Genomic DNA, 115,924 nt, shown 5'->3' with positions numbered 1-115,924 from the left:
AGGGTAGAATGGGAGCCAGGTATATGTATTGGAGCTGTTTTGTGTACAGAGGAAGATTTGTTGCTGCTATTCATTTCCAATTCATTAAATTATGAATTTATCAAACAATGAGCATTTCTCTCAATATTAGGCATCAAGATCCCTGTAGTCTAACTAATTCCACATTATAGGGATGATTTTATATTATTTTATTTTATTTTTTCAAGATTTTATTTGTCAGTAACCTCTACACCCAACATGGGGCCCCAATTCACAACCCTGAGATCCAAAGTTGCAAGCTCTAGTGACTGAGTCGGCCAGGTGCCCCCATAGGGATACTTTTTAAATAAGAAATTAAATGTCGGGGCGCCTGGGTGGCGCAGTCGGTTAAGCGTCCGACTTCAGCCAGGTCACGATCTCGCGGTTCGTGAGTTCGAGCCCCGCGTCGGGCTCTGGGCTGATGGCTCAGAGCCTGGAGCCTGTTTCCGATTCTGTGTCTCCCTCTCTCTCTGCCCCTCCCCCGTTCATGCTCTGTCTCTCTCTGTCCCAAAAATAAATAAACGTTGAAAAAAAAAATAAAAAAAAAAAAAGAAATTAAATGTCTCCAAACATTCAAAGAGTGCTTGAAATGTTAATGCCTCTAAGCTTTGGATAAAATCACGAATTTAATACTTACATTTTCTTAAATTCTTCCAAAGGAAGCAACATTTACACACAAATATTCCAAAATTGTTGTGGTCTCTTGCATTGTGATTATCTGGAGAGCACATTTCTTTATCTCATGTGAATTTACATCAATCCTCACCTAAATACTTAGACACAAGTATGAAATGAAAGCACATAAACAGGTTTTGGTGGTTAAGAATCGGTCTTTGGTTTAGCCGCACCTTTACATCGGCTGCTGCCTTTCTATTCGTGGGAGTAACCAGATATGAACTGTGTGACCTCACTTGTAGTATAATGTGACTCATTAATATTGCCAGATGCGTCCTATTTAAATCTATATGACCGCGCTCTCTTGCATTACGACGATTTACAAATAGTGTTAATTCTAAGGACAGTTGTTGTTGACATAGATGCATATATAAGGACGGAGGAAGGGAGGAAGGGAGGAAGGAAGGCGGCAAGAATGAACGAACTCTTCAGATTAATTCCGTATTTCCTTATAACAGCTCTACGATGGGTAACGTCATTGTACCATTTCATGTACGAAGATGAAGGACCCTGACAACAAAACCTAAAACAAACCCTCACACTAGAGCAACAAAGAGGAAAGCTCTCGTTCTCCAGCAGTCGTGGGCGTGTACTGAGACTGCCCTTCCTTTTGTTTTCACGTGTGGCAGAAACCCAGGTTGGTCCCCAGGAGACAGGACCAAGGCATCAATATCCTGATGTGCCAGCCACACCTAGACGACCCAAAGACAGGCAAGTCTGGGAAAGTACATTTTGCGCGGTCCAGTTTAGCAGGGAAAACAGATGGCTTAGCAAAGTGTCAGAAAACAATTCAGACTCCAGAAAAATTTAGCCTAGGGGCTTGCAAACCTGACGTTAACCCCTTTACAAAACACGGAGAGGTCAATCCAGGGCACAGGCCTCCAGAGGTAGAGCCAGGCTCTGTGCCAAAGCACCGTCCCACCTAACTCGCCCCTCTCATCAGGCTATGTCCTTTTATTTATTTATTTATTCATTAAAAATATATATTTTTTATGTTTATTTATTTTTGAGAGGGATATATATTTTTTAAGAATATATATGTTTATATATTTTGAGAGGGAGAGAACGAGCAGGGGAGGGCAGAGAGAGAGGGAGATTCAGAATCTGAAGCCGACTCCAGGGTCTGAGCTGTCAGCAAGAAGCCGGACGAGGGACCAAACTCACAAACCCCGGTATCATGACTTGAGCCGAAGTCGGCTGCTCAACCAACTGAGCCACCCAGGGGCCCCTATCAGGCTTTGTCTTTTTTTTTTTTTTTTTTTCCTCCTTCACGCTTTGTCTTTAAAGCCCGGTGTCGGGGTCGCCTCTTGGGACCTCAGCAATTTCCGCTTCTGCGCGTCCCGCGTTAAGTCTAGTCCGCCGCGTGGGCGAGTGTCTAGAGCCCAGGACCCCGAGCGCAGGACGCCGAGCCGGGCGATCGCACACTTCACTCCCCGGGATCCACGGAAGCTGGGGAGCGCCTGCGGGACTCCATTTCCCAGCGCGCCGCGCGGGGATGCCTAGACGTTGCCGCGGATATCAAGCAGGGCTCCGCCCACGCGGGACGGGAACTGCGCTTCCCAGAAGCCGCCGCGCGTGCGTCCGCAGCGTGCACTGGGCCTATGAGGACTTTCGGGGGCTGGACTTCCGGCGTCCCGGACTGTCACTTTGCTACCGGGCGTTGGGCCACACCGGTATTGGTGAACTGGAGCGCCGCGAGCCCCCAGGCCGGTTTCTTAGAAGGTTTGGAGACCCGAGGCGAGGGCTGGGAGGAAGACCCGAGCGGTGGACCGTCTCGCGCACGCCCTGATTGCTGGCGACGGTCGCGCCCCGAGCCTAGGCTTCTCCGTGAAGAGCCTGGGCCGCTCCGCGGGGCTGTGGGGCGGCGCCCCGAGTCACGTGCTGTCCGACCCCGGGACGGCGGGGGAGGCGGCGCCCTGAGCGACCCTGCCTTACACGGCCCGGGAGGCTGAGACCAGGAGCCGGCGAGTCCGTGTTGTCCGTCTCTTTCTGCGAGTCCCCAAGTACAGGTTCTGATGGCGACCGCGGCGCTGACAGACCGGGCCCAGGTGAGTAGAGGAAGCGTAAGGCTCCCATCCGCCCGGATCCCTCCTCGAAGGACCCGATCCTCGACTCAGGGAGAGACTTTACCCGCACGTTTTGTCTCCCCTCTCGGTTCGTCCTAGGCCCCGGCGTTCAGGCCAGTGGAGCGTGCACGTGTGAGATCCCCACTTCTGGCAGCCAAGGGAGTGAGGTGTAGAAGGAAGTTCCAAGCAGAGGGTCCCGCACGTGCAAAAGCTGGGAGGGGAGACTGAGCCTAGGTGGTTCCGGAGCTGAGCTTCCGGACGTGAGCACGGGAGAGAAATGGCAGGCTTGACTTGCATCGGGGGCCATGGGATGATTCTAACAGAGCCTGGATATGCTTTAAGTTAGAGACTTTAAAGTAACCCACCGTTTGCTTGGCGGAGAAATGACGCAGAGCGGGTGGCTGTGTGCAGGGAGCAGGCAGCACCACAGTCCAGGTGGCCGAAGACGGCACCCGCTGCACACGGGGCCAGTGGAGATGGGAAAGTGGCTGGATTCTGGAACGATCTGATGTCTCAGGTGCGGCGTGTGAGCGAGTGCCCCGAGTGGAGCACAGTCCCAAGTGTTTAAGCTGAGCACCCAGGAGAATGGAATTGCTGCAGACAGAAACAGGAATGTGAAGGGAAAAGAGGTTTCAGAGTAAAATCAGGGAGTCTGTGATGTCCCAGAGTGGAGGTATCATGTGGACCTGGAATTGGAGGTGTCCAAGGACAGAGTCCTGGTATTCGGAACCAAGGCAGGGCCTGGGAATCAGACTTAGGAGGAGGGAATAGCGTAGATTCAGCCAGGGATGGGTAGTGCTCCAGGGAGATGCAAAGATGCTGGTGGCCCCTGGGGCTCTCAGAGGGGAGGTCTGGCAAGTGGCTGAAGGGAGGGTTTTGGCCAAGGAAATGGGGGGCGAGGAGCACATGGCTATAGAGGGAGAGGGGAACTGGCTTCCTGTGTGGCGACCAGACTCTTGGGGCCAGTCCTATAGTGACTGGAGGGGATTAGCTGGTCCTTCAGGCTGAAGGAGCAGCCTTGGAATGTCAGGCAGGTTCAGCAGAGGCAGGCATCCTTACGGGGATGGGCATGTCTCTTGGGTCCACAGCTAGGACTTGTACAATTGCTAATTACAAGAACAGGTAAGGGCGTGGCACGTCTGGAGAGGGTCAACTTGTGCAAAGACTGGAGCACGAGTGGACACCTGGGCCTGCCTTTGGAGTGGCAGCCATCTGAAGGCCATGGGCTTGCTCTAGCTGCCTTGTATAGAGTGGCTAGTAGGGAGTCTGAGAAGACCTGTATGTCCTAGACAGGTAGGGTGGAGGGGAGGGGAGGGAAGTTTCGTCTGCAGAGTTGCAGAGCTCTGGGGTGGGGCAGGGGGGGAAGGTAAGCATCTGAGGGACACTAGTTGGGGTAGCCATTGAGACAGGGAGGCGGGTCCTGGGTCCCACAGCCAGAGCTTAGATTGTGTCTACCTTCCCCTGCCCACTCTTGTAGGGCCTGATGGCCTTTGAGGATGTGGCCATGTACTTGTCCCAGGAGGAGTGGGAGCTCCTGGACGCAGCCCACGTGATGTTAGAGAACTTCGCGCTTGTGTCCTCGCTGGGTAAGGCCCTGGGTTTTCCGTGGGAAGCTCAGTCGTTGCCAGCACTAACCCCTTCTCTCCTGTTGGCCTGTGAGCAGCTTCACACCATTTGGCTGAGTGTCCCTGTGCCACTGTGGTGCCTGTGTCTAGGCTCGGCCCCTTTCATCTGGTGCTTCCAACACGGTTCTCCTCACAGGGACCATTGAACTTTTCCTGTGAGTCCTTCCCTGCAGTGAGGCTTCAGATGACACCATCTATGTCCCACAAAGCCCCTCACCCTTGCCATCTCTTGGGCAGTAGGTTGTCCTGAGCTGGGCCTGGCCCCTCACTTGCTTGTGTTTTCTCACAGGACTCTCTGCCTCACGACCCTGGGTGGTCCTGCAGCTTGAGCGTGGCGAAGAGCCCTGGGTTCTCAGTGGGACAGTTGTGACACCAGCCAGGAATGCTCAGAGAAAGCCCAGCCCTGGTGAGTGGGGGCTCAGAGGGTGTGAGCTTGGGGCTAACCAATGGCCAGGCTTCTGTCCCCCGTTTCCCTGCTTTCCTGGACACTTTCATCTCCTGCTTCTGGCCTGACTCCCTCCTGTTTTCCTACCATCAGCCTCTCCTGGCAGCTCTGGCCTTGGCTTGCCATTCAAGGGGGAGCTCCCAGGGTACCCCATTCCAGACACTGGGGCACAGCCTCTAATTAGCAGGTCTCTCCTGCTCCTGCCCTCATAGAGTTCACCATACTAGTGAAGAGGCAGTGGGGAAATAGGGTTTGTGAGTAAAGCCTATAGGATTAGGTAGCCTCAAGCAAAAGCAGGCTTGAGGAGTGCCCTGAGATGGAAGTGAACTACATACAGGAAAGGTGTCTGGCCATGGCTTTTCTCCCTGGCTTGCATACCTCATCCTTAGAATCCCCCTTGCTTGCCCACTAGGCCTTCCCTGATCACCTCCTCTTGGCCAGGATGACTCAATATATGTCTTTTCTATGCCTTCATCTGCATATGACAGGTTGTTCTTGAAGAAGCAGCATTGCCAGTGACATTCTAGAATTGCTCCCCTCCAGCACCTACCTTCACAGGCACCTGTGAACGTGGGAAAAGCTCAGTGGGTTGGCAGGGCACCTCCGTCTCTCAGGAGAAAAAGACCACAGGGGTGTCTGTATTTTTGGGGATAGACTTCTCCTAATCCAGAGCTCTGGTGAGGCTACTGTTAACCTATAGCTGACCTCATCACTTAGGACTCCACAGGATGACCAACCCAGGGATTTGGCCATCATAGAAGCCCTCTCGCCAGGCCAGCACCCGAGGACATCTGATAGGTAGAAGCCATACTCATAGGAGGCCAGTAGCAGAGTCCTCCCATGCATCCCAGACCTCGAAGTTAATTGTGCTAGGTAGGGAGGAAAGCAGGGGTGGATTGTGAGAAGCCTCATGGGCTCCCTGCTAGCCAAGAGCCCCCCACCTGGGATCAGCTGGGCAAGGCCCTCCACACAGGCCCCAGCTTCCTCTCCGGGGAGAAGCCCTTCGAATGCAGGGCGTGCACCAAAGTGTTTCTGAAGAGCTCTGACCTGCTCAAGCACCTGCGCACCCACACTGGAGAGCGGCCATACGAATGCTCTCAGTGTGGCAAGGCCTTCAGCCAGACATCACACCTGACGCAGCACCAGCGCATCCACAGCGGTGAGACACCCTATGCGTGCCCGGCCTGTGGCAAGGCCTTCAGGCATAGCTCCTCGCTGGTGCGGCACCAGCGCATACACACCGCTGAGAAGTCCTTCCGCTGCAGCGAGTGCGGCAAGGCCTTCAGCCACGGCTCCAACCTCAGCCAGCACCGCAAGATCCACGCAGGCGGGCGGCCCTACGCATGTGCTCAGTGTGGCCGCCGTTTCTGCCGCAACTCGCACCTGATCCAGCACGAGCGCACGCACACGGGTGAGAAGCCTTACACCTGTGCCCTTTGTGGTGCCGCCTTCAGCCAGGGTTCCTCCCTCTTCAAGCACCAGCGCGTGCACACGGGTGAGAAGCCCTTCGCCTGCACACAGTGTGGCCGCGCCTTCAGCCACAGCTCTAACCTCACGCAGCACCAGCTGCTGCACACTGGGGAGCGGCCCTTCCGCTGCGGGGACTGTGGCAAGGCTTTCGCCAAGGGCGCAGTGTTGCTCAGCCACCGACGCATCCACACGGGTGAGAAGCCCTTTGTGTGCACACACTGTGGCCGTGCCTTCCGTGAGCGCCCGGCCCTCTTCCACCACCAGAGGATCCACACGGGAGAGAAGCCCGTGCGGCGACCTCGGCGTGGGGCGGGCCTGTGCCCCCAGGCCAGGCCTTCTTCAGGGGCACCATCAGAGGGCACGCTGGGCAGAGTAGCTGGGCCCACTCCCACCTCAGGCCCACCGGCAGTTTCGAAGCCTGCTGACGCCTGAGCTCACCGCTCCAGCCTCCCCCAGGCTGTGGGAAAATGCCCTTGTTCCCTGCACATTCTGGAGAAGCCCTGTGCGTGCCCTGTGGTGCCGTCTGCACATGGTGACGATATTTGCCATTTCAGCACCAGCTCACTCCAACTCTAAGAGATCTGACTACAGAAAGATCAGGGGGATGGACGTGGAGGCTGGGACTTTGGTGGGCAGAGACTGGGCAATGAGAGTGCCGCTTCATGCCTGTTATGACTGTGAGCACTCAGGTGAGGAGGGGAATGCTGGAATGTTGGGGAGGCAGTCCTAGAAATTTCTGACGCCCGCGCACATACTGGCCAACAGGCTGACCCTCAGGATATTCTCTCAAGACCTCAGTTCATCAGAGGCTTCTGGGAGCAGGCCCAGTGGATAGGAAGTCAGGTTGGGGTCTGGTGTTGGCCTTGGGCCCTGAGCCTCAGTTTCCACCTCTGGGGAAAAGAAAGGAAGAGAGAGGGAGAGAGATTCAGGCTACAGAGGGTATTTGCAGCACCGTGACAAGCAGGATCTCGATAAGGGCCAACATGTGCCAACTGCCAGCCCTGTGAGATGGCTACTATGGCTGATATCCCCACGTCCCAGTTGAGGAAACTGAGGCAGAGAGTGGGAGTGTGCTGCTGCACAGAGCAGAGCCCAGGACTTAAATCCAGGTCACAGGCCCAGCTCATCTCTCTGCCCCCATGCTCTGGCACTCGTGCTCTAGTCTGCCAGTGTGAAGGCTGGACGATGCCAGGCCTGGCTTCCTGCACATGGCAGTCCCACAGGACGTGGAGGAAGTAGAGGTGGAGGTCCCTGGGGTGGGAGGAGGGAGACAAACATCAATGTGTTCATTCAGGTTTCACCCAAGCCTCAGCCCTGGCCATGCCCTGTTGTTACCAAAGTCACCATTACAGGGGTGTTTATATCCCCACTGCCCTGGTGAGAGGTGACCACGATAACAGGTTGGAGGAGACCAGATGGGACTACTTGTTTCTGCAGGGTCAGTGGGCAGGTGCCCACCTGTTCTCTTCCCTCAGTTGGAAAGAGGGTTTGCTGTTACCTAAGGCCACGTGTGTGTGATGCCTTCCCATCATGGGACACCTCCACGTGGCTGGGACACGTGGTGGACTAGGGCCCAGGTTTCTCCCTGTGGCCCTTATCAGAGCAGACCCTGTCTTGACCTCAGGCCTCACCCCTAGGGATGTTAGTGGTCTCTTTTCTGGGGAACAAAAAAGAAAAGACCAAAAATTATAAGTTGGAGTGGATGTACATTGTGTAAATCCCTGCACAGCACTGTGGAAATCCACAACCTCAGTCTCTCCTCCAAGCCTCTAGTCATGGTTCAGAAGAGTTTAACAATATCATCTTTTTTTTTTTTTTTAAGTTTATTTATTTAGGTGATCTCTACACCCAACATGGGGCTTTAAGTCACCACCCCAAGATCACGAGCCAGCCAGGTGCACCTAACAACACAATTTAAGTATGATCATCACAGAACTTTGAAGCCTTGGCTTCAATTCATGTCCTTTTGAGAGTCCAAAGGGTAGAGATGAAATTTGCCTATTTCCCAGTGAGGTGCTAGGACGTATCTTCTTGGCAACCAGAGGTGTGTGTGGGGGGGAGTGTTCTAGGAGACTTGGGCAAGGTGGACATCGTGAGGCTACCCCAAGTCTCAGCTCTACCAGGAGAGGGGTCTATGGATCCAGGCTTGGGAATCTGAGGCAAGGAGGTTCTGTAGTCCCATCACCTGCAAGGTCTGGCAGCCATCTGCCACACAGAGTGAGCACAGACATGACATTTCCCTCACTCCCCACCTGCCAACAGTTTCAGACCCATCTTCCACTTCTGGAGCCTCACAAGTCCTACAAGGAGGGGAGATAGGGTGGCAGGGAGAGCTGTCTTGCAGCATCTGGCTCTCCGAGATCCTTGGAGTGCAAGTCCACTGAAGTAAGCCTCCTGGTACCCTGTAGGCTTCTGAGGAACTGCCCACCTCTGCTGTACTCATCCTCTCTTCTCTAGTGCACACTCTGGTCTTATCCCCTCCACACCTTCCCCCAGATTCACCACCACGAGGGAGCCTTGATTAGGTCACAGACTCAGTCTGCACAGCTGTGAAATGCAGACACATCCCCCACTCTAACTGATAGAGAGCTTTCTGGGGAAAGGAGCAAAGGCATGTGTCAAACACCTAGTGGGTATTCAGCAAGTCATATACAATCTTTTCTGCATCTTTTTTTTTTTTTTAAGATTAAAAAAAAAAGAGGTTTACTTTTGAAGAGAGGGAGACAGGATTGGAAGCTGGCTCTGTGCTGACAGCAGTGAACCCAATGCAGGGCTTGAAGTCACAAACCATGAGTTCATGACCTGAGCCGAAGTCAAACGCTCAACCACCTGAGCAATGTAGGTAGCCCCAAGCTTTTCTGCATCTTGAACTGAAGTTCCTGGAGCTGTTTCCAACCTAATCCCTCCTGATCCCTTGAGCTCAGCCTGTTCCCTGCCCATCTCCCCACTAGTCTCCTTCCCACCTGTGTGGTTGGCTCCTGCTATCACTCATTTACTCCACCCTCCTCAAATCCAAGCCTCCCAATGCCCAGGTCTGGTCAGTGGCTCCCATTTGGATCCTATGGAAACAAGTATGATCACCTGCCTTCCCCCATGTCTTGGCCCTTACATTGCCCTCTTCCAAACTAATGTGTTCATGTTGGGCCCTAGGCTGCCAGGCTGACCCCTCTGCTCTTAACCTAGAGCTGGCTGTGGCTTCCCTGGCTTTCTGGTGCAAGATGGATAAAACAAACACATCTTACTTGGTTCAGAAACCCAATGAGTCCACAGGGAGGAGAGTCTTCAGAACATAAACCTACAAATAGGAGGATGGAGTAAGAGGTGTCAGGAAATGGCATTCTGAAGCTAGAATCAGATGGGCATGGGTGAGCTTTCACTGATTTAGTGAAAGCCACATACAAAGTTGGCACTGGGGAAAGTGGAGGGTGGTCCCTTCAGGCTTATGCTGCAGAACTCCAGAGGACTTGAAGACAGCAGCTCAAGCCCTGAGCCCACTTGGACTATATACATCACAGAGTTCTTCATGACCACTAGACTATACCTAACAGCTCCCACAATGACCCAGGTGTCACTTGCAGTATCTGACCTCTCATGGCCTATGTCATCTCAGTCTTGACACGTACATGTGCCCCAGCCTACAATACCCATAATGGTCAGGTGTGATTCCTGCCATGGAGAGGGCACAGACCACTTCACTGAGGATTAATATGTGCTATTTCCCTTTTCCAGGTCTACAGGTCTTAACATCACTGGGCAGCACCTAAAGCCCCTGACATGGGTGGAATGTACTAACCAGAGGTTCAGTGCCCTCAAATTCCTATCTGCATTTATCCTAATTCCAAAGAAGCCCTTCCATTTCTTCAGACAGTGAGGACTATACTTCCCCTAGGCTTTGCCACTCATGACAACATCTTTCCCTTGGCCTACAGTTCATAGTTCCCATAATGATCAAGTAACATTTAAAGCCCCCAACACAGCATGCACTACTCTTTTCTGAAACTAGCAAAAGCGTGTACCTGCCTACAGTGCCCAGAGAGCTCTTCTGGCCCCTAAGACACTGGATTTCGTTTACCAGAGGGCTCTGGACCTGTTCCACATCCTTTTTGCAGGTGCATTCTTCCATGGATGCTCTTTTTCCAGTTATTTGCCCACATTTCTTGGCTTAGCCTGATGTCCTTGTCATACTGCCATGATAGCACATCTTACATCCTACAGACCATATACTTATCTGTTTTGCCTGAGGCTAGCCTCATCTCTCAACCCTGGAATGGCTTCAAGGCTGCTGAATCCTATCACACTTCTGGCCTTGCCCAGACAGGGCCATTCCTTGAGGCTTGTCAAGAGCCCTGGTAGGGAAGCAGGGGGAACCCTGAAGTAAGGTCTCTGGAGGACAGTAGGCCCTGAATTCCTCGCTTGTATCTCCATCCACTGTTGGGGAGGAAGAATTTCCTCTGCCCTTCAAGGTCTCTCTGGCTTGTCTAAGAATCAAATTGACAAGAGATATGTTAACAGGAGAAAATCTAATTTGGTATATATGCAGTGTGCACACAGCCATAAAATTCCAAAGACAGGCAAAAGGAGGCATATATCATACTAAACAGAGAAAGGTGTAGGGGTCCATGACTGCAATAGGAAGAATTGCAATTTAAAGGAAAATGAAAGGGACGCCTGGGTGGCTTAGTCGGTTGAGCGTCTGACTCTTGATTTTGGCTCAGGTCACAATTCCAGGGTTCTTGATCAAGTGCTGCATTGGGCTCTGCACTGAGAGTGGAGCCTGCTTGAGATTTTCCTGCCCCTCTCCCCTGCTCTCTCTCTCTCTCAAAAAAATTTTTAAAAGGAAGATGAAAAAGTAAATATTTGGGGGGGTGGGCATTCAGAAACAGGACACAAGAATTCGATTAAAAAGGGCTTCCTTGGTTCCTCCCTGTCATAATGTAGTTATCTGTGGTGATAGCTCTCTTAGAGCAGATCCTCTATCAAATCCTTTTAGACAGTTGTGGGAGAGATAAAGAACTCCTGAATCTGCCGGGTTTTTATTGCTTTTATCATAAAATCATCTTTATGCCAAAATGGCCCATCTTAGGGCTGCCTGCCCTTAGCCCTACACACGCAGACATGTGTGTACACATCCAAGTTTATTCTCACTCCACTACTGGGCCCACAGTTATCTTACTCTCTTCAACTGGGGTTATGGCCAGGCTGCGATTCATGATAACTCTCAGCAGATTTGTGGTGGAGAGGATCCTGCCAATATGAGTGGTAGTCTGCATTGGGCACTGCCACTTCAGATGTGGACAGGCCAGATGGTCAGAGTCTCCAGGTTCCATTGCACACGGCCTGGTACGTTTCCGGTGTCAGGGGCTGGAAGGTCTTAGCCTGGTTGTCCAACACGAACAAGGGGTCAGCAATGACGCCTACATTGAAGCCCTCACGCACCAACCGGGACTTCACCAGTTTGAACGTGCTTGTGATCTCCAGGGTGTCCTGTAGGGACAGTAAGCATAATCCCTATTGTGAATCCCTGGCCAAGACCTCCCCCCCCCCGCCACTTCCACCACCCTGAGCTCACCTGGATACGGATGAAATGGGGTGCAGCATAGGCAGGGAGCCAAGTGCGGACATGTTGGTACATCCTCTGACCATCGAAGGTCTGGCCTGGGGCCAGCCTCACAGCAGCCATCCCCACCTTGCCCTCACAACCTGAGAAGCATAACAGTCATTCTCCACTCACCCACCTCACAGTGCTCATGGCTGACCCTCTTCCTTGGCCCATCTCTTCTCACTGGCTGTGCCCCTGCAGCTCCCCCACCTTTAAAATCTGGATAACACCCATAGACAAAATCCAGATAAAATCTGGATAAAGCTCTTGGAGGTTTAATGAGTCGAATCCTCCACACCTGGTACAGAGACGCCGTAGACGTTCACCTCCTGCAAGAAGTCCACAAGGGATAAAACGCTCTCCACCTCCCGCGTAGATACGTTCTCACCTTTCCATCTGTGGGGTTGAAGCCAATGCTTGTGACCACAACCCTGGCAAACAGGATGTCCCGCCTCTTGCCCACCAAGCCCCTCCTCCAACGAGATCTGATTGCCGGCTCTGCCCAACTCCTTCAGGATCCTTCAGGATCGGGAAGCCATCCCCCTCTGGAATCCGGAAATCCTGCCTCTTCGGCCTGGTTCCCTCAAAGAATCGGGGAACCCGGGCCATCCGCCCTCCCAGTTCCCTGGGGACCCGACCGGAAGGTGTCCCCCAGGCGGTCCCGAAAGTAAAGGAAGCCTTCTCGGTCCATGGCCAGCACGTCTCCGGTGTTGAAGTAAACGTCGCCCCTGCGCCGCACATTCCGCACCAACTTCCGTTCCGACAGCTCTCGTGCCCCGCGGTAGCCCAGGAAAGGGTGGTGGCCCACTATCTGGGTTAACAGGAGCCCCGCCTCCCCTGGGGGTAGAAGCAGGAATTAGGGCATTAACAATGGTAAAGAACCTCAGGAGCCCACTAGCCCCCAGCCAGGAGGTTTCCAACCATGATGGACTCCATCATCGAGATCCTGCCAGAGAAGAGACAGAAAGAGACCTGGAGTTACAGAGGGAGGGAGAGACAGAAGGAGGCATTGGGATACCTAGACAAAGGATAACAAGCAGGGCACCTGGCTGGCTCAGTCAGTAGAACATGTGATTCTTGATCTCGGTGGTTAGTCCCAGCCCCATGTTGGATACATGAAATGAGATTACATGAAATGAGATAAGATGAGATGAAATATAAAATCTTAAAGAAGAAAAAGGATAACAAGGGGTAGAGGAAGGACAGAGACAAATGGTGCTGGGAAGAAAGAGATATAGCCAGGACTGTGTAAGACCCCCAAGAGAGAAGACCCTAGGAGAAGATATTGACAAGAGATTGATGCCTGGGAAGACATGACTTCCACTGAGAGCTCAAGAGAACAACTCAAATAGACACCCAGAGACCCAGCAGAAAAAGAGATTGAGGCAGGGTAGCTGGGCAGAACTGAGAGGCAGAGGGTCCCAGGCAGTGGTTCTGGGTGAGGCAGTAGACACCACCACTGAGCACTGAACTCAAGGCTTTGGGCAACTTGTTCCAGCCAAGAAGCAGATGATCCCCGTCCTTCCCACACCCAGGGAAGGCTTCCTGACCCTCGTACCTAGTCCCACAGGGATGCAGAATCCCTGACTGTCTCTGACAGGCTCCTCAGCCTCCGTGTCAAATTGTACAAGCTCAAAGGGGGACAGCATCTGAGTGGGGGATGGAGAAGGGTCAGCAGAGGTCCTGTGAGCTCAGCTTCAATCAGGGCCACTGTCCCACCCAACCCACTCGAAGCAAGCAGCTCATCTTGCCCAGGGCCCCACAGCGCCCTGGATAGTTGACGAAGCCAATGTTGCCTTCCGTGGAGCCATAGGTTTCCAAGATCCGAATGGGGCCAAAGCGCTGCTGAAAGGACTCCCACACATCTGCTCGGAGTCCATTGCCCATTGCCAAGCGGATTGTATGTGTCCGGTCCTCTGGTCGCTGCAGGAACATCCCAAGAAGAATGAAGAGGAAGTGACCTCAAGTGTGCCCAGGAACCCTTACCTACAAAGGCTATCTTTCCATCTTTCCGTCTTTACCTGGGAGGTGATTGGAGGGTCTATACCTAGGGCATCTACCAAGGGTTCTTACTTGGGAGTCTGTACTTGGAGGGTTACCTGCAGAGGTTACCTGGGGGGAAGTTACCTAGAAGCCTTACCTGGAGAGATACCTAGGGGTGACTGCAGGGCTAATCCAGGTCCTTACCTAGAGGAAATATCTGGGATTTTATATAGGGGTAGTACCTGGAACTTTTACCTGGGGGAAGTTATCTGGAGGGGTTACTTAGGGGCCTTTCTTAGAGGTAAATTGGGGAGTGACTTGAAACTTCACCTTGGGGAAGGTGATACCTGGGGGCCTTATGTGGAGCATTTTACCTGGGATCCATACCTCATTGCTGTATAAGTTCACATCTGGTGATTTTACCCTGAGCCACCCCCTGTTCTAGGCTCTTTATATATGTTTTATTCTCACAAATATTCCCTTTGAATTATTTTCCCCATTTTCCAAATGAGGACACTGAGGCTGCTGAGAGAGGTGAAGTCACCTGCCCAAGGTAGCACTGCTGATCATCAGAGGAGCCATGATTGGAAACTTTGTGTGAGATTCATCATCTGTGGCTGTTACCTGGGGAGTTTTACCTAAGGGACCTTGCTTGACTCCTGTATGTGAATCTACCTGAAACCTTTGCCTGGTATGACATCTGGGATTTCATACCCTAGGTGTTCACCATGGAGCCCTAATCTTAGCACCTCACCTGTGGAGTGTTACACAGGTACCGTAGGACCTCTCCTACATACAGGATCACAGTCACACCATGCTGCCGACAGTCATCCCAGAAGCAGGAAGCAGAGAACTTGGGGCCAGGACACAGGTTGCTCCTGAGAGGGGAGAGAAGAAAGGGTTTCAGGTCATGCTTCCATGCCACTGTGATAAGCTGCTCTGATCATATGACTGTGACCCTCTGAAGCACAGGTTTTGGAGCCGATCTGTGTGTCCCTGGTGGAGCCAGGACTACCTGCATGAGACGAGCATAGATGGGCATGGGTTCGAATCCTATCTTCAGAATGTGTACCAAGCTCAATGCTTGGTACAAAGTGAGCACTGCTAAGTAAGGGTTATGGATATTAACCATTAATGATTATTAGAAATGTTTTATAAATGTCATAAAGGTCTTCAAGAACTGGTAAAACCAGGGGGAACGTTGATAGGGAGTTTTCCAAATAAAGCTCCCCAGTATATAAATCATAAGGTTGTACACCTGAAACTAGTGTAACATTGTGCCAACTATCAATCAATCAATCTCCCCTATTTATCTTAGCCTCTCTAAGGTAGGATAATAGTTATGGGCTGCCCTCAATGTGATGTATTAGGAAGTACAATGCACCCCACCAAGGTTCTTGCCAACAATAATTGAACTGAATCTAATAATTGAACTGAATCTAATATCTCTAGAGGGAATTTCCAGGGGAGGGGCACCTAGGTGGCTCAGTTGGTTAATAGTCCAACTCTTCATTTTGAATCAGGTCATGATCCCCCATTTTGTGAGTTTGAGCCCCACGTCGGGCTCCGTGCTGGCTGTGTGGAGCCTGCTTGGGATTCTCTCTCCCTCTCTCTGCCCCTGCCCACTCCTGTTGTCTCTAGAAATAAATAAATAAATAAATAAATAAATAAATAAATAAATAAATAAATAAATAAAACTTTAAAATCTGCAGGGTAAAGAGGAGCAAAGAACAAACAAGTACTGTGAGGGGACTTTAACTGTAAAAAGACAATTAGACAATTGGGAAGATTTGAACATGACCTGTGCATCAGATGATATTAAAGTTACTGTTAATTTTGTCAGGTGTGATATCACTATCGTGACAGGTTGTTTTTTTTTTTTAAGCTTTATGTATTATTTTTGAGAGACAGAAAGAGATAGAGTGTGAGCAGGGGAGGGGCAGAGAGAGAGGAAGACACAGAATCTGAGGCAGGCTCCAGGCTCTGAGCTGTCAGCACTGAGTCCAATGCGGGGCTTGAACCCATGAACCATGAGATCATGACCTGAGCCAAAGTCAGACGCTTAACCAACTAAGCCACCCAGCCACCTCTATGGTGACAGTTTTTGTCATTATATATTAGAGATACATACTGATATAAACAAAAAGATACAGTGGCTAAAATTTGTTCTAAAATAATCCAGAAATGAAGAGAGGGATTATATATGAAATAAAACTAGTAACATGTTAACAATTGTCAAGGGTGGATGAGGATATGTGGGATATCATCAAACTATTTTCTCTACTTTTGCTTACTGTGTATGTTTGAAAGCAAAATGCTGATGGTGGCCGAAGCTGGGTGGTTGGGTACATGAGGATCATGTAGAAATATCTAGAAATTTGTATGTGTTCCAAATTTTTATAAAAAGTTGAAAAGAAAATATTGGACAGGTCCCAGTCTGAATTGCTAATCAGGTGTCCAGGATAATAGCCCAGTGGAATTCTTGGTGAATACCTACCCTTCACTGACTATCCCAGCATTCATACCACGTCATTACCTTCGGACCACAGCAAAGCCATTAGGGACTGTCTAAGTGACCAAGTTTCTCTCCAAGTAGCCCTGGGGCCTGCTATTGTGTGTCCCTTGTCAAAGGTGAGAACCTTGGTGCTGGGTAACCTGTGGGGACTTGTCACCCTGAAAGCCCACTCTGATATTGAGTCTGGAGGTCCCATGGATTGGAGAGGTCTTCAGAAAAGGTCTTACCAAGCTCCAGGCAGCCAAGAATTCCAAGGATAAGCCCCATCACATGGTACAGAGGCAAGACTGTGTAGACCACGTCATCAGCTGTGACCCCACCCAGGGACAGCATCTTGCACATCTGTAGCAGCCGTTCCTGTGTGACAATGGCCGGCTTTGGGAGTCCTGGCGAATGGAGTGGGAAGGGTGGGTGGTGAAAGGACAGTGCAAGAGGGACCAGCATACAGGAGTGGGTCTCTGTGGTCAGGTCTGCAGTGAGAGGCTTGAGGCTCTTAGAAGGTGGTCAAGTATGGGGATTTGAGGGTGGGCTCAGGGAAGAAAAATTCCAAATTTAGTGGCTGTTTACTGGGCAGAAGCAGGATTCTGGCGCTGACCATTCAATTCACACTGGGGATCAGAGTTCAGGCCAGGTGTCACAATCAAAGGGCAGGATGGGTTTCAGAGGTCAAGTTTGAGGCACATGTCAACTTGGGGTCAGAGCAGCATAAGGGTTCAGAGGTCAGGGCTAGAGTTGCTGGGCACCCTCACCAGTGGTCCCTGAGGTGTAGATAAACAGGGCAGGGCTTTTTGATGTGATCCGAGCACGTAGGTCAGCGGGCACAGGGTCGGTGGGTGCAACGTCAAGAGCAGCCCCCAGAGCCCCCACTCCTGGGGTTGGGGAGGAGTGGCTGAGGTAGAAGCATCGGATGTTCTCTGCCTGTAGCTTGGGAAGGACCTCTTCCAGATTCTCCTGGAGGTCTGCAGGGAAAAGAAATTGGGGAAAGGCCCATATCTGACATCAAGAGGGGAGACCCGAGACCCAAAGATAGGGGAGAAGAGTCTACTGCAAGCAATACAGAAAGCAGCCCCTAGAGAAGAACTTTTGCATTCTTATGTAAAGAGCCCCATAATTAGTATTTGTTGGCAAAAAGGATCGAAACAGACGTGGTGAAGAAAAAAGTAAGCCCCCACCAGGACCACTGAACAGCAGTTCTCCAAGTCTGTCCCCTGCTCCATCCCCCTCTGTCCTCTACTAGCCTCTGAGGTCCTCACCTGGGTCCACCACCAGCAACCGAGCCCCAGAGCTCAGTACGGAGTGTAGCAGGGGTGCCCCCCGGGCATGCGGATTAATCCAGGCGACGGGGCAGCCCAACTTGGCCAGCCCCAGCCACAAACCTAGGGCCGGAATGGTCTGGGAGGCCAGCACTAGGAGGGCGGCAGGCTCCCCAGCAAGCAAGCCTGTGAGGCTGCCCAGCTCGGCCTTCAGGGCCCACACTGCCTGGCATGCTCTCTCGTCCAGCTCCCTGAAGGTGACCGAGCGGCCCCCCGGACCCTTCCACACCAAGGGCGCCCGGTCCGGCTGTGCTTGTGCTCGCCGTTCAAAGGTATCCACAAAGGTGTTGGGCGGCTGGCGGCTCATGCGCGCCTTGATGTTTAGCCCCAGGTGGAGGATCCCGAAGATGTAGGCCAAGTCTGCAGGCAGCCAGCGCAGCCCTGGGGGTGGCCGTGCGGGTAACACAGCCAGCATGAGTGCCGCGGCCACCAGACTCAGCCAGTGGGGCATCCAGGGGTAGAGCCAGGGCCACGCCAGCATGGCGAGGCCGAGCAGCACACAGAAGATAGAGTCCCCCAGGAGCCAGCGCAGTGCCAGGGCCACCGCAGCAGGCCATGCGGACTGTCCCAGGCCCAGCAGCAGCAACAGTAAAAAGGCCAGTCGCAGCCCGACGCCCATCGCACCTGCTCCCTTCTCAGAGAAGCTTCCACAGAATGGTAACTTCTGCCAGGGGCTGCCTGGCTTTGATCTCTGACCCTTCAGCCCCACCCCCTAGCGGTAGCCCAGGAGCTGTTGACTGCGATGCTCCCGCCCTCCGGACTCTACCCCCAGCCATTTTGGACCCGTTTGTTTCACTGTGCCTACCTCCTACCAGGTACATGGCAGGCACCGAGTAAATACTTGAATGAACAAATCCAGTGCCTGAATGCAAACCCAGTTCTGATGTCCCCATCCCCACCCATGGGCTGGGCCCTATGACACTGTGCTTCACCCCCCTGGCATGGATGGGGACTGTCTTCGGGGTTCAGGAGGCTGAACTCCCCCTCCCCCCGGGGAACATGGGCAGGGCAGTTTATGAATGGTTGGACAGAAAAACCTTAACCCTTCACCTTTGGGAGGCACAGAGGGGGAGCTCAGAAAGGCGTTGCCATTGACTCAGGAGCCTACAGGTCAGGGCGGAGCACCACCCTCCAGCTCAATCCCCTCTCCACCTGCTTCAAATCCTTGACAGGTGCTGCCAATGCTCTGGAGTAAGAAGAGTGACCGCTTTCTTGGCTGGCAGCTGAACTGATGCGGGGTCTTGTGACACTGCTTCACTACTGGATATCAGTATCTTCAGCTGCCCAGTGGGCAGCCCAACGGTCCTGGCTGCTGCTCCCACCTCCTGCCTGGCACTTCAGAAGTTACTGGCCGAGGCAGGTATCCTGGGGCTCAGATCCCCACATGGTAGCCTAACCCCAAAGACTCCCTGGATCCCCTCAAAAGTAAGGTGCTCAACCATCGTGCCCATCAGAATGGGGGAGGGGAAGACTCAAATCCAAAGGACCTTGAGATTCCGGAGGTGGGGGGGTGGTGAGATCTAGGGGGAAGGGCCTCAATTCTGCATCTTGGACAGCAGCAGCTGGGATTCTGAGGGTTTCCCACATGTGGCCTCTCTCTCCCAGACCCATCTCAGGCCTGGCCTACACCTCTCCCCACAGGGCAAGGGCTCTAGAAGAGTCAAGCACCAGTCATTTGTGCATCCCACACCCTCCCTGAAATGGCCAAGCCTACCGTCCTGTCTCTGCCCAGGGAGCCCAGTAGGTGGCAGCAGTGTTGCCCAGAGCCGGGGGCACTGAGTCCCGACTGCCACAGCCAGTGTGTGACGGACAGAAACGCACCCATCTGGGAGCTCAGAGCTTCCGGGTTTCGGACCCATGGCCCACAGTACTTTATTAGAGAGCAGGAGTCCCGAGGCCCGACCCCAGTCCATGATGGGTCCACTGAGCCCCCTTAGACACCAGATTGAGGGAGGGGTAGTTCGGGGTGGGGAGCCAGGGTTCTTACCCAGCTTGACACTGGGGCAGAGAGGAGCAGCTCCAGAACCCACACTCACGCAAGGAGTCAGAGCCACAAATCTTGGGCCTGGCCCAAGGGTCTGAGCGCCCAGTTTAGGCTGGAGATGATCCAGTTCTCAGGGATGGTCGGGTCTCTGACCAGCCCCATCCCCAGCCTGCCACTATCAGGAGGGTCCGAGTACGAAGGAGTACAGTAGTAAGGCAGGCTGAACCCCTGGTCAGGTCTGGAAAGAAGGGTGGTAGCAGAGGGAGGGCCTGCGCTCTGGGGAAAACGTGGTTTGGTAGTGGGAACGTGGTCAAGGCGTCTAGGCAGGTGTGAAGCGGCTCGGCAGGGGTGTTACCGGTTCCGCAGTGGTCGTGGCCTAGTTCCACAGGAGGTCGCGGACCTGCAGGGGTTGGCCTACAGCGCGGGAGCGTGGTCAATCCCGCGGCAGGCGTAGCCAGGCCCAGGCCTGGATCAAGGTGCAGGGTGCGCGGCCAGGTGGCGCTCCAGAAGCGCGCGGTGTGAGAAGACCTTGCCGCAGGCGGGGCACGGCGCGCGCTCGGGCCGATGCGTGCGCATGTGCACGTTGAGTGAGCTCTTCTGCGTGAAGCGCTTGGCGCAGACAGCGCACTGGAAGGCGCGCACGCCTGTGTGCGTGACCATATGCTTCAGCAGGTAGTCGCGCAGCGAGAAAGATCGCCAGCACACGGCGCATTGGTGGGGCTTCTCCCCTGTGGGCGACAGGGCATGCCGCGCACGTATGTCATCTGGGAAGGAGCCCCGGGGAGCCTTTGACGGGCAGGGACTCCCCTCTCCTCCCAAACTGCCCATCAACCCTGAATCCCCCTGCCCTTAAGGGACACCCCTTCCACTCCCGGACCATTCCTCATTCCTGGACCTTCCGGCCCAACAGGGAACCCCTCCCCCCCCCCCCCCCCCCCCCCCCCCCCCCGGCCATGACCCAGTATGTCTCCCCACTCAGCGGGGATTCCGCTTTCCCGGACCCTTACCGTAATACCAGGATACCACCGTCAGGGGCCCTCAACTCTAACAGGTATCCTCCCAACAGGGAATCCTGCTGGTCTGGGACATCGTTGCCTGACAGGACTGACCGCTGAGGTCTCCCCCACCTCCAGGAACCTCCCTTCCCCTAACTCCTGCCATGCCCATGGAGCATTCTGTACTTTGATCGCTGGCCACCATTCTGGTAACAGTCTGGCAAGGCCCAGCACACTTACACTGTGAGGGACGCAGGCATACCTGCCCGGTTCCTGCTGGAAGCCCTGTTGCCCAGAAAACCCTTGTCTGCTGGCAGCTATAATGTACCTGGGGTGCCAGAGTAGGCTGCCCCCTTTACCCTGATCAGAGAAGGGGGAGGCTGGCTCTATTGGCCCCTAGATTCATCAGGTATTAACAAAGAAAAACAAAACAAAACAAAAAACCCACCTATCTCGGCGGCAGAGGGCTGCAGGGCAGTGCCTGGGCAGGGAGTTCCCCCAGACCAGGCCTTGCACCTGGCTAAGGCCACATGAAGCTGGCAAATCTTGGCTGGTACTACCTTGGGGCCCCTGACAGCTCTCCACAGGCTACATCTATATCCTCTCTCCTTCAACCCCAAGACAGCCAGGTAGGGATTTAAAACTAAATCACATCTCACTCACTTCCCACTTCAGATCACTGATGCCTTCTCCAACATTCACAGTGAAATCCCAAGTTCCTGGCCCTGCAGAACTCCCCACTCCACTCCTACAGGTGTTCCAGCCAAAACTTTGCTTTTCCTAACAACATCCAGTTTGGCCCTGCAAGCAGTCTTTGACATTCCATACCCCTGTCCTCTACCTGAGCCTCTAGGGAGCACCCTGAACACCCTGTGACACATCCAGGACCTGCCAGCCACCACCTCAGCCCCTAGCTCCGTAATCTCCAGTGCACCATCTAGCACACTCTCTACCTCTCCCTGAGCCAGTAAATAGCCACCTCCCAGACACTCCAAGGGTTTAGGGGTACTCTCAGTGGTCTTCGAGGAGCTCCCCTTTCCTCCCTCTGCAGCTGTGGGGTCCCCACACTGCAGCCCCATCTCCCTCCAGCCGCGATCAGGCCACCTCTCTGCCAGCTCCGAAGGCTAGGCCAGCAAACCCACTCTCCCCTCACATCCAGTGCCAGTCACAGGACCCACTGACAGCCAGGGAGACCAAGGAGACTCCCCTACCTGGCCACATATTCCTGCCAAGGCTCCATCCCTCCTGCCCATCCCAAGCTTCATCGTGGTGACTAAAAGCTCCACTGCCAGCTTTCCAAAAGCTCTGGGCAAGTTCCTGCTCCTTAACCTAGCCTGAGGATTCTCCCTGCACCAATACATTGAAATAGGGGTTGGGCAGGAGAACCTGCTTCTCCATGTGGATGGGGTTTCCCCTCCCCCACACACAGCGCACTTGGGGCTCAATTTCCAGGTTCCACTGGGGTCAAGAAAAAGCAACATAACTACATGAGTGCCTCCACCCCACTTGCCTAGTGCCCGATCACCCCTCAGGCTTGAATCTCCAATGACCAAAGGGCTCAGAGACCCATCCTGGCTCACCCGAGTGGATGAACATGTGCTTGGTGTAGTTTTTCCGCGAGCTGAACGTCTTTCGGCAGTGACTGCACTCATAGGCAGGCGGCTCGGAACCCGGGGCTCTGGCAGGGGTGGCCGAGGGGGCCGCAGCGGGAGCGGTGGGCGGGGCTGGGGCCTCCCCCGGAGGAGCAGGAGCGCTAGGGGCCGCATCTGGCTGGAGTGTGGGATAGAAGGCGGAAGGGAGCGCAGGAGTAGGCCCCGAGGGTGCGGGAGGAGGTTGCGCAGGTGGCCCAGGAGCGCCCAGATGAAAGGGGAAAAGTGAGACAGGTGGCCCCTGGGTCTTCACGCCTGGGGCTCGGGATCCAGACAGGACACAGTCAGGCGGGGCCGGCGTCTCGGCGGGACAGGCTTCCGCCGCGGTGCCATCCTCATCTTGCCAAGCGGAGACGTAGCTCTCGGGGAACACATCCTCGGCCGCGGAAGCGCCCCGAAGAAAGTCCCTGCCGGCGCCGCCATAGTCCGAAAGGCCGGCGGGTGCGGGCGGCTCCTCGCACGCGCTGTCAGGGGCGGCGGTGAGGAAGCCGGCAGCGCAGTCTGGGAAGGAAGGGGGCGCTTGGCCCTCTCCTGGGCCGCCGCTTTCGCCGTCCTCGCCGTCGGTTTCATCATCGGTGTCCTCCTCGCCGTCACCGCCGTCGTCTGTGGCCGCGGGTAGGGAGGGGTCGACTTCCGACCCCTCCGCCTTGGTGGGCGCAGTGGGCGCCGGCAGCTGCAAGCGCGCGGGCTGGCGCTGCTTGCGGCTATGCGCGGCACCGGGGTGGCCCGGAGGGCGCGCGGCCAGCAAGTGGCGCAGGCGGTGGCGTAGCTGCGCAGGTGCAAGAGGTGGGGGCACGGGCGTGGGCAGGGGCGCGGGCGCGCCGGGGACCGGGGCTCGGGCGCGGGCGATGATCTGGGTGCACTCGTCTATGACCGTCTGGATGCGCAGCACCGACGCGGCCGTGAGCACCTGCAGCGCTTCGCCTTGTGCCACTACAAGCGAGCCGCTGTAGAGGAACTCGACGAGCTGGCGCACCGTTTGCGCCGGCACCACTGGCGGCACGCGGATCTCGGAGTGGCCGAGCAGCAGCTTGTCCTGGAAGAAGGGCGAGCCGGCAGCCAACACGCAGCGGTGGGCACGCAGCGAAGCCTCACGGATCCGCACAGTCACGTCGCAGAAGTGACCACCCAGCCGCTGCCCGTTGAGGGTCTCGAGCAGCGAGCGGGAGAAGTTCTGCAGGTGTATGTGGTGCACCGCCTCTGCTGCAGCCATCTGCACCGGATGGGGGGGGGGGGAAGGTCAGCCAGGGCCCCCCCCTCCCCGCCTCATTGTCCCTGCCCCTTGAGCCCTTATTGCGGGACAAGGCCCATGGGCGCACCACAGTCCCAGCCCTTCCCAAAAGGCCCCTCGAGCCCGGTTCCCATATACAGGACTACCCCCAACTCCCACCCCCAGACTCCAGGACCTCTGCAGCTCCACCTAGGAAACTCCCAGCACACCCCTGGGAGAAGGTTGGGAATACCAAATATCTGGCTCCCTCCCAGTCTTGCTTACTGCCCAGCGGAGGGTCCAGAGCTCAGCTTCCCCTATACTGGTTCACACCCTCCTCGCCCTAACTCCAGTATCCATAAACCTTCCCCATGTCCCCCTTCCAGGGAGCAGCTCTGTGGAGAAGAGGGCAGGGATGCCCATCCCGAACTGGCTGTCACACCTTATCCACTCCGCATCAGGGCTGGCTGTGATTCCTCCCACTCTCAGCTTCTTTTTGATCTCCCTTTACTACATCATCCAACCTTGGAGTATTCAAGACCCTGTGGAGACCAAAGTCTGTTGCCTAAGAATTGGGTTATGTTAACTAGTGTATACAGAGGTCTTCGCAGGGGCAGGATGGCACGACCTGCCTCCTGGGCTAAGCGTTTCAGGGTGTGCGTGGTCACAAAGGGTTGAGAGTAAGTTGGGCATTAGCCTGGCAGGCATTCCACAGAAGAAAAAATACAAGGTCTCTGGCAGACCCCAACGCAGCAGGTAGGGAGGTGCCCCCTGCAGCCTGGTGCATCTTGGAATCTTGATATAGCCTGGAGGGCACAAGGTGTGGGTGTGGTGTAGAGAGGGGGCTTGTGTGGACTTTGAAGGGTGTGTGATTGGGAAGGGAAAGGTGCAATAGCAGCAGCCTAAAGATCAGTATGTCTGAGCAACCCGGATGATTCTTGTCAAAACTTTAGCTTCCTAATCCCAGCACTGCCCACGCTCAGACACCAGAAAGGGGAGGGGCTACCGCTCCCCAGGGGACTCTGGGAATCTGAGAAGCTCTGATACTTCACCCGTCATCACTCATCAAGTAGGCACCATGCTCACTAGGCTAAGTTTCCCCGCTACCAAACAAAGATGGGTTTGGCTCATCCTGTACCCAAGCCACACACAACTCCAGTCTAGGGGAGGACAGTCGGGACACAGGTCACACCCTGACACTCTCTCTCACTCCACCAGCCTAGCTCAGGCGGGGTCACACAGCCCTGGAGTGTGGCTTCTCTTAACCTTCCTGGTCTAATGGGGTCTCAGACTCACCCCCTCTGGCTCCTCTTACCCAAACCACCTTTCCTCTTCTGGGTCCAGACCCCTCCCTTTCTTGCATGTTCTATATCTTACCCTCAAATCACTTCGCACACCTCCACTGCCCGGTACCATTGGTGGAGGCTGATGGGAGTCATTTCCTTGTGTTCCCCCCCCCCCCTCGGTCTATTCCCCCACGCGACAGCCAGAGGGAGCCTGTTCAGACCTGACAGATCGGGACCCTCCTCTGCTCAGAGCCCTCCATGGTGATGAATTAATTCTTGGCAATTCGTCAAAAAAGCCAAGTCTTTGCACATATCGTTATCTATGCCACAGCACTTTTCCCCGTCTTTATTCACCCACCGTCTAAAGACCTTCAAATCTGTGTCTGGGCGACTGGGGCAGGAACCTGCGCATCAACCCATACGGCTAGAAGCCTGCCTTTTCCGACCCACCTCCACCCTGCTCCCGGTCTGTGATCTCTCAGTCCAGACGCAGCAGGGTCCTCTTGGCGCCCCAGAACAAAGGCCCACCCTCCCGGGTATGGCGCCGCATTCTCGCTGCCACGCCTTTGCCCACGCCATGCGCTTTGCTCCAAGCACTCTTTCCCATACTCTGCTCCATTGCTCGCTCCCTACCCTAACCCCAAAGCCCCCTCTCTGATCCGCTCGGGCTGCCCCCGCTCCAGACCCGGCCAACCTGTATTTCCCGCCTCCGCGCGCTAGCCAGAGCCATGCCCCCATCCTGCAGCGCCCCCTCACGTCCACAGCGTGCACTCCAAACCTAGCGCCGGCGCCCTCCCCTGGGCACGCCCCGGCCTGCCCGCCGGCCCTGCAGCAGGGGGATGCCCGCCCGACCCCACCTCCGGCTCCTTCTCAGGCACCAGGCCGGGACTCGGCCTTCTCCCGCTCACCACCGCCAAGGCCACACTTTCAGGCTGCGACGCCGGCGGAACCGAAGTCCGCAGCCGCTGTGGCGCAGGGAAGCGCTAGGTCGGAGCACGTTTCCGGTGTTTCTATGGCGATCAGCCGCCGCTTCAGGCCGGTAGGTATTGAACTTCCTGCTCTCGACCGAGTCGCAACTAAAGTCGCCGAGGCTCGGGCTGCGGGGCAGCAAGGAATGTCTCGGCCAGGACACGCTTCCGGCGTCGCCCTAGGGACTGGGATGCGCCGGGGCCTGCGCTGTCAATCTGCGGGCCACGCCCTCGTGCGCTCCCGGCTGTGTGGAGCTGCTGCAAGGCGACAAAGGCTGGGAAGGCGGTCTGAAGCCCTAGATGGGTCTCGGCTGGTTTAGACTCCATTGCGACCCCAGGTGGCGGCCTTCTCCCCAGAGCAAGAGTGGAGGCAGGAGTAGGGCTCACCCCTGGTCCATCGGACTCCAGCCCTGCGTGGACTGCAAAAGAGATATTCCTGCAGCCGAACTCCACACCTGCCGGTAGCTACGAGTGGAATGAGGGAGCAGACACCACCCCAGGCCCTGGCTCCCATCTTCCACCCCTTCCGCCCCTCAAGCCTGTGTCCCAGGTAGAAGGTGGAGGCAACCTGTCTCTATGACCCCTACCTCCTCACACACCCACCAGGCCCACCCGCCCCAGGGCGAGTAATGAACGAACGAATGAATGGATATTGAACTGAATGCCTTCTGCACTCAGCGCTCTGGGACACACCTCAGAATAAAAGGAAAGTGGGGGTGAGATGGATAGTACATCTGCCAAGAAAGACCGTGGTGTCCAGCCAGACTCCAAAGATCAGAAGTCACTTTAGGGGACAGAATATGTGGGAAGAGTTGTGTGGGCAGAGGAAACAGACTTGGTCTGCAAAGACCCTGAGATGGGGCTAGCTACCCAGGACACCTATGAACCAGGCTGGATGGTGAGACTGGAGTGGTGGGCTGGCCTAGCCTTATGCTTTGTTCCTGGGGTCTAGAGGCAAGGCAGGAGGACGTACAGGTCAGAAGATTTCCCTGAGACATCAGTGGACCCCATGCCTTATGCAGCAGGTGTGGGGTCCAGCTTGGGGGGAGGGGTGCTGACTTAGCCTCCAGTATGGGGACAAGATCAGAGGACCTGCCTCCCACCTTGGTCAGCTGCTGGGCAACTGTATTGGGCACATCTATAGATGTGTTGAAGTTAGAAGGATTCCAGGGGATTTGAAGCTGGAGGGGGGCATGTGACAAGAAATATAGGGGGAAATTCTAGAATCTGAGAAGAGGACCACATGACAGCTAGCAAAAAAAAAATAGGGGCCCCAGTCTACTACTGCATGGAATTGCAATCTGCTAACTACTTGAATGAACTGGGAAGCTGATTTTTCCCTAGAGCTTCTGAATAAGAGCCCAGCCCTGCCCCAAACTTGATTGCAGCCTTTGTGAGACCTGGATCAGAGGCCACTGCCTGGGTGTCTAACCTGCAGAACAGTAAGCTAATAGATGGGTGTCGTTTTAAGTTACTGAATTTGTGGTAATTGTTAAGTAACAATAGAAAATGAATACAGCTGCCAGAGACTTAGAGCCTGCACACAGTAAGTGTCTGATAATGCCACTGTTTTCCTATCTGATGAATCCTTTCCCCTTGCCTCTCTCTTGCTGAATGCTTCATTTCTGCCTCACCAGCATTTATCATCCAGCTTGGTGGTCTCATTGCTCCGTCCTACAAGCAGAGGCACTTGGGGGTGAGAGAGGGAAACAAACATCCAGACACATGGCTGGAACAGCATCAGGCCAGTAGAGAAGCATGTATGAGGTCTCTGAGGAGGGAGGGTGGCTTCCCTAGGGTGAGGCAAGTGGAAGTTGCTATGGAGATTGCGGATGTTGAGAGTGGAGGGGGGGAGGACCAAAGTCCCATCTGCAGGTTTGCAGGACTGAGGGGAAGGTAGTGGATCTAGTGGGGCAGCAAAACAGGAGGCTTGAAAGACAGCAATGGCTGCTCAGACCTCAGTGGGAAGGCCAGAAGGGGACAGATACAGAGTAGGAAGGAGAGGACATGGGTGGCTTCAGAGAAGGTCTTAGTGTTGAGGGTGAGATGGAGTAACTGGCCCAGTAGGAGGCAGAAGGGAGAAACAAACCCTGACACTGCTCAGGCAGCAAGGGAGGGGGGAGCTGCAGCCTCCAGTGACACAAGCCTCAAGAAGACATCTATTTTGTTTTCCTCTCCAAAGACCTTGTCTCAGTAGTTGTGCATGCAATTGGAGGAATAAATAGTATATCAAAGGACACAGGTTTAATAAGCCAAGGAGGGGTCAATGTGACCTGCAAATATTGAAAATCCTAAGCCAGGTCCTAGAGTCTTGGAACCAGTAGGTGATGAGAAGAGGCAGGTGACACTGGCTGACAGACCATCAAGGGAAGAACCTGTAAGGTTGCAATGGTCACAGACACATGAAAGGAGAAGATATTAAGCTCCTAATTGACTGGGCTTCATCAGCTGCCCGGGGGAGGCAGGACCTGCCCCTCACCCCCTACCACACCCTTACCACCACACACACAGCTTAGGTCAGAAGGCTCAGTCTCTACTCCCAGCTCAGAGTTCCCAACCTCCCTCCACCCTCCATTACTACTAGGCCAGCTTCTCACACAGGGGCCTCCTTCTGTGGCAGCCATTGCCCCCAGGTAAAGCCCAGTGCTCAGTGCTAGCGGGGCTGGATAGTGCCAGATGTGGGATGCAGGCCCCAAGATTAACCTGAATTCACACACTTCTATCTGTCAGGAGCTTCCCCTTGCCAGGGGTCAGCCATAAAGCTCTGGAAAAATGCTTCCCAGTACAAGGCAGATAGGGTAGAGATTAAGGGACGTCCCAGGCAAGGCCAGTACCAGCAGTGGGGGATTTAGCTCTCCTGACAGGACTGAGAGGAAATGAAGAGCCTTTTGGGATGGGGGAAGGGCAGTGGCAAGATCCCATTTCTAAACCAGTAAGGTCTTGGAAGTTGCAGCTTGGATGAGGGCTGGCAGGAAACCCGGACCCAGGCCTTGGTGGAGTGTATAAAGGTGATAGGAGCAATGGGTCAGATGAAGCAAGGTGCCTATAGGACTTACCAAAAAAGAAACATCCGGACAAGATCAAGGACCGTTGAGGAGGGGGTGGAGGTGGAGATGGGGGTGAGGAATATTTGCAACATAGAAAAAGTTTAATTTGCTTTCATATGTAAAAAAACAAGAACATCCTACTAGTCTGTGGACCAAAGCCTGAGGAAATCACGTAGGAAGTAGGAGACCTAAACTAAATAATCATAATAACCCAACTACCATTGTCACTTCTTCTGGGTCCCTTAACCGGGTCCTGTACTGGGCCTTTGAATTAATTTTGAAAATTAAAAACAAAACAAAACAACAAACAAAACAAAAAACAAGAAACGCAGAGTACAATATAGCGTTTACAGTACAATATAGCGTATACAATGTAGCGCTCCTACACTGGAGCACTCACATCCCCAAATTAGCAATGTTCTTGTTTTGTCCCTTTTGTTTTTTTGTTGTTGTTTTTTTTTTTTTTGTTTTTTGTTTTTTTTGTTTTTTTGGTCTTATTTTTAATAAACACACACACAAGAAAACAAAAGTTAAATTTTTCTTTTCTTTTTTTTTTTAAAGTAAAGCCTTTAGGCAAAGAAGAAAGCCCCTCGAGGTGGCACACCTGGGTACTTCTGTCCCTTAAAGGCCTCTTGTTTTACTCCAAGTTAAAAAATTTTTTAGGGGCGCCTGGGTGGCGCAGTCGGTTAAGCGTCCGACTTCAGTCAGGTCACGGTCTCACGGTCCGTGAGTTCGAGCCCCGCATCAGGCTCTGGGCTGATGGCTCAGAGCCTGGAGCCTGTTTCCGATTCTGTGTCTCCCTCTCTCTGCCCCTCCCCCCGTTCATGCTCTGTCTCTCTCTGTCCCAAAAATAAATAAACGCTGAAAAAAAAATTTTTTTAAAATGTTTATTTGTATTTGAGAGAGACAGACAGACAGACGTTAGCATAGGAGGGGCAGAGAGAGATGGAGACAGAATCCGAAGCAGGTTCCATGCTCTGAGCTGTCAGCACAGCTGATGCGAACTCACTCACCAGCCCTGAGATCATGACCTGATCATAAAGATTAACTGACTGAGCCATGAGGCACCCCTACCCCCAGTTTAAAGGATCCACTGAATCCAGATTAATATGTTTTTATTTACGTGTAACAATTTAAAAAAAAATTTTAACGTTTATTTATTTTTGAGACAGAGAGAGACAGAGCATGAACAGGGGAGGAGCAGAGAGAGAGGGAGACACAGAATCCGAACCAGGCCCCAGGCTCTGAGCTGTCAGCACAGAGCCCAACAGGGGAGGGGGGAGGCTCCAACTCATAGACTGTGAGATCATGACCCGAGCTGAAGTTGGATGCTTAACCGACTGAGCCACCCAGGCACCCCAAGTTTACTTATTTTTTTAATGAGCCTTAAACTCACCACCCCTAGACCAAGAGTTGCATGCTCTTCTGATCGAGCCAGCCACGTGTCCCTAAAATTCAGTCATTTTTAGTAAATTTACCATGTGTGTAATCCTTAGCATCCTCCTGTTTTAAAACATTTCTATCATCCCCAATGAGATACCTCCACCCATTTGCTGTGATTCCCTATTCCCTGTCCCAGGCAACCACTAATCTAATGTCACCATAGATTAGCCTGTGCTGTACGTTTCACATCAATGAAATCACACAATACGAGGTCTGGGTCACTTTGCTTTAGGCTTCTGTGCCACCTAGATGTTGTTAAATTTGTTTAGTTGGATTTTTTGTTGTGCCCTTGGCTTTGGTCTAAAAAGCATTTCCCTGTCACGGTAGGCAACTGAGGCAGAAAAGTCTCTAGCCCTGCTTCTTTCAGCTGCCCTCCTGCTGGACCCATGCCCTCCTTCATGACTTGGTCTATTCTCCATGCTACCCTCTTTGTGCTTGAGACACTGTATCTATCCTTCTCTTTTAACGTCAGGATGCATCTTTTAAAAACAAGGGTGGTTTCCTAGTTGCCTGTCTTTGGAAGCTTCCTCATTCCTTAGCATGCTTGGTCCCCATCCCCAAGTCACCAACTATTCACAAATGAGCTTTGACAGGTGATTTGTCTCTGCCAGGAACCCATTCAGAACTGCTCAGGTTCCTTGCTCCCTGTTGGTCTAGAAGCTCCCTCACCCTTTTAAAATTAAGGTGAAATTCACATAACACAAAATTAACCATTTTAAAGTGAACAATTCAATGGATTTTAGTATGGTTACATGTTATGTAACCAGTATCTCTATCAAGTTCCAAAACATTTTGCTCAATCCAAAATAAAAACTTGTTTTGGAGCCTGGGTGGTTCAGTCAGTTAAGCATTTGGCTCTTGGTTTCAGCTCAGGTAATAATCTCATGGTTTGTGGGTTTGAGCCCCGCATCAGGCTCTGTGCTGACAGCATGGAGTCTGTTTGAGATTCTCTCTCCCCTCTCTCTCTGCCCCTGCCCTGCTCTCTCTCTCAAAATAAATAAATAAACTTAAAAAAATAAATAAAAACTTGTACCCATTGGCAGTAACTCCTCATTTTCCCCTTCCTCAGCCCTTGGCAATGACTAATCTACTTCCTGTCTCCATAAGTTTGCATATTCTGGATATTTCATATAAATGGAATTGTATAATATGTGATCTTTCATGTCTGATTTATTTTATTTTATTATTATTTTTTTTAATGTTTATTTATTTTTGAGACAGACAGAGCATGAACAGGGGCGGGTCAGAGAGAGAAGGAGACACAGAATCTGAAGCAGGCTCCAGGCTCTGAGCTGTCAGCACAGAGCCCGACGCGGGGCTCGAACTCACGAAGCATGAGATCATGACCTGAGCTGAGCTGAAGTCAGAGGCTCAACCGACTGAGCCACCCAGGCGCCCCATGTCTGATTTCTTTTAATTGGTGTGATCTTTTCAAGGTTCATCTATGTTGTAGTACGTATCAATTCATTTCTTTTTATGGCTGAATTAGACTCCATTGTATGGAAATACATCTATTTATCCATTTTTCCAGCCATCGTTTGATGGACATTGAGTTGTTTATACCTTTGGCTATGTAGTGCTGCTATAAATTCCTGTACAAGGATTTGTTTGAACATGTTTTCAATTTGGGGAGGTATATACCTATAAGTTAATTGCTGGATCATATGGTAAATCTATGTTTATTTAAAAAAAATTTTTTTTTCAATGTTTATTTTTGGGACAGAGAGAGACAGAGCATGAACGGGGGAGGGGCAGAGAGAGAGGGAGACACAGAATCGGAAACAGGCTCCAGGCTCTGAGCCATCAGCCCAGAGCCCGACGCGGGGATCGAACTCACAGACCACGAGATCGTGACCTGGCTGAAGTCGGACGCTTAACCGACTGTGCCACCCAGGCGCCCCTGTAAATCTATGTTTAACTGTTTGAGGCATAGCCAAACTTTTTTTTTATAGGTAGTGCACCATTTTACATTCCCACCAGCAATAAAGGAGTATTCCAAGTCCTCCATATCCCTTCCATCACTTACTATTGTCCTTTTTTTTTTTTCAACGTTTATTTTTTGGGGGACAGAGAGAGACAGAGCATGAACGGGGGAGGGGCAGAGAGAGAGGGAGACACAGAATCGGAAACAGGCTCCAGGCTCCGAGCCATCAGCCCAGAGCCCGACGCGGGGCTGGAACTCACGGACCGCGAGATCGTGACCTGGCTGAAGTCGGACGCCTAACCGACTGCGCCACCCAGGCGCCCCTTACTATTGTCCTTTTAAAAAAAATTTTTTTTTATATTAATTTTGAGAGACAGAGAGAGAGCACAAGTTGGGGAAGGGCAGAGAGAGAAGGAGGCAGAGAATCCAAAGCAGGCTCCAGCCTCTGAGCTGTCAGCACAGAGCCCGATGCGGGGCTTGAACTCACAAACCATGAAATCTTGACCTGAGCCAAAGTCAGATGCTTACCCGACTGAGCCACCCAGGCACCCCTCTCTTTTTTTTTAAGTGGATGTGAACTGGTTCAATTTGCACTTCCCTTATGACGAATAATGTAGAATTTCTTTTCATGTTATTATTGTCCATGCCATTTGTATGAAAGTTGTATTAATGTATAGTTTAAACTATTTTTTAATAATTTTTTAATGTTTATTTATTTTTGAGAGAGAGAAAGAGACAGAGCACCAGCAGGGGAGAGGCAGAGAGAGAGAGAGAGAGAGAGAGAGAGAGAGAGAGAGAGAGAGAATCTGAAGCAGGCTCTAGGCTCTGAGCCGTTTGTCAGCACAGAGCCCGGACATGGGGCTCAAACTCACAAACCGTGAGATCATGACCCAAGCCAAAGTCAGATGCTTAACCGACTGACCCACCCAGGTGCACCTAGTTTAAACTATTTTTTTTATTAATTAATTATTTTTTTTTTTCAGTAATCTCTACACCCAATGTGGGGCTTGAACTCACAACCCTAAGATCAAGAGTTGGATGCTTTTCTGACTGAGCCAGCCAGATGCCCATAAAGTATAGTTTATATGCCATAAAATACACCCATTGCAGGTAGCCTTCAAAGCTTCTGAGCAAATTAATATTCATCATGGTGCAGCTATCACCACAATCCAGTTTAATTTATTTTTATTTAAAAAGTTTTTTTTTAAATATTTTATCTTTATTTATTTTGAGAGAGAGAGTGTGTGCCTGCATGCACAAGCAGGGGAGGGGCACAGAGAGAGGGAGAGACAATCTCAAGCAGGCTCTGTGCTGCCAACACAGAGCTTGATGTAAGGTTTGATCCCACGAACAGTGAGATCATGACCTGAGCCAAAATCAAGAGTTCAATGCTTAACCAACTGAGCCACCCAGGTGCCCCACACCAAAGTTATTTATTTATTTATTTATTTATTTATTTATTTATTTATTTATTTATATTTATTTATATTTATTTGCTTATTTATTTATATAATTTATTTATTTTGAAAGAGAGAGAGCAGGAAAAGGGCAGAGAGAGAGAGGGAGAGAGAGAGAGAGAGAGAGAGAACCTCAAGCAGGCTCTGCACCGTCAGTATAGAGCCCGATGAGGGGCTCAAACTCACAAACTGTAAAATCATGAACCTACCTAAAACCAAGAGCCAGACGCCCAACGAACTGAGCCACTCAAGCACTCCAAGTTTTTTCTTTTTAAGTAATCTGTACACCCACCGTGCAGCGTGAACTCAGAACCCTGAGATCAAGAGTCACATTCTCCACCAAGTGAGCCAGCCAGGCACACCACCACAATCAGGTTTAGAACGTTATCCTTCACCTTAAAACTTCCTTTGTACAGTCTGCATCCATTTCTGTTCCACCCTGGAAGCCATTGATCTGGTGTCTGGCTAGAGATTTACAGCTCCCTCTGTGAAAACAAATAGAGGACAGTGGACCTCAGTTTCTGGTAGGACATCTCTTGCTTCTGGATGGGCCCACTGGATACTTCTCTCCCTTCTTCCAGCATTTCATAGATGAGAAACTAGATCTAGAGATTTGGGTTTCAGGCCAAACATTACTGGCTACAACCTGTCAGAGCATGTTGGATGGGTCCCATTGCATCTCATGAAGGATCTTAGTGTTTCTGACCTTAATGTGGGGGTAGTGACAGCCTGACTGTCTACTTCCACTCATGTGTCCCCTCCCAGATGATCATATTCATACCACACCCTCTAGTCACCTCATATTGTATACAATTGATAATCTTGACCTGCTCAGGAATCTCACAATGGGTTGGAAAATGATATTTTATGAATTCCAGAATTTAATTATCTAAGCAAGAACTGGGGCCACGTGTTACCATCAAATACAGTTCCCCTTGGAAAGGCAGGATCAGTGTTGATTTCCCAGAGCAAGGGGCCAGTCAAAAGTGATATCATATGGTGACAGATGGGCTTACTTTCCTGGCTCTCTCCTTTTTGAGAACACTTAAGGACTCGTGTAGGGTGGATTCATTGTATGTCAGCCAAAGACCATCAGTATTTTTCTGATACTTGAGTTGTGACATCAGGTTTGGTTTCTGTGTCCTTTTAATATATTCCTGTTATTCTTTGGGTGTTTATTTTGTGGCATAACAAGATGTTGCAGGCTCACCTGGGACTTTCTCTGTTTAGTTTTGGAATCAATCATTTCTCCCAGGAGCCCTGGTTCCTTTCTGCAGGAAGAGGGATGAAATTCTGGGTTGTGGAAGTCTCCTGTCCTTTCCCTCCTTGCCCTGCTTGGGAGTCGCAGATTCCCTTGGGAAGGAAGCAGATGGAAAGGGTGAGGGCACCCTGAGACCAAAGTGGGTTGGACTCCTGCAGCCTGTGGGGCTATGGACAACTCCTGTTCTCTGAAGATTGGTTTTCCCATCTGTGAAATGTGGACTGCAGGAGGCAGAAAAATGGTCCCTAAAAATATATACATCCTAATCCCTGGCCCCTTGAAGTGTTATATATTAAGAAAAGGAATCTTTGCAATTGTTGTGTTTTTTCCCCCAATTATTTCAAGATACTTTATTTTTATTTATCATTATTTATTATTAAAAAAAATTAATGTTTATTTTTGAGAGCGAGAGACAGCGGGGGCGGGGGGCAGAGAGAGAGGGAGACAGAGAATCCAAAGCAGGCTCCAGGCTCTGAGCTGTCAGCACAGAGCCTCATGTGGGGCTCAAACCCACAAACCGTGAGATCATGACCTGAGCCATAGTTGGACGCTTAACCGAATGAGTCACTCAGGTGCCCCCAAGATACTTTATTTTTAAAACAGGTCACAGCACTAAGCTTTCGCCCATTCTGCCGACGCACAAGCTACAAACCCTTGCCCAGCAGCTGAGGGGCATTCTTTAGTGAAGTGAATAAAAATCCATATAAAACAAATATTCAAATAGTTTCCATAGGAACACAGATAAGTGACCCCTCTCCTTCCGTATTGGTGCATCCGTGCCAACCCTACTCACAAAGACATTTCAAAACTAGTGGTAATTAAGTGAAACGGTCCCCCCCAAATCCCATAATTCAAGCTAGACTCCAAGTTAACAGTTCCAGGAGCGGCACCTACACGTTAAATCCAGGCGGCCGGGGGCGCTTCATCTGCTCTCCCCAGCGCAGGACACCGGCAGCGCGCTGACGTCCTGCTCCTCCACTTCGGGCGGAAGTCGTGGTTCTGGATCTGCTGCATCCGTTGCCATGGAATCTTTGCAATTGTAATTAAAGATCTTGAAATGGGGAAATTATCCTGAGGTATTCGGGTGGGCTGTTAATGTAAAATCACACGCATCCTTATCAGAGTGAAGCAGAGGGAAATTTGACAGTTTGCTCAAGCTGCCATTACAAAGTACCATAGCTGGGTGGCTTAAACAACCCAAACTTACTTCTCACAGTTCTGGAGACTGGGAAGTCCAAGATAAAGGTGCTGGCAAAGTAGATGTCATTCTTAGGCTTCTTCTCTTGGCTGGTAGGAGGCTGCCATATCACTGTGTGCTCACATAAGCTCTTCTTTGTCACCACAGCAAGCTCTCTAGTGTCTCATTTAAAAACATTAAAAAAAAAATTTTTTTTTAATAGGCTCCATTCCCAATATGGGGCTTGAACTTACAACCCTGAGATCAAGAGTTGCATGCTCTACCAACTGAGCTACCCAGTTACCCCTCATTTAAAATTGGGCCTGGGGGGCTCAGTCGGTTAAGCGTCCGACTTCAGCTCAGGTCATGATCTCATGGTTAGTGAGTTCTAGCCCCATGTCAGGTTCTGTGCTGAAAGCTCAGAGCCTGCTTCCAATTCTGTGTCTCCTTCTCTCTCTGCCCCTCCCTCACTTGTGCTCTGTCTCTCTCTCTCTTGAAAATAAACATTAAAAAAAATTACTTGTGTCATTGGCATACAATATTATATTTGTTTCAGGTATACAACATAGTGATTCCACAATTATATACATGATGAAATGCTCACCATGGGGTGCCTGGGTGGCTCAGTCCATTAAGTAAACTTCAGCTCAGGTCATGATCTCATGGGTTTGAGCCCCACATTGGGCTCTGCGCTGAAGAGCTCAGATCCTCTCTCTCTCTCTCTGTCCCTCCCCTGCTGCACTCTCAAAAATAAATAAACCTTTTCTCTCCATATTATAAGCCTTTATCAAAAGATTAAAGAGTTCATAGAGACAGTGGATTAGTGGTTGCTAGGGTCTGATGGGAGAGGGAATGGGGAGTGAGTGCTGATGGATACAAGGTTTTCTTTTGAAGTGATGAACATATTTTAGAACTAGATAGAAGTAGTGATTGTACAACATTGTGAATGTATGAAATGCCATCGAATGTATACTTTAAAATAGCTAAAATGAGGGGCACCCGCGTGGCTCAGTCGGTTAAGCATCTGACTTGGGCTCAGGTCATGATCTCGAAGTCTGTGGGTTTGAGCCTGGCATCGGGCCCTGTGCTGTCAGCTGAGAGCCTGGAGCCTGCTTGGGATTCTGTGTCTCCCTCTCTGCCCCTCCCCCGATTACACTCTGTCTGTCTCTCTCTCTCAAAAGTGAATAAGCATTAAAAAAAAAAGAAGCTAAAATGATAAATTTGATGTTATGTGAATTGTAACTCAATTAAAAAAAAAAAAGATTAAAAAGTAAGATAGCCCAGGGGTGACCGAGTGGCTCAGTCAGTAGAGCATGTGACTCTTGATGTTGGTGTCATGAGTTCAAGCCTCACATAGGGCATAGAGCCTACTTAAAATAAAACAAAAACAAAAACAAAAACAAACAGTAAACCCTAACCTCATCTTGTAGCTCACAAAACTGGCAGGGTCAAGACAGTCATCATCTTCATGCATTAATTTATCCTTTTTTTTTTTTTTTTTGTTCTTTTACACATTTACTGAGTGTCTACTATGGGGCAGGCCCTGGGTTCAGGATGGTAGATGCAGCAGTTTGATTTGCTCTAGTTGAAATGTGAAGGGAGAGAAGGAATCAGTGAGAAAGGTATGGAGGAATATTCTAGGCAGAATAAACAGAACCTGCAAAGGCACTGAGATGGGAACAACAGGTTGGCTAGTGTGGCTGGGGTCAAGTGGTGAGGTTGGAGATCAGCAGGGACAGTCTAGGGTTCTCACCAAAAAATGATTCAAAAAAAATTATTTTAATGTTTATTTTTGAAGGAGAGAGAGAGAGAGAGAGACAGAGCATGAGTGGAGGAGGGGCGGAGAGAGGGAGACACAGAATCTGAAGCAGGTTTCAGGCTCTGAGCTGTCAGCACAGAGCCCGATGAGGGGTTTGAACCCACGAACCATGAGATCTTGACCTGAGCCAAAGTCGGACACTTGACTGACTGAACTACACAGGTGTGCCCAAAAATGATTTTTATGTGTGTGGTAAAATACTGTGTGGGTAGGCCCATTTACATGTGAATTTTTTTTTATAAATACAGTATAGTACTGTAACTGTATTTTTTGTTAAAAATTTTTAAAAAATATTTGTCCATTTTTGAGAGAGAGAGAGAGAGAGAGAGCGCACAAGCAGGGGAGGGGCAGAGAGAGAGAGAGAGGGAGACACAGAATCTGAAGCAGGTTCTAGGCTCTGAGCTGTCAGCACAGAGTCTGATGTGGGGTTAGAACCCACAGACTGAGATCATGTCCTGAGCCGAAGTCGGATGCCCAATAGACTGAGCCACCCCGACTCCCCTTTAAGATTTTATTTTATTTTATTTTTTTTTAAAATTTTTTTTTTCAACGTTTATTTATTTTTGGGACAGAGAGAGACAGAGCATGAACGGGGGAGGGGCAGAGAGAGAGGGAGACACAGAATCGGAAACAGGCTCCAGGCTCTGAGCCATCAGCCCAGAGCCCGACGCGGGGCTCGAACTCACGGACCGCGAGATCGTGACCTGGTTGAAGTCAGACGCTTAACCGACTGCGCCACCCAGGCGCCCCAGATTTTATTTTTAAGTAATTTCTACATCCAATGTGGGGCTTGAACTCACAATCCCAAGATAAAGAATAGCATGCTCTATGGACAGCCAGTCAGGTGTCCCAAGGTTCAATTGCATTTTATTATTCATTTATTTATTTTAAAAAAAGTTTATTTATTTTGTGAGAGAGAGCGAGCGTGAGTGCACAAGTGAGCAGGGGGAGGGGCAGAGAGAGGAAAGAGAGAACCCTAAGCAGGCTCTGCGCTGTCAGTGTGGAGCCTGATGCGGGGCTTGATCCCATGACCATGGGCTGGTGTCAAGAGTCGGACGCTCAACCAACAGAGCCACCCAGGTGCTGTATTTTATGTATACATAAAAACCAAGAAGACTTGGTTTATGCATTTGGACAATGGAGCTGGCAGTGGCCCAGTACCTGATATGGTGGTTATACTCTGATTGTGTGGCTGCCATGTATTGGGAAGGAAAGTACTAGGCCCAGGAGGAAGGAGGTACTGTTTAGAGAGAAAAGCAGGAATCACTGAAAGCACAGGGTCAGTTGCCATAGTCTATTGCAGGGCAATACCAGAGGACCCAATCTAAACCTATCCCTAGGCAGCTGTTCAGCAATCTCTTGGATCCCCCAGAAATCTCCTACCATTCCTGATTTCACTGATCTCTCAGTGCCTGGTCAGCCTCAGGACCTCTGCACTTGTTTCTGCCCAGAATTGTCCTTCCCACAGGTGTTTGGGGTAGCGCTTAGGAAAGTCCACTCCTACACTCTTTACCATCACTTTCCTTTTTTCAATGATTTTTATTTTTGGGAGAGAGAGACCAATAGGGGGTTGGGGGCAGAGAGAGAGGGACACAGATCCAAAGGGGCTTTGTGCTGACAGCAGAGAGCTCGGTGCAGGGCTCGAACTCACAAACCGTGATATGATTACCTGAGCCAAAGTCAGACACACAACCAACTGAGCCACACAGGCGCTCCTACCATCACCTTTTTATTTTGACTGTCTGGCCCTGACACCCTGGTGTCTGCCCCAGAGGTTAGGGTAGGTATGAGTCACCCCCTCCCAGTGATTTTGGGGCACAGTGAGGGGTGGGGTTATGGAAAATGCTCAGCACGTATCACTATTCGCACCTCACCCAGCGTGCTAGTCAACTTTCCTTCCCTGTTATCTAAGTAAGTAAGAGTCTGAGGCAAGGGCCTTGGGTTAGCTGCATGGAGAGGGCGGGCCACTCAATCGTGGGGCGTGGCCCGCGGATACATCTAAGGGGGAGGGGCGGGGCCTGGATTTGGGGGCTGCGGCGAGGCTGGAACAAAGGCAGGCACAGAGACAAAGCCCCGCGGTCCCCCAAGCCCCCCGGGAACAAAGGGTACAACCCTCCCGGTAGGGCCAGACTTGCCTGTACCGCCACCACGCGTGGGCGCCCGGTTCAGCCCGCAGCTTTTGCATTTGAACTCGGTGACGCCTAGTAGGGTCTTAGGGCCGGACTCACGGCCATCCGGCATGCTCTCTCCATCCTCTCAAAAGCTGAACCCCGCCCCCCCCTCCTTTAGCCTCGTCCTGAAACTAGAGATCTCAGCACCAAGGAGCCCTGCAAAAGGGGTCAAGGGCCACCCCAAGGACCATCTCGGTGGCATCCATCCCTCGAGTTTTCTTCGTGCGTAATGTCCTCAGACAGGATCCCCTCCCAGACTCTGCTCCCACCTCAAACTGGATCAAACTGGAGCTCTCTGCCTCCGCCATAGGCCCAGCTTGGACAGGACTTCTTTCTCCCCAGGAGACCCTGCCTAGCTCCAGGATTCTCCACAGAATTTGCTTCCTCCTCAGGATCCACAGAAAGGCCGTGTTTCTCTCCAACAGGATTCCGCCCCCCCACCCCCGCCCCCAGGCCTTGTTCTCTCCATCTGATAGAATTCCCCCCAGACATTGTTTCCTCTCTCAGACAGGACTCCTCCACCCCTCCACCCCCACCCCCGCACAGATCCTGCTCCCAACTGAGGCAGGATTCCTTCCCCGATGAATCTTGCTTCCTCCCTTAGGTGGGATTCTCCCTAAACAGACTCTGTTTTCTTCTCAGACAGGATTCACCGTCCCCCCGCCCCGACCGTGCTTCCGTCCTTAGAATTCTCCCACTATTGAGGTTCATTCAGTTCTCCCACCTGGAAAAGCATCCAAGTCAGCGCAGCGGCTGGCTAAAAGATGCGAAGGGGACGCTTGGGGGGTCAGGCGGGATTTCACAAGACTCGTTGCTCTGTAGCCCCTTGGAATCTATTTGCTTTAGGCAGGTTTCAGTGTTTGTCACGTTAAACAATAAAACAGTTAAAACGCAAAAGTCAGCCACTTGGCTCAGAAGGGGACTTCCTCCTGGCATGGGACCCACCGCCCCGCTCCCTGGACCCAATGTCTCCCTTCGCTTTTGGCCCCGCCTCTTTCCCCAACGCTGGTGGACGCAGCGACTGGAGACTTCTCCGGCCTGGCCTAAGGGGCGGGGATTGAGGTGGTGGCCTGGACTGCCAAATCTGCGCAGTTTCGCGGCCAGGGGATAGAGCTAGAGGGGGAGCACCATCTAGTTAAAGGTGCGCGCGCCCCGCCCGCGTACTCTGTTGCGGCGGTGATGTCAATCGCCCCGCCCCCGCCGCGCAGGCGGCGCCGGGATAGTGTAGGCGGAGGTAGGAAGACCCGGCTCAGGCGCGTGCGTACTCGCGGCCTCGCCTCAGGCGGCCGACCCGGGCCCCGCCCCCGGGCGCAAGGCACCCAGCGCGCTTGCGCGACGGCGTCGGCGCCAGTTATTTCTGTCCCGCCCCCCGGCCGCGGCTCTTTCTGCGAGCGGGCGCGCGGGCGAGCGGTTGTTCGCGTGGCGTGTGGCTCGGTTTCTGGGCGGCCTGTGAAGAGGAAGGGCGGTCTTCGTCGGCGGAAGGCTAGCGGGCGGCGGCCGGTCGGGCTTCGGCAGCGCCCCGCGCGCAGCGGGCAGTAGCCCAGGCGGCGCGTGGCGGCGCTCGGCCTCGCGGCGGCGGCGGCCCAGCCGTTGGTGGCGAGCGCGTTTGCGCCTGCGCGGCGGGCCCCGCGCCCCTCCTCCCCCCTGGGCGCCCCCGGCGGCGTGTGAATGGCGGCCTCGGCGGCGGCGGCCTCGGCCGCGGCGGCGGCGGCGGCCTCGGCCAGCCCGGGTCCGGGCGAGGGTTCGGCGGGCGGCGAAAAGCGCGCCGCCGCCTCCTCGGCCGCTGCTGCGGCCTCGGCCTCGGCGTCGTCGCCCGCGGGGGGCGGTGGCGAGGCGCTGGAGCTCCTGGAGCATTGCGGTGTGTGCCGGGAGCGCCTGCGCCCCGAGAGGGAGCCGCGCCTGTTGCCCTGCCTGCACTCGGCCTGCAGTGCCTGCCTCGGGCCTCCGGCGCCCGCCGCCGCCAACAGCTCGGGGGATGGCGGTGCGGCGGGCGACGGCGCCGGTGAGTACGGTCCGACCGAAGTAGCCCATCCCCCACCGCATTCCCGACTCGGTGTGGGGATTGGGTTCTCAGCGTGGTGATGGCGGGGGATCATTTGGGTGAGAGGATAGGGACCTGGATAGTGCGTGTCGGAATTGGGTATGGGCATTGGAGTCTGGGCTTGGCGCTCACATGGGGTGTCTGCTTCAAGTTCGATGAAGGAAGGGTTTGGCCTCCTTCCTGAGGAGAGGATCCGGCCCTCCTTGGGATGGAGGTTGAGGCTCAGTGGGACCATGGGTTTATAGCTTGGAGGTGAATTTGCAACAGTCTCAAAAAGGAATTTTTTTTCCCCCCCAGTGGTTGACTGTCCTGTGTGCAAGCAGCAATGCTTCTCCAAAGACATTGTGGAGAATTATTTTATGCGTGACAGTGGCAGCAAGGCTGCCACAGACTCCCAGGATGCAAATCAGGTATGTCCTGCTCCAGCAAACCCTAGGAGGCCTGGGGACATGGTACTAGTTCCAGACTTTATTTTTCTCACACTGCAAGGCTCTAGGCAGACTGCATAGGCTAGGTAAAGACACTATTTCAGGTTGTATTACCTGGGGTGTATGTAAGGACCTATTTGGTGGTTCTGTCTCTGCTTACTTTGCCTTTGCCCAGCAGTGCTGCACTAGCTGTGAGGATAACGCCCCTGCCACCAGCTACTGTGTGGAGTGCTCTGAGCCGCTGTGTGAGACGTGTGTGGAGGCACACCAGCGGGTGAAGTACACCAAGGACCACACTGTGCGCTCCACTGGTATGCAAGGCAGAGGGGAAAAGCCTTGGTACCTTACATCTGTTCTCAGCTGTTTGTGGTGCTGGTTACAGATGGCGGATGGGTCCCAAGGAGCTTTTTGTTTTTTTCTTCTCTTTTCTTTCTTTTTTTTTTAGGGGGTACGACCTGAAGGGTTTTAGGGCACCAGTCAAAAATGGGGAGGCTGGGGCTCAGGTGTGCCAGTCTCTGCCTGCTGGTCCAGGTGGGAGGGAAAAGGCCACAGGCAGGGAGTGGGCAGAGTCCCGGACAGCAGGGGGTTTGGAGGGGGGTGCTCTGTATGCCAGGGGGCCTTTTGCACTGAGGGTTCAAGGAAGCTCATCAGGGACCCACCCCCACCCCTCCTCAGGGGAAAAGCTCCAGTGGGAGGGGCCAGCTTATTCCAACAGGGAAGCCCAGGGAGTTTGGAGAAAGGGTATGAGGCCTTTTGAAGAATTCACTGGCAACATGGTTAAGTCTCTGTATGGGAAAGTGAGGCCTCTGAGCCACAATGTGTTGATAAACTGCAAGAACCTTCAAGACCATTATGGACGGAGAGTGAGTTTTAGAAATCTTTCATCTTTGGATCATACGCATTTTAAAGTTCAGCTAAAGTATTTGTAGGCTTTTCTGTAGATGTTGGTAGTGGCACATAAAAGTACTTTTTGAGTCTAGCCTGGTTTTTGGTTCAGAACTCACTATGTGTGGCCTTCTGGTAGTTACACTGTGACTTCTCAGTCACAGAGGATAGCATAGCATTGGCAAGAAGATAAGGATGGAGGTGGTGGCTGTGGGGCATGAGGAATCAGGAGCAAAGGGCTCCTGGGTTTAGTCAGGCAGGGTGCAGGAGGGGGCAATATTGGAGGAACTGTGGTCTGTCTGGTTGACTTGTATCCCAGTGTTGTATGTCTTAGGCTGGAATAGTGTAGCCAAGATGTAATTGAGATTGGGTAGATGGTCTCAAGCAGCTTGCTGGTGGTGACAGGTTGGGAGTGGGGTAGCGGTGTATTGGCCTTTTTGCAGTATTACTTTAATCACCAAGATTCTTCTCAGAGAGAGGAGACTTGATCTCTCAGTGAGGGGTTTGGTCTGACATTTTCACTTTTTCTATCCTGACAAGGCTTTGTGAGGCCAGAACCTTCCGTAGGCCTATGGGTTGTAAAAGGTTTGTGGACTTCTTAATTACTGAAGAGAGATCAACCAAGACATGACTTCTGAGGAAGCTGCACCTGAGCAGTGTCTCTAGTCCCTGATTGGCTTCTGTGTGTGCCAGCAAGCAAACATTCTGTGTGCTTGGATGCCACAGTAGCCATAATCTCTCCTCTGCTGGACAGAACCTGCTGTGAGAGAGGAGAAATGGAGCCCAGTGGAGGTTTTCAAGGTGGAGGGGCTCTCCTGAGTGTCTACCCAGGGAAGGTTCTAGTAAAGGGAATAGCAGATGGGAGGTCTCGTCAAAGTCTTTAGTTTGTTGTCAGTGTCAGAAGCTGGAAGGAGCAGGGGTAATTCTCTGGGTCAGGGTTGGGGCAGAGGGTTTTGAGAGGAAGGATCTAGGCTTACAGGCCTGTGCTTTTTTCCTGGCCACTGATGCAGGGCCTTTGGGTTTTCCCAGCAGACAGCCTATGGTTGCAGGACAGGCAGGAAGTGAGGCCTTAAGTTCTGTCTACCACTTGAGTTGGAGATAGCTAAAGGACGAGCTTCAGCCTCATGGTTTCTTCTGTTCCCCAGGGCCAGCCAAGTCCAGGGACGGTGAGCGCACAGTGTACTGCAACGTGCACAAGCACGAGCCCCTTGTGCTGTTCTGTGAGAGCTGTGACACCCTCACTTGTAGGGACTGCCAGCTCAACACCCACAAGGACCACCAGTGAGTACTGAAGCAGGATGGCTGGGTGCTGCCCGTTCCCATGTTCAGCACCCAGGCCCACTTCTGTTTGCCCTCAGATATCAGTTTCTGGAGGATGCAGTGAGGAACCAGCGCAAGCTCCTGGCCTCACTGGTAAAACGCCTTGGGGACAAGCATGCGACGCTGCAGAAGAACACCAAGGAGGTTCGCAGCTCGTAAGTGTGGAAGCCAGGGCCATAGTTGGGGGCAGTTCCTGCTGAGCACCTTCCTAACCTGGCTCACTCTGCTGCTCCCCCAGGATCCGCCAAGTGTCTGATGTACAGAAGCGTGTGCAGGTGGATGTTAAGATGGCCATTTTGCAGATCATGAAGGAACTGAACAAGCGGGGCCGTGTGCTGGTCAACGATGCCCAGGTATGCCCCGTTTGAGGGGGGAGGGTTTCTGGGTCCCATCTGCTGGCTGCCAACCCTATCTACAGTGGGAGGGTCTTGGGGACTAGCACTTTGTGCTGGCTGTTGATGCCATCCTTGGTGTTTTCTTTCCTTGGTCTTCTCCTCTACCTGCAGAAGGTGACAGAGGGGCAGCAGGAGCGCCTGGAGCGACAACACTGGACCATGACCAAGATCCAGAAGCACCAGGAACATATCCTGCGCTTTGCCTCATGGGCTCTGGAGAGTGACAACAACACAGCTCTGCTGCTCTCCAAGAAGCTGGTGTGTGCTGGTGGACACTCAGGTGATGGGATCCAGGCAGGTGCCGCTCAGCACCCTGGAGCCTTGTTTATTGTCTGTATGTTCATGCACTGCCCCTTTTTCAGATCTATTTCCAGCTGCATCGGGCCCTCAAGATGATTGTGGATCCTGTGGAGCCACATGGTGAGATGAAGTTCCAGTGGGACCTCAATGCCTGGACCAAGAGTGCAGAGGCTTTCGGTGTGTCCCTTTCTTTTCTGTGTTACACATTGCAATCATTCCAGACATTGTCTTCTTAATGCTAATTTTTTCTTTATGCAGGCAAGATCGTGGCAGAGCGTCCAGGCACCAACTCAACAGGCCCTACGCCCATGGCCCCTCCTCGGGCTCCAGGGCCCTTGAGCAAGCAGGGTTCTGGCAGCAGCCAGGTGAGCAGGGGAGGGGGGACCCTGGCAGCGTAGGGTAGGGGCAACGGTCCTATGGGACACCTGCTCACTGAGGTCCACCTGCTTTGCCCACAGCCCATGGAGGTGCAGGAAGGCTATGGCTTTGGCTCAGGTGAGTGCCTTGTAGGTGGGAGAGCTCCAGTGCTTTAGGTCTATCCCCAACCTTCTTTTTTCTATTTTCTGAGCAGACGATCCTTACTCGAGTGCAGAGCCCCATGTGTCAGGTGTGAAGCGGTGAGTTTGGCTATCCTTTGGTGGAGCCAGATGGGGATAGGGATGGGTGTGCTAACACCAAGCCGCACCCACAGGTCCCGCTCAGGTGAGGGCGAGGTGAGTGGCCTCATGCGCAAGGTGCCACGGGTGAGCCTTGAGCGCCTGGACCTGGATCTCACGGCTGATAGCCAGCCACCAGTTTTCAAAGTCTTCCCAGGCAGCACCACTGAAGATTACAATCTCATTGTTATTGAGCGTGGTGCTGCAGCTGCTGCTGCTGGACAGCCTGGGACTGCTCCACCTGGGGCTCCTGGTGCCCCTCCACTGCCTGGCATGGCCATTGTCAAGGTGAGTCTGCCCCAAGTGACTGGCTGGGAAATGAATGCCCACATCAGCATCCTGCTGAACACCCCTTATCTCTTTGCAGGAGGAAGAGACAGAGGCGGCCATCGGAGCCCCACCTGCTGCCACTGAAGGCCCTGAGACCAAGCCTGTGCTGATGGCCCTGGCTGAGGGCCCTGGCGCTGAGGGCCCCCGCCTGGCCTCACCCAGTGGCAGCACTAGTTCAGGTCTAGAGGTAGTGGCTCCAGAGGGCACTTCAGCCCCAGCAGGTGGCCCCGGTGCCCTGGATGACAGTGCCACCATCTGCCGCGTCTGCCAGAAGCCAGGCGATCTGGTCATGTGCAACCAGTGCGAGTTCTGCTTCCACCTGGACTGCCACCTGCCTGCCCTGCAGGATGTGCCAGGGTGCGAGGCTTGTGTAGGGTCTGTGCTGGGTGGAGGGCTGGGCTGGCTGGCTTCTGTGCAGCCCCTCATTCTCCTTCTATCCAGGGAGGAGTGGAGTTGCTCTCTCTGCCATGTGCTACCTGATCTGAAAGAGGAAGATGGCAGCCTGAGTCTGGATGGTGGCGATAGCACTGGTGTGGTGGCCAAGCTCTCGCCAGCCAACCAGCAGGTGAGGGTGAGGGCCTGCTCCTTTAAGAGTTGCTCAGCAGCCTTACCCCTCTTTGGCTCTGATGTCACTTGTCCTGTTCATAGAAGTGTGAGCGTGTCCTGCTGGCCCTGTTTTGTCACGAGCCCTGCCGTCCCCTGCACCAGCTGGCTACTGACTCCACTTTTTCCCTGGTGAGTCCTGGGACTTCAGCGGGGGAGGGGGGGGGTGGGGCTGCCTGGCCTCACTTTCAGCCTGGCCTCTGTCTACAGGATCAGCCTGGCGGCACCCTGGACTTAACCCTGATCCGCGCCCGTCTCCAGGAGAAGTTGTCACCTCCCTATAGCTCCCCCCAGGAGTTTGCCCAGGATGTGGGCCGCATGTTTAAGCAGTTCAACAAGCTGACAGAGGTGAGCTTGGGGAGAATGGGGCTGGTGGCAGGGGGAGGGTAGGTGGGAGGAGGGAGAGCTAGGACCCACCTACTGCAATATGCCTGGCTCAGGACAAGGCAGATGTGCAGTCCATCATCGGCCTGCAACGCTTCTTCGAGACTCGCATGAACGAGGCCTTTGGTGACACCAAGTTCTCAGCTGTGCTGGTGGAGCCCCCACCGCTGAGCCTGCCTGGTGCTGGCCTGAGTGCCCAGGAGCTATCCAGTGGTCCTGGTGATGGCCCCTGAGGCTGTGGCCTCTCAGGCCAACCCAACGTGGCTCTGTTCTCTGTCCTGTCAAATCCCCTCTCCCCCACGCCCCCCTCTGGTGGCCTGGCTCCTACTTCTTGGTGGCCCCATCCCCCAGTCCTTCACAATATGGTTTTTACTTATGTGGATTTAATAAAAACTTCACCAGTTCTTCAGGCCTCTTTTGGTGGGGGCCGTGGTCCTGGGGCCTTGTCTCAATTCCCTCACCATGCCCTGGTGGACAGAGTAGGTGTGGGGGCATTTGCCCTCAGCCACCTTGGTGTCCATGGGATAGGGAAGAGCATCCTTCTTGGGCCCTTCCCAATGGAGAGAGTGTTTCAGATTGGGGGAAGGGTCGCATGGTGAACATGCTGGAGGTTGTTGGGTGCCCTCTAGGTGGGAAGGTCCAGGCTGATGTGTGGGGCAGGCAGGGTGAAGCCCCAGATACATCCTGCATGGTGGCCATTCTTCCTGAGTGCTTCCTAGACTTGGGTATAACTATTTTTCATAATCAGATGGTACCATACTGAGCTGGGTGTTTGAGGATCCCTGGCAGATGAGCCCAGACTTCCAGGGTATGTGGGAAACCCACTCTCTTCAAGGTGATAGGCACTGGAGACCTTGGGAGGGGTGCTGAAGCAGGGCTCACAGCTGACCGTCCGCTCCCAAACTGAACATCCCCGGACACTTGACCTGTCAACCACTGCCACAAACAGGGAAGCAGTCCAGCCTTCTTTATCTCACAACCCCCCTAATGTGGCACTTGGCCTTCTGCCATGCATGCCAACCACCCCTTTACCAAGCCTGTATGTGACCTCTGTCCCAAGGGACCCCAGCCTGGCCCACATCAGGCCAGTCACACAGGCCTAGGAATTAGTGTCCAATCCTTTATTACAGAAGAAGTACAGTAAAGCTGCCGGGCATCTATTGCCTGCCTCCCACCAGGGTGGTATAGGGTGGTCAGTCCCTCCGCAGATTCTTGAGCCGCTCCTCCAGGTCTGCGTCGGCATCTACTAGGGCTGAGGCTGCAGCTTCTGCTTTCTTCCCACTGGCAGCCACACTGAGTGAGCCTCCGGTAGAGGGGAGGTCTACAGAGTGGGGGGAATAGAACATCTCCTGTAGAAAGGAATAATGCTGGGAGGGGAGGGGTCGGGCTGTGGCTGGACCGTTGGGTGGGACCGGGCCCAAGGTTTGGTGCACTCACTTGACAGCTCATCTGTCAGGCTCAATCCTAGCTCATCCAGGACCTGGGACACAACGGCGTCACTTGGGAAGAGAGAAGAATTTTATGAGGGCCAGGCCTGTATAAGGACCCCGCATCCATTCCCACCCTCCCCACACCTGGTGTCCCCTAACCTCTCCTCTTCATCTTCCTCATCACCCATGGCATCATCAATTGCATCATTCATCATCTCCTCCTTCATGTCCATGATCTCGGCCTGCCGCTCAAATTCCATCATGATCTTCTGGATTTGAGGCAACTTCAGCTGGAAGTGGGGTGTGGGGAGGGTGAGTCTGAGTCTGGTCCCTGACATTAGTTGGGGGAGGAGGGACGGGGAATGGGAGAGGCGCACCTGTCTGTTCATGGTGCCCATGGCTTTGGTGACCCCCTTCATAGCTTGTGCCATTGAGTTGTTAGACTTCAGTGTCTGGATCTTCAGGGACACAGCCTGGATGTTGGCCCTCATCAACACAAATTTGCGCACATAACGCCGAGTGCGCACCAAGTCTTTTGCCATGATTCGCACGGCATCCTGAGGGAGTGGACAAAGGTGGCAGGGAGAGTGGGCTGAGGGAAGAGGCTCCAATTGCACCATTCCAATTGATGTTTTCAGCAATTTACATGTGGTTAAACCCAGTGGTCACTTCCCCCTCCCTCCTCCCAACCTCATTCTCCTGTCTCTTGGGTCACCACTCCATAGGCTCCTTTGTAGCTTACTTCTCTGACCCACAAACGCTGGAAGGAAGGCTGAGCTCACTGTATTCAGTCATCCTTTTCCCTCCATATCTAGAGTCACACTCCCTTGACTTAGGATGTCTATTCCTGGCTGATGAATTTGCCTCTCCCTCCACCTCACATAGGCTCATACCTCAAGCTCTTTATCCCACATCGCATGTAAATCTATCCATAGCTCCTGACTTCCTTAAATCTCTTCCTTGCCTTGCTTATTCTGGGAATTGGCACGTCTTCAACCCAACTGCTTAGGTTCAAGCTCTATCACCTGTCATGGGCTCTGCTCCCTAGTGCTTCAGGCTGTCTATTTTATTTTTTTTAACTTAGTTTTGAGGGGTGGGGGGCAGAGGATATGAAGCAGGCTCTGCACTGACAGCAGTGAACCCTACGCAGGGCTAGAACTCATGAACTGTGAGATCATGACCTGAGCCTAAGCTGGATGCTCAACCAACTAAGCCATCCAGGTGCCCCTCTGTCTCTTTTACTGAGCTCCAGGGCACAGTGTATTTCAGGCCACATCTCTTTGCATTAACACCTCTGACTCCACTCCCACTGTGGCCCTTGATTTCAACTGGTCTGGCCTATCCTCTCTCCTGAGCTCACCTATCACTCACTCATGGAACATTTGCTTCATCTGTTTCACGCACTGGTTGCTTGGATTTTCACAGGCTCACTCTCTATTACTCAAGGTTTGTGGCCCTGATGTCACCTTCTGGGAGGCAGTCTTTCTGGATTCCCAAAATAGGGAAGCCCTGCTTGCCCTTTGTTTCACTCAAAGCACCTATTGGTGTCCTGTCATACATGGTCTGTGGTTACAGCAATGTCTGACCAAACAGCACCTAGTCCTGTGTCCCAGCCTTTGCCCAACTGAGCTCACCATCTGGCCCTGCTTGGCCATCTTCTTGATGTCTGCAATGATTTTCTTCTCCTGGGTCTCTAGCTTCTGTCGTTCACGGTCCAACTCTCGCATGGCACGGTTCAGGGCCCGCTGGTTCTGCCTCAGCAGTTCCTCTGGTGTCTTCCGGCGCCCAAACAACAGGTCCATGGTAGCAGGAGCCCACCAGTGGGCCTGTGCCAAGTGTGAAGCCTAGCTGCAAGGTGGTGGGAGAGCCCAGAAAAAGGGCAAGAAGCAGAGCAGGGATCACAATGTGTATGGGGAGGGGTGATAGTTGGTCTTGCAAAAAGGGAAGGGGTGAGTAGGGAGAGGAAGCGATAACAGAAGGCCAAAACGTAGTCTGGAACACCACAGTAGCCCCATGGATACAAGTGGGCCAGCAATATCTGAAAGTCCTCCACGATATACCCACCCCAAGCCTTTCATCATAGTGCCCCCAAGGAGGTTCAAGGCTTCAGCCTCTCCAGATCATGGCGAGGACCTGGATTGGGACGCTGAGCGCCTAAGACAGGGCAATTGTGGGGAACCGACTGGGGATGGAAGGATAAGTGGAGGGCCTGAGTGCCAATAACAAAGTGGATACAGGGAGTTCTGAAGCTGACAGCGTATGAATGGCATTCGGATTTGGAGGGTCCAAATGGAGAAGGAACCTGGGTGAGGAGAATATGGTTGTGGGGCGTGGGAGAAACCGGTACGCTAAGGACGTGATGGACGCTGGAGAGCTTTGTAGACCTAGGAGAGTTAGGGGTCCTTGGGGATCCCTGTACACCCAGAGAGGGAAGACGGGCGGTAGGGCGCCCTGTTCACTTAGGACAGAATCGGGGGGGGGGGGCGTGGGGAAGCCTGCACACCGAGAACAAGTTGGCCCGATGATGAAGCCAGGGTCCCGGGGAGGGGCAAGGCAGTCGACGCCCAGGTGGAGAGGCCCTCGTATGTCGTCGCCCACGCACCCACCCGGGACCCTCGGCACGGCAGGGGCCACTCACCGGACCTGGGACGGGAATCCGCTTCCGCTTCCGGGTCACACTCTCCTCACTCGGATTCCAGGCGCGCCCACCAACGACAGCCCCTCGGTTCTTTCTGCCGTCGTCGCCGTTTCCGGAAAAGATGATCTGACGTCACACGTTCCGCCGGCACCCGGAACGATGGGAGGGGACAAGAGCGCGCATGCGTACGTCTTCTGGAGGGGCCCGGCACCTAGGCGCATGCGCACCACCTTTCGTCTCTCTACGGCCTGCCTGAGGGTGTTCCATAGGTTCCAGCCGAGCCACGTCTGGGATCCCAGTTCCCGCCGGGTTGGTGCATCATCGGGCGCCTTCCGCCTGGCCACCCCAGAGGTCCCGCACCCCACCACTTCACCCACTAGAGGGCCCAGCTCATCCGACGGACCCTGACGTCTCCCCAATATTTGTGGACCTCAGGCACCTGGTAGCACCAGGGACAAGTTCTTAATAGGCCCAACCATAGCAGGAGGGGGCAGAGCTGGAGATGGCACGGACTTTCCTCTATGCTGGCTTACCAGCCAGGAAGCAAGTGGTTACTGGATCCTGCCCCTCGCTGGTCCCAGATTGGAATTCATTCCATCTAGCCTTAAGCTTGGGGTGTGGTCTCCCTACTACCCCTCCCTCCCCTAGGGCTGGTTCCAGGCACTGGATAGCCTACTGAGGGGTACCCTAGTGCCACCTGTGACCATACATCTTCCACCACGCTTACTGCGAGAGCCCTGGTGGACATCACCTCCCCCTCCCACCCCCAGAGAAGGAAGAGACGGAGGCCATGCAGTAACATTCCCCTTTAATAGCCTGGTGGGACCTCCAGTGGTGGAGGGGTGGGGTTCCCAAGCCCCAGCCACCCGGTCCCCTTGGCCACCCACCCCAGAGCCCAGAGTGGGGGGCTGGACAGCACCCAGCTGGGGGCTAGACAAGCCAATTCATTTCCCATCGCTGAGTGGGTCGGGGGGAGGCAGCGCCGACCTTAATCACATGGTGGTTAAAAAAAAAAATAACTAGGAGCGGGTGGCAAGGAGGGGAGGCAAGGCCAGGGCATGGGATTCCCCCACCAGCCACCCCATGCCCCCCACCTGTGGCCCCCAATAAATATTTGCAGGGGACGCCGGGGCTGGTGGCCCTGGCAGGGGTGGGCGTGCGCCAGCCCTATTTCAGGCAGCGCTCAAAGTAGGTGGAGCCGATATAGCCACCTCGCATGGAGCGCTGCACATTCTGCTCAAACAGCCGCCGGTTGTTCTGCAGGACCTCGGCGGCCTCCTTGTTCAGTGGGTCTTCAGGGTTGGGCTCCTGTGGCCGGTATGGGTGGGGGTCAACAGGCCCTAAGAGCAGAGAGGGGCAACCTTCACCCCCCTCCCCCGCCTCGCCCCCACCCCTACTCACCAAGAAGAGATACTGCAGGCCATAAATTATGGAGTTTATCGTAAGGACTGGTTTCCAGTCCTCTCTGTGGACAAAGAATCAGGGTCAGACACTGGTGAGTGGCCACCACAGAGCCTGCTGGGACTGAACAGGTCAGGCCCAGGAGAAAGCTAAGGGCAAGACTTGAAGAAAATGTGGAGATGAAGAGATAGAGTACCACAGAGTACAGGAGAGAGGGAAAGGGCAGACATCTGTGCAGTCCAAAGTCAGGGCCCTCACCTGAGGATGTTGAGGCAGACGTTGCCCTCGAGGTCAATGTTGGGGTGATAGACCATTGTCTCACATTTCACCTTGGGGGGGTCATGTGGGTAACCCTGGCCCACCTGGCTCCAAAAAGAGAGAGAAAATAGATAGGTGCCCCAGCAGTGCCTGGTTGGGTCCTCAGCTGTTGCCTCCTCAGCCAGGGAGCCATCCCTGCCCACCTGGGACTCACCTTAAAACTGAACACAAACTTCCCACTCTTGTAGAAACCCTGTGAAAAGAAAGAGGAAGGTGTTAGGGCACCATCCTGCAGGGCTTGGCGGGTAAACCAGGTCTCCCAACACAAGGTGCCCCCCCCCCGGGCCATGCCTGGGAGTCCAACTTAGTGTGCCCTTACCTCATCAGGACAAATAACCAGTTTGAAGTTGAGGAGATCGTCTGGATCTGAGAAACTGATGTCACACGTCTTGGGCAGGTTCAGCTCGTTTATGTCTGGGTTTGCACAGCAGAGAAAGGGAACAAAAAGAGGGAGAGATGAGGGCACTCAGAGCAGGTGTAGGTGCTAGATCCATGGCATACTTCAAACATGCATTTTCAACTGTGCTATGCAATAGTTCCTGGCCCAGGGTAAGTTCCAATTCTTCTGAATTTATAGCCTTATGTCTCAGCACTTGAGAGCGGGGTACCCCCAACCCAGCTCCCAAATGCTCCCACTCCCATGTGGCCTCCAAGAGCCTCCAACTACCCCAAACCTCAGGATCCCCAAACATGACCTCCATTTTCTAGCGGACACTGTTGGTCCCCACCTATCCACCCAAACTCAAGGATGCTGCTCCCCATTGTCTCCTCACCAATCCTGTCCCCATGTCTCTCCTCTCTTCTGTTTGTCATCCCAAATTCAGGTACCCATCTAACCCTCAGACATATGCGTTCCCATTGCTGTACCCCTCTAAGATTCCCACCGCCTACAGCACGACAGTCTAATTGCAACCTTACTCCCATCTCCAGTTCCTAGCACACTCTCTCGCCCCTCCATGTGTCATCCCAAGCCCCAAAATAGCCGTGTGACCCCCAGACCCACAAATCGGTCCCCAAAACTTACTGCACCCCATCTGATTCTCAGATTCCTAATGATCCCAACATACTTCCCTAAATTTTCTCCCACTCCTATCCCCAATCCTTGGCCCCCCACTATCGAATCTCCTCTTTGTCACCCATATTCCTGCTGACCCCTATATTCTGGAGTCCCCCGCCTCCTACCCGCCCTCCATTGACGGACTCTCTGATTCTCGGTCCCTAATGCAAGATGCCTGGCTTTGGCTTTCTAAATATCCTAAATGTTCTACATTTGGACGCCTGTCTCTGACCCCTCCGGTGACTACATTACTCACCCCTAATGCCCCATCACACCAAACTAAGGCCCTAACCTCCAACCCCCCACTTCTGTGGCCACATCTCTGACCCCCACTGACTGCATAATTCCACTCCCGAAACCTGTAACATCCCACCCCAGGCGCTGACCTCCGACCCCCACCCCCATCCCCCGAACCCCTACCCTTCTGGATCCGCAGCTGCGCAGCCGACGCCTTCTTGCTGCTGCCCTTGGTGCCGCCCGCCGACTCCTCCTCCTTCTTCTGCTGCTTCAGCGAGAACAGCTTGATCATCCTGCCGCCGCCGCCGCTGCCGCCGCTGCGGGGCCCGGGACCCCGGCCACCCGGCCCCCTGCCGCCACCCGCGCCGCCTCCGCCACTCGAACCCGCCGCCGCGGCCTCCTCCGCTGCTGCTGCCGCCGCCGCCCGCCCGGCCTGCCGCGCCGCTCCGCGCCCACCGCGCGGCCCGCGTCGGCTCCCGTAGTCCGGCTCCGGCCTGGCCCAGCGCCTCGGGCTCGCTCGGCGGCGCTCGGGCCGACTCGGCTGTTCTCGGGCCCGCTAGGCCCCGCCCCCACCCGGCCGCTCCCTCCTCCCCCTCGTCCGCTTAGGTCCCCTCAGGCCCAGCAGCGGCCGTGCCGCCTGTCGGTTCACTCGTTCCCACCGCGAGGGGGTGCGGCTCGAGGGGAAGGAGGAGGCGGCGGCCGCGGTGGCGGCGGCCGCGTACTGAGGGAGGCTCGGCTTCCGCGGCAGCAGCGGCTTCGGCGCGGAGGTCCGCAACGGCCTCGGGCGCCCCACCGCTTCGGATATTTCCGTCGCTCGCCGACTTCGGCTTTTCTTGCCCGGCCTGCGCTGTGCGCCTGCGCAGCCGCCGCCACCCCGCGTTGCTCAGCGATACGTCTTGGTATTCGGACACTTTCGGCTAAGCTCGGTCATTTCCGGGGACGCTCGTGGGTCCAGGCATGGGCGGTGCCGCCGCCATCTTTAAGTGGGGCAGATTCAGGTCGCTTCGCTCGTAGTCCACTCGTGCAGACGGCTGAGTGGGTGGGTCACACGAGGTCCTTGCCCCTGGAGGTCACAGAGGCAGGGTGACCAGGGCGGGCCAGAGCCACGGCAAGGCCATAGGCGTTGCCCAAGGAGTGCGGGGTCGAGTACCCTCGATGTCCCACCGCAAACGCAACCCGCTCGCGGAGATCCTGGCTGAGGTAAACTAGCAAATAAAACGTGTATTGCGCTAGAGAGTGGTAAGCACTTTGGGAGTTCACATAGGTGGACACTTAGATGGGAATGTGGGGCAGGGGTGTTCTCAGAGCGGGTCCCGAGTTCCAGTGGGGACGCTTTGCGATCTTCAGCTCTCGGTATGGTCAGCCTCCACTCCAATCACAGCTCAGCGTTTCTCTGAGGGCGGGAGAAAGCGGCGCGGGGCGGTTCTGCGACTTCCGGTTGTCACCACGGAAACCGTCAGGCGGGTGAGCTGCGCGGCGAGGGTTGGATCGGGTTTGGGGCAGGGCAGATGGGTGCATCCGGAGCTCTGCAGCTTGGTCCTTTTGCGACCGAGTGCGGCTCCCGCTGTACGTCCCCTTGCGTCTCTAAGGCGACCTACCGTCATCGCCTGGGGCTTTGTGGAAGAGGTCTTGGCGGTCCAGTTGGGCCGGAGCTGGGGTTGGATAGGGGTGTTTACGGGTTCCTCTCAGCCGTCGACCCCGGAGCCAGGCCCGCAGTCCTGACTTAAGAGGAGTCGCCCTGACGCCATCTCATCCCCAGCGCCTCCTCAGACCCGACCTGGCGTCCACTTCAGCCATCCTCACCTCAGGGAGTCGCCTCCACCTCTTCGGATCTTGGGCTGGCGTCCATCTTGGCCCCAGCCTCCTTAGAGGCCCTGCTCTGTGGGTTCTCTGGTACCATTGACGTCCTCGGGCTCCATGGACTGATCCCAGTCGTGTCTTTGCAACTGCTTCCTCTTAGGCCCTTCCATTCTCAATGTCACCCTCCCAGACACCCCTTTCATTCCTCTGGTTGTGCCCTTATGCCAGCCGCACAGTCTCAGCATCCTTTCTTAATTCCTTTGTGCGTTGCGTGCTGGAGAGGTGCCAGGGTGAGGAAGGGGACTCAGGAGCATCAAACAGTTCAAATTGGGGGCTGACATTGCAACCATCCCAGTGTTCTCAGGCTTCAGACATGGCTGGTCTCAGGATTCACATGGCCCCTCCAGACTCACTCTTCCTCTATCCCTTTCTCTCTGTTCTTCTCAGCCATTCTGCTCTCCCGATTTATTGTACACACTATCTCCAGCCGAAGGTTGATGACCATTCTTTTTGCAGCCAGTTTCAGGGGTGTTGCCTATTGGTCACACTAAACCATCTGTCCATCCTCAGGCCAGTTTCTGAGGCCCATCAGCTGAAGGCCCATCTGAGGATGGGGTATGGTTCCCTGGAGAGGTGGCGCTGCACTAGCCAAAGCTAGACTCATGTGGTCTGTGACCTTATGGCTTCCTAACCATCCAGTGGGGAAGACTGAGCCATGAAACAAAATGCTGGGTAAAGGGGGTCATGGGATCTGGACCAGGAAGGAGGGGATGGCTGTGCTGAGGCTGGGGGTTGGGTTGGAAGTGGTGCAGCTGTGTTTCCCTTGTTATTCTCATGTCCACACAGTGACAGAGGGGCACAGGTGGTTTGGGTGGTGAGGGTGCCTGTATCCTCTGGGCCTGGCATTTGGAGGGATTGGGCAGCACATGGCAGGTGAAGAGTGAGAGTGGAAGTGCACTTGGGGTATTAGCACAGCTTCTGGCAGCTGTAACTGGGAAGATAGGATTGGTTTTGGAAAGGAAGCGCAGGAGCGGGCAAGGAAGGGAGGCTGAGTATTGTGGGCCTCCAGGCTGGTGGTTGGGATCAGAGGAGTGGTTCTCTCCAATGGAGAGAATTGGACAGGTTTAGGAGGCTTGGGGTTGGAAATAAGAATAAATGGATGCATGCAGCATAGGGAGACTGTGCTTGGGAGTAAACAGTATAGGCTCAGGTACAGATGATCCAGGGACAGGCTGGTTGGGCACTGTTGTAGCTTCCCCAGATGCCAGTGCCTTAGGGGTTCCCCTCCTGGCTTCCCCCTGTGGCTCTGGCTGAGTGAGGCCAAGTGGTCATCCTGTCTAAGCCCTCAGCTCTGCTGACAGTATGGCAGCCGTTGGGTTCACAATCCGCAGCCTGGCTTGCAGAGGTGTCCCCAGCCAACTGTAGAAATAGCCTTTTGTGGGGTGGGGGGTGTTGGGGCTCTCACATCACTTTTCATGTTTGTTTCTTAGAGGACTGGTTCAGCAGGTTGGGTCCATGGACTTCTCATGACTTTGGGCATGGGGCCTTGGCCTGATGTCTGCATGCTTTTCGTGTGTGTTGTAATTTTTCTTGTGTGGAATTTCAAGTTGTTAAATAGTCATGTGTGCAGATTTCTCATCATGTTCTTCTTAAACCAAGATGATCAAAACATGAGAGCAGCCTTTTTCTCTTTGTTTCTGATTATAAAATTCACACAGGCTTTGAAAAAAATCCATGTCACAGGATTTATGAAGTTGTGGCAGTACCCCTCACCCTCAGAGCACTACGTATCTCAGTGTTGATGTGCCTTCCTTAATCTGACTCCCAGCCTCCGCCTAGGGACCAGTGACTGCCCTCCTCCCCTCTGATTCATATATCCCAGATGAGAGTCCTTAGAGTTCCTTTTATAGTTGGAGAGGACAATGAGTGTTGGCATAGGGCCCAGGGGACTCCCCCCACCCCCAACTGTGTCACATGGGAGTGTACCTACATGGGGACCTGTTGACTCTGCCAGATGTAGATTCCACAGTGGCCCTAGTCCTGGCTGGGGCTAGGCCAGGGGGAGATGGGGAGAGGGGCAGAGTAGGAGAGGGAAGGGAGCAGGAAACACACCTTCTCTGGGATGGCTATTGGAAGCCTCTGGCCCAGGTGGCTTGTCTTCTTTCCCTGATTTCAGGACTCCAGTCTTGTAGCAGCAGAGGAAAGTCCAGGTGTATTTCTGGAAGAAACTTGGACATGAGCCTCAAGAAGTTGTTCCTGGGGGTGCCTGCATGGCTCATTGGGTTAGGTGTCCGACTCTTGAGTTTGGCTCAGGTCATCTCCTGGTTCATGAGTTTGAAACCCTCAGAACGAGAGCAAGATGACGCCTGCCCAGAGTGGGGTTTAAGTCCCAAGCCAGATCGTGATGCATGAATATTCTTTATTTGGCACTGCTTTTCATTCTGTTTTTGGCGCCCAGTATACCCACCGTTTGGGGGGCAGGGGTGCTAGGTCAAGGGCCTACAATCAGACGGAGGGGGCAGATAACTAGGGCAAGAGGAAAAGTAGAGGGTTCCAGAGATGCCAGCCCACAATCTGCAGGACATTGAACCCGTAATGGCAGCAACTGTATTTTCATGTAAGCTGCTGCTGGCTGTGTTTCCTATGGCTTGCTACTGAACACATTCCTCATAGAGACCATCCAGTGTGGGGGAGCCTTTGGGGGTTGTGCACCTGGCCAGGGTTGGTGGAGACTGTGGCCCATGGAATGTGAATGATTACTAGAGGGCTGGGGAACTGGCCTGGGGCCAGTTGACTTCAATTTCCAGACTGGCTGGGGTTCTATCCTAAAGGGAACCTAACCTGAGCACCTGCTGGTAGTTAACATGCATGAAAGAATCTAGATTTCTAGATAAAACCTTCCAGCTTTTATGCCTAAGAAATGGCTTCCTTGGTTTAAAGTTTTACAAACATATCCCTAGCTCTGGCCTGCTGGACACCAGTTTGCTACTTCTGTTGCACCTGATGATCTTGGCTGGCTGGGGAAAACTGGGCCAGTCCTCACTTGGTAGTTGACCTGACTCAAGGTTGTTCAGGTTGAAGGCATCACAGACAAACAGTACAGTAGGCATGGTACAAGGCAGCACCCACAAGATGCTGTTAGGAGTCACCCCTGCAGGGGGCCATGGCTCTCACAGAGACTGCGTGGTTGCAGAAGTAGTAGATGGGTGGGGTGGATGGAGGGACCCGCCCAACTACTGGGGAGGCATTGAGTGGGTGGATACCAGACCCAGGTTCTGTCTATTGTTTATTGAGCACCTACTGGGGATCCAGGTCCTGGGTGGACCTGCCTGTACCTAAGCTTGATCACAGCCCTCACAACAACCCTGTGAGGTAAGTGTTCTGCGTGGGCGTGCGTGCACATGCACACACTCCTCCCCCCAACAAAAGGCCAAAAGAGAGGGACGTAGAGGAAGGGTACCGTGAGCGCTGGTTACTCGGCACTGTGGATGCGCTGGTGCTGGATAAGCTTAGTGCTCTGGTGGAAGCGGCGGCCACAGTCCTGGCAGGCAAAGGGCTTCTCACGCCGGTGGGTACGCAGGTGCTGTGTGAGCGTGGGCCTCTGGCGGAATGCCTTGCCGCACTCCGGGCACACGTAGGGCCGCTCGCCTGTGTGGATGCGCCGGTGTTGTGTGAGATTGGCATGCTGCCGGAAGCTCTGGCCGCAATCAGGACAGGCAAAGGGCCGCTCACCCGTGTGGATACGCTGGTGCTCGGTGAGTCGGGAAACCTGCGTGAAGCCCAGGCCGCACTCACTACAGTGGTAGGGTTTCTCCCCGGTGTGCGTCCGCTGGTGGCGCGTGAGCTTCAGACGCTGGCTGAAGCGTTGGCCACACTCGGGGCAGGCAAAGGGTTTCTCGCCTGTGTGCACGCGCAGGTGCTGTGTGAGCGTGGGCCGCTGGCGGAACGCCTTGCCACACTCGGCGCAGGCGAAAGGCCGCTCGCCGGTGTGGATACGACGGTGTTGTGTAAGGTTGGAACGTTGTCGGAAGCTCTGGCCGCACTCGGTGCAGGCGAAGGGCCGCTCACCACTGTGTACTCGCCGGTGCTGCAGCAGCACTGAGCGGCGACCGAAGCGCTCACCACACTCCACGCAGCCAAAGGATTTGTCACCTGTGTGCACTGCCTGGTGTTCTAGTAGCACAGCGCGCCGCGCGAAGCTCTCGCGGCACTCGCTGCAGGGGAAAGGCCCTGGGGGCTCAGGCGCACCGGGAGGTGCAGCGGGTGCAGCGCCAGGGCCGGGGGGGTCGCCGTGGATGCGCTGGTGCTGCAACAGGTTGGAGCGCTGTCGGAAGCTCTGGCCGCACTCAGCACAGTGGAAAGGCTGCTCGCCTGTGTGCACACGCCGGTGCTCCTCCAGGCGGGTGCTGCGCACGAAGCCCTGGCCGCAGTCGCTGCACACAAATGGCCGCTCCTCAGTGTGTGTGAGTTGATGGCGCAGAAGGTGCGAACTTCGGCTGAAGCTCCGGCCACACTCGTTGCACACGAATGGCCGCTCTCCCGTGTGTATTTTCTGGTGCCTCAGTAGGTTACTGCGTTGGCTGAACACCTTCCCACACACGTCACAGTGGCCACCTCTCCCTGCCCCGGGGTCTGTGCTGGGCCGACCCCGGCCTCGGCCCCTGGGAGCACGCCAGCGGGCTGTGCCTAGCATAGGGCTCATAAGCTGGCAGGAACCCTCATTCGTGGGGTTCTGCTCACCTCCTGGGCCACTGGGGAGCAGGAGCGCACGGGAGAAGCCACTTTCATGGGAGGGTGACCGGAGTTGGTCCGTGAGGCCAACCATGCGGAGGTCCCAGGGGATATGGAGGTGGGGGCTCACAGTGCCTGGGCCAGCAGAGACACTTTCCATCTGGAGTGCAAACCCTGCATTGCACAAGGGGATCCAGTCATGCATGCCAAGAGAACTGTTCCCGACCCACTCCAGCCGGTGGGAAAGAGTGTGAACTAGAGGTGCCTGAAACTAGCCAGTGAGGCAGACAGAGGTAACAAGGGCAGGGGCAAGGACTCTATCTGTGTTTCCCAAAGGAGGTGACAAGGGCACAGAACCTTGCATGAGGAGGAGGATTCAGAAGTTGGGGACATGCTTTCTAGGCCTGGCTTAAGTTTGCAAAAATCGCCTTTCTGGAAGGGCTCTAGGGCAAAAATGGGTCAGGTGGCCCTTGCACTAGGTGGTGATGATTTCCACAAATACACAGAAGTGGGTGGGTCTGAGGGAGGTTGGAAGTGGAGCCAACAGGAAGGTAACTTGGAGGGGAGTGGGCCAGGCTGCACGACTTTGGTCTGATGTGCCTTGCCTGAGATGTGCATGGGACATCTGAGGGGCAGAGACTACATGCAGCTGTGGAGTTCAGGAGTTGGGGCTCAGTCTGCAGGGAAATGTGACCATGGCAGCTGTGGCATATGCATGGCACACAGAGCCCTGGCCCTGTGTGTGATCAAATAAGACTGGGTGTCTATGGAAAGAAGTAGCAGGTCCTAGCCACGCTGTGAGCACTCTAGCATTAGATGCTGTGTGAGGAAGGAGGTGTAAGCAAATGCAACTGAGAAGCAGGGACTAGAAAAAGAGGAAGGCTGCAAGGAGACTAAGAGAATAGCAAGGACTTCAGTGGGTGACAGAAAATCCAGTAAGTTGTCAAAGAAAAGTCATAAGTTACACTGTGTCAAAGGAAATCGTTCATGCACAGCATTGATAACCTTAGAGCCAAAAAATGAATGACAGATTCTCCAGATGCAAAAGGGTAATTAAGCTTCTAAGTAAAGAGCTCCAATTAATCAACAAAACCAATGACCTGACAAAACACGGGCAAAGGAGGTGAACAGGAAAGGAAATGTAACTAATACTAAATCCCATAATATATGCTCAATTCACTCCTGAGAAGAACACTGAATATTAGAGTTGCAGTCATCTCTCATTCTCACACCCTCCCTGGAGGGACCCAAGTGTTTGCATGCCTTGCTAGTAAGCGAAATGGGAAGCCAGTGTGGCAAAATACATTAAAATAGCAAATTTCTCACACTCTGATCAGCAATTTCACTTTTATGCACTTCAACAGTTGTGTTCCCCACTGTTCAAAATGACCTATAGATGAGATTTTTCAGTTCACCACTGGAAATCCATACAAAGGAATGTAAGTAGGAGCTGCGATGGATAAACAAGTGTGTCCACAGTGAGCCACAGGGGGGCTTCATGCAGCTGTCCAGAGAGGAGGGCACCTGCTGCTGTGTGCTGAAGTGGGAAGATGCAGGAAAAATGTCAGGTGTGAAACATGGTGATTAGGCATTCACATGTATTTTATTTTTTGGGGACAGAGAGAGACAGAGCATGACCGGGGGAGGGGCAGAGAGAGAGGGAGACACAGAACCGGAAACAGGCTCCAGGCTCCGAGCCATCAGCCCAGAGCCTGACGCGGGGCTCGAACTCACAGACCGCGAGATTGTGACCTGGCTGAAGTCGGACGCTTAACCGACTGCGCCACCCAGGCGCCCCATTCACATGTATTTTAAAGAGAAACAAGTATGTATCTGAATCTGTGTTTGCTCTTTTATGCACAAAATCTTTTTGGAAGAACACACAAGAAGATGGTAGTGCTGGCTGTTGAGGGACAAGACTGTATAACACAGGCAGGGGAGGGGCATTCCAGTGTACACTCCCTTGTGCCTTTTGAATTTTCTAACATGGGAATATATTAGCTATTTAAAATACTACGATGAAGGGGCGCCTGGGTGGCTCAGTCGGTTGAGCGTCCGACTTTGGCTCAGGTCATGATCTCACGGTCCGTGAGTTCGAGCCCCGCGTCAGGCTCTGTGCTGACCGCTCAGAGCCTGGAGCCTGTTTCAGATCCTGTGTCTCCCTCTCTCTCTGCCTCTCCCCCATTCATGCTCTGTCTCTCTCTGTCTCAAAAATAAATAAACGTTAAAAAAAAAAATAAAAAAAAATAAAATACTACGATGAAAACACTGGTTGCACAAGAGCAGCCAGGAGTCCTGAATGGAGACCAAGGTAGCTGAAGGAATCAGTTATTTGAAGATGCGAACTGTGGTTGTCTACAGAGAGAGTGTGGATACAGAGAAGGAACCCGCCAAAGTGTCTGAGGTGGTGGTGCCAGTGTGGATGGAGAAAGCTGAAAGACTGTGGGGTTCTGAACTGAGAGGGAAGCACATCCAAGTTAGAGGTGGTGGTCAAAGTACGAGGCCCAGCCTGGCCAGCCAGTTTAAGACTAAAACAGCAGATTAGGGATGTGCCAGATCCTACTCTCTCAGCTCCAACATGCAGAAATGACAACAGAACCTGAGAAAATATTTAAAAATGTTTTGGACAGCTCCAAAGGAAAGAAAGGACAATTGGTGGGGCTTAGGAATCCAGAGCCTGCACAGTGAGCTCTGAAGCCCCTGTGACTTTAGTCCCCAGGTCTAAAGCCAGGCTCTGTCACGAAGCTGGGGGTTGAGGACATGGGCTGGGTTAGCTCAGTCCACCCACATACCTGACCAGGAAAAAGGTGCTTGCTTTTGGCTGGGCTCCAGAAGTATCTTCACTGAATGTCCTGGGGCCCAGATAATACTTCCACTTCAAGGTTATGAGTCTTCTCACCTAGCATGATGCTTAGGGCGGGGACAAATGAGAAGCTCCTACAGCTATGAAGGGCAGACTGTCAACAGTACAACCAGCTGGAGAATTCACACTTGAAGAAACTAAACTAGCTAAACAGCCTGGAAAGGACACTAAAGTATGTCTAAATCCTCAAAGGAGGAATCACCATCCATGAAACAAGGACATTATGGAAAAAGGATGAATTAGGATCCTTACTGACAAAAAACATAGCACATGGAGACTTACAAGTAATAAAGGTATCTATTTTAACTTTGTTGTATCCTGAAATAACAGTAAAAGCCACAACAAAATTTTTTGTTTTTTAACGCATTAAGATCCACAAAGGTGAGAGGAAAGGAAACAAACAAACCCCGTGACATTTTCTATTTCAGAAAGCTAAGGGGCAAATAGTAACTGTGTAACAGATTGGAGAAAGTGCATATTAAACTAGTAGTAAAGAAAGTGGAAAAACACAACAACAACAACAACAACAACAAAACCAACCCCACAAAACCCAAACCCTGTTTGACCCCAAAGAAGGCTTGAAAAGTTCAGGAGCTGGAGGTAGCAGGTAGCTCTGGCCATGGAGGTGAAGAGGCAGGGCCACCAAGCAGGATGGGGAGGCTGTTCAGCAGCAGCTGGGTTGGACTGCTGCAAGGAACAGACCTGGGATGTCTGCACAGAATTCTGAGCAAATAGTGGGCACTGCTGTAGCTCTGATTCCTGGATCTCTTCCCCCATCCTGGCAAAAGGCTGGGTTGAGGGTAGGAGACCATACTGAGGAAGCAATATAACCAAGAACCAGGTAACAGGCATACCAGAAACAAGGGAACAAAACAATGGAGAGAAAAAAAAAAAACGAGAGAAACTATTCGAGGTAGTTTCCCACAATTGAGTGATATGGATTTCAAGTTGAAAGGGCTCACCAATGATGATGAAAAAGCTTTGAAACTAAATAAAAAGAATTCCTCAAGCAGCCAAACTAGCCTAATATAGAATGTTAGATCAGTGTGTTTTAGAGATGTAGCATGTCAAAACTTTTTATCTCCCATACCATAGTTCGCAGAAAGGTCCCCCAGAACAAGGGAGTAAACCAAGAAAAAGAAGGGGTCCAGGAAACAAGAAAGAAGACGCAGGGAGACTGGATGATGGCAGACCAAGAGTGGTAAAGCTGAGGTGGACAGCAGAAGGCCTTTAGTCTCCTGCTCTGTCCTGCCCGATCCTCAACCCGTGTCAAGGTCCCTCCTGCCCACTGTCTACTAACCTACTATCCTTGCCAGATCCAGACCCTCCCTCCCCGACTATCCAGACAGTGGGATGCAAACCCAGAATCCATCCAGGATGGGAGGGCTGGGAAAGGACGGGGGTGTGGGGAATACAGGCCCTGCTCTAAGGAGGTTTTACTATGGTGGGGAGCAGTAGCTGGAGGGAACATGAAGTTGGCTGAGGGCTTGACTTATGAGGACAGGAGATGCTGAAAGTTACATGCTGCAAGGATGGTCCACGGAATGGAGAAGCTTGGAGATGCTGGAATGAGAGGGCCACCTGAGCAGGGCCAGGAGTGGGATGGGTTGATGTGCCGCTACCATGCAGAGGGACTTGCCCCACCATGTCCCATCTCACTCACCTGGAGGAAAGATGCCCCCAGCTTCCTCCTGCCACAGGGCCCCAGGATGCTCCCTCCATGAAGGCCCCTCAAGCCCAGTCTCGCTGTGGGGAGAGGCCGGGTCCAGCACTATCTCACAATCCTGAAACCATAGTGGTCACTGTTCGTGTGTGCCCAGCTAGGTCCAGGGAGGGACCTATCTGACCCCCACCCACTGAGGCTCCCCAGACAGGGTGGGGAGCATGGTCTGTATGGGGCTCACCTGGGCCTCTTTAGGCAGGAGAGTGGAAGTGGCTTCCTGGGGATTGGCTAGAGGCCCAGAATCCAGAAGCTCTGTAGAGGAAGGTTGGGGTCAGGTGGCCCAAGGGTGTCCCCACCCCACTGCCCTCCTCAGTGGTATGCCAAATGCTGGAATCCAAGTTTGGAGCTGGACATGGCTGGGCATCTCTAAGGGCTCAGCCTGGGGGTGGAGTAAAGCAAAGCCCCCTTGAAGACCACAGGAGAAGTTACAGCAGGATGAGACAAGCTCAGGTCTGTGCTCTGTACCCCTGCATGAGTCCTGGGTAGGATGGCCAGTGAGGGTGGAGAGAAGCACTGCACTGGGGTCCACACAGGAATGATGGATGGTGTGGGAAGCCAACTTTGGCATCTGCCTGGAAGGAGTAAAATGGGGAGGGGTATGCCTTCCAGCACCCTGGGGTCCTCCCTCAGTCACACCAACCCATATTCAAGCCTGCTGCCTGCTCTCCAGAGAATTGCTATTATCTCCTAATGGATCCCCTTGGGGAGTGAATCCCACGTGCCTCACACACAGAACCCCAATAGCTTACTACTCCATGCTAGGGGAGAGCAGAGAAACATAGTTGTAACAGTCAGACTTGGCGTGTGAGGAGTAGTGATGGCCACTAGCTAGGCAGGTTGTGGGGGCTACTAGGGCATATGAACAGTTCCATCCAGCAGGGGACCTTTAGGCTGTTGAGGCCAGGCCCCTCTGGTCCACCCAATCAGGCCTTGGGCCATGCATACCTTGCGTGCCCTCACCTGGGTCCTCTGTAACCATGGGCTCCTCTTTCACCTGAAGGCCCAGCGGTGACTCGTGTGTGGCTTCAGATGGTGTCCCGGGTCCACGTTCTGGAGTCCGTGGCTTGGTTTGATGGAGGGGCTGGAAGTTGGAGGGTTCCATCTTCTCTGATAGCACCTCCTGACCCTGTACTTGGACTGTGACCTGGGAAGGTGCCCCCAAACATCAAGGGCCCAGGCAGAGAGTTGGGTTTTGCACAAGCAGGGGGGTTTATGGGCAACCACCCCATCACAGGACCCCAGGGGTCCTGACCTACTCTGTTCTCCAAGGACCCACTTCCCTCCAGGACTGAGCCAGGAGTGAAGGGACCATCTGCAGTTGCTCTCCTGCTGCAGGCACCCAGGAATGCCCAGTGGTCTCCCTCTCTCCCCACCATGCATCCCTTCCCATGTCCATGACTCCAGGTGATGTAGGGATAGACCAGTGAGGCTGGCCCTGGAAACGCGTCTATGCTCACACAAGGTCTGCTGCAAGTGACCACTTCTAAACCACAAGGAATAGGTGTCTGGCTAAGCATGGCACTCCCCAGGGTGAGGCAGAGCTGGATACTGTTCCAGCCTGGACCCTGGCTCAGGGCCACAGACTCACCCATCTTCGGGGCCCTCCTGGCTCCTGGCGAAGCCCCTCGACCAGGGCGGCTGCTTCTTCAGGGCTGCCTGGTCGCTGTCCCTCCACGCGGGCCTGGATCTCAGGGGGCAGTGCACCCAGGAACCGCTCTAGGACCAGGAGCTCCAGCATCTGCTCTTTGGAGTGAACCTCTGGCTGCAGCCACTGGCGGCATAGCTCCCGGAGCTGGGCCAGGGCCTCTTGGGGACCCACTGCCTCTTCATAGTGGAAGTGTCGAAAACGCTGGCGTGCAGTCTCTGGGCCCGGATCCCACAGGGCAGCATCACCCTCCTCATCTGAGTCCTCCAGCTTCACCATGACAGGTCGCTCATCTTCCAAGGATGTGTGACCTGGGGAGCCTAGTGCTGCAGGCCTCATTGGAAAGACTGGGCTGGGGGCTCCAAGGACAGTGTCTTCCCCTGGGGGAGGAATAGGATGAGGCTGCTGGGAGGAGGACAAACAGCAAATGCTTACTAAGCACCTACTGTATGCTGTGGTGTTCCATATTCAGACCTGCACCGAGTGGAAGGCAGATAAGAAAACAGGCACAGAGAGATGGTCACAAGCCAGGCACCTGAGTCTCTGGTCTCTAGCTGGGACCTAGTCTCTGGTATTCCCTGCTCCAAACACAAGGTGCTTCTTAGGAATAGAAGGCACCCCCTTTCCTCTAAATCCTGTCCTTCTATGTGCACCACCTCATCCTTGCCCTGTGGCTGTCAGGTAAATGACATTTACAACATCCACTACCCTCCCCCCCCCCCCCCCCCCATTCAGCCTCCAACACCAGTCCATCACTGCACCACCCACACTCCCATCTAGTCTCTCAGACCATTCCCTTCTCAACTTGTTTCTACAGAGCAGCCTCCCTCCACCTCTACCCGCCCCCCCCCCCACTGCCGCCCCCGGGGCAAAGTCAACTGTGTGGCCAAGCCTCCAGGCAGCATCCCCCCCCCCCCCCAATTCAGCCCCATTCTGAACCAGCCGAACTTATCACACCACGTAATGCCCCATCATCTCTTCAGTTTCCTGATTTAGGCAGGGTTAGGAGGTGATGGGGGAGCTCCAGGGGGCCCACAAAGGCCCCAAGACCACTGGACCGGGTGCCTGCAAGCAAGGTTGGAGATTCTGATCTGGCCTATTTGCTACATAACCTTGGCAAGTTTCTGTGAACCTCAGTTTCCCCATCCTTACCGATCCCCTGTAAGTGGGGGCGCTCCCCCCTCCCTGCCATTGCTGCTCCTTTTGCAGCTGGTGTTAATGTGCAGGCTTTGTGAAGAAATCTGAGTTTATTATGTGAGTAAGAATCGATTTCCAGGGTCGCCTGATCCCGTGAGTCAAATTCCGTTCCTGAAGGTTCCAGGTCAACCCGAAACCCTGGGAAAAGGTTGGACCATTTTTAAGCCGGCCAGCCCCTGCGAAGGTTTCTGCACTACATTTACCAGAAATCTTGGAGGGCAACTTCCACTTGGGAGAGCGCCCTCTTCCCACTCCCAGGGTTGGTCTAGTGCCGCCAGGGCAACCGGGAAGGGGGGGCGGGGCTCCGAGAGCTCGTCGCTGTGGCATTTCAGTGATAGATGAGCGTCGCCGACAGCACCGGGCTCACCGAGAGGGAGTGCTTAGGTCCCTGTTCCGCACTCCCGCAGGGTAGCCGCAATCCAAGAGTTCCCGGTCGCCGCCCGGGTCCCCGCCCAAGCCTTCCTCTTTGAGAGGTCCCCGCCCTCACCTCCACGCTCAGCGGGCCGCTCCGCGCTCCTAAGCATGCGCAATCGCCGGCTTCCCCCTCCCCGGACGGACTAGGTATCCCAGAATGCTCCGCGCATTCAGCCCGAGTGCCACCTGGCTCTTCCCCCACCCTCGCCTCGTTTTCCACCCTCCTCCCCTGTTCCCCGGTGTAGCATTCGCAACGATCAGATCACACGCCCGGCCGCCTCTTCCGCGCTCCCCGCCTCAGATCCAGGCGTCCATGCCCCGTCGACGTGCGTAAGCTTCTCTGGGGGCTTCGAACAGCAGCACCGCCTTCCCAACCGCGCATGCCCCCCACCACGTTTTCCTCAATTCTTTACGGGTGTTCCTGGGATTAGCAGGGTTCTGCACCAATCACCGTCCTCGCTAGGGCGCCGGCAACCTACGTCTCCATGGCAACCTTCTGCCTCGAAAGGGGCACCTCCTTCATCGCCCGCCCGGACGGCAGATTCGGAGAGGCTTGGCCGCGTGCTTTCTGGGAAGTGTAGTTGGCTGAGACCTCCGTGCGCGTACGCGCAGCCAGACGACGTCCCATTGTGTACGTGGCGGGCCCGGGCGTTTCCATGGTAACCGGATGGGCTGACTAGTAGGTCTCCAGCTCAACCCAGGGGAGCCGCTGGCCGTCTGAGAGGCGATGGGGGACGTGGGGTATGGGCTTGGGGAGCGGGCCGGAGCAGAGAAACCGAACGAGACAGTAAGGAAAGACAGACGCGTAGACTTCCGGGCAGGGAGAGACCCAAAGCCTATGACGGCCCACTCGGGGGCAGAGAGATTCAAGGAGAGACCGTGAAAGTAATTGAACAGATACAGAGACCGAGACACCGGTAGGAAAGAAAGTCAACGGGGAAGTATTTCTCTTTTCAGAGACCTAGAGAATGTGGTAAGAAGCCAGAGGATCAGAGAGTCAGGGCCAGGTAGACAGGAGTGTCAGTAAAGTTAGCAAGAGGGAGGGAGATCAAGAAGGGGTGGATATGAAAGGTGAGACAAAGTGGGAGAGTGAGAATAGATTCACAAAGACAAGAAGTGCAGATATTGAGATTCAAGAGACAGATAAGGAATACAGACATACAGAGGCAAGAGGAGAGGAAGGGACAGAAATTAGAGATGGATTGAGAGTTTTCAAAGACCTAGAGAAGGGTGACAGACGGCAAGTAGAGACAGTTGGAGGGAGACTTGTTAGGGAAACTTATCCAAAAATTGACAATAGGACAAAAAAGGATGACTGGGGACCCTCTCTGCGTTTCCTAGCATTGTCTACCAAGCCCACTTCAGCTTATCTGATTCCCTATAAGAAGTAACTCTTCAGAGGCCAGATTGCAAATGCTTGGCGTTAAGAGTTGTATCAACCTTACAACACTGAGACACCCAGGCCTGCTCGCTTGTAGGGCACCAATTCGACTTTGGGCTTTTATTTCAGTGTTCCTTATTTCTTTCTTTTCTATTAAAGAATTTTCTTTTTTAATGTTTATTTTTGAGAGACAGAGTGAGACAGTGCCAGCTGGGGAGGAGCAGACACAGGAGACACAGAATCCAAAGCAGGCGCCAGGCTCTGAGCAAGCGTTCAGCACAGAGCCAGGCGCCGGCCTTGAACCCACAAAGTAAGATCATGACCTGAGCTGAAGTCAGACACTTAACGGATTGAGCCACCCAGTCACCCCTCAGTGTCCTTTATTTCTTTCACCCTTTCTGTTCTTTCTCATCTTCCCGGAACCACCTATATCATCCTGCTAGTTCCCTCCATGAGGTAAATAACTGTTTGCCATGTACTCCTTGAGTTTATTTTTAACTTAAAAAAAAAAAAAAAAAGGATTTGACAGTCTGAGCGGAATTAATTCTCCAGGATGGGGAACAAACTGGGAGAAAGAGGTGACAAAGCTAGGAATGGAAGGAGGTAGGGAGGATAATGGAAAGAAAGCAGGCGGCGGGAAAAATTCGAGAGAAATTAAACAGAAAGCAAGTCAGCTTTGGGTAGAGACAGCCAACGGCGCCCCCGCCTGGGCTCTGCGCGCAACATCCTCGTCGTCGAACTACATTTCCCGGCTGGTCTGCGAGCGCGGGGCGCAGGGCCTAGAGCGCCGTCGGGGACTGGCCCTGCGCGGACTAGTCCAATCTCGATAGTCGCCGGCAATCTTCCGCCTCCGCCGACAACATGGAGGCTGAGCTCGGCCGCCCCTGGGAAGAGGCGCTGTAAGGCAGGAGATGGGGAAGAGCCGCAGCCCCAGCCGCCCAGCCGAAGCAGCCGGCCCGCGTCGCGGTCCGGAGGTGAGGGCAGTCAGCCGCGCGGGGGCCCGGGCTCCGGTGGCGGGGGCTTGGGCACCGTTTCTCTCTGTCCGAAACGGCTAGAAGGAAGAGAGGCCGCTGCGCGCGCAGGCCGGGACGAGCGCGAATGGGCCAATCGAAGATTCCAGCGGTCCCGAGGCTTTGTGGGAAATGTAGTCTCAAGGGGACGAGCCCTTGGCTCCACCGAGACATTGGGCAGCGAGCCTCCACCGGCGGCGGGTTTGGAGGCTTTCTCACGAGGGTGGGAGGGAAGGAGGGAGGGAATGAATGAATGAGCATGTGGGTGAATTAATTTAAAATTGTGGGTGAGCAGAGGAAGGCATGGATGTTGAAAGAACAATGGCGCAGCGCGTGAGTGGTTCAGTAAGCAAGAGGAGCCTTTCTCATGTCCATCTACATTTCCCTGCCTCCCAGGCATGGGGGACCTGTGGCATGTGCCACCTTATTTTAAGCCATGTGTAGTCCATGGATCCTTGAAGGTATCGATACCATAGCCACGGCAGAAACAAACCTGCCAGTCATTTGTCCCTTGTATTTCGCACGCACTACACACACACACACACAAATATATATATATATATATATATATATATATATATATATATATATGTATATATATATATATATATACACACACACACACACACACTACATACACACACATATATATATACATATATATATACACATATACACACACACATATATATATATATATATATATATATATATATGTGTGTGTGTGTATACTCTTTGATCCAGTGCTACTTTCACATGATTCAAAATGCAAAACGGACAAGGTGAAAAGCATGCCTTCCACCGCTGTACTTAATTTAATAATTTCATCAGCTAGCGACTACTGGATTCACTATTCTTGGGTCTGAGGACACAAGGGAGAGCTCAGCCAACACAGCTCCTGCCTTCAGGCAGCGTGTGACAGATACATAATAAAATGTAGGTGGAGCAGGCCTCTTTGATTAGGTTACATTTGAGCAGAGATCTGTAGGAGAGGGAACAAGCTATGCAGATAAGGGGAGTGCCCAGGCCCTGCATGGGCTGAAGGAAACAGGAGCAAATGCCCTGAGTCAGGAGCACTCTTAGTCTGCCCCAAGGATGTGGGCAGGAGTGAGCAAAATAAAAGAAGAGGCTCTAAGACACTTGAAGAATCTGGTGAGGATTGTGGCTTTTACTCAGAGCTGGGAGGGCTTGAACAGAGGGGAGATAGGATCTTAGTTCTTATTGGATCTTTGTGGCTGCCGTGTGGAGAACCACCATCCTCTTCTGTTCTCAGGTGCTCCATAGTTTGTGGCATAAATTAGGTTGGTTCTCTTCTGTGTTAGTTTCCTATGATTGCTGTAACATATTACTGAAAAATGAGTGGTTTAAAACAACACAGATGTATTATCTTAGAGTCTTGGAGGTCAGAAATCTGAAATGTTTCTCAGTGGGCTAAAATCAAGGTATCAGCAGGGCTGGTTCCTTTTTTTTTTGTTTAATGTTTGTTTATTTTTGAGAGAGAGAGCATGAGCGGAGGAGGAGCAGAGAGGGAGGGAGACACAGAATCTGAAACAGGCTCCAGGCTCTGAGCTGTCAGCACAGAGCCTGACACGGGGCTCCAACTCACAAACTGTGAGATCATGACCTGAGCTGAAGCTGGATGCTCAACCGACTGAGCCACTCAGGCGCCCCTGGTTCCTTCTGTATCCTCTATGCTTCAGTGGTTGCACTGCCTTTTTCTGAGTGAAATCTTTTGCCTTCTCTGATTACATTTAGGGCCCATTCGGATAACCCAGGATAATCTTTCCATCTCAAGATTATTAACTTAATTATACCCACAATGTCCCTTTTTCCAGGTAAGGTAATTTATTCATAGGGATTAGGACGTGAATGTCTTTAGGAACCATTATTCAGCAACCCACACTGATGTTTGAAGCATGAAAAGGGTGAGAAGCATGGAAGTGGGTACCTCATTTGCTCATTAGTGTCTGGGAGGTGGGCCAGGGTTTCTAGACTATCTTGTTGCAAGAGGTTTGCTAGGGGAAGAGAGCAGAGTCTCCTAGCAGACATCTCTTGATCTCATAAGCTAAAACTAAGTGACATGCTCCTTTAGATGCAAAGGATACTTGGAAGTGAGTGTGCAGTGTTTTTAGCAGTACGGAAAGAAGGGACTGGGCATGCCTCTGAGGCAGTGGTCAGCAGAGCTGGGTGCTCTGTGTCGGAGCACGGAAAGGCCAGCTGATGGTTGGGACTTCCATATGCTTACGCATTAATGCCCATGTGTCCTTGTCTTACAGGCAGAAGCAGGTGTGGCAGGAGAGGCCAAGAGGCTGCCCTTGTGGGCACACTGGTAGCTACTGTGGAAACTGGCAGTGCGGAGAGGCTTCATCAAGGTGTGTGGCTCAGGGAGGCGGAATGAAGACAACTTCCCGCCTGCAGGTGTCGGGGAAGGCACCCCTTGGTGGGATTGGCCTCCGCCACAGTGCCAAGCGGGACCGAAAGTCCATCACCCTGCATATGAAGTTAGAGGTGCTTCGGAGGTTTGAGGAAGGTGAGAAGTTGACTCAGATTGCCCGGGCCTTGGGGCTGGCCACCTCTACCGTCGCCTCAATCCGTGTCAACAAGGACAAGATCCGGGCCAATTCCCAGGCAGCCACACCTGTCAGTGCCACGCAGCTGACCCGCTGCCGGGGTGTGGTGATGGGCCATATGGAACGCTTGCTGAGCCTATGGATTGAGGAGCAAAAGCGGCAGAACCTGCCCATCAGCACACTGCTCATCCAGGACAAGGCACGACGGCTCTTTGTGCAGCTGCAGCATGAGCAGGGCAGTGGCACTCAGGCTGAGACCTTCGGGGCCAGTAACGGCTGGTTTGCCCGATTCAAGGCTCGAAACAATGTGCTTTTGACAGATGAGCCAGCTGTGGCTGACACCCAGGCTGCTGCCCACTATCCCCCAGTGCTGCGCACCATTCTGGAGGAGGGCTGTTACTCACCACACCAAGTTTTCAACGTGGATGAGACAGGCCTGTTCTGGAAGCGGCTGCCAGAGCGCATGTTGCTGGCACTGGAGGGGGCAGCCGGGCCTGGCCTCAAGGCCTCTAAGGACCACTTGACCCTGCTGCTTGGTGGCAACGCAGCTGGTGACTTTAAACTGAAGCCTCTGCTAGTGTACCCCTCGGAGAATCCACGTGCCCTCAAGGGCTGCTCCAAGGCCAGCCTTCCTGTGGTCTGGCGCTCCAACCGCAATGACTGGCTGACACCCAGCATCTTCCAGGAGTGGTTTACTGGCTGCTTCTGTCCTGCTGTAGAGAGCTACTGTGCCAGCCATGGCCTCCCACACCGTGCCCTATTGCTCCTGGATGGTGCACCCTGCCACCCTGCTCACCTGGGTGGCCTCTCAGCGCACGTGAGGGTTGAGTTCCTGCCCAAGAACACATCGGCCCTGATCCAGCCCATGAACCAGGGTGTCATTGCCACATTCAAGGCCTATTACCTGCGCCGCACGCTCAGCCAGCTGGTCCAGGAGACGACTGGTGAAGACCGACCCTCTGTGCAGGAGTTCTGGCGCAGCTATACTGTCGTGACTGCTGTGGACAATATAGCTGAAGCCTGGGCAGAGCTGCAGCCTGCCACCATGAACAGCGCCTGGAGGAAGCTCTGGCCTGAGTGTGTCCCTGCTGGCACCCCTGAGCCTGACACTGTGCCTCAGCTCCGCCGCAGCATTGTGGCACTAGCTCGGCATGTGGGCCTTGGAGATGCAGCTGAGGCTGATGTTGCCAGCCTGCTGCAGGCCCATGGGGAGCCCCCACCCCACAGCATCCCCCAGGATGCAAAGGATGGGGACATGAGTGGTTCTGGGCTGCCCTGGGAGACAGGGAATGGCCTGGTCTCTAGAAAACAAGAGCCAGATTTCACAGAGGCTGTGGTGGGTGCAGGCACTGAGGAAGCTGGTGTGGGTGCTCTGAGCCCTGAGCATCTCGCCCAGGCTCTGTCTCACTTTGCTGCTGGTTTACAGGTCCTCATAGAGAATGATCCAAACCGGGAGCGCAGCCTGCGGGTCTCCCGGGGTGTCCACTGTGCCCTTGCTCGCCTCCGGGAGCTACACCGGGAAAGGAGGCGACAGTCTCGGGCAGCTGCATCCTCAGGAGGCCCTGTGGTGGTGGCAGCAAGGGAGTCGGCAGGAAGCCTGCCATTGCTCCAAGTGGGTCCCATAGAGGGTGGGCAAGTGGCTAAGGGGACAGGTCCTGAAGGTCAGACCTCTGGCTGTCCTATATGATTTGGGGCTTGGACTTGACCTCACATGAGTTCTGTCTAATGGTGTTTTGTTTCTGGAGGTCAGATACTGCTGCTTCTTCCCCATGGTTCTCATATCTCATGCTCTGTGGTCTTTGTATAGTGACCCACGACTCTAGGCTTGGGGAACAGAAGGGTGGTGTCTTCTGATTGGCAGATGAGATGCAGGGCCCAGGAGTGCTCACCCATGACAGAGATACACCCTGTAGTATGGTAGTTGCCCTGCACAGTCTGCCAGGGTGGTTTTCCTTGTGAGGGGCCAGAACTGAGACCAGCCTCTTCCATGTTCCAAACCTGACCTCTCCCTGCACCATTGTTACCCTTCCTAGCCAACTTTAGATGAGGGTTTCCTGCTCTCGGCATGTCCTTTCTCACTTTCCATGCCATCCTTACCTCTTCTGGCTTCCACGGCCTCTGTCGTCTCAGTGCCAGAGCACTTTGGCTCACTGTGACTGTTGATACCAGGGATCACTTGCTTGGTTTGGAAATGTTTTCTTCTCTGAATTTCTGTGGCATGGTGTCTTGGTTTCCCTCCAGCCTCTGAGCTTTTTGTGATTCTGACAGTCTCCTGGTTCTGGTGCTCTTTGGAAAATACCGTCCACTCCTAAGAGCTCAGTGGTCACCTCAGAGTTAGCTCCCAGTGCATTGGTTATAGCCTAGCCTCTCAGATGTTAGACCCAAAGCTCTAATTCTGATGGACACTGCCCCGCCTCCTGACAGTCTTGTTGTCTCCCTTCATTCCAGTTTGTTTTCCTGTCCCCCCAAACTGTAATCACAGGCATCATGGGGTGTCCATCTGATTGCCGAAACACCGCTTGGGCCAGCAAACCACAGTCAGTCAGCAAGGGAAGGTGTTCTTGTGCTCTAGCTGGATGAGCCACCGGTGGTGGGACAGGGATGTCTGGGCTCCTGGACTCCTTTCAACACAGGTATCTGCATATGTCTGCATACATGCGCACGCACACGCGCGTGTGCACACACACACACACACGTGCCAAGAAATAAAGATGGGAGAAAGGATTCTTGCTACCTCTGTCTCAGCTAACATTGCATTGTTGGGCTTGCTGTGAACTCATCACATGGGTCGGGACCAGTGGCTTGAAGGATCAGCCTTACTGGAAGAAAGGTGAGATGAGGTCCCTTGCTTGCTTTCCTGGGGAGAATGGTAAGGGGGATGAGAAGGAGAAGGGAAGCTTTTCTTAGGATTCTGGTGGCAGACTGGATTGGTTGCACAATGTATGAGCACTTATAATGTGCTAGGTGTGGATTCCAGGGTGAGTGAGACTGACTTCAGGAGCTGCCAGTCCAGAGGTTGTTACATTCTATGTGACAAGGCTATGACAGGTCACTCAGGAGGGACCCCACCAAGCTGGGGACATGGACATGATAAGGTAGGCTTTCTGGGGAAGTGGTGTCTTAGTCTTCATCTTCAGGGACCTCGTTGACAATCAGGAAACCCATCATTTCAAAATGCCACGTTACAGAAGGGCTTGACAGACACAGCCCAGTGTGGTAGGGTGGTTTGTAAGGGCCTAAGGAATGGGAGGAAGGAATATCCTCAACGGAGGCTGAATGCGGTGCAGCAGCTGGAGGCAGGTGACCAGGCAGGAGTCGTTGAGGCCAAAGCCCAGTGGGTGGAAGATGTAGTTGCATGAGCAGCCATTGGAGATCTTGCAGACATTGCATAGCAGAGACTAGGCATGCGTGTGCCCGTCTGGCTCCAGGGTTCGTTTGTTCAGAGCCGGGGACAGCGCCTGGCCCTCAACAAATGAGTGGAGAGCCCTGGATTCGTTCAACTAGCAACCTTTAGCAGGTCCCTGAACATTTCCGGGGGCCCTGGTGGTGCGACAGGGAAGCCCCATGTCTCCTGTGAAATGCACTGTCTGCAACTCTACAGGTTGGATCTCTGACGCGTTGGGGACTACGTTTCCTAGAGAACCTAGCCGACAGAGGCGGCCTCCTACGCCTTTCAACTCCGGCAGCGGGCCGTTGCCATAGACCTGCAGGAGCAACCGACACCCGTGTCCCTCACCTCTTGGCCTGCTTGCGTGGGTTGTCGAGTAGAGTTGGGGGGTGTTGGGGGGATACAAGGCGCCGGAAGCAGTCAGTAGAGGGCCCGGAAGCTCCCGGTTCTTGTCCCCAGGGTGGTTGGTCATTGTTCAAGCGCGGTGGGACTGGTCCGTGTGGCTGCTTGGGGCGGTGAGTCCTGGCGCAATCCGGCCAGGAGTGTCGGAAAGGCCTGAGGTAGGGTGCGCAGGCGGTGGAGGACAGCAGGGGAGGTGGTGCAGAGAAGCACCACCCGTTTCCCTGGGAGCCCAGCTAGTCCTCCGGGAGAGGCGGCTCAGGGGCCCCTTGGCCCTAGAGTCTTGTGTGTGAGGGTCCTGGCCCGGAAGTGGTTTCGGGCTGAGGTCAGCTCTCGCCACCCTTCGCGGTTCCATCAGCCGGTTGGCGCTGTTATCCTACACGAGCCAATTTTCTGGGCTTCCCTCGGGTGCTTCCTTTTTAGATTGACACCCAACCTGCACCCTCAAAACTTCTCACTTCCTCTGGGGAGTCTCTGGATTTCCTCAGTCCAGACCTGAGTTCCTTTTTGCTCCCACTACTTGTGCGTTCATCTGTGAGAGTGTTGGGGAGGGGTGCTCCCCGCACATGGCGATTAAAATCCAGACCCTTATACCGCCAAACTCTCTGTAGGATCGCCCTGGCCACATGGGTCTTGCCTGTGCTGATCCTGCTGGCCAGAATGTTCTCTAGCCACCGCCTCTGGGCACCTGGTGATTAGGTGGGTGTGCGGGGGTGGGGGTGGGGGGCGGCGGCGTGGTGGTGGTGGAGGAGGATGGAGGTTCCCCAGTCTGGGAACCCTGACCAACCCATATAACAACATGTGCTGGCACTGAAATTATGTGTTAAAGTTGCAGTGGTAACAAATGGTCGTTGCCAAAAAAATTGAGACGGTGTGTAGAGATTTATGAAAGAAAAAGTGGACTCCTCCTCCAGTTACTTTCCCCAGATTTGCTTGCTGGGAGTTTGTTTTTCAGGGCCTGTTTCTGAACATTTATTATATAACAGTAGCTTCTGCATACATGCACACACACATACACCTCAGAATTTTGTTGCTTTAAAATATGTTAACATTAGTGGGATCACATTGTGTGAGGACCACCACAGATTAGTTTCTTGTTGAACGTTGTAGAGTGGACATCTCTACTTGACATTTGTTGATCTTGGCTAATTGGTATGAGCTGAGCCTCTCGGGCTCTGTAGGAATCTGCCATGGGGGAAAGGAAGGCCTTCCAACGTAGGTGTCAGCTGTTGCTATCCCTGCACCTGACCCATGCTGGCTGCCCTGCAATTGTTTTTAGTTTCCATCTTTCTCTTCTAGTCTGTCCTCTATGATGAAGTTTTGGGGTGATGACGGGGGTGGGGGTTCGTGGGGTCAGAGCCAATGACCAAGAAAGGATTCTTGAGGATGTCTCTGGTGCAAAAAGATGATTTTATTAAAGCATGGGGACAGGACCTGTGGGCAGGAAGAGCTACACTGAGGTTGTGACAGGTAACTCATTATATACCCTCAGGTTGGGAAGGGGTCAGGGATAGAGTATGTCTTTAAGGAATTTTGGAAACAAGGTTTCCAGGACCTTGAGGGGCTAGCTGTTGCTAGGGAAACACCATTTATCACCGTTTAATAAAGCCTCAGTGACGAGACTCTTTAGATGCATATCGGGGAACCATAAGCTTGGAGTATGATTGCCAGCATATATCTTGAAGCAGTTGAAATAAAGGAAGTTGACTTATAGGATCCTTGAGGTTGGGATAATGTGAAGCCAAGGTTCTCTTTTGCTCCCAGCAAAGTGTCATCCTTGAGGTAGCTGAACTCCTAGAGGGAAGTCACTCTGCCGGTCTCAAGGACCTGTCAATGAGCTATAGGCAGTAAGGGAATTTAATTTTTCATTTGCCTTAGTTTCCCACATCACCATGGCAAGCACTTAAGCCCCTTTCCTTTGTTCTTGGGCAGCCAGGAGTGTCCCCAGCCCAGGAATATTACACATATTCCACCTGGGGGCAGGGGGCAGTATGCCAGCCTGTATTTTGCCCTTAGCTTGCCCTATGTGCCCCCATCACTCTACATCACTCTTCCTAGTGTCTGGAAGATTGTATCCTTCACTTGTTCTGACCCTCCCTGGGCACAGACCCTCTGCTAGTTCCCACCAGCACTTCTGCTTGGCTGTTGGTGGAGTTCTCTCAGTTCACTGAGATATGGCATATCCATGCCCTCTATCTCCAGGAACAACTCTTGTACCTTTACCTAGCCTGATATGAGCTACTGTAAACTCCCCCTGCAGGGGTGGGTTCACTCTTCTCTTGACCAGATTCCCAGTGCCAGGTGTTCTCTTGAAGGCACAGATGGGGAAGTTCAGGCTGGAGATATCCCCTACCAGGTTGCCAGCTAGCCAGACTTAGGGACAGTTTCTGCAACAGGAAGTGGCCTTGAGGGTATGGGTGGCTGGAAGGGCGTGCATGGTCTGTGGCCCTGATTGGGTGGGCATTTGTCCCAGGAAGACAATGTGTGGCCTGAGTGAGTGCAGGTGAGACCAGCTTCCCAAGGTCTTGCCATGGCAGTAGACCCAGCACCCCTCAGTCAAGAAGAGCTTGTGGTCATCAAGAGGGAGGATGATGAGGCCACCTCATGGGATCCTGAACCTCTCTCTAACCCTCAGCCCTCCACCCTGCTGTCCAGGCTTTGTAGGGACCCCTGACAGTGCTTCTGCAGCTTCTGCTATGAAGAGGCAGCAGGGCCCTGAGAGGCCCTGGCCAGGCTATGAGACCTTTGCTGCTGGTGAATGAGGCCTGAGTCACACTCCAAGGAGCAAATGATGGAGCTGTTAGTGCTGGAGCAGTTCTTGGGTGTGTTGCCACCTGACACCCAGGTCTGGGTGGAGTCCCAGTGCCCTGAGAGTGCTGAGGAGGCTGCGGTGCTGGTGGAGAGCCTTGCTCAGATGATGCAGGAAACTGGTGAGCCACAGGGGCTCAGGGGCCTGGTTGGGAGGCCCAGGGGCTGGGGAATGCAGAAGGGGACACAACCTACCACCCTGACCCAGTGTTCTTATCACTGGGAAGAAGACTCAAAAGCTGCAACATGTTTGGAGCATTTTGTAGCCTGTGAGCCTCCCAGAGATGTGAGCTTGACATTGGTATGACATTTCACCCTCTCAGGGTGCACCAGGCCTCCTTTCTCTTCCTTCTTTCCTTACTCAAAATGTCACTGGATGCATGCCATGTTCCAGGCATCTAAGTCAATCAAGGAAGGAAACAAGCAAGGTTTCTGCCCTATTGGAACTTGGTCTGTTTAGAGAGTTGGATGGTGACACCACCAGTCATAATTAGGGTATCCTGTTTTCTCTGGAGGGGGTGGGGCATGAGGAGGTGAACAGAGATTGGCCTTGCCAGGGATGGCTTTGCAGTTCATGCCATGTGACATCTTCACTTTGGGCAACATGTGTCTGTATGCCTGTGGGGAGGGGATAATCATGAAACCGGCTGGAGAGATGGTTGGATAGGATGCCATCATTCATCCTGGCATTTGTTCACTCATTTGCTCACAGATACCTATGCAGTGTCTTTTGTCTTCTTGATCCTCCATATCAAGAGGTAGAAAACCTAGTGATGAAAAACAAAAACAGGTTTACTAAGTTATAATTTGCATACAAAAAAGTATTCAGTCCCTGGGTTTAGTATATTTGCAAGATTATATAACCATTACCATTGCCTCATACCATAATTTAAACATCTCAGAGAAACTGTGCCCATGAGGAGTCACTCCCCATTTTACTCCTAATGCCTTGGCAAACACTAATATTTGTGTCTCTATGGATTTGCTTATTCTGGACATTTCATTAAAGGGAATCATATGATATGTAGCTTTTTATGACTTGCCTCATTCATTGAGTGTAATGTTTTCAGTGTACATTTATGTTGTGGCATGTAATTATCTCATTTTTATGGTTAAATAATATCTACTATGAGTATATCACATTTTGTTTATTCATTTATCTATTAATGGACATTTAGGATGTTTGTGCCTTTTGGCTATTATGTATAATGATGCTGTGAATGTATGTCTATGTGTTTTTATGTGGACAAATTTTTTCTTGGTTATATACCTGGGGGTGGAATGACTGGTGAGGCTGTTTGACCTTTTGAGGAATGCTAACATAGCACTCGTTTTAACAGAGAGGATTTTAATGCAAATAATTTAACCTAGGTATTGAAGGAAGAGAAAAATATAGAAAAAATAAGGTGTCATGGCTGTAGGGACTGCAGGGAATAGTACCCTCCTACAGATGTAGGAACAAAGGGAAGAGATTGGAATTGAGACAATTAGAAACTGAAAAGAGGGCCAGTGCTGGGTGGTGCTGGGCTCTTTGAAGGGGACATGATGAAGCTAGTTCTGTACATGCTGGAAAGGCTGCAAACTGGATTCACTTACTGTTAAGGAAAGCCTTGATAATGCAGGTTTTCACCTAGGCATGAACGTGAGGTGAAGGCGAGACATTTTGGATGAATGTGTCTGTAGTTTTTGTGGGGTGTTTGCTTGTGGTACTGTGCTCTTTTCTAAGCCTGTTGCTGGTGTTTTGAGGCGGGCTGTCTCCTGACTGTTTGCCTCCTCGTTAGAGGTCTCTTAGTTCCAGTTCCAAGCTTCTCACTGAATAGATGCTTAGGTGATTACACACTATAAAAAGAGATTTTGCAGGGCACCTGGCTGGCTCAGTCAGAAGAGCATGTGACTCTTAATCTTGGGGTCATGAGTTTGAGACCCACATTGGGTGTAGAGATTACTAAGAAAAAAAACTTAAAAAGAAGAAAGATTTTGCATCATAACATTATGGATGTTGGAATAGCAGCCTACTAGTAGGTCACTAAATGGACTCAGGCCTGGTACTCATGTGGATCTTGTGGGATGTGCATGGTTACATCCATTCATCCTTGAAATAACACAGTTTCAGGTTTGCCATAGTTCACATTTACATGAAGACTCCTGCCTTTGCTCCATGCCCTTACCTGGTCTCGGCCTATTGCTGGCCCCTCCAATGCCCCCACGTGAGAGAGGGTAGAGGGGCTGGCCCTTGCTTTCTCTGGGTGGCCTTGGAGATGATTGTTGTGATGCTGTCAGGGATTCCAGAAGCCAAATGTCTCAAACTATTTCCTTGGCTGTCAATGTCAAGGTATGTGTGTGGGTCCCCAAGACCACTTTTAGTCTTAATGATATGCTGGAAGGAGTCTCAGAATTCAACAAGGCTGTTATACTCATGATTATAGTTTATTATAGCAAAAAGATACATATTAAACTCAGCAATGGAAAAAGGTGCATAGTCTGGGAGATAGTGGGCATAAGTTTCCACATGACCTTTCCCAGGGTAGTCATGTGGACAATGCTTAATTCTCACAGCAATGATATGTGACAGTGTAGCAGCCAGGGATGCTTACCTGAGTTGTGGCATCCAGGGTTTTTATTGAGGGTTCGGTTACATAGGTATGGAGTATACTAACCATAGTTACTCAGTCTCAACTCCTCCCAGAGGTCAGGTTGGTACAATGTGGACCAGGGTCACCACTGTAAGTCACATTGTTAGCATGAACTATCTGGTTTGGCCTAAGTCCTTAGGTAAACAGAGATACCTTTAAGAGGCAGAATATTCCAAGGGCTTAAGAGGTTACCTTTCAGGAGCAGGTCAAGGGCCAAACTTTTGGAATGTGCAAGGTTTGGACAACCCAGGCCTACTGAGTCAACCCTTTCCTGAACATCTGGCTGCAGCCAAAGGAAGGCTCTCATGACTGTTTCCTTGGTGTTTCAGTGATTTGGGTTTCAGGGGCCTTGGATGTACTCTTAAGGTATGTATGTGTATGTGGACCAAAGGAGGAGGTGCATGTTGGCCAGGGCAGGGTGTTCTGTGTGATTTGGATGGCAGTCCTTGTTCTCATTCAGCTCAGAGTCCCGGGCCAGCATCTGGGTACATGTTAACTGCCTGGGTGCCTGACCTCTGTGTCCTTAGGGTGGGGCTGAGGGCACTAACACTTTCCTCTCCCCTCAGTGCTGGCCCAGTCTCATCCCGAGGACCAGTGGTCTGGAGACCTGGCAGAGTCAGCCAAACTCTTCACAGATGGAGCTCAGGTGAGCTGTGAAGCTGTGAGTCTTCCAAAGTCAAAGATGCCACATCTTGGTGACCACTCCCCACCCCCACAACCTTCCCTTACCCCAGACCATGGAGGGTCACTTCAGCAGCTGTGCTCAGCCTCCCCCCACCTCCCCTCACCCCCAGGCTTGGCCCTGGAGCCTGCCCTGCAGCCTCCTTCAGCTTCTGGTTGTGAGTGTGGAGTTTCCCCAGGCTTATACTGTCTGAATAGTGGAGTAGGTGCTTGTCTTGAAGTCTCAGGTCCCCAGTGCCCAAACCCAACGACACAGGAGTAAGTCTGGGACCAGATGGGGTTGCCTGGTCTCTGCTGCTTTTGGGTATGGCTAAACATTGCCATCAGGAAAGCCCAAATCTAGGTTTTTATTGTTGGCGCCAGTTCGTAATTTATTTTTTATTTATTTTATTTTATTTTTTTATTTTTTAAAATTTACATCCAAATTAGTTAGCATATAGTGCAACAATGATTTCAGGAGTAGATTCCTTAGTGCCCCTTACCCATTTAGCCCATCCTCCCTCCCAGAATCCCTCCTGTAACCCTCAGTTTGTTCTCCATATTTATGAGTCTCTTATGTTTTGTCCCCCTCCCTGTTTTTATATTATTTTTGTTTCCCTGCCCTTATGTTCATCTGTTTTGCCTCTTAAAGTCCTCATATGAGTGAAGTCATGTGATTTTTGTCTTTCTCTGACTAATTTCACTTAGCATAATACCCTCCAGTTCCATCCACGTAGTTGCAAATGGCAAGATTTCATTCTTTTTGAATGCTGAGTAATACTTCATTGTGTGTGTATATGTGTGTATATATATATGTATATATATATACACACATATATACATATATATGCATATGTACATGTATATACATATATACATATATAATATATATACATGTATATATATATATATATATATATATATATATATATATACATACATACATACACCACATCTTTATCCATTCATCCATCGATGGACATTTGGACTCTTTCCATACTTTGGCTATTATTGATAGTGCTGCTATAAACATGGGGGTGCATGTGTCCCTTCAAAACAGCACACCTGTATCTCGTAGATAAATGCCTAGTAGTGCAATTGCTGGGTCGTAGGGTAGTTCTGTTTTTAGTTTTTTGAGGAACTTCCATACTGTTTTCCAGAGTGGCAGCACCAGCTTGCATTCCCACATAATTTATTTTTTATTAAAAAAATTTTGTTTTAATATTTTATTTTCAAGTTATCTCTACCCCCCACATGGGGCTCGAACTCACCACCCTGAGATCAAGAGTTGCATGCTCCTCCCACTGAGCCAGCCATGTGCCCCACCAGTTTCCGGTTTAAAACAGCATTTGGTAGGTCCAGAGGACATATCTTTGGGCAGGACTGACTGCATCGGCCTGTAATGGGGGTTGAGATTCTTCTCCTGTGTCTGGGGTGCCTTGGGTGTGCCTCCTAGGTTGGCTTTGATCTTGGCTTTGCTTCTTTTGGGTCCCCACCCTAGCAGGCTTCTCCTCTCCATTTCACTGTCCACCACTTGTCTTTGCCTGACTTCCCCAAAGTGAGTTTTCTCTTATTAATTTAGTCATAGTTTTTGTTGCAAAGCGATAGAAGGCAATACGCTGATCGTTATCAGTTTATCCTCCCATTATGTTTTAAATCTAACAATGTAACATATATGCATTATAAAGTAATTCAAATCTTAACAAAATATATAAAGGTCAAGCCTCACACCTGATCTGCCTCTTTGGAGATGGCCACTGTTAACCTTTGTGTGTCCTTCCTCCCTTGTTTTAAATACACATATGCAGCATACACACACACACACGTGTGTGTGTGTGTGTGTGTGTGTGTGTGTGTGTGTGTGTGTGTGTTGTGTAAAACCCCATTAATGCTCTGCACCTGCTTTTTCACTCCATCTCCCGTTAGGGACCCTTCCAGTGTCAGAAGCAGCTTGACCCTTTCCTTTTAGTGGCTTTTTAGGAGTCATTTATCTTGCCCACCCCAGGACACCCACACCTGTCCTAGCTGCCACTCCTCTTTGCCTCCTCTGCCCTTATGGCTTTTCAGCACATGGATGTCCTTGGATCCCCTGCTTTGGTGCTGAGCACTGTGGAGGGCTGTTTCACCTTCAGTCCTCATGGTAGCCCTGCATGGTTGTCTCTTTTGGGCAGGAAAGGGAGCTGAGGTGTTTTGTGACAAATAGCTGGCCTTCCATTCCTTGGTCAGGCTTGCCTTGAAGTGGAGGGACCTTCTGGTCCTTGGGCATTGTACAGTCTCCCCAGGGATGGCTCTGCCCCATGAGATAGGGACCAAAGCTTGCTTCTGTGTCACAGGGTACTTGTGTGTTTGTGGTCCTAGCGGTAACCCAGGGGCTTCTCCAGGAGGAGAGAGGGTGTTGCTCACAGACATGGACTGAGCCCACATGGGAAGGAGAGCAGATCAGCCAAGGAGCATGCCCAGGGTCTCCTGCCAGGTGAGTGGGCCACACCCTGGCCCTCCCCACCCCTGACTGTCATTCCTGGAGCTTCCTGAGAGACTGCAAAACCTGAGAACTCCTACAGTTGCCCTGTCCACATGTACACAAGCTGGGCTCAACAGACTTTCTGTGAGTCACTGACATGCTGGTAGCTCTTGGGAATAGCCAGGATGCTTCACTGTGAAACTCCAGTCACAAGTCAGTAGTGCAAAGCTCAACTGTGAGAGATGCTGTTCCTGAAAGAAACTGGTCGGCCTTGTTGTGGAAGGCTACTAGGGAAATGAGTTTCCCTACTGCCTCTAGGCCCCTTGCTTGATTCCACAGTAGCCTGTCTGGGTCATTTTACCATGCCCATGTATAGTTGACCCTTAAATAAAATGGGCTTGGACTGCCTGAGTCCACTTATACGTGGGTTTTATTTTATATATAGAGTATACTTCAGTAAATGTATTTTCTTTGTGTTTTTAATAACATTTTTTCTAGCTTTATTGTAAGAATACAGTGTCTAATACATATAAAAAATATGTGTTAATTGACTGCTTATGCTGTTGGTAAAACTTCCAGTCAACAGTAGTTAATTAGTGATCAAGTTTTTGGGGAGTCAGAAGTTATAAGTGGATTTTCAACTGCTTGGAGGGGGGTTGGTGCCCCAAACCTGTTTTTTGTTCAAAGGTTAGCTATTCCCTCTAGCAAAACAAAACAACAACAGAACAAAAACCATGCATTTTGATATGCTTAATTATGTTGTTCACGGTCTCTGCAAGCTCAGAGCCATGAAATGTGTTTATTCTAGCAGGACAGCTTTTTGTTTTCCTCCTTGGATGCCTGGAAGCTCAGAGTTCAGTTTTATGTACAGTTGTTGTAAATTTTTGTACCCTGCTACAATGTGCTGAGCGCCCCCCACCTCTCCCCCATTACTTTCTGACTTCTGTGTTTGGTCTGACATCAGTGTGTTATGTATTGTATCACACTGGATCCTTCAGGAGGTGGGTTGAAGTGGGTGATTTGGAACAGTGTGCCCACTGGGAGGCATTGTTGTAAAGTGGTAATGGGTTTTCAGAAGCTTGCTCCATTACTGAGGGTAAGTTAATTTAGTCTATGGGACCAGAGTTCATCCATTGCTCTGTGGCCAAATGAAAGAGATTTATCAATAGTCTTTAGCAGGTTTTATCCAAACTTGTCTGCACTTCCCACTAGTAAAATTTTCTTCCCATTTTACAGAGGGTCAGGGCCAGGGTGGCAGTGGCACCGAAATCAGCAGTCACAGGGTGGGAACACACTTATTCTTTAGCTGTGTCTGGAGAGAGTGATGCAGACAGAGCCTCCTCTACCATTTCTGGGCTGAAGATCTCTTTGAAGAGGCCACCCAGCACAAGCCAGTGCCCATGCACCAAGTGGGACCACAAGGCTATCAACCTGCAGGATAAGCTTGAGGTGTTGTGGCTCTTTGAAGCCAGAGAGAAGCTCAGCAGAATCAGGAATGCGCTGGGGCTCTCCGCCTCCACCATGGCTACCATTCGTGACAACAAGGAGAAGATCCGAGCCAGTTCCCAGGTGGCCACACTGCAGGTGGCCACCAAATTGATGCACAGCTGCAGCCTGGTGATGGAGAATATAGAGTGGAAGCTAAGCGTGTGGATCAATGACCAGAATGAGCTCAGTGTGCCCATCAACATCATGCTTGTCCAGGAGAAGGCTTGCAGCCTGTTCGAGGACCTCAAGTGGGAGCAGGGTGCGGGTGCCCAATTGGAGACCTTCGGGGTAGTTGTGGGTGGTTCGCGTGTTTTAAGGCATGCCAAAGCCTGCATGCCTTGGGGTGGGTGGTGAGGCTGGGGGCTGCGAGGCCATGGGCACAACTGCTGCAGCTGTGTGCAGGTACCCTGCCCTGCTTCAGAGAGTGATCCAGGAGGGTGGCTACACACCATGGTAGGTGTTCAACGTGGATGAGACTGGGCTTTTCTGGAAGCGACTGCCTGACAGGACGTTCCTTTCCCTGGAGGAGAAATCAGCCCCTGGGTGCAAAGCTACCTGAGATATCCTGACGCTGCTACTCAGTGGCAGTGCGGCTGGCGATCTCATTGAAGTTGCTGCTGGTGTATCCCTCAGAGAACTCTCACACCCTCAAGGGCTTCTCCAAGCCCAACCTGCCTGTGGTGTGGCGTTCACACAAGAAAGCCTGGGTGACCATGAGCATCTTCCAGGAGTGGTTTGTGCACTTCTTCTGCCCAGTTGTGGAGAGGTTCTGTGCCCATCACTGCTTGTCTTGGACAGTGTCCCTGGCCACCCTGGGAACCTGGACAACCTCTCCAACCATGTGTGTGTGGAGTACTTGCCCAAGAACACGACGGCCCTCATCCAGCCCAAGAACCAGGGCATTGTTGCCACCTTCAAGGCCTGCTGCTTATGGAGGGTCTTCTGCCTGTTGGCGTTGAGGGTGGGAGGCAGGGACCACCAGTCTGTGGTCTTTGACTTCTGGCGAGTATACAGCATCCTTGATGCTGTCTACAACATCTCTGAGTCCTGGGAGGAGGTCCCACCAGCGACGCTGAGTAGGGGGTGGAGAAAGCTGTGGCCTCAGTGCGTCAAGCGGGAGGCCAGCAGGCTGCATGTGGAAACTCTACTATAGATCTGGCAGGACATCCTGGCACTGACACATGTTGCAGGTTTCAGAGAGGTGGCAGAGGCAGATGTGGTTGAGTTGCTTTAGAGCCCTGGGGCAGACCTGTCCAACGAGGAACTGATTAGCAATTGGATGCTAATTGTCACCCTGTCCTGTTCTCTGAAATGATGCTGTGCCCCATCTGATTGGTTGGGGAGAGAGAGGAGAGACTGGTGGGTGAGCTAGAGAGGTAGAATACTCACCATATCTCCAAGCCCCCAGCAAGGGGCATCCTCATGGCTGCAGGTGTCCCTTGGCCAGAACTGGGTGCTAATTCTTCCTTTCTTCTCGTCTCCTCCCCTGGTCTCTCTGCCTTGCACTCCTCTCTTTACCAGTTTCCATTTGATACCTGCCATGCCCTTTTGACTTTCTTCTCCCTGTGGACATGGCTCATTCCAGACAGTGGTGGCATTTGGAGAAAAGGCCGTGGATCCCACAAGGGAATGCTGGGGGCCACCCATTGCTCTGCAGAAGGTGATCTTTGGGGACGTGACCTGTTTGGGTAAGGATGCGGATTTTGGGGAGTGGGTTGGCCTTATTGCTGGACATACAGGCCCTCAGGTGAGTGGTCTGTCTCCAGCTATGGGTTCCTGCTGCAGAAGGTCTTTACTCGAGACTACCTTCTTTCCACAGGAGTCGGGAGATGGAGGGCTGCTCTAGAGGACTGGTTATTGTTTAAATTTGGCCTGAAGGTTTTGCTGTCAAGCCTAGATGCCCACACATCTCCCATCTGCCTTCTGTACACACCTGTGCACACCTGGCGGGCATATGTCCAGACTGCAGCTCATATTACATACATGAAATGAGTACTACCTGCTGGCTGGACCTATCACACCTGAGCAGGAAATTCTTCTATCCCAAAACTTGGGCCATCTTGGACACCCAGAGCTCTGGCTTCTCCTGGGAGTGGCTACTGTGGGTGTATCTTGAGATCCCAGGGTTGCCGGTCAGCTACTCCCATTTGGGTGTCTGCACCACTCAATGTAGAATCAGAGTCAGATGAACAACAACAACAACAACAACAACAACAACAACAACAACAAAAATCAGAGTCAGATGAAAGATTGATTTTAAACACCATTTTTGGATATGTTAATCAGATAAGGGAAGAGTCACTTGCTGTTAGTTTGCCATGGGGTGTGGGGCATGTGGCCCATTTCCATTTAGGAGTCCAAGCCTGCTGGTCAGTGAGTGCCCAACTGCCCCGGCAGGGAGACCTGGCTGAGCGTTTTTGGTAAACTGTGCCTGCATTACTTTCCACCTGGTATTGCTCCCCACTGTTATCACAGCTCCCAACTGCATCCAGGGAGGATCTTGGGTGTGATGCCAAGCAGTGTTATCATTGTTTTGACCTTTTGCTGTCTAAAAAGAGAGAAGATAATTCCATGTATTTCACAAGTGACAAGTACAGTGAGATCATTGAACAAGTGAAACATACCAAACTACAAAAGAGGAAGTCTACCCTCTTGTTCCGCTGCCTGAAGTGATTTGTTATCTGTATTGGGAACGAGGAAATGCCAGTTATCCCCCTGTCAGAGGTAACATGAGCTTTTGCTACTGTATTAAAAACAAGAACATGTATGATGTGCTACATGAGGCCCATGTTAGCATTGGGCATGGAGGGAAGCCTAGGATGCTGGCAGAGCTAAAGAGATATAAGAATGTGACACGGGAAGCCATACTCCTATACTTGAAGCTATATGCAAATCCTGTCAGCAGGAGTTGCATCCTCTGAAGAAAGGTATGTTGAAGACTGATGTTTGTGGAGACCAGGAGCCAGTGCCAGGTGGACCTTATTGACATGCAGCCGCAGGCCAACGGACAATTCAAATTCATCATGGTCTACCAGGGACACACAACCAAATTTGTCCAGTTGAGGGCTCTGACCAGCAGTAGTGGTGCGGACGTGGCCAGATGTCTGCCAGACATCTTCTGCATCTATGGGGCCCCTGCTGTTCTCCAGTCTGGGAATGGAAGATACTTTGCAAATGAGGTGAATGGTGTATTTAAAGGCACATGGAGTGGCTTAACAATTATGACCAGAAAGCACCATCTGAGCCAGAGCCCAGGCAGCCTAGAGAAGGGCCACCGACACATGGAGAGCATGCTTGTGCCTGGTTCACACAGAGGGGACCAGCACTTGGATCCTGGGGCTGCACTTTGTCCAAGTGATGAAGAACAGAATGTTTTTTGTTGTTTTGTTTTATTTTTCATTTTTAAAGATTTTATTTTAAGTAATGTGTATACCCAATGTGTGGCTTGAACCCACAACCCTGAGATCAAGAGTCGCATGTTCCACTGACTAAGCCACTAGGTGGCCCAAAGAACAGATTGTTTACCTGGAGCATCTGGAGCTCACCTTATGAGGTGATATTTGTTTGTGACATCAAAGTAGATCTATCAGTGTCCTCACTGTCCAGTGGAGCACTCAGCAGGCTGGAGACAGAAGAGGATCTGGAGGAGCTGCTGCAGAGTGTAAGAATAGATACTCAGAGGTCTGAGAATGAACACAGTGGCCTCACTGTCCCCTTGCTGGAGGTTCCAAGAGTGGTGTATGCCCTCTGGGCTGTGGGGAAGCCCATGTACGTGAATCCTGCATGACACATGTGTACGTATCTGTGGCAAAGACTCTGGGTTTTGGGAATGTGGAGACTCAGGCGTCCAGGAGAGCCTTGTTGCTTCCCTCAAGACTCTGTCACTCCCATTTAAGAAAGTGAAGTTGGACTCTGTCAAAGCACTTTCTGGTCCTGGTATTGGCGACACTGGCAGAATTTCCGTCCTGGATTTAGACAGGGAAGGCTGAGTTCAGAAACATCCTGTGTGTGATCCTTTCCATCAAAGATGGGCAGTTTTATTGATTAGGCAACAAACTGGGAACGATTGGGCAGTTTTTCATGAGGAGACAGTTCACAATGTTTTCAGAGGCTTCGGTTTCCATCAAGGAGGTCTCACCTGAGGAATGGTCCCTGAGGGAACTCTCAAGGGTCCTGTCTGTCACTGGCAGGCAGGGACACAGGCAGTGCGTATGTAAAAGTCAAGTGTGCGACCAACAAATGTCCCTGCAGAGCCTCCCAGTTTCCTCTGTTCCTCCAAGTGTCATCTCAGTTTCTGCTGTAATTAATGACCAGATGCTGATGAAGTTCTCTGCAGCCCTCCTCTCTGTGAATCAGAAACTTCTGACATGAGGAACCTGGAACCTGAGCCTCTGCCTCGCTTTCTTTGCATTGTTGTACTGATCACCAAATGGGCTTTATCTGTGGTCAGGGGTTGGTTGACTTCAGTGTAAATGTGTTCAATAAAGAACTGTTTTTATTTGACTGTGTATATTAGGTTCTGTCTAGAGTTTGTTTCATCAGGACATATCTGTGGGTTAGAGCTAGGAGGGACAGGAGGAGAGTGGCCATAGCCAGTATCTGGGAGGAGACACATGGGTAATAGGACCAGGCAAGGGATGAATATGGTGTTGGGACAGGGACGAGAGGCTCAACTCCTAGCTTCAGTGAGGAGGAGCCTGTCCCTGGAATGTGGCATCCAGCTAGAGATGGAGCATGGCTTTCCCGGGAGGAGACTCAGATGGCTAGAGGTACAATGAATAGGGCAGGTGGCTCATGGAAAGGGTGAGCAGATCTTGGCTCCAGGGATCCCTGGACTTGGCTTTTGCTATGAGCTCCCACTCCCCCAGTCTCCTTTCTTCTTTCCTTCAGATATCCAGCCAGAAGAGAGAACTCTGTGGAACTTGTGAGCCTATAGGAAGGTAGTGTGGGCCTCGGAGGAGGGCCTGAAGATAGAGGAAGTTCCCATAAAGTCCATCAAAGTGAGGATGTCCATCTTCAGCCAGATCTGGAGGCAAGTGAGTAGGTGCCTGCCCAACCCTTCTTTCAGCTGCTCATGTTGGGCTCTTGGACCATGCCATGAATCAGCAGGCATCCTTGCCTAGAGGAATGCAGGGAAACATCAATGTTTGAGGGAGTGCAGGTATTCAGGAGGTATGGAAAGGCATCTACCACAGAAGGCTTCCTCCAAGAGGGTGAGTGAGGCAGTGAGAGTTGAAAATGGGTACAGGAGAAGACATTGTGAAGAGAGAAATTTCCCGCATTCATTGCATTAGAAAAACTTCCTTCTGGTACCAACTATGTTCTTGAATAAAGAATGTTTTCTGATGAGGGACTTTCCCACATTTATTAGGATCTTTTTGAGCATGAATTATGTCATGTTTCAAAAGGAGAATGGTTCCCTGGCTAAAGGCTTTTCCATGTTTACTGCATATACATGGTTTCTGTCCATTTTGAGTTCTGCAGTGTCCAAAAAAAAAAGGGGGGGGGGGGGGGCTGAGCAGGCACTTCATTTGTTGCCACATTTACTGTATTCCCAAAATTTCTTCCCTGAGCTGGCTGGGCATCCCATGTCAGAAATTTCTTTCCTGTAGGTATGGTAGTCTTATCTACACAGGAGTGACTCTGAATGCTGGCAGCCTTTCTGTCTGTCACTTAATATCCAAGAGGTATTTGTCACTTGACCCAGATCTCTATCCTTGTTTGCCTTCTGCACCGCCCCCCCGCCCCCCTCACCCTGACACTCTCAGGCCTCATTCACCTAGATATCTGGGAGATAGTTCTTGCTGAGTAAGGATGAGTTCTTACCCTAAGTGTCCTCTTTGTGAAGCCTCCAGTCTGGGAGATACAAACCATTAAAAAGTCTCTTGAGTACTGTGCTGGGAATTAATATGGCAGTCATGAGATTGGGGTAATAAATCAGAACTTAATGCCTGCTGATGTTCATTATTATGTTATTAAAATCCACACTTAGAATAGTTTATATTAGTTAAATGCTTTCTATGGGCTAGACACATTTTCTAGCACATAACGTGTAATTAATTCACACCACTACCTTCAGAGGTAGGTCACACCATTATCTCCCTCCTATAGATGATGATATTGATGTAATTGCCAAAGGTTATATCACTGATAAAGTACAAACAAAAGCAGACTGGCTGCACAGATGTTGTTTTAAAGTACTTCATTTCACAGAGAAAACCCAGAAATAACCCAAATGTCCAATGGTTTTAACATTCTATTTCATAGAAATGTTGAAAATAATGTGGCCTAATTAGATGTCCACTTTTATGTTAGGTTAAAGTAACAGACTACAGACCACAGGGACGCTTGGGTGGCTTAGTTGGTAAAGCATCCAACTTTGGCTCATGATCTCGTGGTCTGTGGATTCATGCCCCGCATTGGGCTCTGTGCTGACAGATCAGAACCTGGAGCCTGCTTTGGGTTCTGTGTCTCCCTCTCTCCCTGCCCCTCCCCTGCTCATGCTCTCTCTCTCTCTCAAATAAATATTAAAAATATTAAAGTAGCAGACCACAAATTACTTATATGTACACTTTTGTTTTTATTTTTGTTTAAAGTTTATTATTTTGAGAGAGAGTGAGAGCAGGGGGAGGGGCAGAGAAGGATGGAGAGAGAGAATCCCAAGCAGGTACCACGCTGTCAGACCAGAGCCTGAAGCAGGGCTCGATGTCACGAACCGTGAAATCATGACCGAAGCTGAAATCAAGAGTCGGATGCTTAACCGACTGAGCCACCCAGATGCTCCTGTAGGTACACTTTTAAAAGTCCTTTATAAAAATGACAATAGCTCAACTTCTGGGGAAGATGGTGGAGTAGGAGGATTCTAAGCTCACCTCATCCCATGGATGCAACAGCTAACACCCACATCAGTGTAAATAACCCAGAAAATGACCCAAATACTGGCAGAACAGGCTCTCCACAGCTAAGTGTAGAGAAGAGGCCACACTGAAGAGGGTAAGAGGGGTGGAGATGTGGTTGGGAGCCGAACTGACCTGTGAGACTGTCTGCAGGAGGAAGGGACACTGTGGGCAGGCACAGAGAAGGGAGAGAAACTGACCCTCACAATAGGCACCCTAGGCTTGGGGACCCACACAGGAGAGTTGAATTCCCATAACATTTGGCTTTGAAAACCAGAGGGTCCTAATTTCGTGAGTTCTTAAAATCAGTTGGGCTTAACATCTGGGACTTTAAAAAACAGTGGTTTTGGCTCTAGGAGAGGTGGAGGGTGAGAGGAAACTGAGTACTTGCCCTTAAAGAGAGAGCGCAACAAACAGTTCCACTGAGATACAGCATAGAAACAGCAGTTTGAAAAATGCCTAGTTTATTAGGGAGGGAGGTTTGCTTACCAATCACAGAGATATGCTGGAGGGGCTGAGATCTTTGGGAGACTTCAACAACAAAAGAACTGTCAAGCACCATTTCCTTCCCCTGCCCTCCAGCCTAGATACATGGACACCTGAGGGAACCAGCATAGCATGAACCCTCTCCACCTAGCTTGTCAACAGTGTGCCCTATCCCCTATGCTCTTCTGTGGATCCACCCCCTCTATCTCAGCCCAGGCAGTTTTCCCGGATAGCTGCAGGTCCCCTCCCGCAGCAGCACTGTGTGGACTTTGCTGGCACTGTGCACCCCACCTCCATGCAGACCTGTCCCCTCCAGCCTGATGGCAGGAATTTTCAAAAGTGTCTCCAGCAGACAGGCATAGACCTTGCTAACACTGTGCACCCCAACCCCATGTTCTACTGTGGACCTGCCCTCATCAGGAGTCCATTCAAAGCAGTGCCACAAGCCTGGCAGTGTGCAAATGGCCCCGACAGGAGCCAGCACCACTCCAAAGTGACTTCTGAACTGGGGAGAGGGGAAGATAACCACACAGACTAGTCAGATTGCAGCCCCAGCAGTGGGCTGGGGGCAGACATCCGACCTGACAGTAGGCAATGTCCCCTTCTCAGGGAACAGGACAGATAGCATGCCCTGCAGTTTTGTGCTACTGCAGCTCTAGCAAGTGCCTGGTCTGACTCAAGTCTAGCCTAAGGTGGCTCCAAACTGGCTCACTAACAACACAGAGACCAAACCCTGCCCACAACAGGCAAAGGGAGCCCTTGCAGATGACCAGACCGAAGGAAAAAGTGGCTCAGCCACAACAGTAGGACACATGCAACACATAGATACCCCTGAAGCACCAGGTTCTGGTGAACAGGGATAATTGCACTGCAGGGCCCCACAGGACCTCTTCTTCATAAGGCCAATAATTTTAAGAGCAGGGCACATGCCTAACTTTCCTAACACATAGAAACAGACACAGAGAGTTAGTAAAAATGAGGGGACAGAGGAATATGTCTCAAATAAAAGAACAGGACAAAATCCCAGCAGGAGAGCTAGGTGAAATGGAGATAAGTAATATGCCCAATAGAGAAATTAAAGTAATGCTCATAAAGATGGACGCCTGGGTGGCTCAGTTGGTTGAGCGTCTGACTTTGGCTCAGGTCATGATCTTGCAGTTCGTGGGTTTGAGCCCTGCATCGGGCTCTGTGGTGATAGCTCAGAGCCAGGAGCCTACTTCGGATTCTGTGTCTCCTTCTCTCTCACTGCCCCTCCCCTGCTCACGCTGTCTCTCTCTCTCTCTCTCTCAAAAATAAACATTAAAAAAAAAAGTAATGGCCATAAAGATACTGGACTGGAGAAGAGAGTAGAGGACCTCAATGAGACCCTCAACAAAGAGATAGAAAAAAAGAACCAATCAGAGATGAAGAGCTCAATAACTGAAATTAAAAATATACTAGAGGGAATAAATAGTAGACTAGAGGAAGCAGAAGAATGGATCAGCAACCTGGAGGGCAGAGTAGTGGAAAGTAATCAAGCTGAACAGGAGAGAGAAAAAAGAATAATGAAGAATGAAAATGGATTAAGGGAACTCAGTGACACCATCAAGCATCATAACATTCACATTATAGGGATCCCAGAAGAAGAGATAAAAGAGGGCAGAAAATATATTTGAAGAAATAATAGCTGAAAACTTCCTGAATCTGGGGGAAGGAAACAGAAATCCAGATCCAAGACATACAGAGGGCCTCCAACAAAATCAACCCAAGGAGGTCCACACCAAGACACATAGTATTAAAATGGCAAAAAATGATAAAGAGAGAATTCTAAAGGCAGCAAGAGAAAAGAAAACAGTTATCTGCAAGGGAAATCAATAAGGCTATCAGCTGATTTTTCAGCAGAAACTTTGCAGGCCAGAAGGGAGTGGCATGATGTATTCAAGATGCTAAAGAACCCCCGTCCATCCCCCGCCCCCCCACTACCCTGCAACCAAGAGTACTCTATCCAGCAAGGTTATCGGTTAAGTGTCTGACTTCTCACCATTCCCGAGTTCAAGGCTTATGTCGGGCTCTGTGCTGACAGTTCAGAGCCTGGAGCCTGCTTCAGATTCTGTCTTCCTTTCTCTCTGCCTCTCCTCTGCTCATTCTCTCTCAAATATGAATAAATTTGAAAATTAAAAAAAAATGTAATCAATATGCCAAAGTGGCACATTTGGGGTGACCTACCCTTGGCCCCTACACCATCCTGTGACACTCCCACATCCTAAATAACTTTATTTTAGAGGATTATGATTTACTCTTTTGGATGTAAAAATGCTTGGGTTTTGACAAATGCATAGTGGCAGGTATAAATCACTCAAATACCATGGAATACTTCAAACCCCTACCACTTGATCCTTTTATCATCTCTAGTTTTGCCTTTTCCAGAATCCCCTATGAATGGGATCACATAGTATGTAACCTTTTCAGACAGGAGTCTTTCACTTAGAAGGATACAGGTAAGGTTCATTCATGTCTTTGTATGGGGTGATGGTTCATTTACTTTTATTGCTGAATAGACTAACAGGAGAAAAACAAACAGAAGTTAACTTGCATATGTCCTGCATATGGCAGATACCCAGGAAAACGGAGTAACTCCCCGATGTGGCCCAGTCCTCACCCTAAATGCTATCTTCAGCTAAAGACCAAAAGATTTTGGGTGGTGGGAAGGCCAGTTTGGTGTTGTTATCAGGCAAGCATAGTAAGTGAGGGTATGGTTGTTATGAGGATTTAAGTGTGTGTCTTCTCTTTTGGTAAGAGTTTCTTGAGATTTAGTCGTTCTTCTGTTCTAAAAGGGCGACACACTTATTGTAGCAGGATTCTCACAGGGAATCATGACACCGAGGCTTTTCTTTCCAGGCAGCACCTGCTGGCACCGTTCAGTTGGGTTTGTACCGGAAGAACTGAGCCCCGAACACCACGTGGCCCCCTGCACCCCACCCACCTGCATGCATCCACCCCCATGCATGCATCCACCTGCCCCCCTGCATGTACCCACCTGCACCCTGCATGCACCCACCTGCCCCTCTACACACACCCACCTGCCCCCTGCCCCACTGCACGCACTCATCTGCCTTCACTCCACCTGCATGTACCCACTCACCCACCTGCCCCCTGAGCACATCCACCCCTCTTCCTGTACATCTGCACACAGATATTTACCCCCCTGCCCCCCTGCACAGTTGTGTGCCCAGTACCACCCAGCATACACCCACCTGCCCCACTGCCTCCCTTCACACATTCACCAGCCCCTGTGCCTGCACCCACCTGCCAAAATACATGCACCCACCTGACCCCCAGCCCTTCTACATGCACCCGTGTGTCCCCTGCATGTATCCATTCACCCCGATGCCCCCTTCCTGTACCCATCTTCCCCCCTGCACCCACTCACCCACCTTCACTCCCCCTGCATGCACCCACCTGCCCTCTTACATGCACCTAACCACTTTCACCTCCCTGTGCACACCCACATGGTCCCCACATGCACCCACCTACCTCTCTCATGCACAGCCCTACCCCACTGCCCCTCTCTCCATACCCACATGTCCCTGCATGCACCTCTGCCCCCCTGAACCCACCCATCTGTTGCCCCACATGCTCCCTCCCACTCCCTGCATGCACCCACCTGCCCCTGCCTCCTTGAACACATCCACTGGCCCCCCTGCACGTACTCACTTTTCCCCTTCACACACACACCTGCCCCCCTGCGTGCACCCATCCATCTTCAGTTCCCCTGCATGCAGCCGGGGGCCTCTGTCTAACATTTTCCTAACATAAGCCAGGATGTATTTTCAGCTCCTGGGATATAGTCTCTGAGATGTTGGTCTCTTGTCTTCCTGGTGTCATCACTGAAATGAATTACTTTCTTGTGTCATTTCCACTCACATCTCTGCCTTTGGATTCTGTCGGCATCAAGTGCCCCCACCCGGTCTGTTGGTGACCCTGGATTGGAGATCTTGCACCCCCTTGCCCCTGTCACAGGACACTGCAAGTTGCAAGGAAGAGATGAGGCTGAGCCCTCCTGGGGAGACCCGGTGCACTGGCAGGGAAGGACCCCGGGGCACCACCTCCCAGGAAGGAAGAATGGGTGTCTAGGCCTACAGCAGGTGCAGCTGAGCCACTGACACCCTGAGAGGCTGCACGACAAGACTGGAGCCAGGGAAGCTCTAATCCAACTTGGAACATGAAGAGGAGAGTTTCCCTCAGGATCTTTCTGGATTCAGATCCTACATTGCTGGAGGTTTACCTCAGAAGAAAGCCCAAGAATGGAACTTCTGATTTGTCCTGTAATGCCCTCCCTGGAGGGAAGGTCTGCATGAGTGACAAGATGGTTCTTCCACGCGGCTGTGGGCGGCTGTGGGACCTCCAAGCAGGTGCTGCTCTGCCCTCAGCGGTGTCCCTGCTCTGCTCCTGTCCTCCCTTCTCCTGGTGTCTGTGAAACAAGCAGAGGAATGGAAGAGCCAGTGAAACTTGGAAGAAGCCGCGTCCCTTTACGTGCTTGGGACCATCAGACCTGATGCTCACGGGATTGCTACTGTGAGTGTGGACAGAGGAAACACCTATGGACACTAAAAGGCTGTGGGCATGAATCATTACAAACAGTCACAGAATCTGCAGTTTCAGGGCCTCGATCAGGTTAGGGTTAGCCCTCCTGAGACACACCAACATGTCTAACGGCCCCTCTGCCCATAAAGGTTCACGGTGGCTGGGAAGTTATCGCTTCCACCCGACGGACGGTGACAGTACCTCTTGAACCCGCCTGCTCAGAGCAGCACAGGTGGCAGGGACCCGTTTCCAGCCTGGCCTCCCTACTCCACACAGCACCTGCTCTCCAGCATCTTCCCTGTTTTTGAGCCTCTCATCTCTTTCTGTCTGCCTTCCATCCCCTGTCCCTAACTTCCTGCCAAGTATTCCTATAAGCCAGCAGTTCAGCTCGGGGGTGGCGGTGGGGGAAGTGGGTGGCCAGGAGAGCCTCACCACACTCAATGAATTTCAGGACATTCTGGCCATTTCCTCCCAGGCCAAAAGACTGCCTAGCTCCCTGGAAGCATCCTGGCTCTTTACTGACAATGAGGCAATGAGGGCACTGTTGAAATCATCATTATTTAAAATTTTTTTTTCAACGTTTATTTATTTTTGGGACAGAGAGAGACAGAGCATGAACGGGGGAGGGGCAGAGAGAGAGGGAGACATAGAATCGGAAACAGGCTCCAGGCTCCGAGCCATCAGCCCAGAGCCTGACGCGGGGCTCGAACTCACGGACCGCGAGATCGTGACCTGGCTGAAGTCGGACGCTTAACCGACTGCGCCACCCAGGCGCCCCAAAATCATCATTATTTTAAAATAACAAGTATTGATGAGGATGTGAAGAAGAAGGAACCCTCCTGGTGGGAATGCAAACTGGTGTAGTCACTGTGGAGAACAGCATGAAGAGGCCTCAAAAAGTTAAAAATAGAACCACCTGATGGTCCATAAATCCCCTCCTGGGGGATTTACCCGAAGGAAAGGAAATCACTGTCTGGAAGAGATCTCCTCACCCCCACATTCATGGCAGCATTGTTCACAATGGCCCGTCATGGAAACAGGTTAAGTGTCCATCCAGTGAGTGATGCATATATGAAGGAATATTGCTCAGCTGTAAAAAAGAACAGGCAGATCTGGAGGACGTTATGCTGAGTGAAATAAGCCAGACACACAAGGAAAAGGCTGTGTGGTCTCACTTACACGTGGAATCGGAAGAACAGGCAAAAGTTGAGTCTTACATGTGTGGAGCCCCAGGCACCCCACTCAGGCCTGTCGGGGTCCAGGGAAATCAGCAGGGACCCACTTACCAAGCACAGAATCGTGTAAAACAATACATGCTGTAGCTTCCATCTGGGCATTTCTGTGTTTTGGATGCAGTGGTAGGTGACCCCAGCAAAGTCTAGTTCCGTGGTTCAACCTCAGCTGCCCTTGGCAGCATACATCCCTGTGGCTCTCTCGCCAGCCTTGCCCTCCCCAGAGAAGCTTCTAGATGTTGGGAGGGTGTCCTGAGGGTGGAGGGCCAGACAATGGATCTGCTCCCTTTGCTCCAACAGGGCCCTGGACCCCCAACAGCCCGAGATGATTCTCTTTGCAGTGGCCCCAGCAGCCCTCTGAGATGCAACGCAACATCCCTGGTCAGCAGGGGCAGCCACCATACTCCTCAGTGATCCAGCCCAGGGCCCATCAGTGCTTGTGGCCAAGACTTGGGCTGCAGAGGCTGGAATGTGGTGTCTGAACAACCTGCTGTGCACAGGTCAGGCCCTGTCTCTGTTTCTCTCTCTCAGTCTCTGTCTCTGTCTCTGTCTCTATCCCCCATGTGGTCTCTCTGCTGGGTACCCTCACAGTCCAGCTTGTCACATGGACACTACTTGAGCAGGTGTCCCAAGAGAAGCAGGTACAGCTGCACGGCCCCTTCAGTGGGAGCCTCAGGAGTCCCATGGGCCACAGAGCCCACCTGGGGAACTGTGGGAGCCCAGGGAGAGGTCAACTGTCCAAAGCCCAACCCCCAACCACCCCAGGACATAGCTGCCTGGCCAGATCCCCTCCTGCCTGCAGGTGGCCTCCACAATCCTCAGGGTCGGTGGGCAGTTTCCCACCTCTCTTCCATCTGGATGTGACACCCTCCAGGTCCCTTGTCTTCCATGAATGTGCTGTCAGGTGGGTGGGGTGGTTCTAGATATAGCTTCTAATTTCAAGCAGGGTCTATGTTCAGATCTCCTAAATAAGTTCAAATCTTGATTCTGTTTGGATTAGAGAAGGAAGAACATGAAAATGTGAGCAATGAAGCCGACAATAACCCATCATTTAAATCCTGCTTCTCACACTTTGTCTTGGAAACAAAAGTGATCCAAGGAATTCATGCCCAGTCTCCACCCAACAGAACCCTGCTGAGGCATCGATGGCCTTGCAGATCCTCTCCAGCAGGTAAGATGAGGCCAGGTGGATGCAGGCAGGGCCAGCTGCAAGGACAGCTTCTCCGGGAGCTCCCCAAAGTGGGGATCAGCCCGCACATGGGACTTCCAGCTAATCTGGATCAGAACCCTGTGCCCATGTGTCTGGGGACTCATCTCCACCTATCTGCAGGGCCTTCCAGGCTGGTGTGCTTCCTCCACCAGAAATGTGAAATCTTCTGTCACCACATACATTTGGGAAATGCCAGGAGCATCTCCTCGGGATTCAGCCCCAAAACGGATGGGCATGCACACTGGGCAGGACCCAGCAGCGGAAGCTGAGTGCCAATGGAGGGAAGCACTCACCTGGCCTATTAACCGGGACAAATGAAAATACATGCCCCCCACCCCTGCTAAAGCCACCTGCCCTTGTTTGGACAATCACCTGTCTGGACAAGGAGGCCAGCACGTCCTGCATGTTGGTGGCAGGGGGGACCTCAAGCCCCGGGGTGTCAAGGGCACAGCGCTGGCTGCCATCCACCTCTGCCCACTGGGAATGCTCCGGGGGGGGCCTCTAACCAGACTTGATAGACAGAACATATAGACTGCACACTTTTGTGTGGGACTCTTGACACTCAGAACCATGTCTCAGAGATTCATCTGTTTCCTGGCGTGGACCCTTCATTTTCTGTGGGTGAGTGGTGTTCTACCATGTGAACACTCCGGGATTCCTTTGTCCGCTTGGATGGTTCTTAATTTGAGGTTACAATAAAGCTGCTCTGAGCATTCTTGCACACACCTTTTGGTGAACATCTGCCCTCAGTTTTGCTGGGTAAATACTCAGAAGAGAGACTGGCAGGTTAGAGGGCATGTGCCTATCTGCCCCGAATGGTGCTGCTGAACCGATTTCCAAAGCAGCTGTACCATTTCTTGCCCCCACCAGCTGCTTCACATCCTCGCCAGCATGGGGTATTGTCAATTCCAGAATTCTAGTGGGTGAGTGGCTTAAAAGTACGTTTATTACAGTGTTAATTACACTAGAGCATTGGGGGCAGTTCCTAATTTGGCACTCCTATTTCCCCTTCCATAATGTAGTATCTTTGTACCTGGGCTCGTGGTCACTCAGGTAGCGACTGCACATCCCAGCTTCCCTTACAGCTGCAAGTGGCCCCGTGACTAAGTTCTGGTCAGTGGTATGTGACAGAGCTGATGCGTGCCACTTCCTGTCCCACTGAATCTGTGAGCATGTCCTTCCTCCCCACAGATGCCACGCTGCCCACGGTCTGCCTGTCCACCTCTGGCAATGTTATGTTAGAAGTAAAGAGACATCCACTTTCATTAAGCCACTGCATTTCAGGTCTCTTTATTATGACAGCAAATCATGGCCCCAAAGGATGCACTGTGATTGGACATTCACCTGTGGCTCTAACACAGCGACACCTCTGCTGGTTCTGCCTGCTCAGCACCATCCTTCCACCAAGGTGTTGTTCCCACCCAGGCCCGAGGTTCTGTGAGGTGATGGACACACCCTTCCCAGGCACAGGCAGGTGGCCCAGGTCTGAGTGGTCATGGCTCCCCATCCTGTTCAGGGTTATAAGTTCACGGGTTGGACATGAGACCCAACTGTAGTCCTCCCATTAGACTCTCAGTATGGTGAGAGAGAGTATTTGTAATTATTGTGCATTGTGGCGGGAGAGGGAAACCAACCCCAAGCAGAACCAGAGGCAATCAGAGAGAGGGGAGGAGGAAGCTCGACAATGGCGTCTCAGCCCCTGGGTCTAGCTGTACCTGCAGCACCTTTAGATGTAAGTGATCCATGATTGTGAGCTGAATTTCTGTCACTTGCAACCAAGAGTCCCATCTCTTTCCCCAATAATAAAATAAACATGTTTGGGAGTGATTTTATATAAGCATTGTGCTAAGAGTGTATATAAAGTCTGGAGATACCCCTTAAAATGTTAATTCATTTTTGTTAATGTTTATTATTAATTTTGAGAGAGAGTATACGTAGGGAAGAGGGGCAGAGGGAGGGAGAGAATCCCAAGCAGGCTCTATGCTCAGTGGAGAGCCCAATTTGGGGCTTTTTCCCACGACTCTGGGATCATGACCTGAGCTGAGATCCTGAGTTAGACGCTTAACCGACTGAGCCACCCAGGCACCCATAAAATAGTAATTCTTAATCTGGAGAGAGTTTGGAGGCTCTATCCAGATAGAATCGATGGGGTTTTGAACTGTGCAGGTCTGCTTAGACGTTGATTTTTTAAGTTTTTTTTGTATGGATTAAAAAAAAATCATACCATACAGTCCTGTAAATATGTTTTCTCTTCCTTATGATTTCCTCAATGACATTTTCCTTTCTCTGACTTACTTTATTGTAAGAATTCAGCATATGATGCATACAACATGCAAAATACGTACTAATCGACTGTTGATGTGACCAGTAAGGCTTCCGCTAAAAAGTAGCTATTAGCGGTTAGGTTTGGGGGAAGTCATAAGTTATTCATGGGTTTTTGACTGTCCTAACCCTCGTATTGTTTAAAAACATATTAATATTGGTACATATAACAGATCATCATTTTTGGAAGGAATAAAATTAAAGGAGAAACAATAGTTAGCAGAAAACCCCCAAACCCCGTCAAACCAGCGGGTGAATAGGCATTAGCCTGAAATGCACAGCTGACATGTAATCTCACCAGATGTTGACATGAGACAGATGGTTACTGTTCTTGTGTCTTTTGTGTAAGTTTTGACAGAGGTACACACCTGTGAGACCACCTCCACAATCCGGGACATTTCCTTCACCCCCAGAGTCTCCTCATGTCCATTCAAAGTAACCCCCTCACCCCATGCCAGACAAGTTCACATCTGCTTTCCCTCCCTGTCCACCAGCTTTCCCTGTTCTTGACTTCGGGGTCGTGGGACGGGACAGTCACTTTCTGCAGGACATCTGAACTTCACTGTGATGCGAGGGGACACACGTCAGCGATTTGCTCATGTCTGTGTGGTCTCTCATACGCACGGTCCTACCTCTTGTTTATTCATTTACTAGTGGATGGACACTGGGTGGTTTCCATGTTTGTGATGGTTGTAAATCAATGCCTTTAACTGTGAATTAGTACGAGTTTAGAAAAAACAGATGCTTATTATTTTCTGAAAAAAGTAAATTATGCTCATACCACACATAGAAATTAGAATAAAGGATAAAGAAGCAATATTTCTTCAGAGTCCCACTACTCAGTTGTAACCACCAGGCTATTTTGCTGTGTTTCTTCCCCAGCTGTGTCATGTGCGTGTATGTATGTATGTGTGTACATAAAATTGTGAAAATTGGGAAAGTACAACTGTAATTTTGGTTCTTGTCTTTTATAACGAACACGGTTGTCTTAGTGTGGGTTTTCCGGGGAAGCATAACGTATAACATTTATTACAAGGAATTGGCTCACAAAGTTATGGGGGCTGGGAGCCCCCTGACCTGCAGCCTGCCCACTGCCCGGGAGCTGGTGATGTGTGTGTGTGTGTGTGTGTGTGTGTGTGTGTGTGTGTAGGGTGTGTGTGTGGTGTGAGTGTGGTGTAAAAGTAGACTTGTGTGTGTGTAGTGTGTGTGTGTACCTTTGTGTGTTTGGTGTGTGTGTGTGTGTGTGTGTGTATACCTGTGTGTGTACTATAAGGAATTGGCTCACAACCTTATAGAGGCTGGGAGCCCCCTAATGTGCAGCCTGCCTGCTGCAGACCTGGGAGCTGGTGGTGGGGGTCAGAGCCTGAGCCGGGAGGCCCGAGAGCGCAAGCACAGCAGGTGCACATTCTGGTCCGGGGGCAGAGAACACCGGGTCCCGCTCAGCAGCCAGGCGGAGAGGGGTTTACTACCCTTTCTGCTGTATTCAGGCCTCAGTGCACTGGACGAGGCCCACCCTCACTAGGGAGGGCAGATTCAGGTGTGAACCTCACCCAGAAGCACCTCACAGATGCACCTAGAATGCTGTTTGGCACACAGATTGATTTCAGGACAAATCATTTACACAGATAACCATGTGGAAGGTATTCCATTGCTAGTCTGCCTCTCAAAGACAGGGATTTTGTTTGCAAACTTCAGACCCAGAAAATTGACTCTTCTGCCAACATGAGACAATTATCTGTCCTTCCTGAAGTGGAGTGCTGTTTCTCTAGAGCCCTGTCTAGCTGTGTGCCTGTGCTGGATGCCACGTGCACAGTGAAGCTAGAGGCCCCCAGAGGAGACCGCCAGGAGCCTCGTGTGGATGCACAGGAACAGAGACAGGGCAGTGTGGCACTGTGTCCAGAAGGGGCCGGTGGGGCCCTGACCAGAGAAGCCTCCAGGCCTTCCTCCCCTCTGCTGTGGTGCAGGGGGCAGAGCTCACAGGCTCGCTGGGAAGTGCTCTTGCAGAGCATGGGACGAGGGCTTGCAGCATGAGAGAAGGAAGCTAGTTCTGAAAGCCTCAGTCTCCTCCCTGTGCCTTCACAGTGGGAGACTGAGCATTCACACAGCATTGTGCCCACTGGGAAGAAACATCACCACGTAGACCCCCTTCCACTTCTGCACAGGGCACACACTGTCTCTTGTTTCACTGCTTCTCAAGGGTGTCTAGGTCCCTGGAAAATCTCTCAGGACTGCATTGTGGGATCACCTTGCGAAGCTCAGAGTCCTCAGGCAGTGGCACCTGCCCTTCCACGCATGCCGTGCTGCCTGTGATGCTTGAGCCCTGCATGCTGCACACATCCAGGAAGTTTGAGGATTTTGCCCAGACCAGGTTGGAGAGGGGAGCTGCACCACCATGCCATTTGGCCTGGGCCCTGGAGACCCCCACCCCCACCTCACCATCTGCATGTTCTGTGGGATGTTGGTGTAGGGGGCATCCTGGCCCAGGGTGACACACCCCAGGACAGTAGAGAGCAGGGTCTGGCTTAGGCTGGGGCCTGACCCCGAGTGCAGGCAGTGCAGAGCCTTGCCCAAGGGGCTGCATGAACCCCTCAATCTTCTCCTCATGGGGACAGGAGATATCTATTTGTTACCCCTGTCTGCCCTTAGTGAGTAGTGAGTCCAAGATCAAGATGCCTGCAAATCAGGTGTCTGTGAGAGCATGTTTCCTGGTTCACAGACAGCACCTCTTTGTCATGTCCTCACTTGGTGGAGGGGTGAGCGAGCTTTGTGGGGTCTCTTTTGTAAAGGCCCCACTCCCATCCATAGAGGCTCCATCCTCCTGACCTAAGCACCTCCCACAGGCTCCTCTCCTAACCCCATCATCTTGGGTGTTGGGATTCTAATATGAGTTTGAGGGGCATACGAACATTCAGACCATAGAGGTATGGTATCTCCAGTCTCATTTCCAGCTGTCTCACGAAGGGGTCTCCACCTTCCAAAGACACTGCTTTTGGAAGTCCCAGATGAACCTGTCCTCTGTTCCCTGCAGTCATGTCTTCGAAGCCACAACCTTTCTTGTAGTCTCTCTGTTGGGGGTAAAGCTGCTGCACTGGCATATATTTCAGGTACAATGTAGGCCAGGTGTTCATCTGAGCACTCAGGGCTGTGCAGGTATGCTGTGACCAGGAACCCTTGTCCCCATGCCTGTCTGATGGAGCCAGTGTATGCCATTTGCTCTGAGCCCTTCCAGATGTGGGACTTCTGCTCATACTTGAGCTCTGGTCCCCACAAACAGGAAAGGCTAATGTGACAGAGAGAGACTGGACACGTGACAGTTTGCACCCCTGGTATCAGGTAATGTGCTCCTTCTGTCTCATCCCCTCTGTTTCTCACTGTGCCATTCAAATTTATTTAAGGAATTTTGTGATTCCAGAATACTAATTTGGTTGATGAGCCTGTGTCTCCCATGACCTCTGGGGTAGCTTGTCCGGCAATGCACCTGGAGGAGACGAAGCAGTGTCTTCACCACCTCCTTCAGCTACGGCTCCTCCCAGTGCTCCAGAGGTTGAAGGAGACTTCCTGCCTGCCTTCGAGGGACCGTGCAATTATGGAGGCAACTGGCAGCAGCAAACAAACCCTGCGTTCTTCTCATTCTGTGAGTCAGACACAAGATCTGGGATGGCTCAGAAACAACTGTTCCTCAGGGTCATCAATCTCAGGAGATTAAATGTCACCTGGCATGTAGGGCTGTAGCCTCTGTAACATCAAACATTTTGGGTAACAAGAGTTAGGCACAGCCAGTTGGTCACATATGTGCATGTGACCATGTGACATGTGTGTGGATAACCCAGACATCTTGAGGCCCTAAGTAGCCACATGATGTCCAGACAGTCACAGTGATGGCATGACTTTGCATGCAGGTGCAGCCCTCAGGCACCGCTTCCTGACTGCTTTCTCTCTTCTTTGCTGTCTTCTAAAAAGTGAAGCTGCAAGATGGATGGAACATAGACCATGGAAGGTAGGAGGTGGTTGCTCTTGCAGGAGAGGCATGCTGGCTGCAGTGACATGAGCAAGAGATGCAGAAACTGTGAGCAGCAGATCCAAGAAATAAAAAAGCCAATAGATGGGGCAGGGTGTCAGGGCTGCTTCCTTGGGAATCTCATTGCTTTACTTTTCAATGAGCCATGGCCTGGCCTTGCAGACATGTGTGTCAAAGCCCCAGTGGGACCTGGGATCGCCCAGGCATCTCTACCGTGTGCTCGTCAGCCATAACTCAAGCTTGTGTCCTGATTCTCACCTTCAGAGGATCAAGGGTATCAGTGGTCCTTGCAAAGTACATCCTATGTCTTTGCAAGTTTGCAAACATCATAGTTTGAAAAGGGATGACACTGGGGACCTGGATTCCTGATGCAATACTTTCTGACCTCAAGATATCTACTCATTGGCAACCTGGTGAATTTTGTAAATAGGGCCCATGTTTGTTAATTCAGCTGCATCTAAGTTAATAGGATCGAATAAGGTCCTTTCATAATACATTAGTTGACATCAAATCCAATGAGATACTTCTGAAAATATGAGTTGACCGAGAAGGCTTTTCCAGAAAACGAGCCCTGACTCATGGAGCAGCAACTCAAAGATTCATCTTGTAGTTGAGACCCTCCTGTAAGCTCCCCTTCCCATGGCTTGTGTCAGGTCTCCTGCTGCTGCCAAATGGGGATCAGCCCCAGGGTTGGCCTCCTGTCCATGACATTGTACTCGGCCTCAGCACAAGCAGATGGACAGCTGGCATGGAGGCTGGAACCGGGAAGTAACAGCATCTGATCCCAGATGTAATTTCTAAGGAGATCCAGTGTGCAGAGCAGAGCTACTAGGTACATGGGGCTGGTGTAGAGAAATGTCCATAGTTTTGGAACAACCCCTGGACACCCCTATTCCACCTCCTCCTGCCACTAGCAGATACTGACAAATTCTATTACCAGATGAGTGAGGGGCATCAGCCCAGGGACGTGGAGGGCAGCAAGTTGTCCCCAGCTCTGACTGCTCCCCACTGTGGGCCCATCCATGGCAGCATCAAGGCATCTTTGGCCTCAACCACTGTTTCAGGAAAACGCTTGAAAAAGTCAATCTCAGCATTTATTTCCAAGGTTCCAAGCCACATCTAAGGAATGAAAGATCAACAACAATGCAAAGACAGCCTCTCAGCCCAGCCCTGCTCACCAGCCCTGAGTTCCAGGGGTCCAAGTGTCCAGAGGGAAGGACTCATAGGAATGAGGAAGACAGTCTTCTCAGCATTTACTCTAAAGGGGTGTCACTTTCTTGGCTTATCCCCCTGCAGCCTGCAGATATCCAATAGAATATGTGGGTTTTCTGGAAACTTGAGGCTGTAGTGGGCTGTGGGGGCATTCTAGTTCCGTGGTTAAGACCCCAGACCTGGGTGCTCTGGTGATGGGCCAGCTGTAGATGTGTTTAGAGGTCATGGCAATGCTCAGGGCTCTGTGGTCAGTGGGCCTGGGGTCAGTGGGCCCCCTGCAATGCCCTTCCTGCACAGAGTGGGGCTTTTTTGTCTTTGCAATCCCAGTGACTGGCTGGTGCCTGTACCTAGGTAGGCACTTAGGAGATGTTAAAAATAGAATATTAGAACTAGTCCAGCCCAGTACGCTGTTCCCGCTTACCCACGCTGCTCTGGTATCTCCCTTGATGCCTGCTTGGCATGATGTATCTGGAGGACCAGTGCCTGGGCAGAAGCTGTGCCCATCGGTGGTCAACAAGAATTCCTTGAATGCTTGATGTGTTAAGGAACTTCTCTAATCCCAACGTGAAGGGTGAGGAGACAGTTGCTGGGGTGGGGGGGTCAGAGTGAGTAGGGAAAGGGGTTGGATTCAATGGCTGGAATCCCCCAAGACTCTGATACTTGGAGGGGCCCAGAGATGGTGTTCGTGGGTAAGGTGTGTGCCTTCCCTCCCAGCCCATTTTATCCCTCTCTGACCCACTTCTCAGAAGTCTTCATGGGAGGGCCCCCTTGTAGGTAACCTCTGATGTGTCTGATGACCAAAGTGTCACCTGGACCACGTACTTGGGCAAGGGGTGTCTGATCAGGATTCTGACCCTAAACCATGAGATGCATATGCAAACTTGGAACACCCCTCTTCAAGACAGCATCCTCAGTCAGGACTGAGAGAAGGAGCCCCCTGGCATGGAAGCAGGTGCTTCGTCCTCGTGCCCTCAGAACAGGGCCTTTCCCATGTGCGAGGGAGGCACTTGGTGTGCTGTTGTTCATCACTTCCCTGCTGTCTGGTCCTTGCCTCTCCCCACAGGAGCCCTTTCATGAAAAGCTTCTTAGGGTTCATCCCTTTCAATTTCCCTCTTCCTTCCCTCATTGAGGAAAGTTCTGAAGCACATTCTCTTGTTCCTTTGCAAAACCATTGTTTCAGAGTTGGAAACATCACCAGGAGACAGCTGAGCCCAGCATTGTCTTTGTTGATACTTAATCAGGGGAGCTCAGGAGGAAATCAGAACCACTGAAGGTCCCGCCAGTGTCCCCACTGGGAATGAATCCCATCAGGGCACCAGGGCTCATTGACTTCAGAACAGCCCTGCCCTCCATACTGGTGCCCCTCCTTCCTCTCAGCTGTTGTGGGTTTTTAGTTAGTTGTTGTGTGGTGTGTAAGATAGGGGTCTGGTGTTATGCTTGGGCTATCCAGTTTTCCCAGCACCATTCATGAAGAAATTGTCTTTTCACCACGGTGTATTATTGGCTCCTTTGTTGTGAATTAATTGACCACATATGTGTGGATTTGCTTCTGGGCTCTCCACTCTGCTCCATTGGTCTTTCTGTCTCTTAACCCCACAGCATACTGTTGGTTATTGTAGCTTTGTAATTTATTTTAAAATCAGGGAATGTGATGCCTCCCAGTTTGTGTTTCTTTATACAGATGCTTTGGCTATTCATGGTCCTCTGTGGTTTCATACACATTTTAGGATTTTTCTAGTTCTGGGCAAAATGGTACTAGAATGTTGATCAGGAGGGATTACATTGCATATGTACATAACTTTGGGTAAAATGACAATTCTATAATACTCATTTTTATAATTCAGGAACACATAATATCTTTCCATTTCTTCATCAGTGTCTTATCATTTCCATGGTATAGGTTTTTCATGTCTGTGGTAAAGTTTTTTCTAATTGTTTTCTTAACTTCTTTTGATGGTTCATTATGAGTTTGTCCAATGTAATGATTTTTGTATCTTGATTTTGTACCTACAATTTCACTGAGTTTGTTTATTTATTTTAACTTTTTTTTGTTTTGTTTTGTTTTGGTGGAGTGGTGTGGTGGAAGATTGGAACTGAAAATGGCACATTTCTACCATATCCTCGGTCATCCACAACATCCACAGCATAGTGGCCACTAATATAATTCTACCACAGTGTCCTTTAGTAATATGTTGCATCTTGTGAACTGTGTCCAGGTAGGGTTTGGCCTCCATCATGAAGTTTGATGTGTTCTACACTTTCCTGGTATGTTACTAATATAGTTGTTTTGAGAAGTAATGTAGTTTCCACGATTTCCAACATATAGAAATCCTGCAATAGCAGTAGAAATACTCTTTATCTCTACACTCAGCTTCACCAGCTGTCATTTTACACAGTTGCCACTTCTTATGACGTACTTCTTTGTTTTTTACTCAAAACAGGACACCTTCCCCAGGAACTGTCATAGAACTCCCAAACAGGGAAATCATTATGGTTTCCTCATTATAATAGAATCCAGAGGCCACTTCAAGTGTCATCACCTGCCCAAACTCTGTGACAATGACTCCTCCTGTTGTGATCCACAAGTCTGTTCTTGAGACTTTTGCTTACTTCACAACCATGATTGATTTAAAGATCACAGAGGGCTCCAATCTGTGCAGCCTTTTCTGTGTGGCTTCTGTAATTTAGTATGTTTTCAATCTTTGTTGTGACATGTGTTAGTACTTTAGTCATGATTTTAATTGTGGTTCAATTATAAGACATAATAGTGACCATTTAAAAGTTTCTTAAAAGTTTTTTAAATGTTTATGTATTTTTGAGAGGGAGGGAGGGAGAGAGAGAGAGAGAGAGAGAGAGAGAGAGAGAGAGAATGAGTGAGAGAGAGAATGAGTGGTGGAAGGATGGAGAGAGAGAGAGACAGAATCTGAAGCAGGCTCCAGGATTTGAGCTGTTGGCACAGAGCCCAAAGCAGGGCTCGAACCCACAAACTATGAGATCATGACCTGAGCCGAAGTTGGACACTTAATTGACTGAGCTACTCAGGCATTCCTAAAAGATTTTAAGTCTACAGTTGTATGCCACTAAATATATTCCCATTGTGCACAAATCACCACCTTCTACCTTGAAAATGTCTGTTTATTTATTTTTTAATTTTTTTTCCCAACGTTTATTTATTTTTGGGACAGAGAGAGACAGAGCATGAACGGGGGAGGGGCAGAGAGAGAGGGAGACACGGAATCGGAAACAGGCTCCAGGCTCTGAGCCATCAGCCCAGAGCCTGACGCGGGACTCGAACTCACGGACCGCAAGATCGTGACCTGGCTGAAGTCGGACGCTTAACCGACTGCGCCACCCAGGCGCCCCTACCTTGAGAATGTTTGAATTTTGACCAAGTGAAAGTCTGTGTATAGTAAGCATTAACTCCCCATTCCCCTTTCCCCTCTGCCTGGCAGAGGTGAATTTTACTTTTGTAGGTGAATTTGATTATTTTGGATACCCCAAACAAGTAGAATCTTATAATATTCTTTTCTGTGGTTGGATTATTACTCTTGCATAGTGAATTCACGGTTCATCCATGTTGTGATCTGAATCAGTACTTTAGTCCGTTGCATGGCTGGGTAATATTCCATTGTGTATACATCACCCATTCACTCTTCAATGGTTAGCTTAGCCTTCGACTATTGTACATGATGGTGCTACAAATTTGGGGGAAGAAATACAGAGTGAGTCCCTGCTTTCAAAATTTGGGGTATATACCTGGAGGTATATTAATGAGGAACTCCCATTCAGTTTTCCTCTGTAGCTGCACAATTTATTTCATTTCTTGATATGTTGGAAGAACATTTCAGTTTATGGATCTACCCTATGTTGTGTATTCATTTACCCTTTGTGGCATGTTTTCCAACTGTGAATAGGATTGCTATGAATATATATGTTGGCTTTGGTTATGATTACGGTTCTGGTTCACAATGTGTGGATCATGGAGTATGGTTTATAGATTATGGTTTCAGGATTTTATTGTTTAGTGGTGTACAGTTTTGGGTTGATGGCATATGGCTTTTTGGTCACATGCCCTTATGATCTGGGTGTTTTTGTGTGAGGGGGTGGGAAGAAGAGTGTCATGGGGTTTGAGATGAAATATTTCTTATGGGTGAGTGGATGAGGGGGTAAAGTGGTGGATGTTTGTGGCGGGAGGGTTTAGGAGGTTCAGTGGGTGGTGTGCGGGGGAGCTAGTGGGTTCAGAATTTGGAAGTGATGGTTTAAGGGTGAGGGAGTGAGGGTTTGAGAAGGTAATTGTTTAGGTGGCAAGGGGGTGACAATATTGGGTGTGGATTTAGACGGTTTTGGGGATGAGTGCTTATTAGTTGAGAGATTAGAGAGATCAGGTGGTAATGGTTTAGGGCATGAGGGTTTAGGAAATGAGTATAGGAGTTAGGGTGGGCCTTGAGTCATTGGAAATAATGATTAATGTGTTTAGGTTGGGGCAGTGGAAGATGCAAGGAGAACCCGGTTGTCCAAAGAACTCATTAGGGAGAGCACTAGACTGATTAACTGGAATTTGTGGGTTCCAACCTAGAGGTAGAAGACCTTGAGAGAGCTAGGGTTTGGGATCAGGGTACATTCTGAATTCAGATACGTGGTTTGCAAATATTTTCTCCCAGTTTGTGGCTTGTCTTTTGGTTTTTTGAGCAGGTTTATCAGGGTAGAAGTTTTAATTTTATAAAGCCCATGTTATCCATTTTTTTTTCTTTTTTGGATTCGTCTTTGTGTCTGTGTTTTATTTTTTAAATGTTTATTAATTTTGAGAGATCAGTACTGTCTGCACAGAGCCCAATGTAGGGCCAATCTCACCAATCATGAGATCATGACTTGAGCAGAAATCCAGAGTCAGACGCTTAACCAACTGAGCCACCCAGGCGCCCCTTGTGTTTGCATTTTACTTATTTATTTATTTATTCATTCGTTTATTTATTCATTTGTTTTTTGGTGCAAAAAGCTGATTTTATTAAAGCACAGGGTCATTCATTCATTCATTTATTTATTCATTTATTTTTTGGTACAAAAAGGTGATTTTGTTAAAGCACAGGGACAGGAGCCATGGATGGGAAGACCATGAGGAGAGACTGGTTATATACTATGGGGAGGTAAAGTCCAGGGGAAGTTTCCAGTGAGATTTTATATGCTAAAGAAGACTCACAGGATGTTGGAGGCCTAGCTATTGTCAAGTTAAGGTTGTTTTTCCCTCTAGCAAAGCATTAGCATTAAGACAGTGGGGAGTTCCTGGAGAAACATTTTACTCTGCCTGCCTCAAGTATTTGCCAATGGGCTGCAGGTTATAAGAAATTTAATTTTGTCTGCTATTTCCTTCTGCCTTTGTTTTCTACATCATCCCCACCCCCCAGCAATTTTGACCCTTAAAATCCTTGAGGTTGCTGAGCGTGGAAGGTCTCATCTTCGGTAACTTCTTCATGCTGAGTAGGGGCATAGAGATGTCCCTACCTATGGGTCAACATTGGTCATTTGGGGAAGGTATGTATATGTAGGAGTTACCACAGGCAGAGACAGCCAATCCAAGGTAGACAACATATATGAACCTCCTTGAGTAGAAAGGATCATCTGTCTCCTAGAAGTTATGGCTGTGAAGGAGTCTTGGCACCAGGCAGGAAGACACTGGAAAAAACAACAAAATAAGGTTCATACTATGGGAAAGAGAAACCTAAATATAAAAAAAAACCTTTGGTAATTTTCCTTCAGTTCATTACTGTCATTTGAAGAGAGATTTGAGGCCTTCCACTGGTTCACAAGAATAAGAAGGCATGTCAGCTTGCATACTAGATTCTTGTGAGGAAGGCCCAGGTTTAATTCTTGATATGTGAGTCCATGAAGAATGGCCTTCTAATTTTACTATAGTGGGAGTACATAATACAACCCAGTAAGGAGATTTTCCATTTTGGAGTTAAAACTGCTGTGTTAGACTTCCAATCCTTTAAACACATCATGTCTCCTGGGTTTATATGGGGTGGGTTTCTGGTAACTGTCAGATCAGGTTCAGGAAAGCTATGACTTGCATATTCATTTAGAGATGTATCAATTAACCTGGCCTCAAGTGAATAATTAAATAAAGCACTATAGTCTATCTATTGATAGGTCTACAGTGAGAAAAGACTTTCCACATGCAATTATTGGAGGAGTCCATCCCATTTTTAGTTGTTTAAGCAATTATATGCCCATGGGGTCCTGTTACTATCTGCACAGAATAACAAGCAAGAAGATTGTCCATACCTGTGTTAT

The 115,924-nt window shown here is 51.7% G+C and overlaps 7 protein-coding genes, 1 long non-coding RNA gene and 1 pseudogene across 37 annotated transcripts; 3 read left to right on the top strand and 6 right to left on the bottom strand.

The window, feature by feature from the left end:
* The first annotated feature begins 1,981 nt into the window (after window positions 1-1,981).
* On the top strand, window positions 1,982-16,302 carry LOC111558086 (annotated as a pseudogene).
* Window positions 11,416-18,486, bottom strand: SLC27A5 (solute carrier family 27 member 5). The gene is given in 11 exon segments (XM_003997338.6): window positions 11,416-11,783; window positions 11,869-11,999; window positions 12,197-12,294; window positions 12,537-12,735; window positions 13,457-13,547; window positions 13,627-13,821; window positions 14,636-14,742; window positions 14,745-14,759; window positions 16,624-16,782; window positions 17,146-17,355; window positions 17,650-18,486. Coding segments are annotated over 11 exon segments (2,061 nt in total). The 5' UTR covers window positions 18,329-18,486; the 3' UTR covers window positions 11,416-11,606.
* A 1,063-nt stretch (window positions 18,487-19,549) lies between these two features.
* ZBTB45 (zinc finger and BTB domain containing 45) lies at window positions 19,550-26,410 on the bottom strand. 4 transcript variants are annotated; one of them, XM_006940723.5, is made up of 3 exons: window positions 25,691-26,410; window positions 22,269-23,550; window positions 19,550-20,421 (listed from the first exon to the last, which is right to left on the bottom strand). In XM_006940723.5, the coding sequence occupies exons 2-3, from the start codon at window positions 23,548-23,550 to the stop codon at window positions 20,165-20,167; spliced, it is 1,539 nt and encodes a 512-aa protein (XP_006940785.1). In that variant the 5' UTR covers window positions 25,691-26,410; the 3' UTR covers window positions 19,550-20,164. The 4 variants fall into 4 exon arrangements, with proteins under 4 accessions (XP_006940785.1, XP_006940786.1, XP_006940784.1 ...); XM_006940724.5 differs by having other exon boundaries at window positions 25,742-26,410; XM_006940722.4 differs by lacking the exon at window positions 25,691-26,410 and adding an exon at window positions 25,528-25,682.
* A 7,511-nt stretch (window positions 26,411-33,921) lies between these two features.
* Window positions 33,922-41,395, bottom strand: LOC102899610. 3 transcript variants are annotated; one of them, XR_002738649.2, is made up of 5 exons: window positions 40,825-41,395; window positions 36,141-36,293; window positions 35,828-36,022; window positions 34,883-35,025; window positions 33,922-34,157 (listed from the first exon to the last, which is right to left on the bottom strand). It is a non-coding gene; the product is annotated as an uncharacterized LOC102899610 (long non-coding RNA). The 3 variants fall into 3 exon arrangements; XR_441958.5 differs by having other exon boundaries at window positions 36,141-36,286; XR_006590229.1 differs by lacking the exon at window positions 40,825-41,395 and adding an exon at window positions 40,370-40,562.
* Window positions 41,396-41,597: 202 nt separating this feature from the next.
* Window positions 41,598-47,846, top strand: TRIM28 (tripartite motif containing 28). The gene is made up of 17 exons (XM_019818467.3): window positions 41,598-42,102; window positions 42,439-42,551; window positions 42,748-42,880; window positions 44,600-44,735; window positions 44,813-44,929; window positions 45,013-45,127; window positions 45,281-45,427; window positions 45,532-45,646; window positions 45,728-45,834; window positions 45,928-45,964; window positions 46,041-46,086; window positions 46,161-46,413; window positions 46,493-46,812; window positions 46,897-47,020; window positions 47,104-47,190; window positions 47,269-47,406; window positions 47,499-47,846. The coding sequence occupies exons 1-17, from the start codon at window positions 41,769-41,771 to the stop codon at window positions 47,673-47,675; spliced, it is 2,499 nt and encodes an 832-aa protein (XP_019674026.2). The 5' UTR covers window positions 41,598-41,768; the 3' UTR covers window positions 47,676-47,846.
* Window positions 47,847-48,548: 702 nt separating this feature from the next.
* Window positions 48,549-51,669, bottom strand: CHMP2A (charged multivesicular body protein 2A). Of its 5 annotated transcripts, none has more exons than XM_019818480.2 (6): window positions 51,511-51,669; window positions 50,507-50,720; window positions 49,250-49,429; window positions 49,032-49,162; window positions 48,880-48,941; window positions 48,549-48,763 (listed from the first exon to the last, which is right to left on the bottom strand). In XM_019818480.2, exons 2-6 carry the CDS (start codon window positions 50,672-50,674, stop codon window positions 48,636-48,638), a joined length of 669 nt encoding a protein of 222 aa, XP_019674039.1. In that variant the 5' UTR covers window positions 50,675-50,720; window positions 51,511-51,669; the 3' UTR covers window positions 48,549-48,635. The 5 variants fall into 5 exon arrangements, with proteins under 5 accessions (XP_019674039.1, XP_011287827.1, XP_019674041.1 ...); XM_011289525.4 differs by having other exon boundaries at window positions 50,507-50,716; window positions 51,511-51,664; XM_019818482.3 differs by having other exon boundaries at window positions 50,507-50,716; window positions 51,516-51,662.
* Window positions 51,670-52,301: 632 nt separating this feature from the next.
* On the bottom strand, window positions 52,302-54,942 carry UBE2M (ubiquitin conjugating enzyme E2 M). The gene is made up of 6 exons (XM_023245780.2): window positions 54,707-54,942; window positions 53,549-53,643; window positions 53,384-53,422; window positions 53,170-53,273; window positions 52,912-52,975; window positions 52,302-52,818 (listed from the first exon to the last, which is right to left on the bottom strand). The coding sequence occupies exons 1-6, from the start codon at window positions 54,813-54,815 to the stop codon at window positions 52,678-52,680; spliced, it is 552 nt and encodes a 183-aa protein (XP_023101548.1). The 5' UTR covers window positions 54,816-54,942; the 3' UTR covers window positions 52,302-52,677.
* Window positions 54,943-58,725: 3,783 nt separating this feature from the next.
* On the bottom strand, window positions 58,726-69,514 carry MZF1 (myeloid zinc finger 1). Of its 7 annotated transcripts, XM_019818447.3 has the most exons (7): window positions 68,970-69,279; window positions 68,438-68,620; window positions 67,229-67,665; window positions 66,601-66,784; window positions 65,822-65,892; window positions 65,581-65,701; window positions 58,726-61,228 (listed from the first exon to the last, which is right to left on the bottom strand). In XM_019818447.3, exons 1-7 carry the CDS (start codon window positions 69,004-69,006, stop codon window positions 59,796-59,798), a joined length of 2,466 nt encoding a protein of 821 aa, XP_019674006.1. In that variant the 5' UTR covers window positions 69,007-69,279; the 3' UTR covers window positions 58,726-59,795. The 7 variants fall into 7 exon arrangements, with proteins under 7 accessions (XP_019674006.1, XP_006940777.1, XP_006940778.1 ...); XM_006940715.5 differs by lacking the exons at window positions 68,438-68,620; window positions 68,970-69,279 and adding an exon at window positions 69,376-69,514; XM_006940716.5 differs by lacking the exons at window positions 68,438-68,620; window positions 68,970-69,279 and adding an exon at window positions 69,310-69,441.
* On the top strand, window positions 69,390-102,806 carry LOC101088444 (tigger transposable element-derived protein 1-like). 15 transcript variants are annotated; one of them, XM_045045758.1, is made up of 7 exons: window positions 70,570-71,251; window positions 73,564-75,469; window positions 83,652-83,731; window positions 84,983-85,097; window positions 86,079-86,218; window positions 89,280-89,382; window positions 89,514-92,204. In XM_045045758.1, exons 2-6 carry the CDS (start codon window positions 73,682-73,684, stop codon window positions 89,356-89,358), a joined length of 2,202 nt encoding a protein of 733 aa, XP_044901693.1. In that variant the 5' UTR covers window positions 70,570-71,251; window positions 73,564-73,681; the 3' UTR covers window positions 89,359-89,382; window positions 89,514-92,204. The 15 variants fall into 15 exon arrangements, 7 of the variants coding, with proteins under 7 accessions (XP_044901695.1, XP_044901693.1, XP_044901696.1 ...); XR_006590207.1 differs by lacking the exons at window positions 84,983-85,097; window positions 86,079-86,218; window positions 89,280-89,382; window positions 89,514-92,204 and adding exons at window positions 92,585-92,730; window positions 101,172-101,371; window positions 101,872-102,042; window positions 102,202-102,806; XM_045045760.1 differs by lacking the exon at window positions 70,570-71,251 and adding an exon at window positions 69,390-69,527 and having other exon boundaries at window positions 89,280-92,204.
* Window positions 102,807-115,924: the final 13,118 nt, after the last annotated feature.

The sequence above is a fragment of the Felis catus genome, chromosome E2 (genome assembly GCF_018350175.1).
Source record: "Felis catus isolate Fca126 chromosome E2, F.catus_Fca126_mat1.0, whole genome shotgun sequence".
Taxonomy (NCBI): domain Eukaryota; kingdom Metazoa; phylum Chordata; class Mammalia; order Carnivora; family Felidae; genus Felis; species Felis catus.
Note: the sequence above shows the minus strand (reverse complement) of the source record. Positions and strands in the feature narration are given on the sequence as shown.

What these genes read in the sequence shown, in the direction of transcription:
- ZBTB45 (XM_003997337.6), bottom strand. Translation starts at nt 25,412, where the DNA reads ATGGCGTGGGCAAAGGCGTGGCAGCGAGAATGCGGCGCCATACCCGGG. An exon ending in AGACCGGGAGCAGGGTGGAG is followed by an intron (nt 23,551 to 25,283) that starts GTGGGTCGGAAA and finishes CATCCGGTGCAG; the next exon opens with ATGGCTGCAGCAGAGGCGGT. An exon ending in GCACATGTTCATCCACTCGG is followed by an intron (nt 20,422 to 22,268) that starts GTGAGCCAGGAT and finishes TGTCGCCCACAG; the next exon opens with GGGAGAAGCCCCACCAATGC.
- CHMP2A (XM_019818480.2), bottom strand. Translation starts at nt 50,674, where the DNA reads ATGGACCTGTTGTTTGGGCGCCGGAAGACACCAGAGGAACTGCTGAGG. An exon ending in TGGGCACCATGAACAGACAG is followed by an intron (nt 49,163 to 49,249) that starts GTGCGCCTCTCC and finishes CCCCACTTCCAG; the next exon opens with CTGAAGTTGCCTCAAATCCA. An exon ending in CCTGACAGATGAGCTGTCAA is followed by an intron (nt 48,764 to 48,879) that starts GTGAGTGCACCA and finishes CCCACTCTGTAG; the next exon opens with ACCTCCCCTCTACCGGAGGC.
- TRIM28 (XM_019818467.3), top strand. Translation starts at nt 41,769, where the DNA reads ATGGCGGCCTCGGCGGCGGCGGCCTCGGCCGCGGCGGCGGCGGCGGCC. An exon ending in TGCGGCGGGCGACGGCGCCG is followed by an intron (nt 42,103 to 42,438) that starts GTGAGTACGGTC and finishes TTTCCCCCCCAG; the next exon opens with TGGTTGACTGTCCTGTGTGC. An exon ending in CTGGCATGGCCATTGTCAAG is followed by an intron (nt 46,414 to 46,492) that starts GTGAGTCTGCCC and finishes ATCTCTTTGCAG; the next exon opens with GAGGAAGAGACAGAGGCGGC.
- LOC101088444 (XM_045045760.1), top strand. Translation starts at nt 73,682, where the DNA reads ATGAAGACAACTTCCCGCCTGCAGGTGTCGGGGAAGGCACCCCTTGGT. An exon ending in GAAGCCTGCCATTGCTCCAA is followed by an intron (nt 75,470 to 83,651) that starts GTGGGTCCCATA and finishes CTCTCCCCTCAG; the next exon opens with TGCTGGCCCAGTCTCATCCC. An exon ending in TGCCCAGGGTCTCCTGCCAG is followed by an intron (nt 86,219 to 89,279) that starts GTGAGTGGGCCA and finishes GGCTCATTCCAG; the next exon opens with ACAGTGGTGGCATTTGGAGA.
- MZF1 (XM_019818447.3), bottom strand. Translation starts at nt 69,006, where the DNA reads ATGCTTAGGAGCGCGGAGCGGCCCGCTGAGCGTGGAG. An exon ending in CAGGAGGGCCCCGAAGATGG is followed by an intron (nt 66,785 to 67,228) that starts GTGAGTCTGTGG and finishes GCACCTTCCCAG; the next exon opens with GTCACAGTCCAAGTACAGGG. An exon ending in TCCTGCCTAAAGAGGCCCAG is followed by an intron (nt 65,702 to 65,821) that starts GTGAGCCCCATA and finishes CTATGGTTTCAG; the next exon opens with GATTGTGAGATAGTGCTGGA.
- UBE2M (XM_023245780.2), bottom strand. Translation starts at nt 54,815, where the DNA reads ATGATCAAGCTGTTCTCGCTGAAGCAGCAGAAGAAGGAGGAGGAGTCG. An exon ending in GTCTGCCTCAACATCCTCAG is followed by an intron (nt 52,976 to 53,169) that starts GTGAGGGCCCTG and finishes CTTTGTCCACAG; the next exon opens with AGAGGACTGGAAACCAGTCC. An exon ending in GCCTGCAGTATCTCTTCTTG is followed by an intron (nt 52,819 to 52,911) that starts GTGAGTAGGGGT and finishes TACCGGCCACAG; the next exon opens with GAGCCCAACCCTGAAGACCC.